Genomic DNA, 143,455 nt, shown 5'->3' on the forward strand with positions numbered 1-143,455 from the left:
TGAATAATGTTTTGGCTATTCGAGGTTTTTTCTGATTCCATATAAAATGACGTATTATTTTTTCAAGATCTTTAAACTATGACAATGGAGCTTTAATAGGAATTGCATTAAAATTATATATTGCTTGGGGTTGTATAGACATTTTAACAATGTTGATTCTTTCCAGCCATGAGCATGGTATGTCTTTCCATTTGTTAACATCTTCAGCTATTTCTTTTCTTAAAGTTTCATAGTTCTCCTTGTAGAGATCTTTCACATCCTTTGTTAGGTATACTCCCAAATATTTCATCTTCTTTGGCACTAAGGTGAAAGGAATAGAGTCCTTGACTGTTTTTTCGGCTTGGTTATTGTTGGTATATATAATTATAATTATATAATACAGATTTATGGGTGTTGATTTTGTAGCCTGAGACATTGTTATATTCCTTAATCACTTCTAAAAGTTTTGTAGTAGAATCCCTAGTATTTTCCAGATATACGATCATATCATCTGCGAAGAGTCAAAGTTTGATCTCTTCTGATCCTACGTGAATACCCTTGATCACCTTTTCTTCCCTAATTGCAATAGCTAAAACTTCAATTGCAATGTTAAAGAGCAATGGAGACAATGGGCAACCTTGCCTGGTTCCTGATCTAAGTGGAAATTATTTCAATTTAACTCCATTCAATACGATATTGGCTGTGGGTTTGCTGTAGATGGCCTCTATTAGTTTAAGAAATGTCCCTTGTATACCAATTTTCTTAAGTGTTCTGATCATAAAGGGATGCTGGATATTATCAAAAGCTTTTTCTACATCAATTGAAAGAATCATATGGTCCTTATTTTTTAGCTTGTTTATGTGCTGAATTACATTTATAGATTTACGTATATTGAAGCAGCCTTGAGACACTGGGATAAATCCCACCTGGTCGTGGTGTATAATTTTTTTGATGTGTTGTTGGATTCTGTTTGTTAGGATCTTATTGAGTATTTTAGCATCAATACTCATTAGTGATATTGGTCTATAATTTTCATTTCTTGTTGGGTCTTTCCCTGGTTTGGGGATCAAGGTGATGTTTGCTTCGTAGAATGTGTTGGGTAATATTCCTTCTTTTTCTATATTTTGGAAGAGGTTTAGTAGTATAGGTACTAGTTCTTCTTTAAAGGTTTGGTAGAATTCTGATGTAAAGCCATCTGGTCCTGGGCTTTTCTTTTTAGGGAGAGTTTGTATAGTTGATGCTATTTCAGAACTTGATATAGGCCTGTTCAACATTTCTACTTCATTCTGGCTAAGTCTTGGTAGGTGGCGTACTTCTAGGTATTGCTCAATTTCTTTCAGATTTTCATATTTCTGAGAGTAGAGTTTCTTGTAGTATTTGTTAAGGATTATTATTATTTTTTTTTTGTAGAGGCAGAGTCTCACTTTATCACCCTGGGTAGAGTGCTGTGGCATCACACAGCTCACAGCAACCTCCAACTCCTGGGCCTAGGCAATTTTCTTGCCTCAGCCTCCTGAGTAGCTGGGACTACAGGCATCCGCCACAATACCCGGCCATCTTTTTGTTGCAGTTTGGCCGAGGCTGGGCTTGAACCCACCACCCTCAGTATATGGGGCCGGCGCCCTACCCACTGAGCCACAGGTGCTGCCCCGTTAAGGATTTTTTTAATTTCTGAGGGGTCTGTTGTTATTTCATTGTTACCATTTCTGATTGATGAAATTAGAGATTTTACTCTTTTTTTCCTGGTTAGGTTGGCCAAAGGTTTATCTATTTTATTGATCTTTTCAAAAAACCAACTTACGGATTTATTGAACTGTTGTATAATTCTTTTCTTTTCAATTTCATTTAATTCTGCTCTGATTTTTGTTTTTTTTTTTTTTTCTTCTGCTGGGTTTGGGGTTGGAGTGTTCTTCCTTCTCCAGTTGCTTGAGATGTTCCATTATTAACTTCCTCTCTTTCCGTTTTCTTGAGGAAGGCTTGCAGTGCTATAAATTTCCCTCTTAGGACTGCCTTTGCAGTATCACAGAGGTTCTGGTAATTCGTGTCTTGATTGTTGTTTTCTTCAAAAAATTTGGTGATTTCCTTCTTAATCTCATCTATAACCCATCTATCCTTCAGCATAAGGTTGTTTAGCTTCCATGTTTTTATATGGGTATGCAGGTTCCTGTTGTTATTGAGTTCAACTTTTATTCCATGATGGTCTGAAAAGATGCAAGGAATAATTTCTATTTTTTTTAATTTGCTGAGGTTATATTTGTGGCCTAGGATGTGGTCGATTTTGGAATATGTTCTGTGGGCTGATGAGAAGAACATGTATTCAGTTTTGTTGGGATGAAATGTTCTGAGATGTCTGTTAAGTCCAAATGTTGAATGGTTAAGTTTAAATCTAAAATTTCGTTGCTTAGCTTCTTTTTGGAGGATCTATCCAGCACTGCTAAAGGGGTGTTAAAATCTCCAACTACTATGGAACTAGAGGAAATCAAGTTGCTCATGTCCGTTAGAGTTTCTCTTATAAATTGAGGTGCGTTCTGGTTGGGTGCATAAATATTAATAATTGATATCTCATCATATTGAGTATTACCTTTAACAAATATGATGTGTCCATCCTTATCCTTCCTTATTTCAGTTGGTTTAAAGCCTATTGCGTCTGCGAATAGGATTGCAATGCCTGCTTTTTTCAGCTTTCCATTTGCCTGGAGTATAGATGACATTCCTTCACCTTGAGTCTATATTTAGTCTTTTAATGTAAGATGCGATTCTTGTATGCAGCAGATATCTGGCTTGAGTTTTTGTATCCAGTCAGCCAACCTGTGCCTGTTTAGAGAACAATTTAAACCATTCACATTAATTGAGAATATTGATAAGCCTTTCGAGAGTCTGGTGGACATTTTTAATCCTTTTGCGACTGTGGAAGTTGGAATTTGATCAAAATTTTCTGGGTGGGTTTACTTTTGTGGTGGAGGATTACGCTGGTCTTTATGGAGGATAGGTCTGAGAATATCCTGAGGAGCTGGTTTAGTTATTTTATTACTAAATCATAGCTGTGTACATTAATGCAATCATGGGGCACCATACGCTGGTTTTATACACAGTTTGACACATTTTCATCACACAGGATGACAAAGCCTTCCTGGCATTTTCTTAGTTATTGTGTTAAGACAATTATATTCTACATTTACTGAGTTTCGCATGTATCCTTGAAAGATGCACTGCAGGTGTAATCCCACCAATCACCCTCCCTCCATCCATCTTCCTCCCTCCTTCCCCTCCCTCTCCCCCTACCCCATATTTTTAGGTTATAACTGTTATAGCTTTCATACAAAAGCCATAAATCTGTTTCATAGCAGGGCTGAGTACATTGGATACTTTTTCTTCCATTCTTGAGATACTTTACTAAGAAGAATATGTTCCAGCTCCATCCATGTAAACATGAAAGAGGTAAAGTCTCCATCTTTCTTTAAGGCTGCATAATATTCCATGGTGTACATATACCACAGTTTATTAATCCATTCGTGGATCGATGGGCCCTTGGGCTTTTTCCATGACTTAGCAATTATGAATTGGGCTACAATAAATATTCTGCTACAGACATCTTTGTTATAATGTGATTTTTGGTCTTCTGGGTATATACCTAGTAGAGGAATTACAGGATTGAATGGCTGGTCTATTTTTAGATCTTTAAGTGTTCTCCACACATCTTTCCAAAAGGAATATATTAATTTGCATTCTCACCAGCAGTGTAGAAGTGTTCCCTTTCCTCCACATCCACACCAACATCTCTGGTTTTTAGATTATGTGATATGGGCTAATCTTACTGGAGTTAGATGGTATCTCAAGGTAGTTTTGATTTGCATTTCTCTGAAGATTAAAAATGATGAGCATTTTTTCATATGTCTGTAGGCCATGCACCTGTCTTCTTCAGAGAAGCTTCTCTTCAAGTGCCTTGCCCACCCTGTGATGGGATCAGTTGTTCTTTTCTTTCTTATACATTTGAGTTCTCTGTGGATTCTAGTTATTAAACCTTTGTCGGAGACATAAACTGCAAATATCTTCTCCCATTCTGAGGGCTGTCTGTTTGTTTTACTTATTTACTTCTGCACAGTTCTTGGCTGTGCAGAAGCTTTTTAGTTTGATCAGGTCCCAGTAGTGTATTTTTAAAGCTGCTTCAATTGCCGAGGGGGTCCTCCTCAGAAAATGCTCACCTACACCGATTTCTTCAAGGGTTTTCCCTGCCCTCTCTTCTAGTATTTTTATAGTTTCATGTCTTAAGTTTAAATCTTTAATCCAGTGAGAGTCTATCCTAGTTAATGGTGAAAGGTGTGGGTCCAGTTTCAGTCTTCTACAGGTCGCCAGCCAGTTCACCCAGCACCATTTGTTAAATAGGGAATCTTTTCCCCACTGAACGTTTTTAATTGCGTTGTCAAAGATCAGATAAGCGTAAGTAGCTGGATTCATCTCTTGGTTCTCTATTCTATTCCAGACATCTACTTCTCTGTTTTTGTGCCAGTACCATGCTGTTTTGATCACTATCGATTTATAGTATAGTCTGAGGTCTGGTTGCGTGATTCCTCCTGCTTTGTTTTTATTTCTGAATAATTTCTTGGCTATTTGAGTTTTTTTCTGATTCCATATAAAACGAAGTATTTTTAAAGTATGACAGTGGAGCTTTAATAGGGATTGCATTAAAATTGTATATTGATTTGGGTAGTATGGACATTTTAACAATGTTGATTCTTCCCAGCCATGAGCATGGTATGTTTTTCCATTTGTTAACATTTTCAGCTACTTCTTTTCTTAGAGTTTCATAGTTCTCTTTATAGAGATCTTTCGCATCTTTTGTTAGATAAACTCCCAAATATTTCATCTTCTTTGGCACTACTGTAAATGGAATAGAGTCCTTGAGTGTTTTTTCAGCTTGACTATTGTTGGTATATATAAAGGCTACCGATTTATGAATGTTGATTTTGTAACCTGAGACACTGCTGTATTCCTTGATCACTTCTAAGAGTTTAGTAGTAGAATCCCTGGTGTTTTCCAGATATATAATCATATCATCTGTGAAACATGAAACTAACATACAATATTGTATTGAATGGAGTTAAACTGAAGTCATTTCCACTCAGATCTGGAACCAGACAAAGCTGCCCATTGTCTCCACTGCTCTTTAACACTGTAATGGATGTTTTAGCCATTGCAATTAGGGAAGAAAAGGAGATCAAGGGTATCCATATAGGGTCAGAAGAGCTGGTTTAGTTATGGCAAATTTCTTCAACATGTGAATATCATTGAAATATTTAATTTCTCCGTCATAAATGAAACTCAGTTTAGCTGGGTACAGGATCCTGGGTTGAAAATTATTTTGTTTTAGGAGATTAAAAGTCGATGACCATCCTCTTCTACCTTGAAAGTTTTCAGCAGAGAGATCTGCAGTTATTCTAATATCATTTCCCTTGTCGGTGATGGTTTTCTTTCATCTGGCTGCTTTCAGAATTTTCTCCTTCATATTAACTTTAGTGAAGTTGATTATGATGTGTCTGGGGGATGTCTTATTTGGGTTGAGTCGTGCTGGAGTTCTGAAACTGCTATCTGAATTTCAGAATCTCTTGGCATGTCTGGAAAGTTCTCCTTCATAATCTCATGGACAAGAGACTGTCCTTTGTGAAGCCAATTCATCGCTTTCGGGGATCCCCATAAGACGAATATTAGTTTTCTTTGAATTATCCTAGAGCTCTCTGAAAGAGTGATCTGTTTTTGCTCTCCATTTCTCTTCCTCTTTGAGAGTTTGGGAGCATTTGAAAGCTTTGTCTTCAATGTCAGAAGCCCTTCTGCTTGCTCCATTCTGTTACTGAGGGATTCTACTGTGTTTCTCAGATCTTTGAGGGCTGCAACTTCTTGTCTCAATGTGTCTAAATCTTCGGTCATTTGGTCTTTGAATTAGTTGAATTCTTCAGATATCTTTTGGGTTACTACTTGGAATTCTAATTCGATCTTATTTGCTATCCAGATTCTGAATTCGATTTCTGACATTTCAGCTATTTGTTTATGCATGGGATCTTGTGCTGTGTCTGCCCCATTGATCCTTGGGGGAGTTGATCTACTCTGACTATTCATATTGCCAGAGTTTTTCTGTTGATTTCGCCTCATGATTGTTTTTCACCGTTGCCTCTGGCTGTCCTCATAGTTGGGGAGGTGTCTCTCCAAGATTAGACCCCAGCGAGATCACTCTATTGTTGCTGGATCCTTGTAGGGAGTGGCCCTGTGTAGTTCCTCTGGGGCTGCCCCAGCCAGGGAGTTCTGGTTGTGGAAGCAGCTCCGGAGTGTGACACACCCGGATCCAGCAACAGGGTGGGAGGTGGTGCGCATGGTTCTGGGAGTGCCTGGTGCCCAGTGAGTTTGCCACAGAGAGCCCAAGGCTGTAGCAGTCTCTGGCCAGGACAAGGGCTCCAGAGGGCACACGGCTACCAGAGTCCCTGGCCAGATAAACAGGCTGATGTGGAGGCAGGGAGGGTACAGGAGGGAGGACGCAGGGTTGCACGGCTCCCGTAGTTCCTGGTCAGGGCATGCGGAGGCCCGGTGGGCACAGGTCATGGGTCAGGGTTTGCGGTACAGGTCTTATGGAGGTCCGGGCAGTGCCAAGCCCAGGACTTCAAGGTTGCTATGAGCTGTGACACCACGGCACTCTACCCAGGGCAACAGCCCGAGGCTCCAGTGTGCCAAAACTGGTCTCACTCTGCCCCTGAGGGTTAAGGCTGTAAGGTAGCTCAGTCCCCACCTTTAGACTGCTCAATCACTAGGTTACTAGCTCCCACCCGATCCTTGCTCTGAGACCCTGAGGGTGGAGCTTGCCGGGGCAGTTCTCTCACAATGGCTCACTGTGGCCCACAACCGAACACTATTAGCTTCATCTGGCTCAGCGGCTAAGTCTGGGGTCATAGACAATGCCCAAAGTTCTCCACATTCCTGCTCAAGCTCTCCCCAAAGGCAGTTCAACTGAGTACCAAGTCCAAAAACACCGAAACAGTTCAGAGGTAAGGCCTTTCTGGTTTGCAGTCTCACTGCTGCTTGTAGTTATGGCTGCCAGCGTGATTAGGTTGATTGGACACATGCAACCACTTGCCAGTTTTCCACTGTTTTTGTCCTCCTCTTGGGGTCCAGAAGTCCCTTGCTAACTCCCTGTATTTTCAAAGGGATGATTATAGGCAGATCCCACCAGCCAGAGATGCCTGGAGTGCTACTGCCCCAGACTCACCATGCCCTGTTGCAGGGAGGCTGTTACTCGGTCGCCATCTTGGATTGCGTCCAGATGAGATTATTATTTTGACTGGATCATAAAGGCCTAAACTTTAAACTTTTTAAAAAATATATAATTTATATACCCTCAGATGAAACAATGATTTGTTTCCCATAACAGGAAGTGAGGAATGAGATGGCTGCGGCAGCCTTGCACCACCCCCTTAGACCTGGGACAGGAGATGGAGGGAAGAATGGAAAGATGATATAAGAACTTACTGGATTCGTATTCTGGCCCTAAAAATGTGATACCACCCCCTTAGACTGGGGGCGGGAGATGGAGGGAAGAATGGGGAGATGGGATAAAAACTTGCTGAGCTTGTATTGTGAAAAATTGTTTGCTTATCTGCTAACCACAAATGAAAAATCTGCTTCTGTGAAGGCTGGTTATGATAAACGACTGCTTGCTTGTTTGTGTCAGTCAATCCTATAAAAAAACATATTCCAAACTGGTCAGGGCTGCTCTCTTCTGATCTGAGACTTGCGGAAACATCCAGCAGCTCACTAATAAAGACTCCATTTGGAAATTTCCAATTTGAATGAGTGGTCCCTTCTTGCCCCATAACATGCCCAGGTGGTTCTTCCTCTATGTTGGGGCCCTTGTAACTCAAAGGAGTGGTAGCTATCATCCATCTTTTTTTTTTTTTTTTTTGGCCGGGGCTGGGTTTGAACCCGCCACCTCCGGCATATGGGGCCAGTGCCCTACCCCTTTGAGCCACAGGAGCTGCCCCTATCATCCACCCTTTTAATTCTTGTGTCATGTTCATGTAACTGTCTGGTTAAGTTTCTGCCTTCTAGGTTACAACAGTGTCATGTGGACATGGTGCTAATACAAGTCTCCTAATCCATCCCACCAACTGATCCAGAACATGAAAGCATTCTTCACTGAGCCTCTTACACAATGCTTCCAGAGATTTTAACTCCTCCAAACAAGACAAGTCTTACACCCATAAAATGAACAGGAAGAAGCTACAAATGATGGAAGTTTGTCCTTCTACAACCTCATAAGTTTAATAAAGAATATTGTCTCTGAGGAGGGATCAGGAAACTGCCAGGCACTGATTTGTGCACTGCTTTTGGCATTGCAGCAGCATTGTCTACTGAGGGAGGTCTCAAAACAAAGTATCAAATTACCTTGATCAAAACAGAAAGGAAGCAGGACAATTTCTGACTGGGTCAAACCAAGATATTGGAGAAAACATGCCCCTGCCATGGGTAATGCTTCCCTTGTCTATCTTATAATTAAGCTGTTACTTAAATAGGAGGGGGAAAGAAGTCACAGGGCCAGTCCTCAGATGCAGGAAGCACTTGCCTCTGTTCTGTAAAGGAGACTTTTTATAGTTTCTGTATAAATTTCACTTTCACTTTGTACTCTTGGCTCCCTCCAGCACACTCTCTTGGGTGAAGTCAAGGACTAACTTGAAGTTCAAGTTGCTCTCAGCATGAAGGGGCACTTTCCTGTGTCAAAAGGGTACAAACTTTCAGTTATAAGAGGAATAAGCTCTGAGAATGGTAACTATTGTTAATATCAATGTAAGAGTGTAGATATTAAGTGTTTTCATCACACAAAAAAGCTATGTGAGTTGTTAACCTGATTGTGGTAATCGTATCACCAATAGATCATGTTGTATATCCTAAATACATACACCTTTATTGTCAATTATACCCCAATAAAGTATTAGGGGAAGAAAAGAATGAATATAAGTTTGCCAGGCAGACAAATGCAGGAGGGAGATGGTATCCATTACAGGAAGAGAGAACAGGACCTGCAAAGGTGCAGAGGAGGGGAGCAGCACCAGCATGGAGCAAGCTGAGTTCACCAGCAGAAGTGGGACTGATAAGCACAGATGGAACTCACAGGAAGCCTCACCACTCCCATGGAAAGGGGGCTCAGGAGTTAGGGGATTTTACCCAAGATTTCATTGCTAGTGGGAGACTAAGCTACAGCCAGATCCCAGACAGGAGCAATGTCTACAAACCATGCTACACTGGTTCTTTTGTTCTTTGATTAAACAAAAAAAAAAAAAAAATTTTTTTTTGGCCGGGACTGGGTTTGAACCCACCACCTCTGGTATATGGGGCCAGCGCACCACTCCTTTGAGTTACAGGGGCCACCCAATTAAACAAAGTTTTCATTTTTGAGCAAAAATAGTCTCAAAGCTGCTAGATAAATAGTCACAAAATTGAAGTGCATATTTCCTTTGTGGACATTTAATCTTCCCTGGAGAGAGTTCTGGTAGTTGAGTTCTGTGAGATCCCAATGCATGGTAGAAGAGATGCACTTTTTAGAGAGAAAACGAAAAACTTTCAGGGCAGGTACATTAGCAATGATGAAATGTGATAGACACAATGAGAAGAAATAAGCATATGTAAAGAGATATTAGAATAAAATACGTAGTCATCAAGGGAATGTAAATCAAAACCACAGATACCGCTTTATACCTGTTAGGATGGTTGGGCCCCATAGACACTGAAAAGAGCTGGTGAGGGTGTGGAGAAATTGGAACCTTCTATATTCTTGTGGGAATGTAAAATGGTTCAGTCACTTTGGAAACTGTTGGATATTTTCTTAAAAGGTTTCACACAGAGCTCCCATGACTCAGCAATTACACTCCAAGGTATATTTCCAAGATAAAAGAAATATATATGTGTTCATGCAAAACCTTGTACATATCAGCATTAATTATAATAGCCAAAAAAGTAGAATCAACACAAATGTCCAATTGAGAAATGGATGAACAAAAACACATATATCCATACAATGCAATATGATTCAGCAATAAAAGGGGTAAAGTAGTGACAGTTGCTGCAGCATGGGTGAGCCTTGACAACATCTACTAAGCAAAAGACAAGAGTCACAATCATCTATTAATGATGCCATTTATAGGGAATGTCCAAAGTGTCTCTAAAGAGACAGAAAACAGACTAGAGGGTGCACACGACTAGGTTGGGATGCATGAATAGGAGGGGATAGCTAAGAGATTCAGTGTCTTTCTGAGGTGGTGAAAAAGTTCTGGAATTACATACTGGGGATGGATGTGCAACTCCGTGACTCTACCAAAATCCAATAAATAGAACAATTGAAAAGAGTTAATTGTGTGGTATGTTCCATGTCTCAGCAAAGATGCTATTTTAACAAAGAATAAAAGCTCGGTTGTCTGGGTGGTTTCAGTGCAGGAGGAAACACTGTCACACTCCAGTCACCTGAATCAGCCCCTCTGTGCTGACATTCACAGGGACAACCTGGTAGCCGTTTGCATTTTTTCTTCTCTGCGGCCATGATATTCTGTTATTGTTATTATGGCTATGATACTCCAGATGAATACTGATTTTTGTAGTTCCCCAAACTCAAAAGATAGGGCTGGACAGGGAGAGACCAAATTCTGACTGTCTGACTCTTCATTGGCGAAAACAGGCACCAAGTGTAATGAGGGCTGACAATTTCCCAAACTTGCCACCACCATCATCACTGGCAACATTGCATAAACAACTTGTAAGGGTTCATAACTCAGGCATATCAGTAGCTCACAGTTGTGTTCATGTGATACGCAGTAGTATCTGACTGAGTAGTGTTCATTACTGTTGCATGTTTTTGTATGAAGTTGCAACAATGTTGGTGCTTCAATTAGAGCAATGAAAAAACATTAAATTTCTTGTTAAACCTGGCAGGAGTGGAAGTGAAATCAGAGACATGTTAGTCCAAATTTGTGGGGATAATGTGATGAAGAAAATAGCAGTGTACAAACCGATTAACTCATTGTCTGAGGGGAGATAAAGTGTCACTGCTGAAGAGAGGTCAAGTAGGCCAGTAGTGAGCAGAACTGATGAAAACATTGCAAAAATTCAATGAATTATACGACAAATCCTTGGTTGACTATGAGAAACACAGTAAATCAAGTAAACATTGACAGAGAAACAGTTATGAAAATCTTAACTGAAAATTTTAGCATGACAAAGCTGTGGCTCTTGCATCATAACAATGCACCAGCTCACACAGCACTGTCTGTGAGGGAGTTTTGGGGAAGTAAACAAGTAACTATGTTGGAACACTCTCCCTACTCACCTGATCCAGTCCCCAATGACTTTTTTCTTTACCCAAAGATAAAGGAAATATCAAAATAAAAACTTTGTGTGTGTGTGTGTGTGTTTTTTGTTTTTGGGCAGGGCCAGATTTGAACCCACCACCTCCAGCATATGGGGCCGGCGTCCTACTCCTTTGGGCCACAGGTCCCGCCCCAAAATAGACATTTTGATGACATTCAGGACATCAAGGATAATATGATGACAGTGCTGATGGCCATTTCAGAAAAAAAATCCACAATTGCTTTGAAGGGTGGACTAGGTGCTGGCATTGGGGCATAACTTCTGGAGGGGAGTACTTTGAAGGTTCCTATACTGATATTCAGCAATGCGTTTTGTAACACTTTTTCTCGGATGAGTTTGTGAGCTTCATTTTCTGACTTCATATGTAGGATTGTTAAATCTACTTGCTAAATTGATCCCTTTATCATTTAATGACCTTTTGCTGTTTTTTGTTTTGGGGTTTGTTTTTTTTTGTTTTTTGTTTGTTTTTTTTTTTTTTGAGACATGGTCTCACTCTGTCACCCTGGGTAGAGTGCCATGGCATCATCATAGCTCACAGCAACCTAAAAGTCGGGCTCAGGCAATCTTCTTGCTTCAGTCTCCCAAGTAGTTGGGACTAATTTTTCTATTTTTAGTAGAGATGGGGTCTCACTTTGCTCAGGTTGGTCTCAAACTCCTGAGCTCAGGCAATTCACCTGTCTTGGCCTCACAGAGTGCTAGGATTACAGGCTTAAGACACTGCACCTGGCTTCTTTTGTTGTTTTTTTAGTGTTGTTGATTCAAATTCTGTTTTATCTGATATGAGATTTTGCTTTCCATTTGTGTGGAAGATTTTTTTCCACTCCTTACTTTAAATCTGTGAGCATCTGTATGAATCAATGGGTCTCTTGGGAACAGCAGATATATAGGCTGTATTTTTTTTATCCATTCTGCCAATTTATGTTGTCTTTATTTCAAAATATTAAGGGGGTTCAAATGTTTTTGTTACATAGATGGCATGTATAATACTTCGTCAGGGATGTCAGTTGCCCATCACTGGAATAGTGATCATTGTGCCTGTTAGGTAGGCTTTTACTCCTCCCTTCCTTTCCCTTTCCCCTTTTTAATTTCCATTGACTTTTACTTTCCTATGTGTCTGAGGATTCTTTCCAAATTATTTACAGAGTAGATGTGATATTTGTTTTTCTATTCTTCTAATATTTCACTTATAATAATGGTCTCCATACAAATTGCTGCAAAAGACATTAATGCATCTCTTTCTATGACTGGATAGTCCTTCATTGTATATATACACACACACCACATTTTGTTAATCCACTCACAAATTACTGGGCACAAAGGTTAATTCCACATTTTTGAGATTGTGAATTGTGCTGAAATAAACATTTGCATGCAAGTTTCTTTTTGATAAAATGATTTTTCCTCTGGGTAGATACCCAGTAGTGAGACTGCTGGATTGAATGGAAGGTCTACCTTTAGTTCTTTTAGGAATCTCCATACTGTTTTCCGTAGAGGTTGTACTAACTTGCAATTCTACTGATAGTTTATAAGTATTCCATTCTCTCTACATCCATACCAGCCTGTATTAATTTTTGACTTTTTAATAAAGCAAGCTAAAAGTCTCGGGTTCAGGCAATCTTCTTGCTTCAGCCTCCCAAGTAGTTGGGACTAAATTTTCTATTTAGTGTGGGAAAGACTATTTCTCCTTAATAATGAAACTTAATGACAGAGTAAGGTGATATCTCATTGTGTTTTTTAACAAGCTCTAGCAAATTTTATTAAAGAAAAAATGTACATGATATACTTTTCACAGTCTGTTCTGGCATGCTTCTAATGATATCAGAGTTACCTAGATCAATGATGGCCAGTGTGCATACTCTGTAGTATTATCCACATGCTGTCCCCAAGTCAATATTATTGCCACAGTAGTGCTGAACACGTTTTGGCTAGCGTGGCATCTCATTGTGTTTTCAATTTGAATTTCCTTGATGATTAGTGATAATAAATATTTTTCACATGTTTATTGATGATTTGTATCTCTCTCTCTCTCTTTTTTTTTTTGCAGTTTTTGGCTGGGGGCAGGTTTGAACCCACCACCTCCAATATATGGGGCGGGCACCTATTTGTATATCTCCTTTTGAAAAGATACTGTTCATGTCTTGTGCCCACTTTTTTAATGGGGCTCTTTTCTTTCTTTTTTTTCTGTTGTTGTTGTTGTTGGGGATTCATTGAGGGTACAATAAACCAGGTTACACTGATTGCATTTGTTAGGCAAAGTCCCTCTTGCAATCGTGTCTTGCCCGCAAAAGGCCCACCCTCCTTCCTTCTTCCCTCTCTCTGCTATTCCTTTTCTCCACCCTTCCCTCCTTCTTTCTCTGCTATTCCTTTCTCCCACCCCCACCATGACCTTAATTGTCATTAATTGGCCTCATATCAAAATTGACTATGTAGGATTCATGCTTCTCCATTCTTGTGATGCTTTAATAACAATAATGTCTTCGACTTCCATCCAGGTTAATATACAAGATGTAAGTCTCCAATTTTAATGGCTGAATAGTATTCCATGCTGTACATATACCACAGCTTGTTAATCCATTCCTGGGTCGGTGGGTGTTTAGGCTGTTTTCCCATTTTCACGATTGTAAATTGAACTGCAATAAACAGTCTACTGCAAGTGTCATTATGATAAAAGGATTTTTTTCCTTCTGGGTAGATGCCCAGTAATAGGATTGCAGGATCAAATGGGAGGTCTAGCTTGAGTGCTTTGAGGTTTCTCCATACTTCCTTCCAAAAAGGTTGTACTACTTTGCAGTCCCACCAGCAGTGTAAAAGTGTTCCCTTCTCTCCACATCCACGCCAGCACCTGCAGTTTTGAGCTTTTGAGATATGGGCCATTCTTGCTGGGGTTAGATGGTATCTCAGGGTGGTTTTGATTTGCATTTCTCTAATAGACAGGAATGATGAACATTTTTTCATGTTTGTTAGCCATTCGTCTTCTTTAGAGAAGGTTCTATTCATGTCTCTTCCCTATTAATATATGGGATTGTTGGCTTTTTTCATGTGGACTAATTTGAGTTCTCTATAGATCCTAGTTATCAAGCTTTTGTCTGATTGAAAATATGCAAATATCCTTTCCCATTATGTAGGTTGTCTATTTGTTTGGTTGTTGTCTCCTTAGCTGTACAGAAGCTTTTCACTTTAATGAAGTCCCATTTGTTTATTTTTGTTGTTGTTGCAATTGCCATGGCAGTCTTCTTCATGAAGTCTTTCCCCAGGCCAATATCTTCCAGTGTCTTTCCTATGCTTTCTTTGAGGATTTTTATTGTTTCATGCCTTAAATTTAAGTCTTTTATCCATCTAGAATCAATTTTTGTGAGTGGGGAAAGGTGTGGGTCCAGTTTCAGTCTTTTACATGTGGATATCCAGTTCTCTCAACACCATTTATAAAATAGGGAGTCTTTTCCCAAGGTTGTTCTTCTTTGGTTTATCAAAGATTAGGTGGTTGTAAGATGTTAGTTTCATTTCCTGGTTTTCTGTTGGATTCCAGGTGTCTATGTCTCTATTTTTGTGCCAGTACCATGCTGTCCTGACCACTAAGGCTTTGTAGTACAGCCTAATATCTGGTATGGTGATGCCTCCAGCTTTATTTTTATTACTAAGAACTGCCTTAGCTATACAGGTTTTTTTCTGGTTCCATACAAAACACAGAATCATTTTTTCCAAATCTGGAAATTACAATGTTGGTATTTTAATAGGAATGGCATTGAATAGGTAGATTGCTTTGGGAAGTATAGACATTTTAACAATGTTGAGTCTGCCCAGCCATGAGCATGGTATGTTCTTCCATTTGTTAATATCCTCTGCTATTTCCTGACGATTTCATAATTTTCTTCATAGAGGTCCTTCACCTCCTTTGTTAGGTATATTCCTAGGTATTTCATTTTCTTTGAAACTATGGTGAAGGGAGTTGTGTCCTTAATTAGCTTCTCATCTTGACTGTTATTGGTGTATACAAAGGCTACTGACTTCTAGACATTGATTTTATATCCTGAGACATTACTGTATTTTTTGATGACTTCCAGGAGTCTTGTAATTGAGTCTTTGGGATTCTCTAAGTATAAGATCATGTCGTCAGCAAAGAGGGAGAGTTTGACCTCCTCTGCTCCCATTTGGATTCCCTTTATTTCCTTGTCTTGCCTAATTGTATTGGCTAGAACTTCCAGCACTATGTTGAATAGTAAAGGTGACAGAGGACAACCTTGTCTGGTTCTAGTTCTAAGAGGAAAAGCTTTCAGTTTTACTCCATTCAGTAAAATATTAGCTGTGGGTTTGTCATAGATAGCTTCAATCAGTTTCAGAAATGTGTCACCTATGCCTATACTCTTCAATATTCTAATTAGAAAAGGATGCTGGATTTTATCAAATGCTTTTTCTGCATCTATTGAGAGGATCATGTGGTCTTTATTTTTGCTTCTGCTAATATGGTGGATAACGTTTATGGACTTAGATATATTAAACCAGCCTTACATCCCTGGAATGAAACCTACTTGATCATGATATATGACTTTTTTGATGATTAAGCTGTAATTTATTGGCTAGGATTTTGTTGATAATTTTTGCGTCTATATTCATTAGTGAAATTGGTCTGAAATTCTCCTTTTTAGTGGGTCTTTTCCTGGTTTTGGTATCAGGGTGATGTTTGCTTCGTAGAACGTGTTGGGGAAGATTCCTTCCTCCTCAACTTTTTGGAATAATTTCTGCAGTATGGAAATAAGCTCTTCCTTGAAGGTCTGATAGAATTCTGGTGTGAAACCATCTAGACCAGGCATTTTTTTGTTGGAAGCTTTGTTAATGTTTCTTTAATCTTAGTGCTTGAAATTGGTTTGTTCAGAAGCACTATTTCTTCCTGGCTAAGTCTAGGGAGAGGGTGTGATTCCAAATATTGATCCATTTCCTTCACATTGTCAAATTTCTGGGCATAGAGTTTCTTGTAGTATTCAGAGATGATCTCTTGTATCTCTGTGGCATCAGTTGTTATTTCCCCTTTATCATTTCTGATTGAGGTTATTAGAGATTTTACTTTTCCATTTCTAGTTATTCTGGCCAATGGTTTATCTATTTTGTTTAGTTTTTTAAAAAACCAACTCCTTGTTTCATTAATTTTCTGAATGATTCTTTTGTTTTTAATTTCATTGATCTCTGATTTAATTTTGAATATTTCTTTTCTTCTACTGGGTTTAGGCTTAGATTGTTCTTCTTTTTTCAATTCCATAAAAAGGCTTGTGATTTCTGTTTTTTGAATGTAGGCATCTAAAGCAATGTATTTTCCTCTCAAAATTGCTTTTGCAGTATCCCACAGGTTTCGGTAGCTTGTGTCTTCATTGTTATTATGCTCAAGGAGGTTAATGATTTCCTATTTTATTTCTTCCTGCAACCATCATTCAACAGAAGGTTGTTTAATTTCCATGCCTTTGTGTGGGGTTGAACATTTTTGTTAAGAGTTGAGTTCCACCTTTAGTGCCTTATGGTCTGAGACGATACAAGGTAAAATTTCAATTCTTTTGATTCTGTTGAGGTTTGTTTTGTGGCTTAGGATATGATCAATTTAGGAGAATGTTCCATGGGGTGATGAGAAGAATGTATATTCTTTATCTTTGGGATGAGAGTGTTCTATATGCGTCTATCAAGCACAGTTGTTCTAGGGTCTCTTTTAAATCTCTTATATCTTTAATTTCTGTTTAGAGGATCTGTCCAGCTTGGTAAGTGGAGTGTTAAGTGTCCCCCGCTATTAAGGCATTATTATCATATTGCTCAGATTGAGTAAGGTCTGTTTCAAGAATCTGGGAGCATTTAAATTGGGTGCATAAATATTTAGAATTGAAATATCTTATTTTCCCCTTGACCAGTATAAAGTGACCATCTTTGCCTTTTTTGACTTTAGTTGCTTTAAATCCACATGTATCTGAAAATAAGATTGCAACTCCTTTTTTCTTCTGAATTCCATTTGCCTGAAAAATTGTCTTCCAACCCTTAACTCGGAGTTTTGTCTTTTGAAGCCAGGTGTGTTTCCTGCAAACAGCATATATGTTTTTTAATCCAGTCAGCCAATCTATGCCTCTTCAGCAGGTAATTCAAGCCATTAACATTTATTGAGATAATTGATAAGTGTGGTAGTATTCTATTCATCTTATTTTGTGAGAGTCCATTGCTTAGTTTTATCTTTTGCATTCTCTCCTTTAATTTCTGAGTTCTTACTTTGCTGCTGATCCATTGTGATGGTCAATGTGTAGAACAGGTTGAAGTATTTCCTGTAGAGCTCGTCTTGTGGTAAATTTCCTCAGTGTTTGTATATCCGTAAATGATTTGATTTCTCCATTAATTTTAAAGCTTAGCAGGATATAGAATTCTGGGCTGGAAATTGTTCTGTTTAAGTAGATTAAAGTAGATGACCATTGTCTTCTTGCATAGAAAGTTTCATTAGAGAAGTTGTAGTCACCTTGATAGATTTGCCCCCGTAGGTCAACTGGCACTTACTCCTGGCAGCTTGAAGAATCTTTTCTTTTGTCTTGACTTTGGATGGTTCATCACAATGTGTCTTGGAGAAGCTCAGTTAGAGTTGGGGCAACATGGGGTCTGATATCCCTCTGAAAGGAGTGTCAGAATCTTTGGTGATATTTGGGAAATTTTCATTTATAATATTCTCTAGTATGGCTTCCATTCCCCTGGGGCATTCTTCTTCCCCTTCTGGGATTCCTATAACTCGTATATTTTAACACGTCATAAAGTCCCATATTTCTGTCACTGAACATTCTGCTTTCTCTCCTTTTTTGCCTCTTTAACTATCTCAAGAACTAATCTGTTGCTGATACTTTCTATTGCATCGTTAAGTTCCCTAATTGACTGTTTCAGTTCCTTCAGCTCTGCTATATCCTTTCTAGATTCTTCATATCGTTCATCTCTTATTTGATTCTGTTTTTGGATTTCCTTTTGGTTATTTCCCACTTTATCAGCATTTTCCTTCACTGTTTTCATCATGTATGTTCTAAATTCCCTGTCATTTCTAACATTTCTTTATAGGTGGAATCTTCTGCAGTAGCTACCTCACAGTCCCTTGCAGAGGTTGCTCTGGACTGGTTCTTCATGTTGCAAGGAGTTTTCTGCTGATTGTTCGTAATGAGTGATTACCGTTATCTGTTTCCTCACCCTAATTTTCCTTTCACTTCCTCTTGCTCTTTAAGTTGCCATGCCTGTGGACTAGGGTTTCAATGAGTCATTTTGGTACAGGACCAGAAGGATGAGAAAGTTGAAGAGGAAGAAGGGATAAAAGAAAGAAAAGAGAAAGGAGGGGGGTGAGTAAAAGGGAATATTGACAAAAGGAAGAGAGGCACAGAAAGAGGGAGACAGAGCAATATAAGTGTATGGTTTGGTACTTTGACCCAACCTTAAAAACCCCCCAACCTCTGGGGGTGCCGGGTTGGGTCATTCCCTTGTAGTCAGCAACCCTTTGCTAGCCTGATTGGACACAGTACCCCACCTCCACCAAGTAGAGAGGAAAGACAAAAATGCGATAAATCAAACCAAAACAAGCAAACAGAAAACTTTAGGGGATAAAATTGGAGGAAAAACCAAATAATATGGGTAGAAACACTAGCAAAAATGAAGTTCTAATTATTGAAAAAGGCAACAAGGGGAAATTGTATTTAAACTAGAAAAATGGAGAAAAGAAAGAAAAGAAAAATCTATAGGGAAAAGGTTGAAATTAAAAAACAAAACAACAATAACAACAACAACAACAAAGCAGTATATATATCTTGTTGAATACTGTCAGGGCAACAAGTGATCTTCTGGGGTATGAGATGTTAATCACGATGCTGATACGACTGGAGGCCTCTGCTGGTTTCTCAACTGTGGAGGTTTCCTAAATGCATCAAATGAATGAGATGTATGCCATAGTCACAAATCAGTTAACACCTTAGTTGTGGCCAAAATTTGAACTAAAAATAATGTGCAAGGCTCTGTTAAATTAACAGGGACCTTCCACCAGGCTGTCACACCTTCTAAACTTGGCCAGCACCAAGTTCTTAGCTCCTAACCAAACAAGATTTTTTAAAGTTCTGGATATAGATATCACAGTTCTCTACTTCCCTAATGTCTCTGAACCACAACACCTGAGTTTTTAACTATGCTTTCAAGCTTTAAATGTGCTGCCTTATTCTTATTGGTGGGCAGCCCGTCAATACTATGTTCCTTCCCTTGAGTGTAGGCTTGTTAAAAGTATGGGTGTACTTCTAATAAATACATGGTCAAGTGATGGAATAGCATTGTCAAGTTTAGGTTACAAAAAGGCTCTTGCTCTCTCACTAGCTCTCATAGAAGCTACCTGCCATGTTGTACGCTAACCTAAGGGAACCAAGGGAGGTCTCTGGCCAACAACTTTGATCCAGCAATCCACAAGATTCAACCTGCTGAATACTGCCAAAAACCACCTGAGTGATTCTGAAAGTCCTGTCAAGCCTTGAAATGATAGCAAGGATCACAGCCTAATGAGGAACTGATTCAGAGGATCCAGGTAAGCCATGCACCTTGTTTAAGGTATTTTCATTTTCTGACAAAAATGCCATTCAGAACTAAGGTGATTTTTTTTACATAGCAATAACTTGGGACAGTTATTTACTGTTTTATAGTAATACATTTGGGACAAAAGAGGCATTATTACACCATAACCTATAAACTGTCTAACAGTTATTTTAGAAAAGTTAATCTGCAAAGGCTTCTTTTCTTGACCTTTAAATGGGAAGAGCCTTCTCCACCACATGGATTAACTGCAATGTCTGTTGGAACACATCTGCTCACATACAAAAAAGTGAGCTTGCTTTAAAATCAATACGGAAAATTTTAACAGACTCAAACTGGTTTACCAGTACCTTTAAAGATGAGTTTCAATTTGATTTTTCATAATTTATACTTCCTTACATGAAAAATAATTTTTAGGGCAGCACCTGTGGCTCAAGGAGTAAGGCGCCAGCCCCATATACCAGAGGTGGCAGGTTCAAATCTGGCCCTGGTCAAAAAAAAAAAAAAAAAGGGGAAAAAAGAAAAATAATTTTTATTAGGAAAAGCAAAGGACACATCCAAAATCACATAGAAATCACATTTTCTTTTAATTGAGTACTTAATTCACACTCTTACTTCTCCTGGCTACTACTCTGGTAACAACTGGGTCCCCACCTCTCAAGAACATTGCATCTGACCAGACTGAAAGCCATTGTGAACACAGACCCCAAACCAGGGCTTCTGGAATAGCGAGAACAGTAAGAACCAGCCTTTCTCTTCACTAGAAAGGGATCATGAATGGGAGGGTCCAAATATCCACCTTCTGAAATTAGAAAACCTAAAAAATGGAAACCAAAATGTATCAGGAATGAAGTTTAGCACCCCCTTATATGCTCAAGGTCAAGATGGTTTTTGAGTAGTAAGTACCTCACCATCTATAGCCTCTTCTAGCAGTAATTGGCCCCACCCCAGCATTTTAAAGGAAGATGTTTTGTTTCTCTTTCATTACCCAAGGGTAGAAAATCTACTAAAAGGTATAAATATAATGAATCAGAATAAATCAACTCACTCATAAGAAACATTCCTGGATAGTGATTTTTGAATGCTGGCAATATTCAGCCCACTATTTCAAAGTGGTAAAATTCAGAGCAATCTGAGAAGTGAATTCAAAAGTGGAGGCTACATTTGCTGACTGGTTTGTATATGAAACACATACATACAATCCCCATTTTTTTCAGTGTATATGTCAACAGGCCAAGACCTCTGAGCATCAAAATAAGTTATCTTGTACATTACAGTGCACAAAACAGAGGAAAAGATACTTTCTTGGAAGGTGACTAAAAGGCATTTTGTAAAAGGTCCATATCACTCTAAAACGGAAGGACTGGGCTCCAGTGCCTTCTGGCCTTCATTAACTTGACCCCTCCTCTTCTTTGGTTGCAGTGGCCTCAGTGGCAGCCGTTTCTTCTACATGTTCTGCTGGCTTCTTCTCTCCTTCCTCCTCCTCATCCTCTTGGGGATAGAGGTCTGGGTACTTCTGCATACATTCCTGCATGGCCCGGAACTGGTCTATACAGTCTGATCCCTTGACATCCTCCGTGCTATAGTGGAAACATGAAAAGGCTGACTTGAACTGTTCCCCACAGGGGCCGCTGGCCATTCCCCCAAGACATGGGCAGTTCCAGTTAATATCTCCATTTGGTAGTATCAATCCTGGAACAGGAGGGCGAGTAAGAAAAGTGTCAGAGATGTTCTCTAAGTTTCCAAAATGCAAAATCAGTCCTGTACTCCAAGGCCACTTAGGAGGTACAGAACAGTTGCCTAAGAGGCATCACCTGTGGACCTGCCCCTTGATGTGGATCAGGTTCAAATTCTATTACAAATCCAGTATTCCTTGGCTCAGCTGGGAGAAAAGGCACCATTGGCATCTTTCTCCATATGCAACACTGATCTATATTCTGAGCCAACTCCCCGAGCTGTGAGGGTGTGCTTCAATAATACTAGAAATTATTCCAAAGCAGCAGCAATCACTGGGATGGTTATTGAGCTTTTTGAAAGCCCAGACACTTTAAGGAGCTGAGGTATTGATCTTCTCCTTCCAAACCTTGCCCCCCATATGAATGATCAGGACCAGATCACCCTATTCCCTCCATGCTCCTTGCCCCTTGAACCCTTCTTGCCCTGCAGCTGCTCTCAACTCAGCAGTCTGGGGATGGGTAAGGAGGAGGAAGTTTATCCTTATGCACTGTCATGGAAAGACGTTCAAGACAAGCCACGCAATGAAAAACTAGTGGCATGCCATGTGGTACAACTGCATTCTTGTAAAAATATCAACCAAACTGTTAAATTGTACAATGTGTTGTGGAGGGAATGGGGCTTTAGATAGGCTTTCATTTTCAATATTATGTAGGTCTCTTACTCTTGAATTTTACACCTTTTCTTATTGTTGGAACTTTGTTCACATCTATTTAGTATTTCCTGGTTTTCCAAAATGCTTTCAAAATGGCTTCACTTTCAGCTTTGTGACAGATTCAGAAATAGGATTCATACAGAAGTTCCTCACATGAGTCTTCTAAGGAGACTGAAAGCACTCTCTAAGAAAGCCTTTAAAATGCCCAAAGTCCCAGGTGAAACCCTCCCTCTTAATTCCAGCTTGGAAAGGTGCACTAATGGATCAGCCACTGCTGTTCCTTATTTGTAAAATGAGGACAATAGTGGAGACAAGAACCAGTCCCGCCTCCTTGGCAGGCAGCTGACCACTAGCACCATCAGCAGCTACACAGCAAGTTCTCCTGTGTTAAGCCATACGTGTTAACTCACATAATCCTTCTAACAACCTCTGCAGCAGGTACTACTAAGTGGAATTTATATGTGAGGTTTCTGGGTTCATGGGGGCCAAATTAGGGCTGCAGCCAGGGCATGAAGGATTCCCAGATGTGCCCTTTCTCCCACATCTCACCACCTCACTCCCTACTTCACAAGAATCTCTGTGCTGGAAAAACATTCACAAATGGCTGCCCTCTAGAGGTTCAAATCTGCAAACAAACCTACACAACTCGTTTCTAAAAGAAAGAATACTGACATTTAAAATAATAACACAGATCTTGTTTCATTATTTTTCAAGAGAAGGTGAACTGGAATGAGACAGCTCCTCAGAGAGAACATAGCGCCAACACGCACTTCAGGGAAACAATGTAAATCCACACGGAAGGTAGCGATGGCATGTTAAATTAAGCCCAGACCCTGTATGTTTTAAAACATGCAGTCAAAGGCCTGGAGTTCTAGTCCTTGCTCTCCTAGGACCACAATTTTCCCATTAGACCAGGTGACCTGAAAGGCCCGCCTGACTTTTTGATTCTAGGAAAATTAATTCCGCTATCTTTTCTCTTGGCTATTTCAAGAACCGTCATAGCCACAGAGCTGGAGGCTGGAAGGCAGGCAGCAGACGTGCACTGGCATTGGTACATAGTCCACATAGTAATTTTACAACTGACAGCTAAGAACCCAGGTGCTGGAATTCTCTGGGCTTTATATGCTTCACTGTACAAGTATTCACTAGAAGGAAAGGCAAACACCTGACAGGGACCACCTATAGAGTCCAAGCAGATACACTGCACGCACGTGACAGAGTAGGTAGAGAAAACAAAGGGAACCACAAGGAATGGTGGGAACTGGAGGGGGCTGCCCAGTCTAAGGCAGATGCATTTACATTTTTTACAAAACTGAGGAAAACCAAACTAGGCCTGATTTGTCCTACAGTGCCCCACAAAGTCTTTTTTTTTTTTTTCTTAAGAGACGAGGTCTCACTTTGTCCCCATGGCAGTGGTGTGATAATAGCTCACTGCAACCTGGAACTCCTGGCTTCAAGTGACCCTCCTTCCTCAGCCTTCCAAAGTACTGGGATCACACGTGTGACCCACTGCACCTGGCTATACAGTCTTGATCAATTAACAAAATGTGCTTAACTAACATGGACCTAAAGATAGGCAAAACACTGGAATTGACATTCAATTTATTTTTCTTTGTAAAAGAGTGCTGATTTAATATTACCTCTGTAATTCTCAGAATGCTGTCACTCTGGGCAACATGCACTCTCCACTTCTCCACACAGGTTGCTAGCCATGTAGCCTTAGCTTTACCCTAATACCTATGAGCAGTCAGGGCAACAAGTGAAAAGTCCTAGCTGAAAAATACGTTTTAATTAGTGTTTAAAAAATTCCAATCAGGAGTCCATACTCCAGAGACAGATGCCCCAAGCTCTTCAACTGTATTTATCACCAATTAATACTGCAAAGTTTGTCAGTAATCACCACGTGGTTTTGATTGGTGAAATGAGTAGTGTTTTCAATACATATGCTGTTCATGAATGCCCCCCACACACATCCACCTCACATGGGCTGAGGTAATAATTACTTAGTGGGTCCAGCAGGCCTAAGACTTGGGAGTGATGGCCTAGGCCCACGTGACCATTGTTATTCAGCCATTAACCGAGTAGGGTGGCTGAATCTGGAAAACTGTCAAGTGAACTTTTTGTGCAAGGTACTTGCTGGACCACTAAAAAGGAGACAGCAGGACTTCATATATCTCAGAATAAGACGTGTCACTGTTACATGTCTGCCCCCTAATAAAGGCGGTAGATGCGGCAGAAGTCAGTCTGACAGCTTCACAGAGGACCCCTAAACGTACCTAAACAGCTGGAATCCACTGAAATTCTCCCTTAAAACTAATCACTGTGAAGCATCCAACTGACTTAGATCACTGCAAAAATTTAGAAAAGCACAAGTATTTCAGTAAGGAGAAAATACTGTTCTGGCCTACTGGCCAGGGACCTGCATCACGGGGAGGCTCTGCACAGCACAGCACTTCACACCTCTGAGGGAGACAAACTCACTGCCCTGAGAGATAGCCCATGCTGAGATGGATACCTCAAAGCACAAACTTGGCCAGGATAAAATGGGCAAATAATTAAGAAAATTGAGCTTCCCACCCCCCATAAGATGTCTGTGGGCCCCCAGGAGGCCCCAGGTCACTCACCATGCTCCTCATATGGATCATTGGGGTCATCGGCCACCAGCTCTGCACTGCTTGGGGTTTCATGGTCTTCTTTGGTCACAAATATGATTCGATCCTTCCCTAGTGTTTGGGAGAACAAAGGAAGAAATGTTTCACTCAAGAGCCCTGAATTAGCCTTACACTCAAAGCTGCCACACAAACCAAGTTTGAAGACTATCCCATCCACAACCTCTCGTGAGCACTGGCCATCTAACTGCTCTCCCTGAGCTTCATGACTGACTGCTGTGTGGTCTAGGATCCACCCCTACTGACTGCCTGCAGCTGGGACAAAAACTCCACAGAAGTTGCAGGGGAGAAGGAAGACAGCACACCCTGCCCTCCTTATGTATCCTCCAGATGGGAGATGAAAAGCCTTAACCCAGCTAACATGACTGCATTTAATTCCCAAATTTGCCAACAGTCCACAAGCACAACAAATCTTTTCCTATCAGGAAAGGAAGAGCCCCCCTCCCCAAATAAAGGAGGCAGTACCCCTCAGTAATCCACGGCACTCTGACTACCCACATCATCCCCACCAACCAGCTTTGTCTCCCTTCCTCCCCAGGCCTCCCAGGAATCTTCCAGCAGTTACCCTTCAGACAACACTTACAAAATGAAGGGCCAGAGATGCTCAGATGCCTACCACTCACTGAGCATTCCCACCCTACTCTGTGTTACACAAGCTGTTATCACATGCTGGAGGGCAGGGAAGAAAAGGGGCATGGATGGGGAGCAGGACAGGAAAAAAAAAACACATGAAGAAAATACTTTTTAGTGTGCTAGGGGTTCACTCACAGGGTTGAGAATGCTTAAAAAATCAGAAGACTGAGAACTTGGACAAAGCGAAGCATGCATTGCTTGTGTACCCAGCCTGCAGCACACTGCAGCCCATACAGCTGATATAACCACTACTCTGTCCAAGACACCCTATGGGAAAATATCCAAAGGACCCGCCTCTAAAAGGCTGAGGACACAGATGGTCTAGATGGTCTGAGTACCCAGAGTCAACACCCCTTCTGGCCCCTCACTGTGGCTAGAAGATGGGTCATGACAGTGGGCAACACTGTGGCCATTTCCCAAAGTCCATAAGGCCTGGGACTATTTCTCAACAACTGCAATAACTAGGGCCCCCCATCCCAGGGGACCACTTCACAGAAGTGATGATTGTTGGGGGCCTAACAGTGCCCCACACAAACTCTTCTCCCCCTCCTCTCCTGGATCAAAAGACTACAAAAGGCCTAGCTAGCGGCACCCCAAAACTTCAAACTAAAAGACCCTAGCCCACAAAAATCCCCTGGCAGACAGTGTAATTTTCCCACCCACTTTGGCCCCATATGAAAAGGGGTCACCAGGGCAGCGCCTGTGGCTCAGTGAGTAGGGTGCAAGCCCCATATACCAAGGGTGGTGGGTTTGAACCTGGCCCCAACTAAACTACAACAAAAAAAAGGGAGGGTGTCACCAACCACCCTCCATGTGGACAGCATCTTTCCCCCTGCCCAGGTTGGGGTCTCTCCCTTTCATTAAACCTGGCCTGAACCTCTCCTTCCCTAGTCTCGTCTATGGATACACCACTGCCAACCTTTCAACTGATGTTTTTAACTTCTGTAATCAGCTATAACTTATTTTTTAGGACAAAAATAATAGGCTGGCAGGTAGGGTCAGGACTATAGCTCTGCAAGGCCAGCATCAGGAAGCCAGCACACTTAGTGTACACAGCTCCTTGTTTAGAGCCAGAGCCCCCACTATGGGCCTGGCTGCTAGAAGGTTCAAGGCTGCCAGGGAAACAGACATGCGAGCCACATGCATTTTATTAGGAGCTTCTCACATGAGCACAAAAAAGGGAATTAGTACTGACCTAACTGTGGTGGATGCATTAAATGCCTTATAGTCACCCTATAAATTATTACCCATTATGTACAGCAGAAAACCAAGGCCAAGTGGTTACTCAAAATTAACCGGCTAGAAATGGGCAAGGCAAGCATCCACCTAACCAACTTCCTCACTGCTCTTTCCCCTGCACCTTGTAGCTGTAAACACTTGACCTCGCTGTCCTAAAAACTGTGGCCATCAGCTAATCACACAGTAGGTGTGTGCCAGATAGTCCCACTGTGGGTGGGGGCACACTGTCCACAGCACTGGCACAAACTGACATGCTAGGTTATCAGTTTCCCCAGCAGTCCCAGGAGGACAAGGACTCAGCCCATCCATCTCTGGGTCCTGTGTACCAGCTGGTTCTCCCATCCTATCACTACCCTGAGACAGAGGCTGTGAAAGCACATATCGTTAGAATAAGATGGAGTCTGTCAGGCTAGGGCAGACATGACAGAGCTGGTCTGGTTTGTTTGGGTCCTGCCTGACCTTTACCCCTTGTCTCCCATTCTTACTGTTTTGTAAATTTAGCTCCCACCCTAAAGATGCCTATCTTGAATAGTTTAGGTGGACTAATTTAGAAGATTAACTTTTGAATCGAAATATTATTTTGGATCATGAGTTATACTGATTATTTACTAGGAATCATGGGTTCAGCTGATTATTATTTAAGATAAGGATTAATATGGTTTTCACTTTGAATACAAATGTATAAAACTGCAATGTTGGAAATGGAAGATCAGAACAGTCTTGGGGCTACTCTAACTGTTCTCCAGAATCCCGGCCTTCTGATAAATCAAGTTTGGTGCATCTATCCCTGTCTCTGAGTATTGACTGACTGTACAGGCAGACAAACCCTCTTCATCCAGGAAGAGCTGCAGCACTCCCATTTTATGGAGATGACTGGCCTGATTTGCACAGGGCTAGAACGCCCAAAGTCTACATTATAGGAGATTCTTTCCACAAACCGACAACTCCCCTCCACCAACACACACACAGGAGTAATGAATGATGACACTGCCACTTAGCACTCAGCACAGCTGAACACTGCCTAAGAGCTGGATCACCATGGGCCTGAAGAAATACAGTAAAAACTGACCTAACCCCTGCCCCGAGAAGCTTAGCCTCAAGAGAATGTTTGAATACATAGGATCTTTCTTGTACCTTCCTGCTGAGAGGGACAGTTCAGGAAACAGGGAATGCACCTTGGTGATTTATGCCATGGCCACACCTGCACAGGGTCTCCCAGACCAGGTGACAGTATACCATATCCTCAGTACACACATAGGCCAGACCCCCCAGCCACCCCTGAAGTTTCTGCTTTCAGAGCTGGTCTCCGCCTCAACACCTTAAAAAAGTAGCAAACTACTTTTCCTGTGTGAGGCCTAGTAACCTAGGTTATTACCTAGTAACTAGGTTGTTCCCTAGTAATCTTGGTAATTCTGGCCAGTTTTCAAAACACTAAAAAGCAATCTGCAAAAATGCTGAAAACTAAGCAGAATAATTAACACAAATTGCTCAGCTCAGCTCTGACGGTTTTGTTTATCAAGACCACAGTTCAGCACAGCTCAATGGTAAGAGCCAGTCATAGGCCCAGCTGGCCTAGAGGCCAAACCAGAGGCACCCATGGCATCTGTTATATATACAGAGGCCATGCCTCATCCAGCACAGGCTGAATCGAGTTCTCTCACGTGTCCCTAAGGCTCACAGGTTCACAGGTGACTGTAATACACAGCCAGGTTAGGAATCACCACCCTGGCACAATCCCATGGAGAACATCCTAAGTCCCTCCCATGGGGCCAAGTCCTCACAGGCGCCCTCCTGGACATCTCCCTTACAGCACAGTTCACACTGCCTTAAAGGCAGAGGAGTAATAGCTAAATTTTTTACACATTTGTGCCCATGCAATGCATTTTACATCTGTGAGTTGATTTAATCCTCACATCAACACTGGGAAAAAGTATTATTTTATCTCCTTATTACATAGAGGAAACAAAAGCCCAGAGGAGCTAAGAAACAGGCCCAAAGGCACACTGTAAAAGAAGGCTGTGCAGGAATAAGGACTCTGGTCTGAAGATACTAAGTGCGTCACTTATGTACTGTCTATTGCATGCCAGCCTTTGCTTTCTGGAATGTTTAAAGGAACATGCAAGATGGCCGGGTGTGGCGGCTCACGCCTGTAATCCTAGCACTCTGGGAGGCCAAGGAGGGTGGATTGCTTAGGTTCTAGACCAGCCTGAGCCAGAGCGAGCCCCCATCTCTAAAAATAGCTGGGTGCTATAGTGCAAGCCTGTAGTCCCAGCTACTTGGGAGGCTAAGGCAAGAGAATTGCTTAAGCCTATGAGTTTGAGGTTGCTGTGAGCTGTGATGCCATTGCACTCTACCGAGGGCAACAAACTAAGACTGTTTCAAAAAAAAAATGCAAGGACAATGCTTACTTACTCAAACCCAAGTGTGAGAGAAAGAACTAGTCGTAAGACAGCCAACTAGTGAGACAATCAGGCTAGTAGCTCTCATGGAATTTCTCCAGTAAAATAAATTATAAAAATGCCTGTGTTTTCATTTCTTTTCTTTTTTTTTTTTTTTTGAGACAGAGTCTTACTGTGTCGCCCTGAGTAGAGTACTATGGCATCACAGCTCACAGCAACCTCAAACTCCTGAGAACTACAGGTGCCTGCCACAATGGCCGGCTATTTTTTGGTTGTAGTTGTCATAGTTGTTTGGCAGGCCCGGGCTGGATTCAAACCCAACAGCTCTAGTGTATGTGGCTGGCACCCTCTGAGCTACAGGCACGGAGTCTTGTGTTTTCATTTCTAAGATAAGCTAAAATTTAAAAAGTTTGAATATACATATTCAGAAGAACATGGGTAATTACCTTAAACCCACTGAGTTATAATGGTACCAATACCCCAAAGTCTGAGGACTGGAATTCAAATCTGGGCTTAATCACTTCCCAGCTCTGTGACCTCAGGCACCCTCTGGGTCTCAGAAACCAAAGCCCACCACTGGTTCAGCCTACCTACCTCAGGTGGTTAGGGTAATCAAGAAACTTCCATTAAACATAGGAGGTAAAATTTCTGTTCTCTGCCTAAAGTCCCACTCAAAAGACAGTAAAGAGACCTTCTGCAGTGACATCATTATAGTTCACTGTAACTTCCAACTCCTGGGCTCAAGTGATCCTCCTGCCTCAACTCCCCAAGTAGCTGGAAATACAGGCACACCACCCTTATGCCAGGCTAATTTTTCTATTTTTTTTAGAGAAGTACCCACAAAAGTGTTGCTTAGGTTGGTCGTGAACTCCCAGCCTCTAGCAATGCTCCCTCTTTGGCCTCCCAAAGTGCTCAGAGTACAGGCTTGAGACACCACACTTGGCTAGTAAAGTGATTTTTTTAAAGGGCATCAACTGACAAGGATAAAGCGGCTAGGAAAAGAGCCTATAGGCTAAAGACATCAAAAATGTACCGAGTGGGAAAGCTGGTGACAGAGCGCTCTCTGGCTTAACCAGCAAAGAAAACTGAATCCAGAGTGTACAAGGAGAAGGTCAGCCAAAGGCAAATCAGTCCCTACCCCAAAATCTGGGTAAAAGTGGGGAATTTAAGGTCCCCAGAGGTCACACTGAGAGTAGGACTGTGAGCCAGAGGTTTTAGGTAGTTATCTACATCCTTCTAATATGCACATTTGACCTTTTTTTTTAGAGATAGAGTCCCACTTTGTCGCCCTTGGTAAAGTGCCATAGCATCACAGCTCACAGCAACCTCCAGCTCTTGGGCTTAGGCGATTCTCTTGCCTCAGCCACCCGAGTAGCAGGGACTACAGATGTTCGCCACAACACCCAGCTATTTTTTTGTTATAGTTTGGCAGGGCCATGTTCGAACCTGCCACCCTTGGTATATGGGGTGGGCGCCCTCCTCACTGAGCCACAGGCGCCGCCCATTATTTTGTTTTTTTTTTAAGAGACAGAGTCTCGGGCGGCGCCTGTGGCTCAAAGAGTAGGGCGCCGGTCCCATATGCCGGAGGTGGCAGGTTCAAACCCAGCCCCGGCCAAAAACCACAAAAAAAAAAAAAAAAGAGACAGAGTCTCATTTTATCACCCTCGGTGCTGTGGCCTCACAGCTCACAGCAACCTCCAACTCTTGGGCTTAAGCGATGATTCTCTTGCCTCAGCCTCCCGAGTAGCTGGGACTCCAGGTGCCCGCTACAACACCCGGCTATTTTTTATTGTTGTTGTTGCTACAGTTTGGCCAGGGTTGGGTTTGAACCCACCACCGTTGTTATATGGGGCTGAAGCCACTGAGCCACAGGCACCATCCACATTTGACCTTTTGTTTATTTGTTTATCCTATCTTGGAAATGAGAACACAAGCATTTTTATGATTTATTTTGCGGAAGAAGTTCAGAGAAATTTCATGAAAACTACTAGTCTCACTAAGAACAGAGGAACTGGTTGAGTAGTTAGACATCACGGTACCCTCCAGCCCCCATTCTGTACTTTTACTCTTCATAGAGCCGTTTTTGACACCACTCTTTCTCTCACCTGTCAGCATATCAGGCTGGATTTACCTTAAAATATATCCAGAAAGATCTGAATCCCTCACCTCTATGACCGCATCTGCCACCACTCTAGCCTCTTTGCTTTTACTTGAACATACTGAGCACGCGCCTACGGCTGGGCCCTTGCACAAGCTGTGCCTATCTCCAGGAGCACTCCTCCCTTCCCTCAGATCTCCCCACAGCGCCTCCTCCCTGCCTTCACCTGCTGCTCAGATCACCACTCCCATCTCACTTATCCCGCCTTTTTTCTCTGAAGTGCTTTTCCTCACCTAACATACTATACATTTGTTTACCATCTATCTCCCCCTCTGGAATGTCAGCTCTTTGGAGGCAGGGACTTTTTGTCTATTCTCTTCATTGCTGTAACCACAAAGCCTAGAACAGTACCCAGAACAGGAATATTCTCATTATTTATTGAAAAAGCAAATGGAGAAAATGAACTCTGGATTAGGGCAGGAAGACACCAGTCCCAGAAGATGGCAGGGGGACAGAATGGTTATTATTATCCTTACATGAATTAGAGGAAAAAAAAAAAAAAAACCCTTGGATGGATCGTCTCATTTCCCTGAAAAAGAGTATGAACATGCCTGGGATCTTTACACACCAGAATCTCTCAGCATATCCACCCCAGAAGGAAAGCCCAAATGTCCAATAGAGGAAGCAGATTCTTATCTTATCTCCCAGAGGTACTTCCCTAGGGTTATGTGTGAGGAAAATGGCAGCCTGCACTATTATCTTCTTCTGAATAAGACACAAGCATCCAGTGGGGAACCCTGCAGGGAAGGGATTCTACCTGGGAAAAGATCCCTGACAAAGAACTTCTGGGAGGGAAGAAGGGAATAAGACATTCTAGAAGAGATCGCTATGGGCAAAACCTGGAAGGCAACAGTTGGCTCTAAGAAGTAGTGTTCCCTCACACACAGAAGGACTGAAAAAGGTTTTCTTGAGAAAGTGTCATTTACAAGGATTGCAGAAGCCCCAGGAAGCCTACTCAGACCTGCAGAGCCTCTCATTACACTATCGCAGCAAGCTGGGCTTTTCCTTCACATCGCTTGTTACAATTTATAATTACATACACGTTTGGGGATGTTCTAATGCCAGTCTCTTTCGCCATGCCACGCATGGGTCACAGAACTTGTCACCTTGCAGCCACTACATGCTCTGTGGCTGGCACATCACATGTGCTCAATAAATGTTGACTGAACAGGAGAGGGGAGGTTATACCTTAGAAAGATGGAACTAAAGAAAGGAACAGTGTGGTGCTGACCAAGAGTAGCCCAAGGCCAGGTCCACACTGTAGTCCACACTTTAAATGCCAAGCTAAGGCCTTTAACTTGAAGGCAGTAAGCCCAACCCTGATACACATTTGCACAGGCAAATGGTTCAGACCAGAGGGCCGAAATGCATACGATTCGATAAAGATCAGAGCACCTATTATTGTACAGCAAACATTGTGCTAGATAGTGGGGAGACTGCTCATCTGACGCTCTCAGCTTAGTGAGAAAAGACAGGCAGAACTTAAGATGACGAGAAACAAAACAAGGTAATTTTAAAAAGCTCAAGACGCGAAAGGGACTGGGAAAGCCTCCCTGAGGAGGTGACATTTGAGCTGAATTTTATTTCTTCTTTTTATTTTTGAAGTGTTTGGCCGGGGCTGGGTTTGAACCAGCCACCTCCGGCATATGGGGCCGGCGCCCTACCCCTTTGAGCCACAGGTGCTGCCCCAATTAAAGGATGAAGAGTCATCCAAGGAAGAACTGGAGGTAGGATGCACCAAGCTATGGGGATAGCCGACTCAAGAGCAGCAAAAAGGCATTTGGCATTCTATGCCGTAAGCTCCCGGGCAGTGAATAAAGCCCTTCCTTTATAAACATGGCGTTCCCGTGCTCTTTCGCTCCATTGAGCCTCGCTCGTCTTCCTGCAATATTTTATCTCCTTCCGTTTTTTTTTTTTTCCATATAAATACGTAGCGTGAGATTTTATTTTTTTGTGTTTTTTGTTTTTGTTGCCAAATCCAGTTCATATTGTACATACTATTTTGAAACTTTGGGCAACATTTAAGACATTTCTTTTGCTTTTTCCTCTTGCCTCCCAAGGAATTCTCCATGTTACCTGACCTCATGACATTTTTATTTTGCTATTTGATATTTCTCATGTTTCTCCATCTTTTGTATGTCTAGCACAGCAGAACTACGTTGTGTTAAGAATGTCCATATGGTAAGCTACCTACATAATTAGAAACTGCACTAACAGAGGGTAGGAATGTAGGATCCACATTCTCATTCTGACTCTGTCCTCTAGCTCTCTGGAGACAGCCATATTATTAACTTTTCTGTGGCTCATTTGTACTGTTCCTCCAGTAAAATGGAGAGACACTAGTTTCTATTTCTAAGTGTGGTGGATAACACAGAAGAAGGTACGTGTTCATGGTACTTTCAGATACCATAAACTCAGTAAATGGTTGCTATTTTTGCTATTAAAAATTTTGTTATAGGCTGAGTACGGTGGCTCACACCTGTAATCCTAGCACTCTGGGGGGGCCAAGGTGGGAGGAGTGTTTGAGCTCAGGGGTTTGAGACCAGCCTGAGCAAAGGGAGACCCTGTCTGTACTAAAAAAAGAAAAACTAGCAGGTGTTGTGGTGGGTGCCAGCTACTTCGAAGGCTGAGACAAGATAATCTCTTGAGCCTAAGAGTTTTGTGAGCCTGTGCGGGGAAGAGGAACGAACCAGAGTATAAGGGGTGGGGATTGAGGAAAATACAACACAAGAGAAGAGGCAGAGACGAAAGATGGGATGGAGAGGTCTTACTGAGCTGACGGCTGCAGCCAGCACCAAAGCACAAAATCAGCTTTATTTTATAGTATCTTTGCAGGGTTGTCTATGGGGAAGTAGCATAGACGAAAGACCTATTTTTGGTCTTACATTATGACTGGAAAATATAAATGACTTTAATAAAGACAAATCATCCTGTTAAAAAAAAAAAAAAAAGAGCAGCAAAAGGGTGGGACAAAAATAGGTTAAAGGGGCAGATGGGCTAGATCACATGAACTCTTACATGGTAAGGAGTTTGGGATCATTTTTCTAAATCCCAGGCAAAACATAAAGGATCAAAGACTAGAAAAAAGTTGGGGACTTCTTAGGGGATAGTAGTATGTATGGATGAGATAACCACTAATTCTCACTCATCCTCAAACCAAGGAGGAGAAATCTTCGAACCAGGAAAAGATAGAGCCCATGTTTTAGAGCCAGATAGAACCTTTCCAGAAAACCTGTGACTCCTGTTAAGTCCTCAAAGAGAAGGGGGGTTTATGTTCATCTGCACAGCCTCCTTATACCCAAAAGGTCAAAAATTATTTGGTAAATGAAGAAGTAAATTAGAGACTCAGAGAATGGAAATGAAAAACAAGATACTGCCTAACAAAACGGTGAGAGCGAAGGACTTTTGTTCCTGGCACACCGTCAGTAATAAAGGGAAATAGTACTCATTAGAGGGAGACTTAAGGCTTTATGACCCAGGGAAGGAGGAGGAGTTCTATAAGCCGACTGGGATACCAGGGGAAAAGCTCAGAATTTTAGGTTGAACTGTTCTCCTAACTGGATGTATAACCTTGGGCAGGCCACCTCCTCCTCTGGGCTTCAGATTGCTTAAATTAAACTGAGGGAGCTGAAATTTTCACCGAGTTTCAGGTGAGTTCCAATCAGGGGTCCTCAAACTTTTTAAACAGGGGGCCAGTTCACTGTGCCTCAGACGGTTGGAGGGCCTGACCATAGTTTAAAAAAAAACAAACTATGAACAAATTCCTATGCACACTGCACATCTTATTTTGAAGTAAAAAAAAAAAAACAAAACAGAAACAAATACAATCACAACGAACCAAAACAGAGCCTGACTTAAAAGGCTGCAGCGAAATCAAAGAATTGCGCCATACAAGGCTGCCTGCACGGTGCCTGATAGGTGTAAGACACTCAACAAATGCTCCCATGAGCGCTACTTTGACCAGTCCAGCCGAGCGCTCCCTACCCCGAGAGGCAACTTTTCGGGACGCGCCTCTTAAAGGCGCACGTAAAGTGGAAACACGTGGTGTGTGGCAAGAGCGACAGTAATAATTAACAATAATAAATCCCAAATTACAAGCCGGCCGCAAAGAGCCCGGCCCTTTCCCTGCCCATTCCGGGCCTAGTTTGCTAATTACCCACGTGCTGGCTCCTCTGAGGTCCGGGTTCGAGCTTCAACCGTGACCTTGGATCCAGAGTCTCTCAGAGCCTTGGCTTATTCATCCGCAAAACAGGGGTGGTGACCACGTGACCCGCCCGCCCCCGAGGGTCCCAAGGTGGGCACCGCGGGCTATTCCTCGGGGTCCCAAGGTGGGGTCGCGGGGTGCCGAGGCCTGTGGGGGCTGCAAGGGCTGGGTGTTCCCTGCAGGCCCTCGTAGGCCGGTCTCCACGCAGCCTGCCCTTCTTACCTTCCTGCCGGCAGTAAGACATGGCTGGCCCCGGCGCTTGACCTTCCAGAAGCGCGACGGCGGCAGCAGCTTCACACCGTGACCTCCCTCTCCTCCGGCAGAGTACCTCCGAGGCCCGCGCGGACCCGCCTCCTTCAGGCCTGCCCGCCGCGCGCCTGCCCGCTAGCTGTTCCAGCCCCGGCCCGGCCCCCCGCAGTCGGAAACTACACTTCCCAGGAGGCCGCGCGCTCCCGGCAGTAGAAACTACATTTCCCAGAAAGACTTGCAGTGCGCAGGCGTATCAATGAGATACTGCGCGCTGTGTCACTAGAAATAACGCGCCTGACCCTGAACTACATTCTCCAGGAGACCTTCCGGAGCGCGTGCGCAGAAAGGCTGAGGAGGTCCACGGGGCGGTAACGCTGTAGCAAGTCTCTCCTGGTCCCCGGCTTCACGCGGATTTTCACCGATCGGGGATAAGAGGCTACTGGACTCCACGCTTTGGTCGCCAACCTTCTTGCGAACAGAGCGAGGCGACAGCAGCGAACCGGGTCCCACCATGGCCGCGAATGTGAGTGTCCCCTTGTCTGCCTGGCCACACCCAGACCTCCCCATCCCTGTGGGCTTCGTCTTCGTCCGAAGGGCCGCCGAGGTTCAATTTGCCTTCTGACCTTTGTCTTTGCGGCTGCTCCCTACCCCTCTCTAGGCGCCCGTTACATGCCTTCCGGCAACTCAGCTATGGGTTCATCTTTCTCGGCCTGCCCAGACTTCTTTTGTTCGCATTCTTTGGCCCACCTCATCCCGGTGTCTCGCGTTTGTAGGAAGGCAGACTCGGGAGGTGTTGCTCACTGCCCTGCGATCTACTTGTGCGCGGCGCCTCCCCGCGGCCCATCCTTGTGGTCCCAATTCTGGCCTGAGTCTTGGGAATATGAGAGTTGGACAGAACCTCAGACTGGGGGCCAGTTCCCTTGTGAGGGTAGGGAGAGTGAACCTGCCCGAGTGGAGCTGTCCAACAATGGACAGACGGGTCTGTCCAAGTGAAAAGTGGAGCTATGGAAACCGAAGCTGTAATGCTGCGGAAGGGCACCGGCTGGGCTGGGAGCAAAAGCGTTAGGATTATGGTGAGAAGGAGCATTCCTCTACCGACGACTCCTCTTTCCAGCGGGGATTTGGTTAGAGAGGCTTGGCTGAACGTTGTTCTGTCAAGGCCTCTTCTCCCTGAAACTAGCCTTTCTCGGGAAACTTAATTTAACAGACCTAAGAGGACTTCTTACTGGGGTGTTGGGTGTGGGAGAAGCTGGTGACTCACCACTCCTCTTCTCTGTGAAAAGGCTTCAGGGGCCAGCCCAGGAGTACAGCCAGCAGTAGACACACCCTTGCTTCTGCTTTGGCAAAGCGTTCCAGCCACCCTCCCCTGGCCTGTAAAACCCCTTTTTCAGGCATCTCCTCTGTCCCTAAGCATCCTCTTTGCCTCCCACGCCCCTTGAGAGGATAGGGTGTGTGTCACCCACAGACCTAGTACAATCTGCCTCAGGTTGGTATCGTCCACACCCCTAACATACTTTTGGACCCTCAGTAGAGCTGCAAGCCTTGAATGTTGCACCTAGGAAGGCCTCTGAAGTGGTCCATGACTCAGGGTCTGCTGGGGAGAGGGCAGTCAGGAGACCAGCCTGCCCCCAGCAGAATTTCCCTAGCAGGGGAGGCCACGTACCTAGGGTTTTGCTGCCACCTTGACATACTGTGACATGGGAACATGCTGAAGAGAGCTGGCTTTGGAATCAAGCAGACCTGGAGCAAATCTAGATTCTTCTATTCAGTAGCTGTGTGGCCTTAATGTCTCTAAGTATATGTTTTCCAATGGGATCTGTTACAGTGAAATTTAAGGGAGACTGCTTAGCACAGTGCCTGCTCTATAGTCGGTATTAATACTTAGCACATGAGGAAAAAAAAAAAGAGGATATCCTCACAGTGTAGTATAGATGGTCCTGGTGGGCAAAGACCATCATGGGTATGTTGGGACCTGACCCCTTCCAAGAAATGTAGATGCATTTGAGTATTCTGTGTTGTCAAGCCTTTGTCATCTAGCAGCTGTATGGTATACATTTATAGGAGTCACTAGGCTGAGTGAAGAAGAAAGATCTGAAGATAGTGGGGTGGAACAGGAAGGCAACAGAACTGTTAATCAGTGTAACAACAACAGTACCTGTAAGGAAAGTGCTGTTACCTTCTGCATTTTATAAGCAAGTAAACAGAATCAGAGAGGTACAGTAACTTGCGCAGCAGGTGAACCTGGGATTCTAACCTAGTTTTGTACATTTCCAGGGCTTATCTGTTAACCTGTGTTCCTACCCCTCAATGCTCATTGCTTCTGATCCCCAAGTGGGTTGCACATATATAGAATAAACACACATTATACATATTATGTATGTCTTTATATAATATATAACATATATATTGCATATAAATATAGAGATCCTCCATGGTCTTCCATGCTTACTGGGAGTTTGGTTCAGAATGTGGGCTGGGTATGTCTTGTCATTGCCCACCTCACTCCTCCCCTAGCCTGAGGGGCACCCCTCTGTACTACTTTTCCTTCCTTTAAGGCCATCTTTGACCCCCTTATATTGATACTGGCTGAAGAGAGCCCAGGAGAAAGACTGGTCATGTTTCTATTTACCGCTGACTCCTAGCCTCCAGTCTGCCTGGATTTGAATCCTAGCTTTGCTTTTCAGAGGCTGTGTGATTTGCACAGATGCCTTAACTATTAAGCCTTGATTGTCTTACCTGTGAAATGGGGAAGTTACGGTGTCCACCTCCTTGGGCTTGCCCTTGGACTGGCCTGTAATAGCCTGATGTGTTTATTGTTGTCATCATCGTGATGGTTGATGGTTACCTCCCTGCCGCCGAGGGTTCATTCTGCTGTTTCCAAATGGTATAGAAAGTTAAGACCACTTCTGGATGTATGGACCTGTAGTTTCTGGATGCCTTGGCTGGTGGTATTCAGAAACAATCAGAACCGATGTCAGCTTTGTTCAGAAACTCTTGTCTTAAATCACTCCTCTGAGCCCCCAGTGCCAAGGATGGGGCCTAGCTTGGCTGGAGTGCCCATCTGGGAACCACTTTACATCTCTGTGACTTTTGTCATCTCATCCCCTCCTTGCCACTGGCCCCAGTATTTGTTATAGGGACTCTGATAACATTCTTACTAGCTAACAACTGTACAGTGCTTACCATGCCCTAAGTACAGTGCTTACCAAGCCAATAATTATGATCTTTGCTTCTTACCACAGCCCTATGCACTGGATTATTCTCCCAATTTTGTTCATGAGAAAATGAAGGCACAGTGAGGTTGAATTGCTTGCTCAAGGCCCCGTAGCTGGTATGTGGCACAGTCTGGATTCAAATCCAGTCCTCTGGCTCCAGAATTCTGCCCTTGAAGGTGACATTCCTGGTCAGCCATGGACATAATCCAAATCATGCCTTTCTTATTGGGTGGCCAAAGCCTGACCCACTGACCCTGGAGTTTGAGCCCTACTGTGAACTTGCTCACACATGCCTAGCCATCTTCTTCTCCCTCCTTGCCTCCCATAACCCAGCAGAGCAAATAGGCAGCCCTTCCCTGAGAGTCATTCCCTACTTCTCACCACTCCTCACACAGTTTCCCTGCTGGGATTCCCTTTCCCCAAAGCCTGCCTCTGGTCCTACTCAAATGCCCCTGCTTCCGAGAAGCCTGCCTTGATACCTCACTTGAAAGGGGTCACTCCTTCAATACTGAATCCACCTTTCTTACGACACACTCAACACGACCTCCTAGTATTATTTGTAAGTGACCCAACTGCCCTAAACACTATCTTACCCTTCTGCTGATCTCACAAGACCTAGCACAGCCCTCAGAAAGTTCAGTCACTATTTGCTAATTTAATTAAAAATATGTCTCTAATAAATGCCACTTTATAAAATAGTGTGGCATTTTCTTAAAATGTTAAACATATGTCTTCTCTGTGGTCCAGCAATTGCACTCCTAGGTGTATACCCAACAGAAATGAAAGCATGTGTTTATATAAGGACTCCTATGTGAGTGTGCATAGCAGCTTTATTCGTAATAACCAAAAGCTGGAAACAACCAGGATAAGCACCCACTGTTGCATGAAGCAATATGTCATTGTGTCGTCATAAATGGAATACTACCCCCACGAAAAGGAACGGACTACATTACACACCACAACATGGATGAGTCTCAGAAGTATTACGCTGAGACAAAAAGCTGGACCAAAAGGAATTCATGGTCTATGATTACGTTTCCCTCCAGTTCTAGAAGAGATAAAACTAATATATAGTGATAAATACAAATATATACCTATAAGTGGGTAGCGGAGAATTGGTTGGCAGGAAAGGGCCACAAAACTTTCTAGAGTGACAGAAATATTCTGTATTTTGCTTTTGATGTTGGTCAAATGGTTTATAAAAACCCATCAAACTGCATGTTAAATGTCTTAAGACTCAAAACACTTGAGTATAAATAAATAGCAAAATTCATTTTATTTTTAAAAACAAATTTTCATTCTGATTTTTTGATGTATGTTTTTTCCTTAGTATTCCAGTCCAGGTCCCAGGAGAGAACATGTCAAAATTACGACCAGCCCCCAGCCAGGCTTCCTGGAGCGGCTGAGCGAGACCTCGGGCGGGATGTTTGTGGGGCTCGTGACCTTCCTGCTCTCCTTCTTCTTAATTTTCACCAATGAGGTAAAATGTCTGGGGTCCCCCAATGTAGACTGAGAGTCCCTGCAGTGTCAGGGAGCAAAAGCTATGAATCTAAAAAGCTAGATTTGGTAGTAAAGGGCCTAGGTTTTACAAAAGAGAAAGGGGTACTGCATTACTTACAATTCCGCTGTGCTCCACCACACAACAGATGTAAGTGGGAAGGGGAATGGATCAGTTCACACACCTGAAATCTGGGGGGTAACACCCACTTCAGGCACGGCTGGATTCAGATGTTCCTGCTGGGTCACCAGGAATCCTCTTGCCTAGTTCTCTCTGTTGTGGTGTTTTTCTTGGGCAGGCTCTTACTTTGTGGTGGCAAAGGTAGCCCCGGAAACTCTAAGCTCACATCCAACCAGTTTGGCAATCCCAGAGAGAAGAGAAACCATCTCTTTCTAAATCAGTTTAGCAAAAGTTGCAGCAAGATCACTCAGCGTCCTGGCTTGGCTGTCAGAACCAATCCCTGTGGCCAGGGACACATGATTTGGACAGTGGTTCAGACCAGCCTATGTAAACCACTTGGACTGGGGTAGGGGATAGGAGAATAAGGCAGAGGAGATAGCGGAAGGGTACAAGGCAGGCAAAAATGCCAGCTTCACACAGCGTGAGGGAAGTGCTGAGACTGGTCAGGGTGGACGGTGGGAACGAGAAATCCCAGGTTCCGACCCTGACTGACACTGCTAGTCTACCTCGGTTTTCCAACGGTAGAACCAGGAGGTGGAGCTCAGCGTTTCCTGGGGCCCCAACCTGCACTGATACTGGAACAAGCACAACCATGTTGAGCCACCCCTGAGCTGCTGGAGTCCTCACTCCCCTTTGCTCACAGGGCCGTGCATTGAAGACGGCAACCTCGCTTTCCGAAGGGCTGTCACTTGTGGTGTCCCCTGACAGCATCCACAGTGTGGCTTCTGAGAATGAAGGGAGGCTGGTGCACATCATTGGAGCCCTGCGGACGTCCAAGGTAGGCTTGGTGGTGGTTACTGACCCCTTGGGGACTAAGGTACCTTTGCTGGATTTTGTCTAGCTAAGGATTTGGAAGCATGGGCCTCGAAGACGAACATACATGGTGTGACTCCCAGCTCCAACACTCCTGGGTCTCAGCATCTTCGTCTATAAAATGGGGACAGTAAGGGAGGCGCCTGTGGCTCAAAGGAGTAGGGCGCTGGCCCCATATGCTGGAGGTGGTGGGTTCAAGCCCAGCCCTGGCCAAAAACTGCAAAAAATAAAATAAAATAAAATGGGGACAGTAATGGTAACAGGTTGAGCCAGTCTTAAAGATGTGGTGAGATTAGGAAGCTAATGTCTTGGTGAGGGGTCTGGCACTTGGTATGAGTTTTGCTAATAGGCACTCTCATGGTTATATTAACACGCTACTAAACGGCCACAAAACTGCCCTGGTAACCAGAGCTTTCTGTTCAACTAGTTCATTGTTGGCACAATGCCGGGGCCACACAGCCCAATCCTGTACTATTTGAGGGTCATAGTCACAGGCAGGGTGTGTTGAGAACTTGTGACAGGCAGCCCATTTTGCGCACATGAAGCAGACACGGAGTTATCTGTTCTTATCCCCATTTATATTTATTTCTCTTCCTGTCTGGCTTCCCCTGGCCAGGGATTTGAGGCTGATGTGAATCTTACCCTTACTTTTTTGTCTTTATTTGATTCTTGTTGAAGCTTTTGTCTGATCCAAACTATGGGGTCCATCTTCCGGCTGTGAAACTGCAGAGGCACGTGGAGATGTACCAGTGGGTAGAAACTGAAGAGGACAGGTGAGCTGGGGCGAAGGAGGCACAGGAATTAGGGGGAAACGCAGGCAGCTTTCATTTTGGTGCCCTTGAAATTCAGAGTATAAAGTCATCCTATGCGAAAAATGAAATTATCCTCAAATTAATAACCAGTGATCTTTTATTTGGATATTGTAAAAATCCCAAGAAGAAAATGCCAGAAGAAAGCGGGATCGAGTAGCTCCCCCATCTGAGAAGTCATGCGGGTACAAGTGTAAGGCATGGCTAGAGCCAGGCCTCAAATAGTGTCCTTGGGACCAGTGGCCCCCCTCTTCCCAGTCTCTGTGCTCAGCTTTCCCTGGGTTGGTCCCATGATGGAGCAGAGGTGACCTTACAGTTTACATCCTGTTCATTCTGGCAGACATACCAGGGCAGGCTCTAATTGGCCAGGCTGGGCTCACCTAGAGCCAAGGTGGGCTGTACGTGAGGGGTGGGGAGGTGATGAGAAGAGCTGGAAGAAAGGCAGGTTTTGGGGGCCCCACAGGGCTGTCCTGGAGCAAAGGGCACAGCCAGATCCCTCAACCCAGGGGCCTGGGCTGGACCCCTTGGTGTGAGGTCCAGGAGGCAGATTTTAGCTCCAGCTGGGAAAGCACATTTCTCAGTCACTCCCTTTGAAGAATGGCCTTTGAAAGGGCTCTCGGCCAGGGAGCGAGTGCCTTTCTCTGTGCTGGTGGAGACAGGCTTCTGCTCCATCTGGGGGACTTACCTCATAGCCCCTAGGTTACCAGTGGCTGCAGTTACTTAGAGATTAGACTGCCAGAATGATTGGGCTAACCCTGGGGCTGCCTCTACTTCTCTGCAGGGAGTACACTGAGGACGGGCAGATGAAGAAGGAGAGGAGGTACTCCTACAGTGAGTACAGGGCCCCTCACCTGTCTCTGCCCATGGCCAAGGCTAACAGCAGCAGGAGACAGTGGGGCTGTGGGTGGAGCCGTGAGAAGGACGTAGCACCAGGCATTGGGATCCCTGGTGCAATTCCTCAGAGCCCTGCTCTCCCTCCCACCCTGTGAGGGTCAGTGGGCCTCAACTCTTGCCATGGTTTCTGAGTTGTTCCTCTCCCAAAACAGACACGGAATGGAGGTCAGAAATCATCAACAGCAGAAACTTCGACCGAGAGATTGGCCACAAAAACCCCAGGTGAGGGCTAAGCCATACCTAAGAGTAACCTTGCCTACACTGGCAAGTCTGTAGCCTCAGTTTCTTCATCTGAATAATGGGACTGAGTTAATTCTGCCTCATTATTTGATGAAAATATGGGACGTGGTTTTGAAGCCAAGCCCTGTGCTGGGCACTGGAAACACAGAGGCAAGACCCAACTCCCCAGGCCCCAGACAAGCTCCCCTCGATCAAGTTACCAATGTAAGGACTAGACTGAGTGCCTGAAGGGATTTGCACGGATGGTGCTACAGGCACATTTTGTTAAAGGTTTGCCCTAGGAGGACAGGCAAAAAAGGCTTTTAGGAGGTAGTGGCATTTGATCTGGGCCTCAGGAGATCAGCAGAGGGAAGTTAGCTCAGTGGCATGGGATGGTGAAGTGGGCACAACACTTGGGCATGACTGGAGTGTCGGCCACCTGCAGTGATGGTCAGGGCTGTGTTAGGAAGATGGGAGTGCTTTGGATGCTGTCTGGGCTAGGAGGGGTCAGGCGGGTGTGAAGTCTGTGGAAGATCCATCTCATGGCTGATGGACGGGGTGGGACCGACTGTAGCCCTTTCAGGAGCCCCCATAGTGGGGACATTGCACAGTACAAACAACCCACAGGGACACGGGCAGCTCCCACACCGGTGCTCCATCTCTGACAGCTCCCTCTCTCTTCCACAGTGCAATGGCAGTGGAGTCATTTACAGCAACAGCCCCATTTGTCCAAATTGGCAGGTTTTTCCTCTCAGCAGGTAAGACTCAGGTCCTCCAGATGAGCTAGTGCCAACCTAGAGGCCTTTGCTTCCACTTGCCCCCCGCCACCCCCCAGGGTGAGAGTCCCCTGTCAACCCTCAGATGCTGAAAGGCACAGGGTTGGCTGGCACATTTCCCAGCATCATACTTTGGGCTGGAGGCCAGAGGGAAGGTGAATCCTCAGGAAGTGAGGGCTGGCGTGGAAGCCCCTAGCCCAGCCCAGCCCAGCTAGGTTCCTCTGAACCCTGGGTTGTTCCAGGGAGCAGCCTCCGACACTGCATCCTCATGCTGCTATTGTGCTGGTGTCTGGTTGGACCAGACAGTGCTAAGAGAGCCTTCCTCAGGCAGCCGTGAGGCCAGTAGTAGAGACAAGGCTGCCCACTCATTCCGTAGGGCTCCACCTCTGAGCTTACTTAGTGCCAGGAAGGGCTTGTTGCAGGCCCCTGAATGACTCCAGAGAGAAATTTTTTCCATTGGCCACAGTAATCCTGGGACTCTGAGCCCAGGCCTGACCCAGGAAGGCCATCCTAGATGGCCAGGGGAGGGGGAAAGGTCAGGTGACCCAGGGCCGGGCCTGGCTGCCGCCTGTCTGCTCTGTCGCTCAGCTGGGCCTGCCCTCAAGTAGCCCTTAGTCTAGGAGGTGAGCCTGTCTTGGGCATGAATGACGGTAATCCAAAGTGGAAAGGCAAAGGGTTAATGCCACTCCGGGGGCTGTGGTCAGTCTGATTTGGCGGGATGAGGGCACCGGGGACACTTCTAGGAAGAAATGGTGACTGAAATGGAGCTGACCTGGGGAGGTGCAGATGAGAGTCAGAAAAAGGCACTGAAGCTGGGAGAGCTGTGTCTGCCCATTCCAAGGGTCATGGCTGAGTGTGGACACGCCCCAGGAAGGGTGTCAGGCTGAGGCTGTAGAGTGAGATTTTCAAGCGACACACCATGGTTTCTAACTACACTGTTCCTCTCAGGCCTCATTGACAAAATTGACAACTTTAAGCCACTGAGCCTGGCCAAGCTGGAGGACCCTCATGTGGACATCATTCGTCGGGGAGACTTTTTCTACCACAGTGAAAACCCCAAGTATCCAGAGGTACGTGGAGAGACTTGGGCCCTGAGGGTCACATTCCTGGGGATAATACCTGAGCCAAATTCCTGTTTCAGTTGGATTCGGTAGAGTTGAATCCACAGTTGGACTTGGCCAAGTGAATTGGAGGGGGAGAGGCCTTCTGGGTGATGGCACATCCTGGGCACAGGTGTAGAGGTGAGAAAGGAGGATAAGGGACCTAGACCTGGGCCCAGGTTGACTACTTCCTGCTTCACTCTCCCTCCTGTCTTCCACCCCCAGGTTGGAGACCTGCGTGTCTCCTTTTCCTACGCTGGACTGAGTGGCGATGACCCTGACCTGGGCCCAGCTCATGTGGTAACCTGCACCTGGTTTCTCAGGGGCAGACCCTAAGTCAGGGCTTCCCCACCTCCTTGGGTACAGACACTTGGGACAATGTTGTAACATGGACCCTCCTCAGGAAAGGCTCATGCTCACATAAATAGGCAGTCGGACCTGCTTTTGAGCAGTTTTAGTGGTCATGCACGAACCCCAGGAGGAGAATGGCAGCTGGAAAGGGATCTCATAATTGTGCCTTTTGAGAGTTGTTCTAATCACACGCAACCTCTCTACCCAGCCCTCAAGTTTTTGATCTATAAATAATTGGTCTTATATTCCTGATCCATGTGTGGTCCCACCCTAGCCCCCGCTCTACCCCCTACCTGAGGTCCTGGGTGGACCTTTGAATGAAGCAGTTTAGCCAGAGCTGCAGGGGCTGGTGCACCCTAGTGGAAGTATGGAGAAGCCAGTGGGTCTCTGCACTTGCTCTTCTGACTGTCACAAGTCCCAGGAGGGTGGGCTATGGCTCTCATCTGGCGCCAGTTTTCCTCTGATCACCCTGGGCTCTAACACTGAATTCTCTAACCAGGTCACTGTGATTGCCCGGCAGCGGGGTGACCAGCTAGTCCCATATTCTACCAAGTCTGGAGACACCTTGCTGCTCCTGCACCACGGGGACTTCTCAGCAGAGGTAAATTGCTACTGCTGCCCTGCCCATGTGGTGGAGGGACAGGTGTGTCCCCCTCTTCCTTCCAGTGGTGTTTAATAAGTTCTCATGACCAGAGGTCATTGTGGGTGAACATTAGGGAAGTTAGGATTATGAGAATAGAGTTAGATTAAATAATTAAATATATGAAAGTTTTGAGATTTGGATCAGATATGTAGATAATGGGCGAGGACATAAGCCTCTACAAAGAAATGGGTTGGTAAAAACAGAAACATAAACATACCGTATTGGGGGCTTCCCTAGACAGTTTGGCACGAATGTTAAAAGACTTCAGGAAAAAGGTCTGCAAGGGCCTGGCTGGAGAAAAAGGCATGAAAGTACCTGGCCAAGTCTGACCTATCACCTACAAAGACTTTGTATTAAGGTTTTTGAAGGCAGTGAGCCATTTTAAGATTAACTAGGATGGAATGTACAACCGACTCATTGAACAAAAACAACTAGTTCTTATGGGCTGAGATAAACGGAATCAGCTTCTTTCTCCCCAGCTCTCAGTATGAGTAGTACGTCAACCAATCTGTCCTAAAGGAACATAGAGGATTGACTGGGTTATATCTAGCTTCTAAGTCTATGTTTTTTCTTTTGTTTCTGTAATCCTGTTAGTGATTAATAAGTCTTTTTTTTTTTGAGTCTCATTATGTCATCCTTGGTAGAGTGCCGTGGCATCACAGTTCACAGTAACCTCAAACTCTTGGGCTTAAGTGATTCTCTTGCCTCAGCCTCCCAGGTAGTTGGGACCACAGGTGCCCATTGTAACCCCCGGCTATTTTTTGTTGTAATTGTTGTTGTTTTAGCAGGCCCAAGCCGGGTTCTAACCTGCCAGGCCTGATGTGGCTGGCGCCCTAACTACTGAGCTATGAGCACCAAGCCAATTAGCAAATATTTTTAAAAGTAAAAATAATAAAAATGGCTAAAGGGTGATCAGGTGGGTAATAAAGAGTCAGGATATGAGAAACCACAAAAATGACATATACTACTGTTGTTACAAACACCAGTTTACTGGCTAAGACATAATGAAAGTAATAAAAACTGAATATATTGAGAGTTCAGGGCCTACACTGTTTGTCACATTGGGTAGCATGGACCCCTGGGCCCACCTTTTAAATCTACACTTTGTCCCTATGTCTTTAGTTTCCTTCATTCCTTCAACACTGCCAGGCATTGGGAGAGAACCTCGGAGTTGCTGGGGCAGGTCCCCAACAGGTCATAGTCTGTGACTGAGGCCATAAAAAGAAACAGGAATACAAGTTGAGTCTCCCTTATCCAAAATGCTTGACCGATAGTGTTTCAGATTTCAGATTCTTTTGGATTGTGGAATATTTGCATATACATAATGAATTACACACCTTATAGATATAGCCTAAAGGTAATTTTATATGTTTTGAATAATATACAACAAATTATATGAGGTCAGGTGTGGAATTTTCCACTGTGGTGTCATGTCAGTGCTAAAGATGTTTCAGATTTTGGAGCATTTTAGAATTTATACTTTTGGATTAGGGATGCCTAACCTCTTCTGTGTGCAGGACTGTGCAGGACTGTTCTGGGCACCAAGGATCAAATAGCAAAACAGACTCTGTCTCACAGACTTCCAGTCTCGTAGGGGAGAAACTAGTGAGTAATGACACATCATGCTGAGAGTTATGAAGGGGAGAACAAGTGCTCAGAGATAACAGACATCATTGTCTACAGTGGTCAGCAAGGACCCTGTGGCGAGTGACATTTTTGCTGAGACCTAAATGATGAGAAGGGTCAATGGTGGAAGAATCAAGAGTCAGTCAGTAGTTCAGGAAAGAACAGCCCAGTTCAGGCAGGAAAGGGTTCACCTTGTCAGGGTGTTCCAGACAGGCGTGCTGCCCACAGCCCCCAGAGCAGGAGGAGGGCATGGGCAGCGGCCACATTCCTTCAAGAGGATGAGGAAGGCAGTGAAGGGTTTTGAGCTGGAGCCTCCCAGAATGGGTCAGTGGGGAGAAGCACCCCCAGACAGAGGTCCTGAGCTCTTTAGGCATCCTTCTCCCTGTCTATAAATGGAGAGGATCATGCCTCAACCAAATCCAGGGGAAAAGGATGGACTTCATCCCCCATGCTGATTAGTTTGATTCTGTGCTTAGTTAACCTCGGCCGGGTGCGGTGGCTCACACCTGTAGTCCCAGCATTTGGGAGGCCAAGGCAGGTGGATTACTTGAGCTCACAGATTCAAGACCAGCCTGAGCCAGAGCAAGACCAAGTCTCCAAAAATAGCAGGGCATTGTGGCAGGCGCCTAAAGTCCCAGCTACTTGGGAACCTGAGACAAGAGGATCACTTGAACCCAAGAGTTTGAGGTTGCTGTGAGCTAAGACACCATGGTATTCTACCAGGGGTGACCAAATGACACTCTGTCTCAAAAAAAAAGTTGGCTCAGTGCCTGTAGCACAGTGGTTACGGTGCCAGCCACATACACTGAGAGTGGTGGGTTTGAACCCGGCCCAGGCCAGCTAAACAATAATGATAACTGCAACAAAAAATAGCCAGGCGTTGTGGTGGGTGCCTGTAGTCCCAGCTACTTGGGAGGCTGAGGCAAGAGAATCGCTTAAGCCCAAGAGTTTGAGGTTGCTATGAGCTATGACGCCACGGCACTCTACCCAGGGCAACATAGTGAAAGTCTGTCTCAACAAAAAAAAGGTTAGCCTCTCTTCTCTAAGCAGGAAATCCTTCTCTTCAGCAGAAAAATATAGTTTTGTTTTGTTTCTGTTGTTGTTAAACATAGTGTATCAGTGGTGGGACATTCTAGATTTGCCTGGGACAAGATTGCTGGATTTTTAGTCCAGAAGGAGTCAAGGCAGTGGGCAGTTGTCGGGGATTAGCTGTGACCTTTTGTTTCTATTATTAGGCCCTCAGCTGACATCCGTTTCACTAGACTTCCAGACCTGTGGTGATACATGGGTCTCAAGTACTCCTTGTACCTGGTCAGGACTGGGGTGTGGCCAGGCTGTTGCCCAGGGACCCATTTACCAATCTCAGTGTGGGGCTGCCGCGTCCCAACCTGGTGGGCCGTGAGTCACCCTTTCCATGGCAGCTCTCAGAGCTCCATAAAGAATTTCTAAAATTAGGAGGTTCTGTCCAGGCCTGGTTCTCTCTCCCGGGGATATTGCCCAGCTCCACGCTTCTAGCCTTCTGTAAGCAGAGGCCCAGGTCACGGAGCTGCCCTTCTAAAGAGGAGTGGATGGGGCTCATGGCTTGGATCTATGGTCCCCAACCCCCAGGCCAAGGTCTGCTACTGGTCCATGGCCTATTAGGAACCAGAGCACACAGCAGGGGGTGAATGGCCAGCTAATGAGCAAAGCTTCATCTGTGTTTATAGCCACTCCCCAATCCTTGCATCACCCCCTGAGCTGCATCCCCATCAGATCAGAGGCAGCATTAGATTCTCATAGGAGCCTAGACCCGACTGTAAACTGGGCATGTGAAGGGTTGAAGTTGAGCACTCCTTAAGAGACTCTAACGCCTGGTCTGAGGTGGAGCTGGGGCCGTGATGCTAGCACTGGGGAGTGGCTGCAAGTAGAGGATGGGACTATCTAGATGTAGGGAACAAGCTCAGGGTGCCTACTGATTCTGCTTTGTGGTGAGTTGTGTCATGCTGATAACTGTAATGTGCTGGAATCATCCCAAACCACCCCCTGCCCTAGTACATGGAAAAACTGTCTTCCATGAAACCAGGCTCTGGTGCCAGAAAGGTTGGGGACCACTGGCTTAGATGACTCCCCAGAAGGGCAGGCCGTGATAATGTGGGTGGGCAGGCAGGCTTCTCATCAATCTGAGCCCCTTGCTGTTTAGCAGTCCCAAATCCCTGCATTCCTCCACCCGACCCCAGCTGTTCCCACCCCCGACACATAAGGTCTGAGGTCTGTGCCAAGTGGTAGAAAAGACCCAGAGTCCAGGAGCTGAGAAGACAGCTCCCAGGCCCTGAAGTCGGGATGCCCAGATTCTAGTCCCAGAGCAGCAGAGTACAGTGGTCTAAGTGTGAGCACTGCAGGGGACCCCAGCTCCAGCCCCTGCTCTTCCTCCCGCCTGCTCCGGGACCTTGAGCCAGTCTACTGTTTAATGCTCTTTCAACCCATTTCCATATCTGTGAAATGGACATTTTGGACAGTATTACTCACACCATCCCTGATGTGGTTTCTGAGGATCATTCATCCTTTCATTAAGTTTTTGTTGAGCACCAGGGACTCATAGACATGGACCCTGCTCTCAGGAACTTACAGTTTAGTTAACTGCTTGGGGTGAAAAACCCTGAGCATATTCTTGTCATTTCAGAGCCTTAGTTTCCTCATTTTTAGAATGAGGATAAGTGTTCCTACCTCACTGAGTTATTTTGAGGATTAAGGAAGATAATACTATAAGGGGAAATAGTGACAGGTAAATAGTAAGCAATAAATGTTATCTATTATTACTGTTCTAGATTAGACAAGGGTCCTGATTTACATCAGGGGGCCAGGGAAAGCTCTCTGAAGAAACGGCAGCGAAGCCAAGACTTGGAGAATGTACAGGAGCTGGGCAGGCACGAGTGTGGGCAAATGTATCATTGGCAGCGCAGACCACACGTGTAAGGGCCCGGAGGCCAGAGGACACTTGACCTGGTCTGAGGACTGGCAGCCACTGGGGCTGAGGCACAAGCAGCGGAGTCAGAGGGAGACTGACTCTGTCTCCCTGTCTGCTGTGTGGAGAACAAGGTGGGGTGACAGAAGCAGGGAGGCCAGTCAGGGAGGCTCCTACAAAGGTCCACATGAGACCTAGTGATGGCAGAGGTTAGGGGCTGTACGGTAGTGAGACACTCGGGGAAATGTGCATGCAGAGTTAGAGCTGAGAGGACTGGCCCAGGGGCTGAGCAGGCCACATCTGACCCCAGGTGTCAGTGTGTACAGGTGTGGTCGTGCAGTGTGCTGAGATGAAGAAGGCTCCAGTGTCATTGCTGGACGTGTCGAGGTATCAGGTCTGCAGTGGGAGCCACAAGCCTATGAGGCCCAGAAAAGGGCCAGACCTGCAGCTTTAAATTTGAGGGTCACGGGTACATGTAGGCCAAGGAGCTATGGGATGTCCTAGGGAGAGAGTGTAGACTGAAACAGTTAAAGAATTTCAGCATTTAGCAGACAGGAAGCAGGGCAGGGACAGCAGTGGAGACCGGGGAGGATAAGGTGTCCCAGAGCCATGACAAGACAGCCTTAAGTAATCTGCTCACATGCACAGAACATTGAGCACTGTTCCTGATGGGGAAACATCACCCCATTGGGGGGCGGGGGGGGTAGTGACCCCATAAAGGTACTGCTGCAGTGGGCAGGAGATGAGACTATGGGCTGCGGCCACCAGGAGGAGGTGGGCTCAGAGCTGCAGAAGGCTTATACCTTCCAAAAAGATCTCCTACGCTTTGCTCTGTGCTCTGCCAGGCAGCAGAAGGACATTGACATGGGTGGAAGGGTTGCCCCCATCTCCCTCTAGTCTGCTCAGAAATGGCCAACAGCTTCTGAGTTGGCACAGGCCCCCCAGCACCTGCCATGCCAACTGGGTAGGGTCATGCCCCCCTTAGAGTCTGATGTGCACCCCACCTTCTCTTGCAGGAGGTATTTCATAGAGAACTAAAGAGCAACTCCATGAAGACGTGGGGCCTGCGGGCCGCCGGCTGGATGGCCATGTTTATGGGCCTCAACCTCATGACACGGATCCTTTATACTCTGGGTAGGTGTGGAGAGGTGCGGTGGCTGGCTGGGGAGTCCTGTCCTGCCTCCTGCAGCCCTGTGCACTGCCTTCGTGCATGTCACACCACCGTCTGTCAGCCAGTCCTTCCGACCTGGGGGTGCTCCTTGGGGCAGAGAGCGAGCGTCGAGGCCACGTCTGTGTCCCTACTCCACAGCTGTGGGATGGAGGCTTGAGGGACAGGGTGCGGCAGGTATGGCCAACCCCAGGAGGTGGGCTAGCCTCTAGGATTTGAAGGTCTGGCTCCACCCGTCCATCTGTCCACCTGGTCACTGACTTGCTCCTTCCTTCACTCCACAGTTGAATAGCTGGCAGGAAGTGAGCCACACCTGGCCTTAAAATATGTCGTATATGAGTTCTAGATCCTTGGCCTCCTTTTCTGCCTCAGGTTCAGTTACCTCACACCTAACATGCAGAGTTTTAGGGAACCTTTGGTAAAAAGTAAACTCTCAAAAACTGTTATGCCTCCTTCCCCACTCCCAGCACCTGGGCTTGATTTGGGCAGCCAGCAAGTCTGAAATGGAAGGGAGTTTGTGGACTGCTCCCTTGGCCTGAGGTTGGCAACTAGTGAACCCAGTTAGGAGCCCAAGTAGCCTGGCTTGATTTGGGATCTGAGTGCCCAGGGTGATTGGGTATATTCTGGGCCCAGAGTATCGGTCTAGGAGAATGGGGCTTCTCAGGGGACTCTCTGTGCAAGCCTCTAACCTAGTGTGTGTCCCCATCCAGTCAGATGATTCTGTCCAGCCTTCTCTGGCACCAGCAGAGACCTCTCCCCAGCTTGCCACTTACAAGTTGGTAGAGGCACATCCCAGGCTATCAGAGCTGGGAGCACCACCTGCCTCATTTATAGCTGAGAAAATAGGTCCAGGGAAGGGAAGGATACTTCCTTTGAGGCTTTCTTTAGATGGCTGAATTGTGTTCAGAAAGACAAGCCACATCTTGAGCACATTAGGAAGAGATCAGAATTTAAACAGAATCCCTCATGTTGGCTATGTGCCCCTGGACAGGCCAGTTCCCTCCTCTTCTGTCTCAGAGGGCCCTTCTTTGGATCTCTGACCCCCTGTGATCCTGGTTCACTCCACTTCTGTAATGCTGACACTCCAGACTCAGCATGGAGAGATCCCTGGTGGGGGCAAGTCAGCAGCACAGAAGCACACATACATCCCCCCATTCATCCCATAAATACTGACTGCTGTGTGCAAGATGCTGCCGCAGGCCCTGGGGACAAGCCACGAGCAGAACTGTCCTCTCAAGGCTCAGGCAGGGGTGTCGAACCTGCCGCCTGTGGGGCACGTGCTGATTTTGTGAGGACCTCTTTTGCTTATCTGTGGTGTTGGATATCACACAAACTATGCACAGACTTTCTTTTGCTAATCAGCTTTCATTAGTGGTTGTGTATTTACAACTCCTGTTCTGATGTGTGGCGGAGAAAAGGTTGGACACTCCTGGCTTAGCGAGATAGCTCAGAGCTGAGGCAGTCTTGAGTATAAATCCTGGTTCTGGCACTTTTTACCAGAAGGACTTAGGGTGAGTTTCTTGACTTCTTGAGTGTCAGTGAGCTTGTGGGTAGAATGAGTTAGGAATCGTACCTCCCTTACAGGGTAGGCAGGGTGGTTTCATGAGATGGTATACATAGTGCCTGACACACGATCAACACTCAGAAACATCAACTGTACGTAGCGTCAGGGCTAAGGAGAGCTGCTGCGTGGGAACAGAGGGAGATGAGGCTAAGAAGTGGCTTTCAGGGCACTCTCAAGTTATGGTGGGACACCAGGACTTGCTCTGCAAACCCGATGACACTGGACTACTCGGGCTTCCTGGGAGGATTCCCCTCGTGGGCATCAGCTGCGGAATGCCAACCTGGAGAGAATAGGCAAGGCAAGAACAGTAATTTCTGATGAATTTAGCTGGATCTTAAACTTTATCCTATTGGCTCAATAGCTTGTGAGAGTCTTGAGGCGGAGGCCAACACTTAGACTACTTTATTTCCCTTAGTACCTGCACGGTGCTGGGCACATAGATAATTGGTAACATCTTGCTGAGGAATGAACAAACACCTTCAGAAATGGCCAAGAGGTCCAAATAGGCACCAGGAGGTTCCACCCACAGCCTCTTTGGTGAACACCCAGGAAGCAGGATATTTGCCAGTACAAGTTAATGTCTTTATTAAAGTTGGCCCTCAGGCTGATATCAACATATTTTAAAGTTTACAAAGCACTCCGTGTCTTCTCCCCTGGAACAGGGCAGAATGGGTAGCTCAGACGGTGTTCTTAGCCCTCTGGCTCATGAATGGTGGCTCTCGGTAAGGGTCATTTGCCTTCCACCACACTGACCTTTCCTGTCCTAATATGGCACCAAGGGCCCATCCTTGTTTAGAGACAGGAGTGATCTGAGCTTGTGAGATGTAGAGCATGGTGGCCTTGGAGCCTTATCACTTTTCTCTTCCTCACAGTGGACTGGTTTCCTGTCTTCCGAGACCTAGTCAACATTGGTCTGAAAGCTTTTGCCTTCTGTGTGGCCACCTCGCTGACCTTGCTGACCGTGGCTGCTGGCTGGCTCTTCTACCGGCCCCTGTGGGCCCTCTTCATTGCCTGCTTGGCCCTGGTGCCCATCATCATTGCTCGGACACGGGTGCCAGCCAAAAAGCTGGAGTGAAACACGTCTGGCACCCACACAACACTGCGTGAACCCCAGAACCCACCCCTCGTCTCTGACTCAACTCCATGCCTGAGCAAGAGCCTGGGTCAGTTTGGGATCCTGCACCTCTCCTCTCTTCAAGGGGCCAGACTTGCAGCACGCACATTGCATTTGGTGTTCCCCCGTCCCTTTTCTTGCCAGTAGGCAACTTTGATAGGCAGAAACGGCTTGCGAATGGCAGCTTAAGGAGCTCCTCCTGCTGGTTTTCTTCCTTTCTCTTGGGACTATTTCCGTTCTTCTCAGCTACTCTGTCAGCAGGTGAGGATATAGAGGAGCTCCACAGGGGCATGCTGGTCAGGGGCTCAGCCTTGCTGCTTGCGTCTTCTCATCACTGAAGAAGAGTGCCAGCACTCTGCCACAACCACCGACCACGTCCCTACTCCTAGAAGCCTTTAGCCACTGTTGGAAAGCAGAGCTGGATTACCAACACACGGACTAAGCATGTACCCTGCAAAGCAGGCACACTGGAAACAAGTTTGTGGCTAGAACTTGACTTGGCACTTAAGAAATACTGAAGATGTCATGATGAGAAAAACTGGACATTTGTTGGGCTTTATACTTATTTCATGGCTTGGCAGCTTTTTAGTGTGTAGGATCTTCAAAGGCCCTATTTAAGTTTTTGTTCTTTGTTACTTTGCTGCCTCTTCTATACTTTGCCCAAGAGGGACTTATATGAAACAAAACCCACCTGAGTGATTAACATTTCAGACTGTTACAGGAAACCCCCTTTAAAGCACCAATTGGATTTAATTGAGAACACAGAAAGGTGTTTCAGTTGAGGTGCAGCTTATATAACAAGTTACCTGTCAGTATTCTGGGTCACTGAGAAGCTTTAAAGAGGATGCTTTTGAAACAAGTGTTAGCAAAAGGATTTGTTTCCACTATCAGAGATGAGGAACCTCTATGGGGGGAGAAGAGCAGTTCCTTTCATCATCTGGCATCAGAAACTACCTATGCACTTCAAGATGGTTTTGCGTTTCTGGTCAGTTATTAAAAGAAAAGGTTGGAAGCTTTATCCTAAGTAGGCACCTTCATAGAGACCCCAGTGACCCAAAATCAAGAATTTGAAGTCTAAGGCTTGCCGAAGAGTGCCCACCTCTGGCCTTGCTCCTTCCATCATGGGGCCTGCACCTGGGCCTCAAGTGCTGCTTCTGAGTGGTTAAGTGTCCATAGCTTTACTCCTTTTAAATAAAATCCGTCTATACCTAAATCACATAATTTCTCAGTTTCCCAACTGCTCTCACAGCCTTTTAAAGTATGTTATAATTATGATTTCTTAAAAGATTCTTTGTATACCCTTTATCTGTGTTCAGAAATTGTTTTGTACTTGCTAGAAGTGGTTGCTTTAGCAACTAAGTATTTGGTAGCCATATAAGAGGTCAGGGTTTCTGAAACTAGCAATCTATAATAATCTCTCTTATCCTGGGATATCTGTGCTATAAATTGAGATTCTTCAAGTTAGAAAATGCAGCCAGCCTGAGGTGATTTATCTGAGGTTCAGGATTGAAATGGTACTCACTACTGCTTATTAAATGAGCAATTTCATCAAATCTCTAGAACTCCTAAAGGATGCTTTTGGAAAACAGACACAGTATACCTAGATGATGAGTATACCTAGATGATGGCTAAATACAAAATTCTTGGAATTTGGTTTGTATAATTTTTCTAATATGAATTTTAAATTACTGCCAACTTCAAAAAGTGTTCTTAAAATGCAAAATAATGTTAAAAATATGAAGCCTTTGGAGAAATTTGTATAATCTTATTTTTGATAAAAATTTGAAATAAATTTTTAAACGTCTTCTAGTATGACCTTGATATTATCCTGCTTTATAGGTTTGGGTTTTTTTTTGGGGGGGGGGGTCGTTTTCGAAACATTTTAGAGTCTCACCATGTCACCCTGGTAGAGTGCTAAGGAGTCACAGCTCACAGCAACCTCAAACTCTTGAGCCCAAGCGATTCTCCTGCCCCAGCCTCCGGAGCAGCTGGCACCACGGGTGCCTGCCACAATGCCCGGCTACTTTTTAGTTGGAGTTTTCATTGTTGTCCAACAGGCTTGAACCTGCCAGCCTCTGTGCAAGTGGCTGGCAGGCTACTCACTGAGCTACAGGTGCTGCCTGAAATTTTTATCTTAAAGGATGCAAACACTTTATTAAGAACTAAAGGAATTTTTAGGACTCAGTTCTAAGTTGCTTTTAGTGGCTAACATAGGTTTACTGTTTTTCTTTCATGTAACTGTGCTTAGAAGGTTACAGTTTTGTTTTTTTAAGGGGCAATTCAATATTCCTAGCATTTAAGAGGCTTAAATAGTAAAGCCTACTTTGTTGCAGCTTGATTTAGAGTGCGTGACTCATGTGGCTGCATCTTCCCTTGGCAGAAGAGGTGAAAGCGCAGCAGTGTGCTACAATGCCAAAGGCATCCTGGATGTAGAGTTGGCACACAGACCTGAGCGCGAGTCCCAGGCCCGCACTGATGTGTCTGAGCTTCAGTTTCTGCATCAGTAAAATGGGGACAATGCTTTTCTACCTCACCAGGTTGCTATGGGAACTGAAAGAGATAAAACCTATAAAACACCTGACTTGTGGCACTTTTCATTCATTTTGCTTCCTGTTCTGAAGCAATGGTCTGCTCTGGAGCTAACAATTTGAAAAAAGCTACTTGTTACAAGCAGGTGACTAATACCATTATAAAACCTCATGTATTTCGCAAAACCTACTTTCAATTTCCATGATAACTCCTAGTAGCCATCTCTCCACAGAGACGGCAATGCAGACAAGTGCCTTACCCCTAGGGATCCTGCTCTGGGGCAGGAAGTGTGAGACTGCAGTTTCCACAGCAACCCGGGTCTGTTACTCAACAAGAGTTCCTGCCAGGCTTTTGCCCCATGAGTCATACCCCAAGTATTTTGTTTCCATTGGATAAAATTGATTCAAATTCTTAATGGTAAATATCTTCTCAAACCCAGAAAAAGAAATTCCACGTGTGTAAAGATGAGTTCCCAGCCTACATGTAAATAAAACCTAATCTTACATGTAGTCTAAGTCTATCACTCTATCACCTAGATGTTCTTAGCGGATGTAAAGGAAGAAGCCAGGCATGGTGGCAAGCACCTCCCAGTCCCAGCTACTTGAGAGGCTGAGGATGGCACAGAAACGCTTGAACCCAGGAGTCTTGAGTCCAGCCTGGGCAACAGAGCAAGAGCCCATCTCTTAAAAAGAAAAAAAAAGCTGAAAAGAAAATATAGAGCCACAAGTCTTTTTAGATAAATGCTTTATTTTTCTCCAAATGTTATAAAAGTTATTTCTGTTAAACATCTATAGTGTATAGAGTTTTATAAATTTATCCAGTAATGAATAAAATACAGGTTAACACTGATTCACATTTACTAACATCTCCTAAACTCTCAATTAGTGTTTTTTCCTTTTCTTCCCTGATTTTAGTTTTGTTCTAGTTTTCAGCCACCACAGAATGTTACTTCAAAGACTAGATGGCACCAACGTGATGACAAGATGCTCTGTACCTCTCACGTGCTAGCTCCCTTCTACAAAGCAGCATCAAGTGACAGTATTAGTAAACCTGATTCAGGGGTAATAAATCCCTGCAGAGAAAGGGTCCCAAGCGAGAGAATACCTGTCTGACAGATGAAGACTAATGGGAAGAAAGGATTGTGCATTCCTAAATGCAACATTATTCAGAAATTTCCCAGTGGTTTCTGTACAAAACTGACCACAAGTCCAAAGTTGGGAAGAACAGGGCTAGGAGGCAGGAGAATGTTTCCCAGGAACGGGTTCTGTAATTCAAAGATTAGGTGAGCTTTGGTAGATGAAGTGTTCAAAGTCCCACCCTGGGAGAATGTGGCGAGGGCTGGGGCCAGCCCAGACCTGCAGCAGCCACTCAACTTGGCCGCCTCTACCGTGGTCCATGCCTGCAGCGCACACTGCTTCTGTTTGTCTTCTCGACAGGGAAGGCACTCAGCAGGGGCCTGGCTCCCCACCCCATAGGTGTGGGACGTATGGGAGACAGCAAGGACCTGGCAGGCACTTGGATCACAGCTTCTCAAAGGGGAACAGGTGGGAAGCCTCTGCTTTCTTTTCCCTTTTGGTCTTCTGGGAGCACTTCGGCTTCTGCTTTTCTCCAGCTTCTCGGTTTTGAGGCCAGGAGGCAGCCAGGATCCTGGCCGCTTCTGCTTGAGAGCTGGTCCCCTCCTCTTCATCAGAAGAGAGTCCACCTCCCGTATCCATGTGAGGAGCTGCCATCTCGGTCTGGATGGGGGACAGTGGTGGGGGTACATGGCCTAGGGTCAGTGACCAGATACCGGGAAGTACCATCAAGAGGCAGTAAAGCTCCCAGGCTGCCTGCAGCTGTGACTCTGGGAGGACAAGGGCACTAGGTGGGGTGGGAAAGCATAGACCTTTCCTAGTGAGAGTTCCTGCATCATCCAAGCAGACACTTGAAAACTCAGGAGCTGTGCTGTGCCAACAAGGATGTCCAGGTAGGAAATGCCCTTGAGAAACACAGCTCCATAACTAGGGATGACTGTGACTGGTGCTTTACATTTGTTATCTCATTTCTAGACAAAAATACATCGTACTCAGATGCTCAGAACCAACTCTCAATGCCAAAAGACCAGAGGAGGCACTCCCTGAAGGCTGGGACAGCTAGGGAGGGTGACAAGGGACCAGTCAGAACATAAAGCCAACCAGCACAGTGGCTAACACCTGTAATCCCAGCACTCCGAGAGGCCAAGGCCGGTGGACTGCTTCAGCGCAGGAGTTTTAAGACCAGCCTGAGCAAGACTGAGACCCCGTCTCTAATAAAAATGGAAAAACTAGCCAGGTGTTATGGCAGTGCCTATAGTTCCAGCTACTGGGGAGGCTGAGGCAAAAGGATTGCTTGAACTCAAGAGTTTAAGGTTGCTGTGAGCTATGATGCCGCAGCACCCTACCCAGGGCAACAGAGGGAGACTGTCCCCCACACCAAAAAAAAGAACAAAAAGCCAATTGAAGAGGTTGCTGAAGGGATTCTAGTAGGAGAATGACAAAAATATTTTTTAAAGGTACACAGGCAGCATAGAGGGTTGGAGAGGGAACAGAATATCCCATAGAACGTTCTGCTGTGTCTTACATGATAGTGATCGTACCACACAGTTGTGTCTTAGGTCTGTCTGTCCCCAAAGGGGGTTCCTTGTGGGCTACATGTCAAATTCACACCTGTATCTACAGGCTGGCCTGGCACATGGCAGGTGCTATGAGAGGTGTACTGAGTAGGTAACTCCAGACCTGCAGGCCAAGCAGGGTGCATCAAACACAGAGCACACAGGACACTCGTGTTCGGTGCTCACACAGAGAAGGCTTAGAAGGGGGAGGCTGGGGTAGGGCTGGGGCTGGAAGGGCCAGCTGAGGCTGGACTCCAGAACACCTTCCCCAGCCAAGGTAAGGACTCTGGGCCTCAGAGACAGAGAATGGAGGTGTCATAACAAAAGCCATGACTTGATGTCTGGGCACGATGCAAACCAATATTCCTAAGCTCTACCTCTGGGAAATTGACCCTGGCTTGTTTTCTCTGCAAAGGACCCAGACTGACCTTGGGCCCATACCGGAGCTTCAGCCTCTCCCTGATGAGCAGTCCTTTGACCAGCACCTTCCAGTGCCCTAGAGCCCGCTTCTCCCTTTTCTGCAGGCAAAAATGAAGTGGGAAAAAATGTTAAGCACTGACATTTTCAGGAAAAATATTAAGATGGAAGCTGTGAACATAAAGATATATATGTATATATACATATAAATACATACACATATACACACACACCCCTTTAGGTTAAAAGATATAGTTTCACAATCATACTGAGTCCCATTTTCAAAACATTGGTCTGATTTACAAAATACCAATCCAGATGCAGGCCCATAGTGGATAGTGACAGTGATAGTAATTTTGAGCCATAGGCAGGAGTCTGTTCTGTCCAGTGCTTGCTCCCCAGGGTGCCGCCCCTAAAGCCAGAGAGCTGGGAGGGCGGTAGGCAGTGGGCTCCATCCTGTAGAGTGAAGGGCTGGGAAGGGCCCAGCCCAGCCAGCTGCACCTGCTCCCCCTTCCCTTCCCTGCAGGCCCTGCCCCTTGCTCACCTCCTTCTCCTTCTTTTCAATGAGTGCCTGCTCATTTTCCCAGGCGCTGAGGAGCACGTCTTTGAATTCCTCGCAGACTATGTACCCATCAGTTCTGTGGGGACACAACATGACAACCCTCATTGAGTCTACCACCTGCCCTGCCTCTGTTCCTCCCCTTATGGATGACAGTGAGCCACTTCTGAGCACTCAGGGACCTGAAGGATGTCCTGGGTCAGCCACTAAAAGACCCCCCACCCCAGGGGGAAGGCAGGCCTACGGAAAGTGGCACTGCACCTCCTCTGCAGCCCCTGCCTAAGAGAGCTAGGGTGAGAGCCCCCGCCCCGGCCCCTGCCCACAGCAGGACAGAGCTCACTGCCCAGGTAACCCCTCAGGAGGTGCTGAGCCCGCTTTGCTCACAGGCATGACACCACCACCCCTGGGAGCAGTGATTTAATCCAGCATTATTAGAATGCTCAGTTCACTGCCTCTGGATAGGAGGCAGAATTGGTAAGATGTTAAAGCTGACTTGCAAATATAAATTTTATAGTGTAAAATATGAAGATAGGAGCCACTGAGCTTCATCCCCTAGCAGCCTGCATGAGCTTCCCTTCCCATCTCCCGAACCTCCCTGTCCCCGCATTCAGCCCCCACTGAAGGCCCCTCACGCACACAGGATGCGAGTATCCTCCATGGAAATCAAAGCCAGTGACAGCCTGGACACAGTCGATGCCCAGCTTGCGGGCCACGCGGTGGAGATTGGGCAGATGCAGCTGGACACAGCCGACTGGCATCATGCTGGGCAGGAAGAGGTACACATTCCCAAACTCATTCCGGGGCACCTGTTGGGGGCATGCCAGGCTGTGGCCAGCTGGAGATCAAAGTGGCCCAGCCTTGACGTCTGTGAAGCTGCCCTTACCTTCCCGTCTACGGCCACAGGGGGCTGATACTCCTCTGTCTGCCAGTGGCCAAACAGGCCCAGGTCATTTTGGTCCTGCAGCTGGGGCTCAGCAAGCCGAGCTTTCCGGGCCCGGTTGGAAAAGCCTTTCACCATCTGTGCCAGAGGACACGGCTGTAGATCACAACACAGGCTTCCCACTCCCCAGTGTTCATTTCACACCAGACGCTGTGCTCAAGGCTGGATGCCTGTCACCTCAGTCGGTCCTCGCAACACACCTACCAGCTCAGTGTGCCTCCTTTTATGACAAAGAGCACCAGCTAACAGAGTCCCTTTGACCCAGGCATTGTTCTCAGTGCTTTGTGTTATTAACTTAATTCATCTTTTCAACAACCCATGAGGTAGTAGTAGGTCCTATTATCATCTCCTTGTTATAAATGAGCAAGATAAGGTAAATGATTTGCCTCGAGTCACACAGCTCATAAAGGCCACATCTGTGCTTTTACCCTAGTTTTTGGCCTACATTTCTTATCGGTTTTGGAAGATACATTTCTTACAAATACCTCAATAATAAGACATACTTTTAAAGGCTTATCTCCTCAAATCCTCCTTAAGCCACAGAAGTGAGACATCTCTGGATTCCCATCCTAGGCACTCATTGGGCAGCTCCCGGTCACCACTCCTATGCCCTTGGCTCTCCCTCCCAGCTTTAAGTTCTGCCCCCTCTACTCCCCCAGGGTACCCCCAGGCTCTTATTACCTTGTAGGGGACTTCTCCCAGCCTCACCACTCTTGCTTTCTTCAGCCACGTGTCCCTGGAGTGCAGGGTCTGCACACAATCCCTGCAGGAGCCAATATAGAGGGACAAAGGACAAATTCAGCCTCCTATGACTTCGCAGCTCTGCTGACTCCCTCCTCAGGCTCTGCCTTGAGCCCTGAAACCAGCCGTGCTCCTAGGGGACCCAGAAGAGCTGCGATGAGCAAACAGCCTTGAACATGGAGTGCCTGTCTGTCTTTTGGGCATACATGTCTGCTTATAAATCCTCACCTACATGGAATTACTCTGTCTAGGCTTTGTACCTTGCCTCCACCACTACTCCCCTTCCTAAGTCTTCCTCTTCTCTGCTATCCAGTGCCCAGTGACAGCCCCTCTGCAGCCCATGAGGACGAGGTGAAAGCCACAGCGTGCAGGACGTTTACTTGTATTTACTCACCACTGAGCCAGTGCCTGCTAAGGGTCTGATCTGCTGCTAAACACCACAGGTGTCTAGAGGAGGAGGCAGTGAACCCAAAAAAGACTAATGGAAATTATCCACAATAAGCTATCAGGGAATTAAGATGCACGCATACAGAACAATCAAATGATTCACGGCAGCCTGTGAGTTTTAGAGACCCTCTGGCTTCTCTCTCCCTTCAGAGCTAACAGCTTAGCTGTGCAATCCTACTTTCCAATGAGCCTTATCAGGGCTGCTTTCACAGGACACGTCCATCTCTCTAGTTTTCATCCCTTATCTCTGTCCAGAGAGAAGGGCCTCAGTGAGCAGGGCACCAAGTTTCCTCCTAGTGTAGATAGCAGGCCCTTAGGTCTGAGGCAGAATTTCAGCATAGTACAACGAACACCAGTCAAATCTTGCCTGTGCCACTTCCTAGCAAGGTGACCTGGACAGATCACTTTACCTTCCTGAGCCTCAGTACAGACCGCCCCTGCCTTAAGTAATGGTTCAACTCAGGATTCTTCAACTTCATGATGAGGCAAAAACAACACTCAGTCAGAGAAACTATACTTTGAGTCCCATACAACCATTCTCTTTTTGATTTTCGGTATAATATTCAATAAATTACATGAGATATTAATCTGTTATAAAGTAGGCTCTGTGTTAGACAACTGTGCCCAACCGCAGGCTAACTTAACTGTCCTGAGAGTGTGTAAGGCAGGCAGGCTAAGCACTGATGTTCAGGAGGTTAAGTGTATTAAATGCATTTTCAACTCAGGATATCTTCAATCCTAATTCAATGATGAAATTCATACGACTTATTTTCACATTACGATGTGTTTATCAGGACACAAGTCCAACCTAAATCAAGGAACATCTGTATCCTCACATACCAGTTAGGGATAATGTGTTCTTTCCACCTCACATGGTCACGGGGAGGACCAGAGGCTTTCTAAGCCCCTGAGCAGCACTTCTTTGTCAATAACATCACTCTGTCACAGCCGGAAAGCTCCACTCATGTCCTCACTCGGAGCCAAACATCTTTGATTGCCATAAGGAGTAATTATGTCATGGTCATGGTCTTCAGACAAGAGAGAGAAAGCAGGGCTTGGAGGGACTGACATCCTCTGGAGAAGCTCCTAAGGAAAGTATCCACGAAGTGGACACAGGTCTCTCAGAATGAATGCCAACTTCCAACTACTTCACTCCCATAAGAATAGCTGTCACCAAAAACTAGAAAGTAACAAACAGTAGTGAGGATGTAGAGAAAGGGGAACCCCATGTCCTTACTGGTGAAAATGTGAAATGGTACAGCCACTATGGAAATAGCATAGAAAATCCTAAAAAAAATTAAACAATTCTACTTCTGGGCATATGCGCCCTCCTCCAAATGAAAACAAGGTCTTGAAAGGACACATGTACACCCGTGCTCCTAGCAGCATTACTCACAGTAGCCAAAAGGGAGAAGAACCCAAGGGTCCATTGACAGATGAAATGATAAACCAAGTGATCCATACACATAATGGAACATAATTCAGCCTTAAAAAGAAAGGAAATTCTGACACATTCCACAACATCAAATGAACCTCAAGACATTATGCTAAGTGAAATAAGCCAGTCACAAAAGAACTAAGACAATTCTGCTAGTAGGTGGTACCTACAGGAGTCCCGCTCATTGAGACAAAAGAATGGTTGCTGCCAGGGGCTGGAGGTGGGGGAATGGGAGGTTTAGTGTTTAATAGAGACACTTTCAGCTTGGGAAGACGACAAAGTTCTGGAGATGGATGGTGGTGATGGGTACACAACACGAATGTGCTCAATGCCACTGGGTTGTGCATTTAATGGTTAAGATGGTAAATTTATATTATGTGTATTTTACCACAATAAAAAATAAATGAATAAGGCTCATCGCCTGTAGCTTAGCGGCTACGGCACCAGCCACATACACCGGAGCCGGCGGGTTTGAATCCAGCCCGGGCCTGCCAAACAGAAAAGACAACTACACCCAAAAAATAGCCGGGCGTTGTGGCGGGTGCCTATAGTCCCAGCTACTTGGGAGGCTGAGGCAAGAGAATCGCTTAAGCCCAAGGGTTTGAGGTTGCTGTGAGCTGTGACACAATGGCACTGTACCAAGGGTGACACAGTGGGACTCTGTCTCAAAAATAAGTGAATAAATAACATAAAATAAAATGAATAAACGTGCACCTCTGAGGCTGTCTTCTCTCATTGGCATGTTGCCTGTGGACTATACCAGCGTTCTCTTCCTAACAGACTTCCCTTCTGCAGACTACTGTAACATGCCCACGTGAGGAAGCCTCTATCAGGGAGGCCTGGGCTTCCTGCTGCCTTTGACTATTGGGTGCTTACGTCCAGAAGAGCACAGTCCTGCCTCTGACCAGTACATGGCACGCTCTGACATGGTGCAGCCCTGAACAGAGGGTCTGGTATGACTGCAGAAGAGGCTGAGAGGCAGGAAGTGGTCCCGTGGGCTTCCCTGCATTTCTGTCTTCCTCTTCCTCCTTTCCTGACAAAGTCCTGCTGTGTCAGCGGCACAATCGTAACTGACTTCCACCTCAAACTCCTGGCCTCAAGCAAATCTCTTATCTCAGCCTCACAAAGTGCAAGGAATACAGATGTGAGCCACTGTGCCCGGCCTTTTTTTTTTCTTTCCTGTACCTTCCCCCTTTTTCCCTATTTATTAAGAACATCTATATTTTGGTCTTTCATTTCAGTTTTTAAAAATCATTTTTTTTACTTGCTTTCTATTGCAATTTCTCAAAATTCCTGTTTGTATTTCTATTTTTTTCAGATTTCATTTTGAATATATTTTATTCATTTTACTTATCCACTCTTAGTGACTTCTTTTTACTAGGATATAAAATACAGTAACATAAAATACATGATTTTAACCATTTTTAAGCACACAGTTCAGCAGCATTAGGGCCACTCACAATGCTGAGCAACCGTCACCACCATCCATTTCCAGAACATTTTCATCCTCTCCAACAGGGCTCTATACCCTGTTGGTATTTTATACCATTAAAATACTCACTCATTTTAACTTTCACAATCAAATCCTTTACTCCAGGATGTTTTGAACTTACACTTGTGTGTTCTTATTGTCTTCATTTTTATTTGTTCTACTTTTTATTTTATTTTTACCCATCACTCGCCCCCCACACTGGTCTTGTAATCCTTGTTTTAATTTTCAAGCTTTAACCTCCCAAACATCAAACATACAGCCCCACATATACACACTACAGCTCACCCCCTAAGAATACTGTTAAACAACGGGGTGAGCTTCCATTACCAACCCCTTGCCCAGTTGCCCAGAAAGAAGGTTGCTAATTCCAGACCGTCAGGAAGCCCCTGAGGCCAGCCAGGCTGCCCACGCACCTGGAGTAGACAGCTTCTCCACGACAATACCCCAGGATCGCTGCTGTCTCAGGATAGATGGCCTCGTATTTCAGAAGATGCCGCTTCAAGGCATAGAGAGGGTGGTTCTTATATAAGCCAACTGAGGTGGGCAAAGGCTGGTCCTGGTGTTTTGCCTGAAACTGCAAAAGCCAGTGTTGAGCACATTTTTTAGGCAAGGAAATGAGGTTTGAGGTGGATGATCCTCAGACCAACTGTTTTGACAACAGATAATGGAGTTGAGGTTTCACAAACACTAATGGCTGTTAACATCTGTACCTTTGGCCCTGAAGTTACAGGTTAATCAAAAGCTATGAAGAGTATGTGGCTTGTGGAAAATTCAGAAAGTCATCTAACCTATTTCCAACCATTAGACACCTTAATCAGCTCTAGCAGACCAAGGTCTTCAAGGGAGAAAACCGCGCAGCTTTCTTCTGCAAGGCAGCCTTACCACTACGTGACCATGGCGGGCTCACCTGACTCTGCTCTCACGGGAACCTGACAGGAGCAGCCCACCCTTTGCCTGTCCCCTCGGCCCCTACTCAGTTCATGTTCTCGTTGCACCTCTAGGGACTCTGGTTTCTCAGCTGGCAATTCCACTGCTGCCGTTCACACCCTGTTCACCAAGACTTCTCTCGGCGTCTCTTCGGATTAGGACAGGCAGTGAAGAGTAGTGAGAGCAGGAGGGGACTAGGCACGCTCGGCTCCCACGGAGCCTTGTTAGCTGAGTTGCAATACCATCTGTGTAATTCCCATTTCACTTGTCATTACTAAATGAAAGAACCAAGGGCACTCGCAAAGCAAATTCTCAATAAGGAACAAACTGCAATACTACAGGAAATGCTAAGTAAACCCAAGCTTTACTGGCCCCAAGTGACCGGAAAAATAACCTTCAGCAAATCTGGACGAGTCCCTGCGTGCACACATGGAGCACAGGCGACCAGGCCTTCTTCCTGGCGTCAGTGCTGGTTCCAGGCTAAGAGACGGAGCTGCATTGTGTTCTCGGAGCCTCCGCTTCCCAGTGCGCCTTCTCCACAGACTAAAGGTGTCTGCACAAGCCGGTCCCCGCCCTCCCAGGAACACGCGTTCTGTATGTGGGAGTGTCTATACACGCGTCTGTGTGTGCACGCACAAAGGGAAAAGGGTACCAGCATGCTGTGGGTTACTTCTCCTTTCACTCAGTCCGAGTTACATGACTTGCAGAAATTATTTTAAAGCTCCATATTTATAACTGGACATATGGGCTTCCATATACAGGCTTCAAAGCCACATGGACCCGGGTTCAAATACCAAGTCAGTTTATCTGTCAGCTCTGTAACTTTTATTTTAAAATTAAGGCAATAATGACCCCAGCTTCAGAGTGTTGTGATAATAAAATGGGATATAATATGCTAAGTATACCTGACACAGTACTTAGCATACATAAAGTACTCAAAGATGAGAATAATTTTAATAATCTGACTGGGTCTTGGAGCCTCCAGCAGCCAAGGCCTTACCTCCGAGTCTTCTTTGTTCTCCCTTTCCACGAAGGGGCTCTGGTGCGGCCTCAGTGTCTCAGTCCACCACGCAGCATCCACCCGTAACTTGCGGGTTGCTGTCATCCAGGCTGGGTCGTATCTCTGAGTGACATCTCGGACCCAGCCATCACCGTCAATGCCTACCACATAGGTTATGGGCTTGGTGGCATACCTGTAACAGGTCAGAGGCTGGCCCACTACACCGTGCACACAGTCCACACATATCCACTTCTCCTCCTGCTCACAGAACACCTCCAGCCACTGATCTACACCAGCTGGGCTCCCTCGTGCTGCCTCCTCACCGTCACTGGACATTTTCTTGTTTCTCTTACTGGTTGAGCTTGATGCCGCTGCTGGAAGGCCTAGGTGCTTACGGTGGCTTCCAGGCGGGGTCCTGGACGCACTCTTGGACCCAGCCTTTGTCCTCTGAGCCGTGGGCACCCTCCTCTGTCTTGAAAGGCCAGGTTCAGAATCCTCATCAGAGAGCTGGGCTTCCCCACTGGAGAGCTCAAAGTCAGAGCCATTGCCAGCATCGTCACTCCCACTCTCCTCTTTATAGGAAACCCTGGAGGCCACCCGCCGCTTCTGGCCACGTGGACATGGCTGGGATGCCTCCTCCTGCCTGCCCCGGGTGCCCTCTTCTTCCTCACCAGAGGAGGACTCACTCCATTTCTTTTTGCCTGCCTTGCTCCTCTTCCCTTTGGCACCTGGACTGCCAGTGCCCTTAGAAGAGGTTTCCTTTTGTTTGGTTCCTTTGCTGGTCTTTGCTTTGCTGTGGTCTTCTAGAACTTGGCTGGACGTTTCTGAAAAGACTCCAGGATCCTCTGTAGAGCTCTTCTTGGAAGATTTCTTTCCCTTAAGCAAAATAAGGTTTGTTTTGTTTTTTAATCCTATAATCTCATTGGGTTAAGTCACTGGCTAGAGAACCACTACATCAAGATGGAGAGTGATCAACTATCCTTTAGGGTTGTAGGAAGGTATTTCAGACTGTGGCAGCTTAGAGAAAGCCACAATATAATTCTTTTTTACTGTTAACTGTAAAGCAGAGAACAGAACATGGGATTTGGAAACAGATAAACAATTCTGTCTCTTATTTGTTGTATGGCTTAGATAAATTATTTAACCTCTCTTTGAGTCTCAGTTTCCTCAGCAATAGTAATACCCACCTTGCACATACGCAACTTGCAGACAAATACATATGGGACTTAACATAGTTATAATTTTAAGAACACAGAAATTAGTTTGGCATCCATAGCTCAGTGAATAGGGTGCCAGCCATATACACTGAGGCTGGTGGGTTCAAGCCCAGCTCGGGCCTGCTAAACAACGAGGACAACTGCAATCAAAAAATAGCCGGGCGTTGTGTCTGGCGCTGTAGTCTCAGCTACTTGGGAGGCTGAGGCAAGAGAATCACTTAAGCCCAAGAGTTTTAGGTTGCTGTGAGCTATGATGCCACGCACTCTACTGAGGGCAGCAGCTTGAGACTCTGTCTCGAGAAAAAAAAAAAAGAAATATAGAAATTACTAAAATCGACTTCTAGACCATCAGACTTCAGATGATGCCAACACCCCCAAAGAGTATAGCATCCAGCTTCCTTCCTGGAGCATCTCAAAATTTACAGTCCTTCACCCACCAGCACTCCACACTGCTAATGAGGACAGGTACCATTCTACCTGAGTTACAGAAGAGAAACTAACGCACCACGGAGCCCAGATCTCCCATAGGCCACTGTGTACACATGAACTTCAGATTATCAGATATCCACTCAACATGTCCAAGTCTACCCTAACATGGGATGTATGGAAGGCAGGCTCAAAGGAATCCATGTTTCATGAATACCAGCTTTTAATAATATAATAATGACCATTTTTTTGAGACAGAATCTCACTTTGTCACTCCTGGTAGAGTGCTATGGCATCACAACTCATAAAAACCTCAAACTCCTGGGCTTAAGCGATTCTCTTGGCTCAGCCTCCCAAGTAGCTGGGACCACAGGTCCCCCCCACAGCGCCCGGCCATTTTTCTGTTGCAGTTGGCATTGCTGCAGCTGGCTCAGGCTGGGTTCAAACCCGCCAACCACTGTACTGTGGGCAACAAGCCAATAATGACCAATTTTTTTAAGTGTGATAATTTCTCATTCCTCTCTGATCAACTGCCCCCTTGCTCTGGAATCTCTGAGAACCTCACCTTTGCCGCTGAGAACTTCAGAGGAATTGGCTGTAGAGACAACACCAATCGGGTCACGAGTTGCAGAGCCCGGAGAATCAGTAAAAATATCTACAGTGAAAAGGAATAACATATTTATCCTAAGAAAATAACTAAGAATTTAATCAGTTCGATGTATTTATTGTGAAAAAAGAAAACTGAAAAACCAGTGAAATATAAAAAATGCTTGCAAGTTTACTTAAGAGTAATGTACCACTATTAATCTTTTAGTTTAACAAATGTACCACAGTTATGTAAGATATTAACATTAGTGAAACTGGGTGAAGGGTGTATAGGAACTCTACTGTTTTTGTAATGCTTTTGCGTCAAAAATGATTTTAAAATAAATCAGTTATTTAAAATGCAAAAAACGGGGCAGCGCCCAAAGCTCAGTGGGTAGGGTGCCAGCCACATACACCAAGACTGGCGGGTTGGAACCCGGCCCAGGCCAGCTAAAACAACAATGACAACTGCAACAACAACAACAACAAAAATAGGCAGGCGTTGTGGTGGGCACCTGTAGTCCCAGCTACTTGGGAGGCTGAGGCAAGAGAATCACTTAAGCCCAAGAGTTTGAGGTTGCTGTGAGATGTGATGCCATGGCACTCTACCCAGGGCAACAGCTTGAGACTCTGTCTCAAAAAAAAAAAAAACTGGCTCAGCACCTGTAGCACAGTGGTTACAGCCCCAGACACATACACTGCCCGTGAGTTCAGCTGAACAACAATGACAACTGCAACAAAAAAACAGCCAATAGCTGGGCTTTGTGGTGGGTGCCTGTACTCCCAGCTACTCATGGCAGGGAGGGGGCTGAGGCAAGAGAATCACTTAAGCCCAGGAGTTTGAGGTTGTTGTGAGCTGTGATGCCACAGCACTCTACCGTGGGTGACACAGTAAGACTATGTAATAAAATTTAAAAAATAAGAAAAAATTTATTTATTGTGGTGCTTATTTCTTTTTTTTTTTTTTTTTTTTGTAGTCTCACTTTACTGCCTTCAGTAGAGTGCCACGATGTCACAGGACTCACAGCAAACTCCAGCTCTTGGGCTTCCGTGATTCTCCTGCCTCAGCCTCCCGAGCAGCTGGAACTAAAGGGAAGAGTTGGAAACTGTCTAACCATGGAGACTGGAACTCCTGACACAGTTATATGATGTAACAACTACAAGAGGGACTCACCTAACAAATGCAAATACTGTAACCTAGTTATTTACACTCCCACAGTAACCAGAAATAAATAAATAAATAAATAAATATATATATATATATATATATGCATGCATGTGTGTGTGTGTGATCACATACATCTTACATGTATTTCAGTAACCTGAATATATATATGTGTGTGATTACATTATATAATCACATATATGATATGATGTATGTGATGACTATATATGTAATCACATACATGTTTTCTCTTAGAAACATATCATCCCATACACATATGATTTACACATATATGAACATATACATTATTTACATATAATATGATGTATGGGATGACGTGTTTCTAAGAGAAAACATGTATATGATTACATATATGATGCAAAGGAATCCATGCTCCATGAATACCAGCTTTTAATATAATAATGACCAATTTTTTTTCTTTTTTTTTTTGAGACAGAGTCTCACTTTGTGACCCCCATAGAGTGCCATGGCGTCACAACTCACAGCAACCTCAATCTCTTCGGCTTAAGTGATTCTCTTGGCTCAGCCTCCCAAGTAGCTGGGACTACAAGGCACCTGCCACAACGCCCAGCCAACTACAAGAGGGACTCTATGTATAGGATGTATGTTTCTAAGAGAAAACATGTATGTGATCACATAGATGATGTGTGGGATGACATATTTCTAAGAGAAAACCATATGTAAATATAAATAGAGATGTACACATGTATTTGGAAAAGGATCCAAACACTGGCTTATGGGTATTTACAGGGTTTTTTTCCCTGCTTCCTTATCTTCTGATTGTTCTGTATTCAACATGTGTTATATTTGTGATTAAAATAAAATGATAAAACAAAATACCATGTTGGGAAGAAAAAATAGGAAATATCATTATTCTCAGATCACCAAAGTTTATTTGCTGTTTTCCATTTTCCTGAATCTTTCAAGTAGAAGCTGCATCTCTAAAAATTCTGGTAACTTGTAAGGACAGGTGCCTCCTTGGGGACTGAACCCCTGAATGACAGTTATGATAGGACTGAGCAAGGTCTTTCTACACCAATCTCCAGGTGCCAACATTTCTCATTAATAACTATAATACTCTCGTGAAAATCAGAAATAGGAAGGCAGATTTTCTATGAGAAGCCATGTTGTGGTAAGAAAATAATTACTTTTGCTTTGTTTCTTCTGGGGTTAAAAACCTCAAAAATATCAATGTTATGAAAGACAAGGAATGACTGAAAAACTCTGACACACTGGAGGAGACTAAGGATACTGCAACTGAATACCATACAGTATATCCCGGGTTGATCCTGAACAGAAAAGGACATTAGTGGAAAAACATGGAAAATCCAAATATGTCTGTAGTTAAGCTGATGTTAACTGATACTGTACCAGTATTGATTTCTTAGTTTTTTGGTGTACACCATGGCACAGGAGCACAGGTCCAAAAGCTGGGTAAGTGAATATTTACCACTAGCTAAATGATTTCTCTAAACCTAGATTTCTTCATCTACACATATAAAATAATCTCTGTGTTGTCTTCCTCACAGAACTATAAAGAAGATTAAATAAGATAATGCAGGTGACGGTACTCGAAATAGTCTACTGCTACCCAAACATACACGGAGAAGGAACTCGAAGAAGGGGACTTTAAGGGCTGGGAGGAAAACCTAGCATGAGAACCAGAAATCTGGAGGGCCCTTAAGAATGTGGGTATGAAGTAACCTAGGTAACCAATGACCAATAGAAAGAGACCATCAATGACCAATAGAAAAGAGGAATACTGTCTCCAGGCACAGAGAGGCCATGGAAAGATTTGCAGCCAATTTCAAATGGATAGAGTATTTAATACCCCTTCAGGCCTTCACCTCTCACCTGGTCTCCTCTAAGACAGGGACCCACTTCTAACTCTTTTTGGAAGTACTCTCAACTTTCTCTTTGTTCTTCTTAAACAAAATCTCTCCTTGTTACACTGAAACTTATGCAGGTTACTTTGCTCTCTCTTTACACTGCCTGTGCTGCTCTAGTTTTATTTTCAGTTTCCACTCATTTTTACTTTCAATTTAACCCAGAATGTGAAAGACATGTGAACAGAAAAGTACAAAACACAAGAGCTGAAAGAAATTAACAGTACAAGGGAAGACGTCTACGTTTACAGACTGGGAGACTTAATACTACCCAGATGCCAATGCTACCCAAATCAATCCACAGATTCAATATGATCCCTATCGAAACTTTTATTCTGGCTCAGTGCCTATAGCACCGTGGTTAAGACACCGGCCACATGCACTGAGGCTGGTGGCTCAAACCGGACCCCAGGTCAGCTAAATAACAATGACAACTGCAACAACAACAAAAAAAAATAGCTGGGCATTGTGGCGGGTGTCTGTAATCCCAGCTACTCGAGAGGCTGAGGCAAGAGAATCACTTAAGCCCAAGAGTTTGGGGTTACTGTGAGCTGTGACGCCATGACACTCTACTGAGGGCAACATAGTGAGACTCTGTCTAAGAAAAAAAAAAAGAAAAAGAAAACAAACTTATTTTCTGAAGAAATGAAAAAGCAGACCATCACATTCATTTTCACTTGGGGTCTGAGTACAGTGGCTCACACCTGTAATCCTAGCACTTTGGGAGGCCAAGGCAGGAAGATCACTTGGGGTCAAGAGTTCAAGGCAAGCCTGAGCAACAGCAAAACCCTGTCCCTACAAAAAATACAAAAATTAGCCAGGCATCATGGCAGGCACCTATAGTCCCAGCTACCTGGGAGACTGAGGCAAGGAGGATCCCTTAAGCCCAGGAGTTTGAGGCTGCAATGGGCTATAATGTTGCCACTGCACTCTAGCTAGGGTAATAGAATGAAACCTTCTTTCAAAATAAAAATAAATCATTAGGATTTCAAGGTGCCTCAAATAGCCAAAGCAATATTATAAATGAAAAACAAAGCTACTGACACTTCCTGATTTCAAAAAGCCACAGTAATCAAAACAGTGCTGTACTGGTATAAGAAGAGTCATGTATGGAAATGCAAATTCTCATAAAATTTAACGAAATAATAAAACATAAACTAAGGAAAAGGGAGAAGAGGGCGGCGCCTGTGGCTCAGTGAGTAGGGCGCCGGCCCCATATGCCGAGGGTGGCGGGTTCAAACCCAGCCCCGGCCAAACTGCAATAAAAAAAAAAAATAGCCGGGCGTTGTGGCGGGCGCCTGTAGTCCCAGCTGCTCGGGAGGCTGAGGCAAGAGAATCGCGTAAGCCCAAGAGTTAGAGGTTGCTGTGAGCCGTGTGATGCCACGGCACTCTACCCAAGGGCGGTACAGTGAGACTCTGTCTCTACAAACAAAAAAAAAAAAAGAAAAAGGGAGAAGAAACATGTAAACCAATGGAATTAAACTAAGAAGCCAGAAGTTAACCCATATATTTATAGCCAGTTGATTTTCTGCAAGAGTACTAAGACCATTCAAACCCTATTGAAAAGACAAACAAATAGTGAAAATAATAAAACAAACAATAAATAGGGCTGGGACAACTGGTCCTAAGAATGAAGTTGAAAACCTACCTCATCTCATATACAAATATGAATTCACAATGGATGAAAAACATAAATAAAAGAGCTATAAATATATAATCTTTAGGAAAAAACACAGGGGATGACCTTTACAACCCTGGATTTGACAATAGATCCTTAAATATAAAACCAAAAGCACAAAGAACAAAAGAAAAATACGTAACTTGTACTTTGTCAAAATTAAAATTTTGTGTATCAAAGGATTTTATCAAGAAAGTAAAAAGACAACCTACAGCAAAGCACATATCTCATAGGTGACTAATATCCAGAAGATATAAGGAGCTCTTACAATTCATCAACAAAAAGACAACCTAATTTAAAAATGTGCAAAGACTTGAACATACTATTCCTTCAAAAGAGATACACAAATGGTCAATAAGCACATGAAAAGACACTCATCATCATTAGTCACTGGGAAAATGCAAATCAAAACCAGGACGAGATACCACTTGATATCCATTAAAATGGCTATATTCAAAAAGATTAGAAAATAAGTGTTGGCAAGGATTTGGAGGAACTGAAACCCTTTTTCATTGCTGGTGGCAATAAAAAATGGTGTAGTAGCTGTGAAAAACTGTTTGGTGGTTTCTCAAAAAAGTAACCACAATCTTAGGTGTGTATATATACCCAAAGAAGTGAAAAAAGGTACTTAACCTAACTGCCCACCAATGGATGAAGCATTAAGAAAACGTGGTAGGAGGGTGGAGGAAAACCAGAAGGATGGTTCGGCTGAGCTCTCCTAGTAGGACTGGGGAAAAAGAGAGAACCCAGCCATACCTGGCTCAGAGACCTTACCTGGAGTACAGTTCAGGGAGGACAGTGAGGAGGTGGTGAACTGGATACAGCTGTGATCGGGAAAGGCGGAAATCTGATTCATTAGGCAAGTGATTGCCACTGACCAGGATCAGCTGCCCCCTCCCAAGGAGGTCTAGGACAGGAAGAAGCCTTTCCAGAGTTTTCAGTTCTTAGGGGAAGCTGCACGTTGACCTGGAAAGCTTGGAAGAGTGGGTAGACTCAAACACTATACAACAACCATATTTGAATGCCAGTTGGAGTGGACTTGCCATAGGTTTGGTGGCTGGCAAGGCAACCATACTGGGAAGGTGTCAGCAACCAGGGGGCTGCCATTGTGGAAAGGTCGTGAGAAGGTCTTACTTAGCAGGTGCCTAAAGCACAGCCATCTTAATTCCGCCTGCCAGGATCAGAACTCCACTCCTGGGACAGGCTGAGGGGCTCCCGCACCCCATGGGCACTGGTGTCAAGGGGCACTGTGAGACCTGCCCATGAAGGATTCTGGAGAGCTGTAACATCCCAACCCAGTGGGGTCTGAATGTTGAGGAAACAATCATGTGATAACTGAAAGCAACAAAGTTAGACATAAGGACCACAGAGGTTGCCACATGTATTTTCCATCTCCTAAAAAAACACAGTGATTAAAAATAAACAAATAAATAACAGTGCTGGCTGGGCACCCACAGAACAGTGGTTACTGCACCAGCCACATGCACCGAGGCTAGCGGGTTCAAACCCAGCCCAGGTCTGCTAAACAACAATGAGAACTGCAACAACAAAAAAGTAGCCAGACGCCGTGGCGGGCACCTGATCCAGGAGTTTGAAGTTGCTGTGAGCCGTGATGCCACAGCACTCTGCTGAGGGTGACATAGTGAGACTCTGTCTCAAACAAACAAAAAAAAAAAACACAACGCCACCTGATACCCTGGGGATGTTGTAACATATATATTCCTATTAAAGTTGATCCCTTCCACTATATATAAACACACACATATACATAGATTTTTTAGTTTTATTTACTTTTTTATTTCTTATTTTTTCCTTCTCTTCTTTTTTATGTTGCTGAGATTGCTGCTGTTTTGGCTATTTGAGCTTTTTGTTTTCTTTTGTTGTATTTTGTTTTGCTAATTTGTTTGGTTGGTTCTACTCTTTATCTTTCATCAAGAACAAGGACTCCTGTATTTTTGGTCACAGTATTTTAGTCTCATTTATTCCATTTCACCCCAATTCATTCTCTCTATTAACAGAGTCTCTTCCACTTTCCTCATCTCTCCCATATAAATCACCTGTGCAATAGCTAAGCTACCACCTCCTCTTTTGGGCTTTCTTCTTTCCTTTTCCGCTCTCTCCTTTTTTTGATACAACCATTTTTTTTTTTAGAGACAGAGTCTCACTATATTACCTTTGGTAGAGTGCCGTAACATCACCGCTCACAGCAACCTCCAACTCCTGAGTTAAGGCGATTCTCTTGCCTCAGCCTCCTGAGTAGCTGGGACTACAGGCATCCGCCACAACGCCTGGCTATTTTTTGGTCGTTGTTGCAGTTTGGCTGGGGCTGGGTTTGAACCCACCACCCTCGGTATATGGGGCCAGCGCCCTACTCACTGAGCCGTATTTTTAATTTTCATCTATTCTTATTTTATTACTTTTTTTTTCTTTTTCATCTTTTATTTTTTGCTGAGTGCTGGGGTGGGGAGGTTACGGCAGTAGTCTGGCTAAAGGAGGTCTACACGGTCTACAGAGCCCTTCTACCGTTAGCCCTGGGAAGACAGTATTGGCAAGTCTATACTGCAGAATTTTTCTATTTCTTTTTCATTCTTATTTATTTTTTCTTTCCTGCTTTTTATTTTTGCTCTTTTCTGTCTCTTCCTATTTTTGGCAAAGGAAGAGTTTGGCTTTGCTCAGGCTGGTAAGGAGCTGCTGATTTTGAGGAGCCCACACAGCCCAGCCCCTCAAAATCCTTGAATTACAGATGTGGCTGTAACACCGTCCAGTTGATACCATTCCTTCTGCCACTCTCGTTCTCTTTTCTGGCCCTCATTCTCTCCTGTTCTTCAATTCTTTTCTTTCACCCTCCCCCGTCCCTTTTTTCTTTTTCTCTTTTCTTCTTTTCTCTTCTTACTTTTCCTCTTGTTTCTCCCTCCTTGTGCTTTACACTTCTTTTCCTTTTTTTTTTTTTTTTTATTGAGACAGAGTCTCAGTATGTTGCCCTCAGTGGAGTGTCGTGGCATCACAGCTCACAACCTCAAACTCTTGGGTTTAAGCGATTCTCCTGTCTCAGCCTCCCGAGCAGCTGGGACTACAGGCGCCACCACAACGCCCGGCTATTTTTTGGTTGCAGCTGTCACTGTCGTTTAGCAGGCCCGGGGCAGGCTCAAACTCGCCACCTTCGGTGCATGTGGCTGGCACACTACTCACTGAGCTACGGGCACCGAGCCCCTTCTCTTCCTTTTGATCTACACCCTGAGACAAGGTAATTTGAAGCAAAAGAGGAAGCGAAAAGGAAAAAGGAGGACAAGGAGGTGAACAAGAAGAAAGAACACATGAGGAGGAACCAAGAGGCATTCAGGCAACAAGAAAAACGAAAACACAGCAACTCCCCCAAGGGACCATGAGGCAGCTACCACAGAAGACTCCACCTATGAAGAATTAATGGATATGACAGAAAGGGAATTTAAAATATGGATGATAAAGACAATAAAAGGCATGAATGAGAAAATGGAAAGACAGAACCACAAGTCAGACAAGACGTACACAGAAAATAGAAAGGACATGGCAGAGCTAACGGAAATGAAGGAGACAATCAGGGAATGAAAAGATGCCGTGGAAAGTATCAAAAACAGGTCAGACCATGAAGAAGAAAGAACCTTAGAGCTAGTGGATAAAATGTCAGATAGTCAAAGAGGCAGGAAAGAAGAGAGAGAAAGCAGAACAGTTGCTTAGAGAACTATAAGACTCCACGAAGTGTTCAAACATACAACAGGGACCCCTGAAAGGGAAGACGATTGTCTCAAAAGAATGGAAGCCCTACTAGAGATTATCAAAACGAAAACTTCCCAAAGTTTTACTAAAAATCACGACACACGCCTTTCAGATAGATATCAAACCCCGGGTCATCTCAACTCAAACAGAGCCTCTCCAAAACACATTGTAAGGAATGTTCATGTCCAAAGTCAAGACATAAGAAAAAATTCTGCAAGCAGCCAGGAGTAAACACCAACTGACCTACAGAGGCAGAGCCATTAAGATGACAGCAGGCTTTTCAATTGAAACCTTCCAAGCCAGAAAAGCATAGTCATCCACCTTCAACATCCTTAAACAAAACAATTTTCGGCACAGAATTCTGTATCCTGCTAAAGTAAGCTTCCAATTTGATGGAGAAATCAAATCTTTTGCAGATATACAAACGCTGAGGAAATCTGCCACAATACCAATTGTACAGGAAATACTTAGACCTACCTCAACGCTGACCATCACAGTGGACCACCAGCAAAGTAAACACCCAGAAGCTAAAGGTTAAAACTTAGCTTCCACAAGGCGTAAAGGATAAAACTACACAACAGACTTTCACAAAATAAGATGAATAGAACTCCCCCACACTTACCCATTCTCTCAATAAGTAAAATGGATTGAATTCACCACTGAAGACTTGAAGGGCAAATCAAGACTCAGGGTTAAGGGATGGAAAACAGTATTTCAAGCAAATGGATATCAGAGAAAGGAGGTGTTGTAGTCTTATTTTCAGATACAAGCAGATTTAAACCAACTGAAGTTAAGAACGACAAAGATGGATGCTTTATATTGGACACAGGAACAAAATAACAAGAAGACATTTCAATTTTCAATATCTATGCACCCAACTTAAATGCTCCCAGATTTACGGGTCTGAGCAGTATGATACCCAATAATGCCATAACTGCTGGGGACTTTAACAACCTTCTGACAGAACTAGACAGATCCTCTAAAGAGAAACTAAGATACAAAGGACTTAAATGTGACCCCAGGACAAATGGGATTAATAGACATATACAGAACACACCATCCCAAAGCTAAAGAATATACACTTCTCTCGTCAGCCCATGGTACATACTCCAAACAGACCACATCCTAGGATAGAATCAAACTTCAGAAAAATTAAAAGAATAGAAATTATACCTTATATCTTCTCAGAACACAAAGCAATAAAGGTAGAACTCAAATCCAACAAAAACGTTCATCCTCACATGAAGGCATGGAAATTAAACAACTTTATGCGGAATGATAGTTGGGTTCAGGAAGAGATAAAAGAGGAACTCGTTAAAATCCTCAAGCATAACAACAATGAAGACACAACTTAACAAAACCTGTGGGATACAGCAAACGCAGTCCTGAGAGGAAAATTTATTGTACTAGATGCCTACCTTCAAAAAAAGAAAGTGAGGGCTGCACCTGTGGCTCAAAGGAGTAGGGCGCTGGCCCCATCTACCGGAGATGGTCGGTTCAAACATGGCCCCAGCCAAAAACGGCAAAAAAAAAGAAAGAAAGAAAGTGAGAGCATCCACATATTCACAAACCAACGTATGGAATTGGAAAATGAAGAGCAACCTAACCCTAAAACCAGCAGAAGAAAAGAAATAACCAAAATTAAATCGGAGATGAATGAAATTGAAACAAACAAAAAATCATTTAGAAAATTAACGAAAAAATAGTTGTTTTTTTGAAAAAAATATATAACCCTCCTGATTCCCTTTCCCATTAGATCTGAACATTGGTCTTGGTGGTCGTAAAAGGATGAAAAGTAATACTGAAGCTGGCCTCACACCATTGTAGTATAGTATATATCATGCGGGCTAGTTCCAAACAAGGTAAAAGAAAAGAAAAAAAAATATATAGATAGATAGATAGACAGACAGATAAACCTTTGGCCAGATTATCTAGAAACAAAAAAGTAAAATCTCTAGTAACCTCAATCAGAAGCAAGAAAGGGGAAATAACAACAGATGCCTCCGAGATACAGGAGATTACCTCTGAATACTGCAAGAAACTCTACACCTAGAAATTTGACAATGTGGAGGAAATGGATCAATATTCGGAATCACACCCTCTCCCTAGACTTAATCAAAAAGAAATAGATCTCCTGAACACACCAATTTCAAGCACTCAGATCAAAGAAACAATAATAAATCTCCCAACCAAAAAATGCCCTGGTCCAGATGGCTTCACACCAGAATTCTATCAAACCTTCAAAGAAGAGCTTATTCCCACACTGAAGAAATTATTCCAAAAAATGGAGATGGAAGGATCTTCTCCAACACATTCTATGAAGCAAACATCAGGAATGGTCCACATCACAGTCTCAAAACTGCAGGTGCTGGCGTGGATGTGGAGAGAAGGGAACACTTTTATACTGCTGGTGGGACTGCGAACAAATACAGCCTTTTTGGAAGGATGTGTGGAGAATCCTCAAAGCACTCAAACTAGGCCTCCCATATGATACTGCAATCCCATTACTGGGCATCTACCCAGAAGACAAAAATTCCGTTTATCATAAGGACACTTGCACTAGACTGTTTATGGCAGCTCAATTTACAATCACCAAAATGTGCAAACAACCTAAATGTCCACCAACCCAGGAATGGATTAAAAAGCTGTGGTATATGTACACCATGGAATACTATTCAGCCATTAAAAAAAGATGGAGACTTTACATCTTCTGTACTAATTTGGATGGAAGTGGAATTTATTCTTCTTAGGAAAGCATCACAAGAATGGAGAAGCAAGAATCCATTGTACTCAATTCTAATATGAAGGCAGTAGGTGAGTTAATACAAGGGGTGGGGAAGGGGGATGAGCAAGTGGGGAGGGGGAGGGGAATGGGGGGTCACGGTGTATAGCACACACTGGGCGGGACACAATTATAAGAGGGACTTCATCTAACAAATTCCATCAGTGTAACCTAATTCTTTGTACCCCCAATGGATCCTAAACAATAAATAATAATAAAAATAATAATAATAATAATAATAATAAAGAAAAGATGGTAGGACACCAATGAGAGGTCTGACAATTAAGTTCAAGAACTTGCCACCGTGTACTCACATTAGGAGCAGTGTATGAACAGGTCAGGAAGGTTTTGTAAGGTTGGTATATCAGGGTCTCGCAGCTGTTCATGTCCAGGTGTGGTGGTGTTTTGCTGAGCAGCATTTATTATTACTGCTTTGTGTTTTTCTGGGCTGTCACAGGAATGTTGGTGCTTCAATGAGAGCAATGAACAAACATTAAATTTCTTGCTAAATGTGGCAAGAGTAGAAGTGAAATTAGGGACATGTTAATCCAAGTTTATGGGGATAACGCCGTGAATAGAACAGCAGTGTACAAATAGAAAAAACTTCTTCTGAGGGGAGAGAAAGCATCACTGATGGAGAGGTGAAAGCAACCAGTGATGAGCAGAACTGACAAAAACACTGCAAAAATTTGTCAAATTGTGCATCAACTTCACAGGCTGACTGTGAGAAGCAGACCAAGTACACATTGATAAAGAAACAGGAAAATCTTAACTGAAAATCTTGGCATGAGAAAGATGTGACTCTTACATCAGAACAGTGCACCAGCTCACACAGCACTGTCTGTGAGGGAGGTTTTAGCCAGTAAACAAATAACGGGACTGGAACACCCTCCCTGCTCACCTGATCTGTCCCCCAGTGACTTATTTCTTTACCCAAAGATAAAGGAAATATTGAAAGGAAGACATTCAGAATATTATGATGACATTCAGGATATTCAGGGTAATACATCAACAGCTCTGATGCCATTCCAGAAAAAGAATTCCGAAATTCCTCTGAAGGGCGTTGTAGGCTCTGCCGTCAGTGCCTAACTTCCCAACAGGAGTACTCTGAAGGTGACTGTAGTGATATTCAGCAATGATGTAGCACTTTTTCTAGGATGAGTTCAAGAACTTAATTGTCAGATCTTGTATAATAAATATTATTCAGCCATAAAAAACAATGAAATAGTGATACATGATACCATGCAGATGAACCTTGACAGCATTCTGCTAAGTGAAGGACAGACGTAAAGCCCACATGGTGTATGATTTCTTTTATACATCAGAGTCACACTCTAGAACCAGCCTTGATTCCACTGCTCACCAACCGAGCGACCCTAGGCGCAGTGTTTAGTTACCATGAGCTTCAATACCTACCAACGTTTTGTGAAGACTAAATATGGAAAACACCTGGAATGGTGTCTGGCACACAACTACTTATCACTAATTAGTTAAGAGTACTAACAGAACAGTGCTCCTGGAAGCGTCACTTACATGGACCAATTCCTCCTCATTTCGTGCTGAGTAAATACCAAATCTCCTCTCCAACATAGTCTGCAGGCTATCTTGATCATTGACTGAAAGGTCTGAATTAACTGTAAATGTTCCAATAAACCTGGGGAGAAAAGAAACCACACATTCCTTGCGTCAGGGCAAAGGAGAATTTTCGTTGTTTTACAGCCAAAAAACTCAAAAGGAGGAGTGAACTGTTAAGATTCATCTATCTCTGTCCTACCCTTCCCACCCTGTCTGGCTGATTCCTAGCATCACTGACGACCCAACTCGGACTTCATCTCCTTGGAGAACTTTCCCATCATACCCAGCTCAGATCGGTGCCCCCAAGGGCAGGAGCGTGTCTGGTTATTTCCCTCCCTTCAATGCCACGCCCTCCCCCATGCACACAGTTACCACCTCAGGGAAGGGCTGAAGAACTGACCTGACCTCAGCCTGAGAAACACACACGCCACACTCACACCCGCAGGATGGGCACTGGCCTTACCACTTCACCAGCTTTGAGAGGTAGTAGCTGTCCACATCTCGAGGCAACACTTTGGTAAAGCGTGTTGGAACGATGGAAAGGCCGATGGCACACAGATCTGGCTGGCTGCAGATGCTGTTTCGATAGAAGCCATTTGCTAGCAGGCACAGAAGGTGAACCTGAGAAGGGGAAAGGAGGACTGGGCAGGCTTGGAAGGGCAATGAAAACTAGCAGGGCACTGCAACTGCAGAATTCAAGGAATCTTGTGGGCAAGAAATACTTCCTGCCATTTGAACTCACAGTAAGGTAAAAATACTAGCATTAGCCATGTCCCAAGATTATTTTTTACCCTCTACTTCTCTATATATTCCCTCAAAGATATCATCATATCTCAAGCCTTCAAAATATACTTCTTGTTTTTTCAAGAGGTCTGGTCTTTTAGAGATACATATGGAAGCATTTCTGGATGAAACACTGCAATGTCTAGAGTTTGCTCCAACCAGACTAGGGGGAAAAGTGAGTGGGGCAAAGCTGAGCAAGACAGCTTGTGAGCCTACAGGAGCTGGTGTTGGGGGGCCCACCACTTACCGCTTCTCTGAATGTTTGAGCCCAGTCTTCTCTGCTGCAGACGCCCACGTGTCTGCCCCGCTTCCGACCTCCCCACTCTTCATCAACCTACTAAGATAACTATTCTCTTTCTCACACAGCTTTGTGTCATTTTCTCTTCAAAACTGGCTCCCATCTCCCCCACTAACGGTCTTCCTCTTTTAATCAATGGTACTGCTTCTCTCTCCTCACTCAAGCTTCAAACCTTAGAGTCATCTTGATTCTTCTCTTTCTTTCCTCTCTAAGCTATTTCATTTCATTTCATGCCGACCCCCTGCCCTGGCTTCCACGCAGTGGGCGTTCCTGCTCTGAGTTCATCTCTCTCCTTCCATCTCTAGAGCCTCTTCCATCCATCCCATCCACACCCTCTCCGACAGCCCAATGCCCATCAGAGGGAAATCAAAACCCTCCCTCTCCTCACCCCCCACAGTTCTCCAACACGTCCACGCTCCACACATGCGGGCAAGCTGGTAGCCCACCGACCCCTCCGTGATTTGGATAGAGCAGTCTTCCCGCACGATGCCCCTTTCTCCTAGATCCGCTCCAGTCTTTTCTCCTAATTAAAGCTTTCCACAGCTACACAGACCCATGCTCATCTCTCTCATTATTCTACACACAGTCCTGAGTTTCTCTATTTTGAAGTCCTTCTTGTTCCATCTGTGAGATCTGAAACGCCTTAATTATAGGAAACCTATCCCCACAATGCCACGGACCTTGCTAGGTCACTACCTACCAGCTAACGTCAAAGGCCAGAGCGACATTAGTTGAGGTTGGAATTAATGTTAAGTGGCTGAAAGAAGAGATGGAAGATGAGCACCCGTCATCTAGACCCTGCCACACACCGGGACTGTGATGCAAGTTACCTGACGCGTAATGTTTATCCTCACAACCAACCTCCGAGATGGATACAGTTATCACGCTCACTTCATAACAGAAGAAACTAAGGGTGAGAGAGAGTAAGAAACTTGCCTCGGCCACACGGTGAGCAGCACAGCCAGAAATAAAGCCTGTCTGGCGGACAGAGAACCCAGGTTCTCTCCACCGCAGAACAATGTGCCTTTTCCTGTCACCTCTCGCCCTTACCTTGTGTGTGTCCTCCTGGACTTCTTTGTTGAAACGTTTCATCACCCTCCGAAGATGCATCTCAAACTCCATTTTTATCTTTTCACTGCAATGCATAGTGAAAAATCTGAGAATGGAGTGGAAAACTAAAACCAGGTGCCACTGCCCCCACTCTGTTCCACTTGCAGCAATGTGTGAACCACTCCCCCCATTTTCCTACACTAGACCGTCCTACTCAAACAAATCCCTGCTTCCTAGTTTCCAGCCTTCCTTCCACACCCACCCCTTCCTTCTTTCGACATAGTTTTCGGTTCCTTCTCATCTGCAAACCTTAGCTTGGGACATTCTCAACCCAGACTACCAACCAGCACCAAATCGCGCCTCACAAAGAGGCCTCAAAGCTCACTTCATCCAGGAAGTCTTCTCTGGCCGTCTGACCCTTCTGACTGCCGGCTTGCTTCTTAGCAATGATTACCTTATGTTCAACTAATGCACACTTAGATGACACTGCTGTAGCGTAAAGTCTCTTCCATGTCTGAGTCCCAGGAAGCTTTAAGGAAACTTGACTCTCTTTGAATGACTTCTACCATCTCCTCCTCTGTGTCTAACATGTCCATTGCACACTGAATTCATTAACCAATGAACTAGCAGGCACTGCGCTCCACATTCCCAAGCCAACAGGGGCTGCAGAGGTGCTGGGACCACCAGGATGGGTGGTGACGCACCACCACGCACTGCCCGAAGTCCTGCAATGACTGGGGGGCGGGGGGGGACAAGTGCTGAGGCAGACGAGCGACATTCAGATCTTGACTCTTCCACTTACTGGCTGAGTGACCCCTGAAATGTTACTTAGCCTCTCTGAGCCTCTGGCTCCTCGTTTGTAATACTGTTCTAAGGTTAGGTAAGATGGATGAGCTGCTCGGGCCTTGGCACACACAAGTTCCTGCTCCTAATCTCCTGCCCCAGCCAGGACATAAAAGCTTTGCATTCGAGTCCCTGAAGGTGAATCCAGGACTCCCTTGAGGCTCCTGACCACTTTGATACTCAGCCCTGGCCTCATACATGTTTCTCAACAGTTTTCATTAAGTAGCAGCTGCTGCCTGCTCTATGTAGAAGGAGCCTAGAAGCAGGGGCCTGATCTTACCTTCTTTCTCTTGTTTTCACCTGCTCTGGGGTTTCAATCTCTATCTCCACTGGCTTCACAGGCAGAAGAGACTGAGAGAAGGTTGAATTTTCTCCCACATCACCTGGCATAGGCTCACTGAGTTCTAGAAACAATAATTGTTAACAATCAGTAACAGTAATAATAAAAGCCTTTGTACGGAACAAAATCAAGGTTCTGCTGGGAAGGTGGAAGTGAGGAATGGATGTGGGGTAGACAACCTGTGGAGACCACCACCCACACAATGCTCTGAGTTCCTGCAATGTGCCAGGCACTAGGCTAAGTGTGTTATGATTATTTGTTTTAAATAACCCATACAACAACCCAGAAAAGTAGTCTTCAGATGAGGAAATTAAAGCCTAGAGATACAGGGTTGACCCCTGCTATCAAAGAGCTGACATTCATGTGTGTATGTTTCAGCAGATACTTATTCTTTAAAAAAAAAAAAAAAAGAAAGAAAGAAAAAGCCAAGGAACCATCTCCTATTTTCTGTATTACTACAACACACTAACCACAATTTGCTTTGTATACAATCCTGATTTCCACGTCTGTCTTTCACTCATAAGTATAAACTTGTGACAAGGGATGTGCCCTTTTCATCTCTTTACCCCCATGTTGCTTATAAACACCAGCTGAAATGAAATGAACTTGCTGCACTGGAGCTAATTTAGAAATTCTTTAGAAAAGTTCTCTTGGGGATGGGTCACAATTATAAGAGGGCCTTTACCTAACAAATGCAATCAGTGTAACCTTAATGTGTACCCTCAATGACTCCCCAACAATTAAAAAAAGAAAAATTAACGCAAAAAAAACCAGTTCTTTTAAAGATGCTCTCAGCCTAGAAGCCATGAAACCTCACTGGCATGGAACACAAGTAATGCCAGTACCTTGGTTTCTACCTGGGACTTCTTGGAGATAAAGAGGCTGGTTTCGGGTCCAGAGCAAGGAACGTGTAACGTGAGCCTGGAACATCTTATGCCAGAAAACAAAAATGTTCTCAAAAACTAATGAGGCCATGTCAAAATGACAGGGTCATGTAGCTAGCTAAGCATCACTAGGACAGAGACAGCCTGACAGCAGGGGCTTCTTAATGGATGCAACATAAAGTATAAAGTACTTCCTATGAAGTATTCTTGCCAAAAAAAAAAAGTTTAATCTAAATTCCATTGAGTCTTTGGACTTAACTTAGTTTACAAGAAATATAGAGTTTACTAAAACAAGTTTCACAACACCATGTGATGTCTGACTGTTTATCAGGCAAAATCAGAACATGAGATATTCTACAAAGCAAGGGTCTAAAGCCCTTCAAAAAGTGTTATGAAAAGCCAGAAAGGTTGGGCGGTGCTTGTGGCTCAGTGATTAGGCACCGGCCCCATATACCGAGGGTGGCGGGTTCAAACCCGGCCCCGGCCAAACTGCAACCAAAAAATAGCTGGGCGTTGTGGCGGGCGCCTGTAGTCCCAGCTGCTCGGGAGGCTGAGGCAAGAGAATCACCTAAGCCCAAGAGCTGGAGGTTGCTGTGAGCTGTGACGCCATGGCACTCTACCTAAGGTGATAAAGTAAGACTCTGTCTCTAAAAAAAAAAAAAAAAGCAAAAAAAGTGGTGTGTGAGGGACACTGCTCTAGATTAAAAGAAACTAAAGAATCATAACAACCAAGGCTGACATCTTGTTTAGATCCTGGATTGGAAAAAGAAAAAACAATAAAAAATAGTTATAAAGGATATTTTCATAACAACTGGGGACTTATTTTTCATTTTCATGGGTGTGATAAGGTTATTTTGTCATGTAGGAGAATGTCTAATTCTCAGGAAGTACATGCCAAATTATTTAGTGATCAAGTACCAGAATGTCTGCAGCTTATTTTCCAAAGGTTCCACAAGGCATATTTACAGAGAAGCATGTATGTAAGGTGGCAAAGCGTTAAAGTTAATGAACCTAGTGTGAAGAGTAGATAGATAGATAGATATGACATTTTCAGTTTTTTTTTGGAGGTTTGAACATTTTCAAATTAAACTGGGGAAAAGGAAAACTAGGCAGAAGGAATCAGGGATGGTGTCATTAGCTACTATTTACAGTGAGTGCATGATAAATCAGGCCCATGACATTTGCAAACTTTCCTCCCCCAGGGCAATCCTCCCTCCTATGAGCCTACTACGTGTGGCTCATAGTAAGTCTTCAGTGTTTACAGAACATTACCAATGAACCAACTCAATTCAGAGAAGTGAAGTTACTTGCTCAAGGTTAAACTGTTCTTACAACTACATAAGTGGCACAGCTGGACTCTGAACCCAGGGCTAACCACTTCCAAAGCCTGTGCTCTTTCCCCTAAATGATGCTACCTCTTTATATTTACTCCAATGACAGTCAGCAAAGGAAGAGAATAAACAACCTTGAGTAACCTGGTCATGAATTTTTTCTTTCATCAAAGCAAGTCTTTGATAAAATCTTATCTTTGATCTTATTAGTTTCAAAAGGAAACAATAACGACGACTCAAGAGGCTGGGGGAAGAGGATCACTTAAGGCCAACACTAACCTAAGAAACTTGGCGAGACATCTCTTTAAAAAAAAAAAAAAGAAAATTAGCCAGGTGTGATAGCAAACACCTGTAGTCCCAGCTCCTTAGGAGGGTGAAGTGGGAGGATCACTTGAGCCCAGGAGTTTGAGGCTGCAGCAAGCTATGATCATGCCACTGCACTCCAGCCTGGGCAAGAGAGAAAGACCCAGCTCTTTAAAAAAAAGGTGTAAATAATCCACAGTAAAAAAAAAAGAAAAAAAAAAGGATTGCAATAAGTGACATAGGAGTCCAAATAGAATCAAACAATTCTGAAAACAAAGATGTTTCACCTTCGACCTCTTCCCAGTCATCTTCACTTTCTTCCTCATCCTCTCCTTTGTTGCTGCCTCTGTCCATAGGAGCCCCTCTCTTTAGATGATGTGTCTTCTTGACTTTACTTGCAAAATCCCTGTGCAAAGATCACAGGAAGATGAAGAAGGTTCAGACATCCTAGAGTTATATACAAGCTCAATGGAATTTAAAAGACTCCTCCTTCTCTTTACTGAGAATCTGCTGCAATTACCAGAAGATTATTACTGAGCTCTGGGCCTCATTTCCTCCATCCACATGGGTCTCCAAAGCTCATCAAGACATGCTTTGATTGTCTGATTAACACTAGATGTGCTGTAAAAAGACCCTACAACCTAGAGATGTGTGAAAAAAAACACAATTGCACCCAGAGATGGCAAGGCAAAACTTAGAAGAAATGACAATAATAATGTGAGCACCAGAAGTAGGAGTTGGGCTATCTGTATCATGTACAGTCAGAGGCCAGAAAAAAGCAAAGGGAATTCACATTTGTTGATCCTACTAAGAGCCAACTCAGATTTTTTTCCCACCTTTAATAAATACAGTGTAAGGAGAGTTAGTAGAATTCTAATTTCAAGTGGGATGTGACAATACATAGGTGTCTCAAAAAACAGAAACATGGATGGCTAGTTAAGTAGGTAACTACATAGATAAGTAGGTAGGTCAACAATAGCTCAAGACTGAACGGTTCACCACAAAGAAATCATAAATGTTTGAGATAATGGATATGTAAGTACCTGATCTGATCACTACACATTACATGTATTGCAACATTATTCTGCACGTCATAAATATGTGCAATTATTGTGTGAATTAAAAAATGTTAATTAAGAAAATCTAAAAATAATTTAAAAGACTAAATGGTTCCTAATATCTATTTCTGCAAATCCACATGATGTGTCTAGAGTACTGAGCTACTTTTAGCTCATGTCAACTTTTGCATCTGGTATCAAGTGAGATTATTACTTAGATTTTGGCACAGATATTTAGTCTTCAGTCTTCAGCTTTAATGATACACATTGTCTTTTTAACCTACCACTTTCGCTCAACACGTAGCAACAAAAATTCTCCCTTAGAATAAGCATAGCAGAAATGACCACAGTCAACTCTCAGGAGAGGGAAAGGAGGTTTTCCCCTAAGCCCACACTTCAGAAGATCTGTTTTTAGAAGCAAAGAAGGAAATAGTGCCTCTCTGGTCTTCCCCTTCTCCCCAACCCCTCAACTTTCTTAGAAGACAGGTAACCATGTTTATTGTTCACAACATGTTAATGTGAATGTTCACTCACTGCAAAAATACTTGTTCAGTTTCTACCAAATAAAAGGCCCTACTGTGGGTGTCACAGAGCATACAAAAGGGAACCAGGCATGATTCCAACCCTCTAAAGTTCACAGAGTGGTAAGCTGGGGTATGTGGCACGGTCACAAATACGTGGAACACCTGGCAGTCATGTGTTCCATGTCTGGAAATGCTATAGGAAATCAGAGGAGGAAAGGGGGAAGACTTGATGAAGCTCCTGTGGAGTACATGGCTTCTGATCTGCACCTTCAAGAAGGAAGCAAGCAAGCATTCCAGGTAGATGGAAGATCTTGAACACAACTCAGTTGCAGCAAAGCATGAAAATGTGTGGGGGATGGGCGGTGCCTGTGGCTCAGCGGTTAGAGCGCTGGCCCCATATGCTGAGGGTGGCGAGTTCAAACCCAGCCCCGGCCAAACTGCAACAAAAAAAAAATAGCCGGGCGTTGTGGCGGGCGCCTGTAGTCCCAGCTACTTGGGAGGCTGAGTCAAGAGAATCGCCTAAGTCCAAGGATTTGGAGGTTGCTGTGAGCTGTGTGACGCCACGGCACTCTACCGAGGGCGATAAGGTGAGACTCTGTCTCTACAAAAAAAAAAAAAAAAAGAAAATGTGTGGGGTGAATGATGAGAAGCAAAGTGTGCCTGAGGAGAGTAGTCTGAGATTAAAACAGACAAATTATTTTGCATTTATCTAACATCTTTACATAGTAGAAGGCGGCGCTGGGCCAGGAGTCAGAAGGCCTGAGTTCTCCTGGTTTTATCCCTGTGTAACTGTATAACTATGTGATACACAGGAGTCAATCACTTTCTGCAAGCTGTTATTCTTCTCCTGTGAAAAATTTCCAGCTCTTAGTGGTCTGACTCATCTAGAAGAGTTTAAAGATCCAATCTTTCCCATGGATCCCCTTGACAAACAAGAAGAGTGGGTTTTTTTATTCACACACCTGTGTTAGGAACAATCAAGATCTGGTCCAAAGTGTTTCAGCTGCCTCACCTGAAATCTTCCGCATCACTGAGGGCTTCGTCCTTCATAACCTTGAGGTTTTCAGATTTAACCATCACCTTGGCCACTTTCTTTTTTGTAGGACCATCTGATGAGCCCGCAGGATCACTGCGGCCTCTCTTCCTCTTTCCTTGTGAAACTTTGGAGAGAAGGCTCTTTTTTGGTAGTTTCGCATCTTCAAAGACATCTAGGGTGACCACATGGAACAAGAGGTGACAGATGACGAGAAAGGCAGAGGCATGAAAAGGCTCTCGCCTCTCTCTAACCCAGTGGTTCTCACCCTTCCTAATGCCGCGACCCTTTAATACAGTTCCTCACATTGTGGTGACCCCCACACATGAGGAGCGGTGTCTCGGTTCCAAAGACCATCGGAAACTTGTGTTTTCCAATGGTCTTAGGTGACCCCTGTGAAAGAGAAAAGGGTCGTTCAACCCCCAAGGGGTCGCGACCCACAGGTTGAGAACCGCTACTCTAAACCCTATCTCCACCACCTATTCAGCACCCCAAGGATTTGGAGGTTGTTTTTTTTTCTTTTTTTAGTCAGCAACCAGATCTCAGCCTCTCCTCTCTGCAGCTAGTATAAGTTCACAGTAAAAACCATCTACCTTCATCAGCATTCTAGTCTGCTTCTTCTTAGACTACAGAAACACCTATGATTCAAGTAAAATCTAACTTCCAAATCTTAAATAATCTCTAGCAAGGAAAATACATAAATCCATTAATAAGCACCCTTCTTTATTACCTGCCCAGACTAATCATTTGTTTCAGTCTACTCCTCTTAAAATGTTTCAAGTTCACAAACATGTCTGAGTTTTACCACCTTTTTTCTACTAATCCTTGTTTCTGCCATCTTTCAAGACCAAACTATGTTCAAAAAGTACTGCTATAAAACCTTCTCAAATTAACCCAAATGGCACTCACATAACAACCACTAGTTGAAGTAATACAGTAATAATTAAAAAAATCTTCATTTTTCTTAAAATAATTGTTTTTTGTTAAATGGAAATATAAAAAAGCATAAGCTATCAGGGTTTTTTTTTTTTTTTTGGCCAGGGCTGGATTAGAACCCGCCACCTCCGGCATATGGGGCCAGTACCCTACTCCTTTGGGCCACAGGCGCCGCCCCATAAGCTGTTAGTTTTAGTGAAATTACAATATCCAAAAGTATGGCTGTTTCTGTGTATATATAGTTATACCAATAAATTACTTTTAATAATTTATAAACAATATGGCAGGGAAAGGTATTTTTCTGTTTTGCAAATATGTTCACATGAAGAATCTTGAATCCAAAATACATCTTCCTTTGCTTTTGCAAGGCTCTGCTTAGAAAACAAAAATATTCTTTTATTAAGGCTCCTAAAGGGGTTGCAATATTAACCTAAAATATCCAATTAATACCAATCCTTTCATTTATGGTTTCTCCTGTTAACTCTCTGGACAGGTATTTATATTCCCTAAGAATGTACTTTTGCATAAGAGAAAAAGTCTCTTTTCTCTTACCTACAAAACTTGATTTAAATAAAGTTTATACTATAGCTGTATTTTAATGCTAGATAAATCACTGATTAAGTTGTCTCTTTTTATTATTTTTTTTAGTTGTTTCTTTAAAATATTTTATGAAAGAAGAAATTTTCTCATTCCTCTGCTTTGAACACCGTAATGGAAATCTAAAAAATAAAGAAAAATTTTGAAGAACAGTATTTCAAATGTAGTTACTTGAATCTGAGAAAGACTTCTTATTCCAAGACCAGAGGCTGCATAAAAGTTTATGCATCTACAGTTGAAACTGGGTAAGCCCTTAAAAATCAGGATTTCTAGATCTTGCAGTGCTCTTTAGCCCTTTATTAATAAATAAAGATGCTAAATAATTCATTTTTATATTCTGCATTTAGTAAGTTTCACCTGTACCCTTCTAAGATGCACCATAGGTGTGGTCCCACCAATTACCCTTCCTCCACCCATCCTCCCCCCTCCCCTCCTCCCTTGTCCCTTTCCCCATATTCTTGTGCTACAATTGGGTTATAGCTTTCATATGAAAGCTATAAATTAGTTTCATAGTAGGGCTGAGTACATGATACTTTTTCTTCCATTCTTGAGATACTTTGCTAAGAAGAATATGAACACAATAACTAAGAAAATGCCATGAAGGCTATGTTAACCTGAGGCTGTTAACCTGTTTGATGAAAATATTTCAAATTGTATATAAAATCAGCACATTGTACCCCATGATTGCATTAATGAAAATAGCTATGATTTAATTTAAAAAAAGAAAAAAATGAATCATTTGCTTTATTTTTTTCTGTTTTGGCAGAAATTGTATTTGTATATGTCATATGGCATTAAAGATGTTTAGAAAATATAATAATTCATTTTTACTAATCTAAAATTACAGGGTGTCAGAGACATCACCAAACATTTTTGGTTGGTTAAAAGGCACAGCTTTTACTTCTGTGTTTTGAAGAGAAAGGTAGAGGAGTTAAAAGGCACACAAGAAGGAAACAAAAGGCGGCGCCTGTGGCTCAGTGGGTAGGGCGCCGGCCCCATATACCAAGGGTGACAGGTTCAAACCCGGCCCCAGCCAAACTGCAACCAAAAAATAGCCGGGCGTTGTGGCAGGCACCTGTAGTCCCAGCTACTCGGGAGGCTGAGGCAGGAGAATCGCCTAAGCCCAAGAGCTGGAGGTTGCTGTGAGCTGTGATGCCACAGCACTCTACCGAGGGCAATAAAATGAGACTGTCTCTAAAAAAAAAAAAAAAAAAAGAAACAAAAACTGTGAACCCCCCCAAAAGATGTTTATAGTAGCATCAGTCATAATATCCAGACTTTTAAAAAAATATATCTGGAAGTCCAACCATAATTACTAAATAAACTACGGCATAATCACACAATAAAATTCAATCATCTTTTAAGACAAAAGAAAATGATAATATGATACAATGCTGAGCATACAAAATTTTTACAGTATGCTTTCTATTATGTAAAAATAAAAAACTAGAAAGAAATATATCATTATTTAGTGGTGGTTATTTCTGGGTGGTAGAAATATGGATGACTTTTTTATTCTTTGTGATTTTTTTTTGGGGGGGGGCAGGTCTCTAAGCATAGAAGCTCTTTTCCAGGACTTTTCAAGTTCCAGAGCTATCTAATATGCCTCCCAGCATCCTTGATTTCAGTATTATTTCAGTAGAGCAAGAATGACAACTGTAGTTTGGTCATTTATTAAGATTCACCAGGAACACCTGCATTAACCTTCCACAACATCTCACAACACTCAGAATAAAATGCAAAATCGTTGGCTTGATTTCCATATGGCCCCTAACTTGCTCCATCTAGCCAACTGGCCAAGCTCCTTTCGTTCTAAGAGTCTTTTTAATTTTCTGTTCTCTCTGCCTAGACTTCTTTTACCCGAGAATATAATGGCTCAAAATTATACTTAGTAACCGGCTCAAAATGTCACGTCCTCAGAGGCCTTACCTGATCGCTGATTCTGATTTAGCTGCAGTAACCTGTTTTATTTTCTTCATAACTCTTATCACCATGTGAATCTGGTTTGTTTGTTTGTTTGTTTGTTTGTTTTGCAGATTTTGGCCAGGGCTGGGTTTGAACCCACCATTTCCTGCATATGGGGCCAGCACCCTACTCCTTTGAGCCACAGGCACCACCCCAGTGCATCTGGTTTTTTAACTGGTTATTAGCTCCTCTACCTGCCCCACCCCCAAAAGATGATAAGCTTCACCAGAGCAGAGACTACATCTGTCTTGTTCACAACTATAATCCTGGTACCTAGAACAGTGCCTGGACAGCAGGTGCTCAATAAACAGCTGATGAAGGAATTAATGGATTACACCAATGAAAGCATTAAAATAGACAAGAAATAAGAAGAAATCAGAAATGCCCTACTAGAAACAAGGAAATCATGTGGAAGGCTGTTTCCTTTCTTCCCATCTGGTGAAAGTGACCAGAATTGCCTTCATTTGCATGCAAAGGGGTTCTGTTAAACCCAAACATATCTTAGTGATACCTGCAGCCCAAACCACAACTGCTAAGTCTATGCTCCTCCACCCAACCACAGCAAAGACTAACTCCTCAAATCCCAGAATCTGCCTTGGGAACTTATGGCTAGCTCTTCCGACTAGCAGAGTTTGAGCAAGCCTCGGGGCATTCTTACCTCTGTAGACAGAATGAAATGAGCTAGTCCAACTGATTATCTAACACGGGACCATGCCAAGACCGTACATGCCATCTCACTGAAAACTCACAACCACTTTGCAACCACTTACATTTCATACAGGAAGTTCAGAAAGTCTAATGTATTTGTCCAAAATAATTTACTTCATATATACAACTGCTAAGTATTAGAGCTAGCTATACCAAGCTGATGACCAGATGAAATGTTGATCTGAGAAGAATGCTACCCAGGCAGGTAGCATTTCCATCAATTAAAATTTTAATTTGTGAATTGCTACACATCCAGAATATACTCTGACTAGAATACCAACTCCCTTTCATAGCCCCCTGCTAAAACAATAACCACCCTTTAGGTAGCAGACCAAACAACTTCAGACAGCATTTCCCAGTCTCTCCAAACTTGATCATTACTTTGGAAGCCACAAATCCTTGTACCTTCTCCCAGACAAGAAGGAAACAAAAACAGTGAACCCCCAAAAGATGTTTATAGCATAATATTTAACACACTCTGCCTTGACTATTTTATATATACATGTCATGTCAATTCTAAGATCCTCCAAGATATCTCTGTCTTCCATGTCACCTAGCTCATGTACAGCACACAGTAGATACTTAAAAAGTTATTTGAAGGCCGGGCTCTGTGGCTCATGCCTATGATCCTAGTACTCTGAGAGGCAAAGGCAAGTGGATTTTTGCTTGAGCTCACAGGTTCAAGACCAGCCTGACCAACTGCAAGACCCCATCTCTAAAAAATAGCTGGGCCTTGTGGCAGGGCCTATAGTCCCAGCTACTCCAGAGGCTGAGACAAGAGAATCACTTGAGCCCAAGAGTTTGCAGTTGCTGTAAGCTATGATGCCATGGCACTATACTGAGGGTGACAAAGTGAGATTCTGTCTCAAAAAAAAAAATTAAAAAATAAAAAATAAAGTTATCTGATGGGAGGCCAAAGCAAGTGGATTGCCTTAGCTCACAGATTCGAGACCAGCCTGAACCAGAGCAAGACCTCATCTCTAAAAATAGTCGTGAGTTATGGTGGGTGCCTGTAGGCCCAGCTACTTGGGAGGCTGAGGCAAGAGAATTGCTTAAGCCAATGATTCTCAACCTGAGGGTCACGACCTCTTTGTAACAATGAAAATACATCCTGAATATCAGATATTTACATTACGATTCATAACAGTAACAAATATTACAGTAATGAAGTAGCAATGAAAATAATTTTATGGTTGGGGGTCACCACAACATGAGGAACTTTATTAAAAGGTCACAGCATTAGGAAGGTTGAGAACCACTGGCTTAAGCCCAAGAGCTGGAGGTTGCTGTGAGATGTGACACCACAGCACTCTACCGAGGGCAACATAGTGAAACTCTGTCTTAAAAATAAATAAATAAATAGATAAAATATTTATTGAGTTGGCATGGATGTTCATGCCTATAATTCTAGCACTTTGGGAGGCTGAAGCAGCAGGATTGCTTCAGGTGAGGTGCTCAAGACCAACCTGGGCAACATAGCGAGATCCCACCTCTACAAAAATAGAAAAATTAGCACAGGTCTGTAGTCGCAACTACTTAAGAGGCTAAGTTAGGAGGATTACTTGAGCCCAGGAGTTTGAGGTTGCAGTGAGCTATGATGACACCACTGTCTTCTTGCCCTGGCAACAGACTATGACCTTGCCTCAGAAAAAAAAAAAAAAGAAAAAAGAAATGTTTTTTATTAAGCACTTAATACTCAGCAGTCAGCTCTCCCAATATGTAGGTTCTGAACTTGTAGATTCAACCAACAGTGAATTGAAAATATTTGGGAAAAAAATAGAAAAAAAATACAAATGTTAAAAATATTGTATAACAACTATTTATATAGCATTTACACTATATAAGGTATTACAAGTAATCCAGAGGTGATTTAAAGTATACTATGTATGCATAGGTTATGTGCAAATCATTTTGATTTCAGTATCTGTGGGAGACCTGGAACAAATCTCCCAAGGATACCACGGGACAACTGCATACACGGGGATGAGGGAGGGAAGGTGGGGGAAAGGACAAGACAGGATATAGCAAAAAATAAAATATGCTTTCATGAAGCTTAAATACTAGGTAATCAAAAAGGAAGCAAATAAATTAAGCTCATTACAGACTGTGAAAGTAGCTGAGAGGATAATGATTGGAGTCCTATGATAGGAAGTACCTGGGAAAGACCACTTTAGATGGGATGCTCAAAGAGTGTCTGCCTTGAGACCTGAAAAAAAAATACAAGAATTCAGCCTGGCAAGAGTCATAGAAGAACATTCTAGGCAGAAGAAACATCAATGGCAAAGGCTCAAGGTGAGAAATAATTTGGCCTATTTCAGCAAGTGAAAGCAAGCCAATAAGTAAGGTATTTGGCAAAGAAACAAGTGGTAGGAGAAAACAAGAGAGGTAGTAGCTGCCAAACCATATAGCATCTTGTAGGCCATGGTAAGGAAGATGGATTCTATGTTTAGAGCAATGGGAAGCCACAGCAGGTTTACAGGAGGAACATGGCATGATCTTTTGTTGTTGTTTTTTTAAAGATCGTTTGGGTTGCTGGGTAGAGAACTACCGCAAACTGATGAGGGGAACCCAGGAAAGATGATGGTGGTTTGGACAGGGGCTCTGGCTATGGAAATTAAGAGAAGTGGACAGATTTGAGATACAATCCTGGGGCTGAACTGACCAAACTTGTTGATGGATTGAATGTGTTCATGTAAGGAAAAGGTGGCGTTTGCTTTAACAAATGGGTAAAGAGATCATTTACTGAGATGGGAAAAACTGGAGAAAGGACAGTTTTAAAGTGGAAAATCACAAGTTCTGCTTTGTCTATGACAAATATAAGATGCCTATGCTATATCCGGGTGGAAAACGCATGTGGATCCTAATCTAGAACTCTGATGAGACTTAGTTGAAGTTATTCTGGGAGTCAGCACACTACATGACTCTACGCCCCAGTCCGTCGGTCTTCGGGGTACACAAAATAACTACACTACCTCTCCGCGTTCAGCCCTTAGCATCTGCCAGGAGGCTGGACTTTACCCTGGGGGCGGTGGCGAGCAGGGAAGAGGAGAGCTTGCGGTCAGGCTAGGCTCCAGGAGAACTAAAGCCCACAGGGCGGTTGGGGAGGACTCGGACCGCGGCCAAACGGGCTGCCTCCCGGGACCACCGTCACGTTGTCCCCTCCGCCCCTCACCTTCCCCGCTGGCCTCCCGCCCCCGGCATCCGGGCCGCCTCCGCCTTCCAGCATCATTTCCTCACTAAGCCTGCCTAGGCTTCGCTCTCACCTGCCTCCTTCTCGCGCCGGGCCGTGCTCTTGCCCTTGGCCTTCTGACGGCTGGGTTTGCGTTCCTGCGGCTCCCCGCCCGCCGCGCGCTTGCGAGCCATGTTGCCAGGGAAGGACCCGCTCCACCCGGGAGGCGCCAGGCCGCCGGATACAGCCCAGAGCAGGCCCCGCCCCCGGCGCGGGGTGGGGGCAAGTCACGCCTCCAACGAAGCTCCGCCCAGTCCCGAAGGCCGCTGTGAAGGAGGCGGAGCAAGAAGGGCAACACAAATTTCTCCGTACTTCCGGTGCATTGTGCGCTTGCGTTTCCGGAAACTGGAAGCGCGTGTTCTCGTGTTCTCGCGAGAGGCGGGAAAGAGCGCAGGGTTTGAAACATGGCGGACGACGTGGACCAGGTGAGTGTGTTCCAAGGCCCTCGCCCCGAGCAGGTTTCCCACTCCCAGCCTTGTCCCTGCTCGGCTTCGCGTACCAGGGATGCTTTCTCCAAGCTCACGGAAAAGTGGCCCGTCGTGCCTCCTCTTTTTCTGGGTCCCTTTGGCCTAATCTATCCCGTACATCCCATGGCCGCGCCCCCTTCGAATTTTGCCTCAGGCCTGGCGATCTTTTCTTGTTCTAAGCTCGCCTGACACCTAGTTATTACTAATTATTACTCTAGTCGCTTCCTTTTTTTTTTTTCTTGAAGTCTGACCTTTATTTGCAGAACGGGAATAGTTATCCTTACCTGCCTCATGGAGCTGAAAATTTTTGGTAGAAAGCGTGATAATAGGGGGTTATTACCATAACTGCAACAATTATTTACTCTTTCAGCAAATATGTAGTGAACGTCAGCTTTATATGGGTAGACACTGTTCTAAGCAACAGGGACACTGGCATTAACATATAAGTGATCCTTGGCATCCCTTGGAGCTTATATTCTGGGAAAAGACATAAAAGTAGATAAAAATATGTAAGAGCCACAGGAACTGTGATGTAAAAGAAACAAGGGACTGGGGTGCAGAATCATATATGGTCTTACAAGCTTTTTCACCTGCTCTTCCCTCTTCTGCATATCTTTAGGGATCAAGCCACAATTTATTCAGCTTTGTACTGACATCTCTTTCATCAAAAAGGAATTCCCCTGCATGAAATAGTACTCGCCCCCACTGTGCTTACTCTGTTTTATTTTTCTTAATAGCATGTTTTTTTTTTTTAATACATGCATTAAATATTTGGCTCTTTCTTTAATGTGTATATTTCCCCCACTAGAATGTAAGTTCTAAGAGAGCGAGATTTTTGTTTGGTTCACTCTTCTGTCCTTGGGTTTTAGAACAGTGCTGAACTCAACAAATATTTATTGAGTGAATTAGATGGTAAGAAGAGGACTCTTTCGGGCGCTGCCCCGGGCTCAAAGGAGTAGGGCACCTGCCCCATATACCCGCAGTGTCGGGTTCAAACCCGCCCCCCCAAACCCCCACCCAAAAAAAAACTGCAAAAAAAAAAAAAAAAAAACAGAAGAGGACTCTTTGAAAAGACAATATTTAAAGCTACAGGATGAAAAAAGTGAGACAATGGGCATCCCAGACAGAGGCTTAAGTAGCAGTAAGTTACTGTAGTGTGTGTGTGTTGTTATAGTATTATAATTATTTATTTATGTGGCTCTTTACGTTAGAATGAGCTCTGTAACGTTGTAACCCAGTGGTTGGTTATCTGGTCTTATTTTTTTGTATTTTTTTTTTTTTTTTTTTGTAGAGACAGAGTCTCACTTTATGGCCCTCAGTAGAGTGCCATGGCATCACACAGCTCACAGCAACCTCCAACTCCTGGGCTTAAGCGATTCTCTTGCCTCAGCCTCCCAAGTAGCTGGGACTACAGGCGCCCGCCACAATGCCCGGCTATTTTTTGGTTGCAGTTTGGCCGGGGCCGGGTTTGAACCCGCCACCCTCCGTATATGGGGCCGGCGCCTTACCGACTGAGCCACAGGCGCCGCCCTGGTTATCTGGTCTTTTAACAAACACCTGTTGAACTCAGGAGGGTTAGGCAGCAGTTGAGGTCAGGTTTGGGGGGGGTTTCCCTCTCATCTAGCCTTTTGAAGCTATGCAGGGGTCCTCAAACTTTTTAAACAGGGGGCCAGTTCACTGTCCCTCAGACCACTGAAGGGCTGGACTATAGTTTAAAAAAAAAAAACAAACTATGTACAAATTCCTATGCATACTGCACATACCTTATTTTGAAGTTAAAAAAACAAAATGCGAACAAATACAATCACACCACTGCACGTAGCCCGCGGGCAGTAGTTTGAGGACCCCAGCGAGCCGGTTATAACTTTCCTCTACTGGCCTCATGTACTCAGCTGAAAAAGCTCTCCTTGAATAATCCTACTAACTCTATGGCTGCAACCATCCCTTCCCTGTGGATGACTCCAATTCATTCTAGCCCTGACCCCTGAAACCTATGTTTCCAACAGTTCTTTAATAATAATAATGGGAACCATTTCTAAGTATTTTCTATTTACCAAATACTATTTTAAATGCATTAGCTAGTTTATAAGACCTGAAGTAAGCTATGGCTTCCTCATTTTACAAATGAGAGAGCTGAGAATTAGAGATGGCATGATTTTTAATCTCAGTTCCTAAGTTTCAAATCAGATCCAAGGGTTGAATCCAGACTACTTTACTCCAAAGCCAGTGCTCTCAACTAGTATTCTTCTGTACTGCCTACTAATATAGTCATCTACCGGCCAGTTAGCAGCCTAAACTCAACCTGCCCTGGGCTGAATTCATAATCTTCCTTTAAATCTTCACCTCTGCTTAGTGTTCTGACTAGTGTGTGGTAGGCATTCAGTGAATATTTTTCAAATGATATCTGAGATAAAGTCCCTGAGACTGACTCCCTATAACCTGAAATTGGGTCAGGAAGTTTGGATTTTGATGAAAAAAAGTACAGTCCTGATTATTTTGGTGTATAACTCCTTCCTGTGTTTTTGTATTTTGACCCTCATTTATAAAGCACTTACTATGTGAGAGGCACTGTACTAAGCCTATATATATACAATTTAAGCCTCACAATAACAATATTGAACAGACACAATTGTTATCTCCATTTTACACATTAGGTGAAGAGAATTTAAGTAACTTACCCACTGTCATACAACATTGCAGTGATTTGAACTCTGCCTACACGATCTTAGTTCTTTCTGCATTAACTAAGCCTGTTTCTTTTATCAGCAACAAACTACCAACACTGTAGAGGAGCCTCTGGATCTTATCAGGCTCAGCCTGGATGAGCGAATTTATGTGAAAATGAGAAATGACCGAGAGCTTCGGGGCAGATTACATGTAAGTAAATTTATCAGATTACCTGTGAGATCAGATTGTGTGCTTGTCTTACCCACTCCCTTGAAATGTAAAAACTGTCCAATGTGAAATGGTGTGTTGAAATGTAGAAGAAAGGGAGAAAGTCAGCTATGTTTCTAACAAAACTGTATTTTATTAATAACACTATTTCTCAGGGCAGTGCCTGTGGCGCTGTGGGTAGGGCACTGGCCCCATATATTGAGAATGGCAGGTTCGAGCATGGCCCCGGCCAGCTAAAAAACAGCAATAGCAACTGCAACAAAATAAATAAATAAATAAATAACGTATTTCTCTAACTAGAAATGTGTTTATTATGGCACATTTCTATTCCCTACTTGTTTTCTTATGTTTATTTGTAAATAATGTTTTATTTGTCCTCCATTCTTACTTAACTTACTAACATATACACAAATATTTTTGTTATGAAAAGTTAAGCAGCATAGAAATATATACCGTAAAAGGTGAAGTACCATCTATGGTGTCAGGGTCCTCAAACTGCGGCCCCCGGGCCACATGAGGCAGTGTGATTGTAGATTGTATTTGTTCCCGTTTTGTTTTTTTAACTTCAAAATAAGATATGTGCAGTGTGCATAGGAATTTGTTCATAGTGGTGTTGTTTTTTTTTTTTTTTGTAGAGACAGAGTCTCACTTTATGGCCCTCGGTAGAGTGCCGTGGCCTCACACAGCTCACAGCAACCTCCAACTCCTGGGCTTAAGGCGATTCTCTTGCCTCAGCCTCCCGAGTAGCTGGGACTACAGGCGCCCGCCACAACGCCCGGCTATTTTTTGGTTGCAGTTTGGCCGGGGCCGGGCTCGAACCCGCCACCCTCGGTATATGGGGCCTGCGCCCCACCGACTGAGCCACAGGCGCCGCCGTTTTTTTTTTTTTTTTTTTTTTTTTAAACTATAGTCCAGCCCTGCAGTGGTCTGAGGGACAGTGAGCTGGCCCTCTGTTTAAAAAGTTTGAGGACCTCTGAAAGTGGGTTGTCAGCTTGGCGCCTGTAGCTCAGAGTCTGGGGCGCCAGCCATATGCACTGGAGCTGGAAGGTTTGAATCCAGCCCGGGCCTGCCAAACAACAATGACAATTACAGCAAACAAATAGCCGGGCGCTGTGGCCGGCACCTGTAGCCCCAGCTACCTGGGAGGCTGAAGCAAGAGAATCACTTAAGCCCAAGAGTTGGTGGTTGCTGTGAGCTGTGACACTACGGCACTCTACCCAGCGCAACATAGTGAGACTCTGTCTCAAAAAAAATAAAATAAAATAATAAAAAGTGGGTTGTCCTTTCTGTATATTTATACGTATATACAGGGTGGACATAAAGTTCATGTGCAGTTAAAAATAGTTTAGCATAGTAGTACACAAACTCAGGGACACCCCGTAGACGTCTGTGTGCATGTGCTTCTATTTGCAGTGTGTATGCTTCCTCTACCCAAACAAACGGATCTTGCTACACATATTTTTCAGCACTTTTTTTCACTTAATTTTCTTAGAAATCATTGATCTTGAGTACATGTAAGTCTTCTTTATTCTTCTTGATTTCATAGGCTACATATGTTAGAAGTGATATTTAGATTTCTGTTTTTCATTTCTTACTACTATAAATAATGCTGCAGTAAGCATTTCATATGTATTTCTTTGTTCATATCTGCAAATGTTTTCATAAAATTGGTCCCTAAGCGATCTCATTTGTTCTTAAAGAGTATACTGAAGGTGTTGCCCCACATTGATAATTTCTTTTCCTAAGCATACTGTTTCTCACTCTACCCTAAAGTGATTAAAAATCGCTAACATATTGAACATCAACTATATGCCAGGTGCTGTTATTCTAAGTGTTTTGTCTATAACATCTCATTTAATCTTTATAAGAATCATCAGAGGATTGATAACTAATTTTCCCTGCTTTGTAGCTGAATTAAGCGTAAGCTCAGAAAAGTGCAGTCCCTGCCTCAAGGTGACATAGCCAGTAAAGAGAGAGCCAGAATGTGAGTCTAGGTTCTGGGCAGTCTGATCTTATCCCAGCTCTTTAGTACTATGGTGCCACCTTCCATAAAACCTAAAGATGAAGAACCTCTGGGCTTGAGAAGGAAATGGGGACCTAGGAAGTCTTATACAGCTAGCCTTAAGGGAGCAGGAGCTCCAGGAATGGAATAATAGCAACCTCAGAATTGAGCTAAGTCTGTGGCACATGGAGAGACACCCAGAACAGACATGGGTGGAAGCTTCGGTTCCCTGTGTAGGCTTGTTTGCCTCTATACTGAATAGAATATTATTTTCTGACCCTCAATTAGACATTTTCATTCTTGTTAGTATGCCTTGCTTAGCAGTTTCCCGTATGACTGGTAGACTACTCTTATTTTGATGCTAGCAGGTGAACCATTTAATACTTTGCTAGAAGTAAACATGAGTGAGTTTTGAATCCAGGAGGGTCCCCTTTCAGTAAAATTTATGAACTTTGGAGATTGAGCCCACAGGTGCCAAACCTAAACCTAAGTCCTGGATAAGTGGACAGATTGTTGGCTCTACTTACTTTACCTTCGTGGTGTTTAGTCTCTTGGGTGCCTTTAGAAGACTGTAGCACCATCATTTGGGAGTTAGCCAAAAGAAGTTCATCTCCTTTACTGTATTTTTCTTGTCATACTGTTACAGGTAGAATTGAAAGAAGCCTACTGATGAGTGATGAATTTGATATTTTTTGAATTATTATATTGATACTGTAAATGATTAATGATATTATTATGTATTTATCTATTTTGAGACATAGTCTCACTTTGTCACCCTTCGTAGAGTGCCATAGCTCACAGCAACCTCAAACTTTTGGGCTTAAGTGATTCTCTTGCCTCAGCCTCCCTAGTAGCTAGGACTACAGGTACCCATCACAATGCGCCTGGCTATTGTTTTTGTTTATTAATTTGTTTAGCAGGCCAGGCCGTGATCAAACCTACCAGTGCTGAGCTATGAGCGCCCAACCAATATATTTTAATATAATTTATATTTTTTTTATTAATATTAAATCATAGCTGTGTACATTAATGCGAGCATGGGGCATCATACACTGGTTTTATAAACAGTTTGACACATTTTCATCACACTGGTTAACATAGCCTTCCTGGCATTTTCTTAGTTATTGTGTTAAGACAATTATATTCTACATTTACTAAGTTTCGCATGTAATATAATTTATATTTAAATGAAGTGACTGCCTTAGATAACAAGTAGGGTGTATATTTAGAAAATAATTTCAAGTTATTTTGGGTAAATTGGGGGGGCCATATAAACAGTTTTATGTTTTTATCAGGTTAATTTAGTTACTTCAGCTATTTGCATATTGTAACCCTTGTTCATTGTTTCTTAATTTGATTATTACATTTCTGGATCTCCCACTCCAGGCTTATGATCAACATTTAAATATGATATTGGGAGATGTGGAAGAAACTGTAACTACTATAGAAATTGATGAAGAAACATATGAAGAGATATATAAAGTAAGTCGAACAATTCTGCACATGCAACAGTGTGACACATGTTTGTGGGAAATAGGTGTAGAATGTAGCAATTAAAAGCAAGGGCTTTGGAGTCAAACAGACCTGGTTTCCAGTACTGGCTTGATCACTTCCTGCCTGGGCTTTGTTGGACAAAGGAATTAACTTTGCAGATTTCCTGTTGGTAAGCAAGAATACTACCACTTCCTCATCTGATTGCCAGATTCAGTGAGATACGACACTGCAAAGTGCCCTATGTGTGCTAGTGTGGTAAATTTTTTTTTTTTTTTTTTTTTGAGGCAGAGACGCACTATATTACCCTCAGTAGACTGCTGTGGCATCACAGCTCACAGCAACCTTCAACTCTTAGGCTTAAACAATTATCTTGCCTCACCCTCCCAAGAAGCTGGGACTACGGGCACCCGCCACACACCCAGCTACTTTTTTGTTGCAGTTGTCGTCGTCGTTTAGCTGGCCTGGGCCAGGTTCGAACCTGCCACCCTTGTGCATGTGGCTGGCATTGTAACCACTGTGCTACGGGTGGTGGATTTGAGCTAATACTAATATTTGAAACAAAAACTAAGAAATTTTAAAATATTTGTTAAAAAATCTATCATGTTATGGTAAGTAACATTTTTATGAATAGTAACTATATTTTCTAAAACAGTAGTGAGGAGTGTCTTTGTTTTATATTTTTACACTTTTTTAATGCCTGGCTTAATTGATGACAGCTAGATTCTCCTATCTTTTTTTCTGTCGTAGTATGTTATTGTAGTTGAAGAAAATCTGACAACACACAGGTAGTTGAAAAATAAGAGTATGTTTTTGTGGGTACTCACCTTTGATACTACATCCAAACTCCACAAGTGATAGTTTGTTGAAATTTAGTTGCAGTGTGGAATCTGGAGCCACATCATTTATAATAATTATGAACTTTTCATACTCTGGTTACATGAAGATTCACTGGTCTTCCTTGCACTTCTGGTAGCTCTTTCATTCGTGTATGATTTGGCTACATCAGGCACCAGTCATCGAGGAAATACTGATTCGCTGAGTTATGCAGATTATCCAAATAGTAACACATCTCATTGTTCAATATATTTTTTAAAGTCACATTTGTTAATGTCACTAATGATCTCATCAGGAAAGTCTTTAAGTATTACGTTAGGGAGCCAAACTCTGGCTCTTCTAGAGCATAGTGGTTAAAAAATTTGAGCTGAGATTTCAGGAATGCAGCAATTCAAATCTCGGAGCTCTTTTCATTTCATGCATAGCTTTATGATACTATTGTTGTTAGCTTTATGATAATTCACTGTATTGACGTGCTATAATTTATTTAACTCGTTTTCTATTGGACAACATAGCAATTATAGATGGACAGATAGCCATTTCCAGTCTTTTGCTAATACAGACTATCCTGCTCCAAATAACTTATCTTTTTCTTATTTGAAAATATTCATCTAGAGTAATTCCTATTTTCATTTCTAGAATGGGGATTCTAGGAGGACAAGTTCATGTTTCCTTTCTATGTTTAATGCCTATCTTAATACCTGACACATACATAATAGACACTCAATAGATGTTTGCATGAGTGAACTTCATTTTTAATCTCAGGCTGAATCAATTAGTTTCAGACAGAAAAGATTCTATTTCATTGCCAAGGATTGCAGATCTAAGCTTTGTCAGATATCATATGATACACACTTTTAAAAAAAATTCTAAGATTCACCACCGATAATAGAAAAGTTTTCTGATACTGAGTTTATAGCATACCTTTTTTTAACCTAGAGGACTGAAGTTTGCACACTGAACCCCTTGTGATAGACCGTGTCCCTTTCTTTGTCAAGAATTAAGTGTCTTTTACCTGATGTCCTGCCTGGGTGATATGAACAGACAGCCCAAGGTAGGAAACTCAACACATGGGTTGTTGAAAGTATACTCGTGGACATACTAGTTAATGTTAGCTGGGAACAATACCTACCCACCTCCAACACAAAGTAGCTTAGGTGGTTGATAAACTGCATCTGAACTTAGAGAACTATGAATAAGCTGTAAATTCTGTTAGGCTTCCCTGCCTGCATTATAACCTCATGTTATAGTGCGGCCCCGCCTTGGTGACTATGAAGCTCCATTCATGAAACTGTTATGAGAGATATTTGCGGAGCTTGGGGCATTTAAGCCAGAGCAACTCCTGCATCTACCTGGTAACGGAGCTGTCATTTGGGCAGCGAGAGAAGAGTCACTGGAATGCTGTAAAGACTTCCGATGAGAAACCTGCTGCTGCCTGGCTGGCACACTGTGTTTTCTTGGCACAGAGCTGTGTACACTAGTGTCAGCATGGCTGTCTTAAGTTTTGTGAGTTTGATAGTTGGGTTGCTCTGAAAATGAGCGATAGTGGGTGTTGTGGAACCCTGCTTCCCACACAGAACACAGTCATCTCCACTGCAAAGGAGACAGCCGGGGCCTGGGACCTCCATGTCCTTTGCAGTTCTTCCTGTCATATCCATATGTGGTCCCTTGTGTCACAGAGACCTATACACCCAGAAAGATGAATTATTTCCCCCTCCCACATCCACAGAAGCAGCAGGATAGCCACAGTAGCAAACTCCCCATCAGAAAGGAAAGAGGGAAGCATAAGGCAGTTACAGTCCCTCACAATGGCAAGTCCCACTGGAGGCGCGACCGCTCCCTGTCTGTCCCACAGTGTTTGGAACTTCTACTAATGTAATTAGGGTGTCCTGTATCTTTACTTGTTAAAAGTGGCAACACTAAGTGGGGTTGCAGAGTTTTCATGGCCAACTTTTTTTCTATGCTGGAAGATTCGAATAGTCAATGCTTTTTTTGGCCCAGGCTTATGAAACTTAGAACTTCATAGGTTTCTGATCTATCTACATCCAAATAATTCACTGGGCCAGTAACCACAAAGTTTTTTCCTAAGCGTAGTTACAGGACTCCTTTTTTTCTTTAGTTCCTCGCCTCTATTCTGCTCCCTTAATTAATACCCTATCATTGAGGCTGTTTGCTACCGAGAAGTTTGAGTGGGAAGACAACACCCTTAATCTGGTCTTTGCCTCAGGGCTGAGCTTGTTTACCTGACAAGTTTTACTGGGCCTGTTTTTCAAATCTCTTTTTCATACTTACCTTCTACAGCAGTATTTTTCAACCTTTTTTATCTCACAGCACAAAAAGTTAAAAAAAAAAAAAAAAAAGAATATACTTACCGTGCTTTGACACCCTTTTGAAAATAATATAATTCATGATCTTTAAAAATTTTCATCCCACACAGGTTGAAAAAACACTGTTCTGCAGTTTGGGGTTTAAAAGCCAGTGGCTTTTCTAACCCTGTGAATTCTGTTTCATCTCTGCTTGAAACCCATGTGGCTCCTGCCCGGGCTGTTCTCTAGCTTATACTGCTCTTTGCATTAGCTTGATAACAGCACCTGCTCACACTTGGCCTTCGCCAGCCTTCCCCCGGCCCCTAGGGGCTGTAGGTTTGGGAGGCCCTTGAACTACCCACCAAGTTTTAGCTAATATTTTTCTAAGCCTTAATAGTAGGATTTCAAACATTCTGTGTGTTTCCTTACTGTTTGAATCCTGCCTGCTAAGCCGATGCATCAATAGTTAGTTCCATGTGTGCAACTGCCGTAGCATGGAGAAATAATGGCTCAGCATAGTAGAAGGTAATGTCTTGCCCACATGACGGTCCTGGTGAGCTCTTAGGTTGGCACAGTAGCTTTCTTCCAGGTAGAAAGTCAGGAACCCAGGCTGCTACTCTTGATGCCTCTGCTGTCCCCTGAGTTCGTCCAGTGGTAGGGGAACGAACACGGGTGTTCATGGGGGGATTCCGGGTCGGCCTGTCACATCTCTTCACTGCCCATTGGCTAAAACTCAATCCAGTAGTTAGATCTGGTTGCAAAGGGAACGTGGAAAATGCAGTCAGGCTACATGCCTGAGAAGAAGAGGAGAATGAAATTTGGTGGGAAGACTATTCTGTGCTAGGAAAAGGTAACAATTAACAGATTGGTTCTTTGTGCTACAAAGGTAAATGATTAGTTTTTTTAGCCCCATTTTTTTGTGCGTCATGATAAATCCATTTTATTACATTTCTTGCACAGAAAAAAATACTAATTAAAATTTGTATGAATGTGTTCTGTATTTTTCTTTTCCAGTCAACAAAACGGAATATTCCAATGCTTTTTGTCCGAGGAGATGGCGTTGTCCTGGTTGCTCCTCCATTGAGAGTTGGCTGATACAAAGAATTTATCATCAAGGAAACTTTGTCCAAGTGCCGCTTTAAATGTGAAAGACATTCAAAGGAGAAACCTGCGTACATTTCTATATTAAGAAATGACCAAGGATTCTTCCACTCCTGAAATGAGTTAATTTGTAGATAACTCACAACTCCTAAAGCTAAACGTCATTTTTATTTTTCTCCAACATTGCCAATAAATGTGATCATCAAGGTCAGAACTTTTTTCAAAAGTTAGTTTGCTCTTTTATTCTTACAGTTTCTGAATTTTTCTTTAGATTAAATTTGATATTGTTAAGGCAGTTCTCCTATCTTGTGAATTCTTTAAAGTGAGCACATGTGTGCATTCACTTAGTGCAACTATGTTTGAGGCACCAGGTTGTGTTAGGAACTAGCGTTTTATCAGTATGCTTCCTGTCAACAAGTCTTCTAGGGAGGCAGTTTAAACCAAAACATCCTGGGCAGTAGGATTGATGCTAATGGAATAATGTGCACAGGGAAGAACTCCAGAGTAAGTATGAGGTTGGGGGTGGTGTGTCATTATAGACGTTGACATTGCAGTGGAAAGCATCGCAAAGCAGGGTTTCTCTCCTCTCTGGCTCGATTCATATCTAGGATGAGGCTTCACGTGCACCGTGTGGTTCAGCTTAGTCATACCTACCAGTGCTACACTTCATGACAAACCCTTTCTCCACTCTTGGATCATAAGTCATTAATGGTGAAGAGTCAAACAATATCTAAGTGGCACAATAAGGCGGAAAGTGGCTAAAAGCAAAGCTATTTTTATTTCTACAGTCAACCAGCACTTACGGCTTAAATATAAAGAGAAAGGTATATATGTATAACAATCTCTAAAACATTATCAAGACAGGGCTTATTTTTCTAAAAGGTAAGTTAGGAAAAAAAAAACTGGGCTTAGAACCTGACATCCTCCACTAAGTGGGTCATTTTACTTTGAAATGGAAAATGCCTCATTTGTGGGTGGCTTGTAGGTAAATGCTGAATATGTGCTTGTTGACCCATTGTCAAGCCTGGTATGCTAACGTGCACAATATTTTGAGTCACATACAAGGAAAATGCATTCAGTCAACATTTTATTAAAAAGATGTTATTCATTGTACGTGTCCCTGCAAGTTCATGGAAAAAGAGAAGAACAAGTGAGCACAAGCTAATGGACGTTACATGAGCAGTCAGGAGAGACACTCTTCACTACTCCTCCCACGTTTTTGTTTTGTTTTGAGACAGAGTCTCACTATGTTGCCCTAGGTAGAATGCCATGGACTCACAGCTCACAGCAACCTCAAACTCTTAGGCTTAAGCGATTCTCTTGCCTCGGCCTCCCAAGTAGCTGGGACTACAGGCACCCGCCACAACGCCCGGCTGTTTTTCTGTTGCAGTTGTCATTGCTTAGCTGGCCTGGGCTGGGTTCGAACCTGCCAGCCTCAGTGTATGTGGCAGACGCCATGACCACTGTGCTACAGGCACCAAGCCAACTACTCCCACATTTTGTCCTTAGGATTTAGTGGTCCTAGGAGGTAACTGACGTCCGCACTATGTGCTGTTCACTGTTGAAAGAAATGAGACCAGCAACTCGAGCAGTAGCAAGTGGCTGTTCGTTGGATCACACTTTCTCAAGTAGAACCCTTACCTAAGTGATGATGATATTCGACAGTAATTGCCATAATTTGTTGAACAAAGTACATCAGGCAGGGCATTTTATATAGTTAACTCATTTAATTTTTACAATAGCAGAAGAAACTGACCCTAAGCCTGTGGTCACGTGGCAGCAGGGTTGAGCAGTCTCCTGCCTGTGGGAGTTTTGGATGACGTGCACCTTGCCAAGGCCCTGGCTCTGGGTAGTTAAGTTGAGAGTGTACATGCTGTTGAGCTTTTGTGTGCCTGTGAAAGTAACTGTCCACCACAAGCATGATGTGACAAGCCATCTGGCCCTCTTGCTCGGCCACCCTCTGCAATTTTCTCCAGCATTTGCATTCATTTTTAGGGTGTCTGATTTCCACACTTAATACCTGGACACTTTGTTATTCTTGGTTATGTCATCTTTCTCTTGGAACTGATAATGTTGAACTAGAGCTTTTGGCTGTGAGAACTTGTTTATACACTTAGGTTTCTAACATGTTTATATGAGCCTCGAAGTCTGGCACAGTTACCTTCACATGCACACAAAACTCAACGGCAACATACAAACATCCCCTTACTTCCTAGCTGCTACGTATGGGGGAAGCGTTAGCCACCTGAGTGCTACCACATGGAGGGAGAAGAGAGCATGAATTTTGTGAGCCTGTTTGGAGTTGGGACTTAATCCACAGCAGGGACAGCTTAAGCAGGGCCCTGCCACCATCCTCCACGTCGAGGTTGCCTCTACAGGTTTGTAGGGGCACTGTCCTCTTAGGGGTCATTCTGCCAGAGAGACTCTAGGAACCATGTTTTGGACTTCTGAGGCTTCACAGCACTCTGAGCCCTGGCCAGCTGGATGGCCCATGGTCACTGGGACTGGTGACTGGTGGGTTCTGGAACATGACATCACTTAGTTTGGGGGAGGCTCCACCATCTTTTCTTTAGAAGCTTCTGCAGCAGATATCACACCTGGATCTCTGTCTCATGAAAGAGATGGTTATGAATTGTCATTACCTCCCATAAAGAAAGATGGACAGACAAAATGTAGGCCCACAGGTTCATTTTGGAGATGAAATGTCCCCAGACGGAAACCCCAGCAATTTGAGTCCCAAGTTAAACTAAAATTACTAGCTGCAAACAGCAATTTTCAAATTTCAAACTGATTTTTGAAGATCTGCTCAAAGGAAGACTCTGGTTTTACACACCCTTTTATTTACTCTTTCATAAAATGCAGTAGAGCCTCCATAGTTGACCACCTCCCTACATTGACCGCCTCAAGCTGACTTAATTTTCAGACTAGACATGCACCACGTGTACACGTCAGTATAGTAGGCCTAGTTCTGAATGTTGACCAGTTTGTTATAGTCTGTTGGATGGTAGTAAGGAGTACTTAGCTATTGCCCACATTGCTTGTAGCTTGCAGCCACAGGGGTAAGAACGTTCCATTGTGTGGACAGCTGCCAGCTGTGAGCAGCATTCCGTGTGGAATATGGAAAATAACTGACAATTCCAAAAGTCATCCTGACTGGATCAAGAAGCATAATCAATGTTTCTCTATGTCACTCAGTTCTGCCGAACTCTGTGGGTTTCATTCAAAGGCAAACTTTCCTATAGCAGATTCAGGCTTCCAGTCTACCTGCCTGCCATCTGCAGTAGTCTCTTTCTTGTGCCCTTCTGCAGGCTAGTCACTATGGCAATGGCCATGAGAAGGTAGGGCTCTGACTGGCCAGGCCAGTCACATGCCCATTCCTGAACTGAAGAGCAAGGTTATCCACACCTGATGGACTAGCCATCTGGTCTGTGTGGAGAGGGTGGGTAGTTGTCTAAAGGAAGCCAGGGGGGAGGAGACTGGAGACAATGTCTACTCTGTATGGATAGCTTTTTGTCTGCTCTAATGTATAGAAAAGTAAAGCCCTTTGGTAATTTATTATTAGTAACAAATTCCTTGAGAGGCATCTCAGAGAGACACTATGATTTTAAGCCATTGTTCCAGAATCTTGGAGGAGGTTCTGGAGCAGCCTGAGGGGGGATCCGTATGGGTGAAGCTCAGACTTGTTCCATGACAGGCCTGATGGTAGCTGGAGTCAGGTGGAGGGCAGCAATCTCCAGTGTCTTTGGCACTAGGAACCAGTTTCATGGAAGACAATTTTTCCATAGACTAAGATGGAGGGCTGGTTTGGGGATGATTCAAGCACATCACATCTCCACCTCAGATTATCAGGCATTGGATTCTCATAAGGAGCACACAAGCTAGACCCCTTGCATGGGCAGTTTACAGTAGGTTTATGCTCCTATGAGAAACTAATGCCAGGAGGCAGAACTCAGGCAGTGATGTGAGTGATGGGGAGCAGCTATAAATACAGATGAAGCTTCACTAGCTCACCTGCTGCTCATCTCCTCGTGTGTGGCCTGGTTCCTAACAGACAGTATCAGTCTGTGGCCTGGGGGTTGGGGACCACAGATCTAGGGGTCTAGATGAGGGACTCCAACACAGGGGGCTGTTAGGCTGAGGGTCGGTATTAGGGTCGTCTGAGCTTCTGGGAAGGGCAGGATACTTGAACAGAGTAAACTGAGGAACACTAAGGCCCATAAGATGAGTTGCTCCTACATATGCACAGCCCCTGGCACAGTAAGTGTTGAATGAGTGAATAGTTGAACAACACAAGGACTAGTGACAACATTACTTTTCGTGATCATCATTGTGGATGGAAGGGTCAAATGGTGGCTTCAAAGAAGGTAAACTTTGTTGTTTTCCAGACACATGTGGTGACCTTCCCACAAGTGGACGTCTCCAACATTTTTACCCTTCTGGCCATCTTCCCCCTTACCATCCCAGAGGGTATCAGTACAAGCCAACTAGGCATACCTAACTAGTTATCAATTTACATGGAAAACTAGCACCAAGATATGAGGAAGACAAGGCCAAATATTTCAAATTCCTTTTAGACTCATTGCTGCATTTTAATGAACCAGAGCATGTAGATTCTTATTTCCTTGGCTACTTCTAGCAACCTCCCGGGTGTGGAAGCAGCATGCCTCCTGTGGTTTCTGATATTGATTACTCCAGAGAAATGTTTCCTTGGTGCTCATCTCACCCACCTGCAGTGCTGTGGGTGTCGACAGAAGCCCTGGTGAGTTGGAAAACTGACCCCAGAGGATCTAGCAATGCAATGGGGTCAGAGAAATCTGGCTTCAGATCTCGGCTGTACTGTATACCTCCTGGGTAAATGGCTTGTATCCTAAGGTTGATTGTAAGGACTAGAAAGTGTCTCTGTGAGCAGCCCAAGACTGTGCTGGAATGTTGCTATCATCTCCCTGTCACCAGAGTGGGACTGCACACAGGTGGAAGGGGCACTGGGGCCAGTGGGGATCGCTAAGTTCCTTCCTTTATCTTATTACAACCCTTCGGGCTCTGTCTCTCCCCAGATAGTTCGCAGGAGAATCATAAATTTGAAATAATTGAATTCACTCAAATAAAAATTATTTTCAAATGTGCCCTATGTGCCAGGATCTGTCAACAGAGGAGTGAACTAAATGGATGACGCCATTTAGTGAACTAAATGGATGACGCCAAGTGCTGGAACGGACCTTAAGGGGGTGAGGAGAGTGGCCAGTGCCCAAGGGGGTCAGGGGAGGTCTGTCTTTGGAAGGAACATTCAAGCGGACATCTAAAGAGCAGGAGGTGAGAACAGTGCTAGAAATCGAACACGCCAGACTCAGCTCTATCACCTGCGTGTTTTGTGAACTTTGGCAAACGTCTGGCCCTTTCTGGGCCTCAATTTCTGGCATGAAGGAAGGTACATGTTAAGCTGCTGGTCTCGGGGAGGGCACCTGAGCATGCACGTCTCCCCTGTCAACACCAGGTGGCGCTGTGCTCTTTGCTTCTCAACCTCAGCTCTATCCCAGCTCAGTGCTATGTGTGTAGGACTCCAACCCTAAACTGTCTACAGAATGTATTCCTTAGGCCCCAGGGAGAAAGTCCTAAGGTAAAATGCGATTCTTGCGGTGCCTTCATCCTCCTGAACTAAGATCTGCAAAAACCACATCCTAGGCAAGGTGGCTTTTGTCAGCACCCTGGGTCCTGCATATGTAGCTGAGGGATGGTTGGACAGAGCTTTTGCCAAGTCCCAGGCCAGATTCCACCACTTTGCTCACAGCCTTGGCGTCTGCACGGATATACTTTGAGCAAAGAGAGTTTTTTTTGTTTTTTTTTGGCCAGGGCTGGGTTTGAACCCGCCACCTCCGGCATATGGGACCAGCGTCCTACCCCTTTGAGCCACAGGCACCACTGCACGGATATACTTTGAATTTGAACAAGGTGTGTTTCAGGGAAAGGCCTAGATCATTCCGCTATTGATTTAAAGAGCCTAGGTTTGGAATTCTTGAAAAACTCTTGGTTCCAGTATCTGAAAGCCAGTGTGGTACCTAAAGAATACAAACTCGGAGTCAAGAAACCTTGCATTCAAATCCCAGCCCTACGATTTACCAGCCAAATAACAGACTCAGCCTCTCTGATCCTTAATTTCCTCTTTCAGAAAGGGAGATCATACAGTAACCATCACAAGAAGAAAGGCTGAGGATTAAAAGATGTCTGCCAAGGATTGCACTCAGGTCCTGGCATGGAGTGAGGAGCTCAGAATATCTTTGCTTCCCTTAATTAAGCCAGAAGCTCTGCATAACTTTCCTGAAGAACAAGTAAAAATGAAGTATGTGTATGTATATATATATATACACACACACATATATATATTACATGGTTGGTTAATACAATGCAAAGAACACTCATAAATATTTATCTGTGTTTGTAACAAGGATCGAAGTTGTTCTTTATGAATTCATAGTTTCTGCCTGGCTGAGTCTACTACAACGTTTTTAAAAATTCTCACTGATCTCTTCTTGCGTTTTTTCCTTTATGGCTTTTCCAGGCTGAGCACTGCTAGAAATGGGGTTAGATAAAAAGCTACTCCTGGTAAGGGTTTAGAAATCAGATGAGGCAGGCAGGAGGGCTTCCCTTTTGCAGGATCTTCTGCCCTCCCCTACTCCTTCTTGGTTCTCAGAAATGTTTTTCTCCGTTCAACTTGAGGGTAGTAGAGAAATGAGTGGAACCAGCTCAGTGAACAAGGTCACCCAACATCACGAGACTATGACATCGCTGTCAGGTCCTGTCCAGGAAAAACCCAGGGCTCGAATAACCAAGGGAAAGGGCAGGTCATCTTCATGGCAGGTTGACAGAGCTCATCGCAAGCCTCCATTAAATATTGGGGCCTGACAGTGTTGCTAAAAATGGGACCACACCTGCCTCTGGTCAGTTGGCCCAGGCAGCCCTGCTATCCTCACATGCTCAGAACAACAGAATATCACTAACAGGGTAGGCTTTTTTCCCCTTTCCTAGAAGAAAGGTTACCAACTGCCAGAATCAAAATAGAATATGAACTGTGTCACAGGAATCCTGTCCAATCCAAGCACACTCATACTGTTCAACGCCCTTGGGTTGGGGGTAGAGCCGATAAGCAAAATCTCCAAGTTATTATCGCACCATTGGAACTGACATTGCAGAAGGCCTCTCTCCAGGCTGGTCAGGTTTCTGTAACACAGCATGTCAGGCAAATCACATTTTTCATGATCCAGAAAGACACTGTTTTCATAGATGGACCCAAATACCAGGCTTGACATAGAGAATTATTTTGTTAAAGTGAGTGATTGTCCCCAACTTTATCCATTTCCTAAATTCATACTTTTAGACACTACTTTCTTTTTGTTTGTTTTTTCCATGCTTAGCTTAAAATTCTTTATTCTTCTTAATGGTGTGACACAATTTTTCTCTTTTTTTTTGTGACAGAGTCTCAAGCTGTCACCTGGGTAAAGTGCTGTGGCATCATAGCTCACGACAGCCTCTAACTCAGGCTCAAGTAACCCCCTTGCCTCAGTTTTTTCTATTTTTAATAGAGACAGGGTCTCACTTTTGCTCAGGCTGGTCTCAAACTTATGAGCTCAAGCAATCCACCTGCCTCGGCCTCCCAGAGTGCTAGGATTACAGGTGTGAGCCACAGCGCCCGACTGTGACACAGTTTTTCATAGGATAATGAAATACCCCTGGTAACTTTCCTGAAGAACAAGTAAAAATGACAAAATTAGAGAATTCGGTGCTTGGCAGGTTTGTCTTTTATGTACACGATGAATATTATCTTTTTCTCTGAAGCTTTAATTCCATCTTGGTCTACGAGACTCATCCTTGAAGGACCATCCCTGCCCTTTGACATCTTTGAAAATTTTCAATATGTGAGTAGTGTCCACTTATGCTTTAACTTCTTTATAGCATCAGCATATTTTCTTCTGTCATTTACGCTTTAGTGAAGTACAGAAGGTATTTGAGAAATATGTGTTACTACATCTTGTTTATTTTTAATTTTAATTTTTTTATTGTGGTAAAAATGCATAATTTAAATTTTACCATCTTAGTCTTTTTTTTTGAGACAGAGTCTCAAGCTGTCACCCTAGGTAGAGTGCTGTGGCGTCACAGATCACAGCAACCTCCAACTCTTGGGCTTAAGCGCTTCTCTTGCCTCAGCCTCCCAAGTAGCTGGGACTACAAGCTCCCGCCACAACGCCCAGCTATTTTTTGGTTGCAGCCGTCATTGTTGTCTGGCAGGCCCAGGCTAGATTCGAACCCGCCAGCTCCAGTGTATGTGGCTGGCACCCTAGCCGCTGAGCTACAGGTGCCGAGCCATCATCTTAGTCATTTTTAAGTGAAAAGTTCAGTTCCATTAAGTATATTCATGTCATACATTAAGTTATCTAAAAGCAAAGCTCTCCTGGATGTCAACCGCCTGCAAGTCTTTCCCCCATGACATTATACTTTATTTCTATGCCTAAATTTACTTTCCAGGGATTTCAAAGTTCTTGAAAAGTAACCCTGAACAAAATCCATGGGCCTGACTTAAAATATGGGGAGCACTTAGAGAAGGTTGTGAAACTATTTCATCTATTTCATCCTCGATCTATCATAAGCCAAACTGACAAGCAGAGACCTGGCCTTGATACTGCTGGATGACAGCCCTGGGTAAGGCCCTCCAGATGGCTGCCCATCTCACACTCCTGACCCATCTCTCCACCTCTTGATCCAACCCATGCTGACCTATCTGACCTCACCGCCTTTTGCCTGGCCACACTGGCCTCCTTGCTATTTCTCAAAAATGTCAAACTCATTCCCTCTTAAAGTCCTTTGCATTTGCTCCTACCTCTTCCTAGAATAATCTTCTCCAATTGTATGGAGAAGTAGAACCACTTACGGAGCTGATAAAACACTCAATGCCCAGGCCACACCCTACCTCGACTAAATCATAATCTCTGGATTCTTAAGGATCAGTATTAAGGAAAAACAAAAACAAGAAACCTCCCCAAGAATGTCAATGTGTAGCTACGTTTGAGAACCAATGACCTAGATCAGTAGTTCTCAGAGTGTGATCCCAGATCAGCAAGAGCAGCATCACCTGGGAACCTCGAACTTGGTTCCCTTGCTACTTGTTAGAAATGCAGAGTCTCAGTCCCTGCTCCAAAAGGCCCAGGAATATGTATTTTAATTTATTTTTATTTTTTATTTTTTTGAGACAGAGTTTCACTGTGTCACTCTCAGTAGAGTGCTGTGGTGTCATAGCTCACAGCAATCTCAAACTCTTAGGCTTAAGTGATCCTCTTGCCTCAACCTCCTGAGTACCTGGGACTACAGGTACATCCCACAACACCCAAGTATTTTTTAGAGACAGGGTCTCCCTCTTGCTCAGGCTGGTCTCAAACTCATGAGCTTAAGCAATCCACCTGCCTCAGCCTCCCAAAGTGCTAGGATTATAAGCGTGAGCCACCACACCTGGTTTAGGAATATGTATTTTAACAAGGCCTCTGAGTGATTCTGATGCACATCAAATTTTGAGAACCCTTGTCCTACATCCTTGGCGCTTAAGGTGAACCCTGTGGACCAGTAGCATCAGCATGCCCTGGAAGCTTGTTAGACATGCAGATCTACTGAATGAGAATCTGCATGTTAGCAGTATCCATAGTAGCTCATCTGCACACTGAAGATAAAGGGCCTTCCTAACTACTTTGTCCCCTGAAAGGATAGAAGCAATAACACATTGGTGGTAGGAGCCCACATGGTGCCCAGATCTTGGATTCTAACTATCTTTTAGCACCAAAAGGAACTAGCCTCACTGGAGAAAAAGCTGATTCCAGAGTTGGGCGGGGAACGTACCAGATAAATCTGAAACATTTTGTTGTTCCCGAAAACAAGGAAATGCTTAAAGAATGATGGAGTTGAGTCAAAGACAGAGAAGCCAGTTTAAAGAACTCTCAATGACTGAATCTGAGAGAATCTGATAGTAGAGGCTTATAACCAATTGAATAAAATAAAAATCCAGGAGTTCATAGTTATATAAAGAAACAAGTGATTATACAGAGGGTGCCCAAAAAATGTACACACATTTTAAGAAGAGAAAAAAGTGTTTTAAAATTGTTATACTCGGGAGCGTGGCCATTTGGAATTATTCTATGCCGTAAGCTCCCAGCCGTAAACAAAGCCCTTCCTCTTATAAACGTGGTGTTTGGGTGCTCTTTCTCTCTGTTGGGCCTCATCTTCCTGCAATATTTTTGGTTCCCTAACTGGGAAGTGAGATCACCTTTGGAAAGGACACGCACCTGGTAGTTGCCGCCAATCCTCTGGGCACCCACATGGGGGCCCCTGATTGGCCTGGGCAACGTGAACCACTGAGTTGCCAGGGAGGCAATTTGGCTTCCCTGTGTGGACACCTCTACTGGGTGAAGAAAGGTCCCCCTCAGCAGGTCTACAAGAATCAAACACCAGGAGGAACTGGCTTCAGGAACAGGTACCTACACCGGGAGATGTTTAAGGCAAGGTATGATCAATCTGGGATCCCACTACAGTTTTAGTGGAAGAAGGAGCCTGATCAACTCCTTGGGCATTAGATCACGGGCAGGTCTGTTGAGAGATGTGTCTGAGAGAACTCCCAGGGTGGAGCTGGACCTCCCTTCCCAGGGCCTAGGGGAGTGTTGGTTTGCCTCCTCTGGCTAAGTGGCAGCTTGAGTGGGAAATTGAGGCTGCCTACCTTAAGAAATGGGTTGGAATTGTATACATGTGAGTATACTATTGAAGAATGAGATGGGTAACAATAGGTGGGGGTTCGCATTCCCAGGGTGAAACGAATGTGTGAGTGTCCCCTTCTTCCCTGCTCCAACCTTGCCCCCTGGCTATTCTGAGAGAAACTGGAAGTTCCAGGTTTTCCACCTTCTGTCTACGGTAGCGGCTACATGGCCATGTGGGTCTTGAGGGAAAATGAAAAGACATTAGACAGGATGACTGTGTTGTAGTTTTGTTACTGGAATTTCTTCAGTGAGTCCTTGGTCTCAGGAATTTGAGAATTGAGCCCACAGGCTATAGATCAGTGATAAAATGGGATTCTGTTGGACTGAGGGGCATGCAGAGAGTGGAGAGTCCAGAGCTACTGGCAGAGTGGCCGTGCCTTGGAAAGTGTTGCGGTTTGGGCAGTCCAGTGAGCTCTGGATGGCCCTTGAAAATCTGGAGAAGAGAGTATAAATCTCATTCTGGACAGGGCTGTACCCATATCCACAGCAGGTCTCCAAGGTGAACAGCCTATGGAAGCGGAGAGGAGGCCCCAGTTGGAGGTTCCCTGCATAAGTCTTTTGTCTAGGGGTAAATAATTGGCCCTGAGAAATATTTTGGCCAGAACTTGGTAGACAGTACCTTTACAATCTGAACGGGTGTTCTAGCAAATGAATGAATGCAGCCCCTAACCTTAGGCAAGGTTATTAGGTCTTTGCTGTGGTTTTTGTCTGGGGAGGGGATCAGGGTGTGTGCTCCCTAGTCAGGGTGGAGCCATCCAAAACGTTTCTGGCTGCTTTGTTCATAACCTTGCTAGGGCTCAGAGGGCATGGCCTGCAACATGTTTGTGCCTGGAGATAGGAGTCTGATGTCTGAGCTCACCTGAGCCTGAAAAATGGGAGTTCTCTGTCTAGCCCTGATTGGGAAAATTCGATATCGATGTTATATCTTATAAAATGTCTCTCATTTGTAAAATGTAATAATTTGGTTGTTTATATTACTGGGGAAACTGAGTCTTTGTCAAAGGATAGGATTCTTGCCTTTTAAAACCTTCTAATTATCGGTTTGGCTGAGTGAATGGGAGACTTCATAGTAAACTGGGATCCTGTTTTGTGGGAAGTGAGTTTTTGACAGTAAGAGAAATTAGACAGAAACGAGAATGGCATTGTGTAAAGAAAGAATTGTGTGTGATAAATTTTGTGCTGAAACAGAATGGTTGTATAAAAGTGAAAGGCAGGGCAAAAGTTAAAGAAAATTTAGAATTTTTATAGATTGTCTGTGCAGGTTAAATGAAACTCATAAAAGAGAATTTATGAAGGAATTTACATGTGATCCAATTGACTATGTATTTCCTTTAAAATCTTTTGCTTTGTAATTTTGTTTAAACAAATGTTTTAAGCCTTTGATATTTGACAGAAGTTCCAAAATCAAAACTCTAAATTTCAGGCTTGCCACCTATAGCACAGTGGTTGCAGCTTTGGCCACATGCGCCGAGGCTGGCGGGTTCAAACTTGGCCCAGGCCAACAAAAAAACAAACCCCAAAAACACAACTCTAAATTTGGTCTTCTTGAAATATTAAGGCCACTGAAAGTCATAGGAAAATAAATTGAACTTATTTGATTTATTAAAATGTATAGGAAACATTGTCAAATATGAAATAGTGATTAATTTTGTATGGATTATGGTTATATACATATTTATGTTCCAATATTATAAAGCATCGTTCTGTCCTCACCTATAAAGCATTGGTCTGTCCTAAAATATATTGTCAGTAATAATTTTAATTCATCTAAAAAAAGAAAGTATTTTTTTGTAACTAGCTGAGTCCAAAGTTTATCCTAAAAAGAAAAAGAAATATGAAGAGAGACTAACAAATTCTCTCGAATTCAAATTCTGATGTCTTTGGAAATTGAGTACCTTCGGACTAAAAGGAGGCTTTTAGAACTTTCATCGGAAAGTTAACATGTCTATGAGTATTGCTAACCTAACTTCAAACAAGAACAGAAATCAGTTATGTGTAACTGGGCTAGTTTGTTAGGACTTTTTGTTCGAAATATTGTTGATTCTGTCTGTTTTCCAGAAGTCAAGAAAACTGTTTTCTGTTTTTTGAGCTATCTGTAGCTTTTCAAGCAATGTATGTACTTATGAGCAGAATTTGAAACACGTATTTTGTTCTCTCTCCTTGATTTCTCCAGAATTTGAAAGCCATTTGTAAGTATTCTTCATTTCTGGCAATACAGTTATTTGCATAAGTTCAGTAAGAATCTGTTTTGTCTATAGGACATGATGAAAGCACTGATTATTTTACCAAGGCTTTGGCTAGAATAGCATTTCCAGAGGTGTCCAGACTGCGTTAAGGACTTTATAAGACCGATAAAAAAAGCTCTTTGGAAAACTGGTCAGATACCCATCAGTAACATTTCCTGATCTGTGGTAAGTAATGAAGGTCGATTTCTGATAGGTCTGGGAACCGAAACATGCTTGGGGACCTCAAGAGAAGAGGAATTTACCCAATGCATACAGGTATCTAATGAATGAAACCTGGGCTCTGAAAGGCTTTGAAGTCCAGCCTGAAACTCCTTATAAAAGGTTCCAACAAAGCCAATTTTAAAGGAAAGAAGATCCTAGGTGGCCAATAATTATTCTTACTGCACTTTATGCAAATAATCAGACCCAGTATACTGAAGGTACAGTTTATATTGGCAACTAAGTTAGTTCTACTATAATTTGTCTTTAGTAAAGAGAGAAATTGGAAAGAGAAAAATGATTCAAAGAGAAAAGAGTCTGTGGCCCACCTGTATTAGATCCCAACCTTGTCTGTACTGTCAACTCACAAAATGAGACATAACTGGTTTACTAAACTGATCTGTTAAATGGGACTAAGACTGGCCAAAGAGTGTAAAATTATATACAGTCATTATATTTACTCTGAAGCCTTAAGACTCAACAAAGGTTGCCTGTTGGCTATACTGGAAAATTTTCTGCAGTATTCAATGTTGTCTACTGTGTCTATACAGATATCTCAGGAAAAATTAAAACCTAAAATGAGAATTTCCTAGTAAATAATGTAACTGTAACACTGCATCCCACGGTGCCCAATCCATATACTCTGCTGAGTCTGCTGCCAGCAGAAGCCAAGTGGCCCACTTGCTGGACTTAAAAGATACTTTTTTCGGTATAAGGCTGGCTTCAGAAAGACAGAGGCTGTTTGCTTTCCAGTGGGAGAGAACAGACATGGAAACTGCAATCCAGTACACATGGACAAGGTTGCCACAGGGTTCAAAACACCCACAATGTTTGGAGAAGCGCTAGCTCGTGACCTTCAGAAATTCCCAGCTGAAGAATTAGAATGTGTGCTGCTCCAATATGTCAATGACCTCCTTTTAGGGTACCCTACCAAGGAGGGCTGCACCGAAGGCACAGACTGTCTTTTATGACATCTGGAGGTATGTGGCTATAAGTGTCCAAACGAAGGACCCACGTGGCAAGTACGTTATCAAGGATTTACTATCCAGCAGGGGAAGAGGAATCTAGGCATGGGATTGAGGCAGGTCATTAATCACCTCCCCACCCTCACAAGCCAAAAGCAGGTTCAGTAATTCTTAGGTGCAGTTGGCTTTTGTCATCTTTGGATCCCCAGCTTTGCCATCTTGGCTAAGCCCTTGTATAAATGCACCTGCATTGGGGCTACCAGATTTGGCCAAGCCCTTCACTCTGTATATCTCTGAAAGAGGAAAGATGTCCGTAGGTGTGTTAACCCAGCTGGTTGGGTCCTGGCCAAGGCCTGTAGCTTACCCCTCTAAGCAGTTGGATGGAGTGGCAAAAGGATGGCCACCATGCTTACAGGCTCTAGCTGCTACTGCTCTCCTTGTGCAAGAAGCTGATAAGCTGACTCTAGAGCAGCATCTCAGAGTGAAAGTACCCCACCCTATGGTCACTTTAATGGACACTAAGGGACATTTTTGGCCTTCTAATTCAAGAACACCCTGAACCCAGCCACGCTCCTTCCAGTCCATGGAAGAGAGACTGAGCATGACTGTACGGAAGCTATGAATAATGTGTATTCTAGCAGACTTGACTTGCATGACCAGCCTTGCACAGATGCAGACTGGGACTTCTATGATGTCTTCTATGTAGACTGAAGCAGTTACATGATAGTGCAAGGTGAGCAGCAGGCTGGGTATGCAGTGATCACCTTAACAGAGACTGTAGAGGCTAAGCCCCTACCCCAAGGAACTCAGCTCAGAAGGCTGAGTTAATTTCCTTGACTCAAGCCTTAGAATTAATCAAGGGAAAAGTGTGAATATCTACACAGGCTCTGAGTATGCTTTTCTGATTCTCCAAGTGCCCAGGGCATTATACAAAGAAAAGGGACTATTATATTCTGGGGGAAAGGATGTTAAGTATCAGCAAGAGATACTTCAGTTGCTAGAGGCAGTATGGAAACCCTGGAAGGTGACAGTGATGCACTGTTCTGGACATCAAGGAGATGCTTCCACCCTCACTAAAGGGAAAACTGGGGTCAGTACTGAGGTAAAAAGGGCTGCATCCAAACCGTACCAGGTGTCACCAATGGCTCCCCTCATCGGTGGGTTCTAGAGCTCCCACTTATCTACTCCTGAAAAGAGAAGGAATAGTTGGCAGCAAAGAGGAGCCAGGAAATGGAGGGAAAATGAATAAAGATGCCAGATGAATGAGTAGCAGCCCCCAGCTCCTAGGAGCCACCATGATGACAGGAGTCTTTGGTGAAGTTGTTGGGCCAATACACCTCCCACCTGGCAGCCCTGGCCAAAACCAACAGTCTATAGTGTGTCACCTGCAACCAGTTCAACTCACACCAAGAACTGATGGTACCCCCCAGGAATCCAGTCATACAGAGCACTGCCCTTCAAGGATTTCCAGGTAGATTTTACTGAAATGCCCAGGTTTACAGGGAACAAGTACTTGCTGGTGATGGTCTACCAGACTTGGAATAGGTAAAAGCCTTCCCCACTGGGATAAAAAGAACTTCTGAAGTAGTAAAAGTGTTGCCCACTGAAATTGTCCCATGGTTTAGGTTACCACTCTGGTTTAAATTTGACAATGGGCGAGCCTTCATAACAGAAATAGTGCAAATAATAGCTACAGCTTTGGGTATCACCTAAAAACTATAAGTAACTTATAGGCCTCAAAGCTTGAAAAGGATAAAGACATGAACAGGGCCATAAAAAAAGGAATCGCCGGAGGTAGAGCAAGATGGCGGCCGAGTAACAGCTTCCCTGCAACTGGGCATGGTGAGTCTGGGGAGATAAGACTCTAGGCATCTCTGGCTGGTGGGATCAGCCTATAATCATCCCTTTGAGGATACAGGGAGTCAGCAAGGGACTTCTGGATCCCAAGAGGAGGACAAAAATAGTGAAAAACTGGCAAGTGGTTGCATGTGTTCGAACGATCTAATCCTGCAGGCAACCGTAGTATAAGCAGCAGTGAGACTGCAAACCGGAAAGGCCTTACCTGTGAACTGTTTCGGTGTTTTTGGACTTGGCACTCAGTTGAACTGCCTTGGGGAGAGCTTGAGCAGGAGTGCGGAGAACGTTGGGCATTGTCTAAGGCCCCAGATGGAGCCAATGAGCCGGAGAGAGCTAATAGTGTTCGGCTGTGGGCCGCAGGGAGCCATTGTGAGAGAACTTCCCCGGCAAGCTCCGCCCTCAGGGTCTCAGAGCAAGGACTGGGAGAGAGCTAGTAACCTAGTGACTGAGCAGCCTAAAGGTGGGGACTGAGCTGCCTTACAGCCTTAACCATCAGGGGCAGAGTGAGACCAGTTTTCGCACACTGGAGCCTTGGGCTGTTGCCCTGGATAGAGTGCCATGGTGTCACAGCTCACAGCAACCTCAAACTCCTGGGCTTGGCACTGCCCAGACCTCCATAAGAGCTGCACTGCAACACCCAAACTGTGACCCACACCCGCCAGGCATCGCATGCCCCGACCAGGAACCGCGGGAGCCACGCAACCCTGCGTCCTCCCTCCTACACCCTCCCTGCCTCCACACCAGCCTGCTCATCTGGCCGTGTGCCCTCCGGAGCCCTCCCTGCCGCTGCTCAGAGCCCTTCTCCTGGCCAGAGACTGCTGGAGCCTTGGGCTTTCTGTGCCAAACTCACTGGGCACCAGGCACTCCCAGAACCATGCGCACCACCTCCCTCCCTGTTGTTGGATCTGAGTGTGTCACACTCCAGAGCTGCTTCCACAACCAGAACTCCCTGGCTGGGGCAGTCCCAGAGGAACTACACAGGGCCACTCCTTACAAAGATCCAGCAACAATAGAGTGATCCCTCTGGAGTCTAATCTTGGAGAGACACCTCCCCAACTCTGAGGACGGCCAGAGGCAATGGTGAAAAACAATCCTGAGGTGAAATCAACAGAAAAACTCTGGCAATATGAATAATCAGAGTAGATCAACTCCCCTAAGGATCAATGGGGCAGACACAGCACAAGATCCCATGCACAAACAAATAGCTGAGATGTCAGAAATCGAATTTAGAATCTGGATAGCAAATAAGATCGAATTAGAATTCCAAGCAGCAACCCAAAAGATATCTCAAGAATTCAATGAATTCAAAGACCAAATGACCAAAGATTTTGACACATTCAGACAAGAAGTTGCAGCCCTCAAAGATCTGAGAAACACAGTAGAATCCCTCAGTAACAGAATGGAGCAAGTAGAAGAAAGGATTGCTGACATTGAAGACAAAGCTTTTGAACGCTCCCAAACTCTCAAAGAGGAAGAGAAATGGAGGGCAAAAACAGATCACTCTCTCAGAGAACTCTGGAATAATTTGAAGAAAACCAATATTCGTCTTATAGGGATCCCCAAAAGTGACGAAGTGGCTTCACAACACACAGAGTCTCTTCTCCATGAGATTATGAAGGAGAACGTTCCAGACATGCCAAGAGATTCTGAAATTCAGATAGCAGACAGTTTCAGAACTCCATCACAACTCAACCCAAATAAGACATCCCCCAGACACATCATAATCAATTTCACTAAAGTTAATATGAAGGAGAAATTTATGAAAGCAGCCAGACGAAAGAAAAACATCACCTAACAGGGCAAGAATATTAGAATAACTGCAGATCTCTCTGATGAAACCTTTCAAACTAGAAGAGAATGGTCATCGACTTTTAATCTCCTAAACAAAATAACTTTCAACTCAGGATCCTGTACCTAGCTAAACTGAGTTTCATTTATGACAGAGAAATTAAATACTTCAAAGACATTCACATATTTAAGAAATTTGCCATAACTAAACCAGCTCTCCAGGATATTCTTAGACCTATCCTCCATAAAGACCAGCATAATCCTCTACCACAAAAGTAAACCCACCCAGAAAATTTTGATCAAATTCCAACTTCCACAGTTGCAAAAGGATTAAAAATGTCCACCGGACTCTCAAAAGGCTTATCAATATTCTCAATTAATGTGAATGGTTTAAACTGTCCTATAAAGAGGCACAGGTTGGCTGACTGGATACAAAAACTCAAGCCAGATACCTGCTGCATCCAAGAATCGCATCTTACATTAAAAGACAAATATAGACTCAAGGTGAAGGGATGGTCATCTATATTCCAGGCAAATGGAAAGCAGAAAAAAGCAGGCATCGCAATCCTATTCGCAGACACAATAGGCTTTAAACCAACCGAAATATGGATGGACACTTCATATTTGTTAAAGGTAATACTCAATATGATGAGATTTCAATTATTAATATTTATGCACCCAACCAGAACACACCTCAATTTATATGAGAAACTTTAACAGACATGAGCAGTTGATTTCCTCCAGTTCCATAGTAGTTGGAGATTTTAACACCCCTTTAGTAGTGCTGGATAGATCCTCCAAAAAGAAGCTAAGCAAAGAAATTTTAGATCTAAACATAAGCATTCAACATCTGGGCTTAACAGACATCTACAGAACATTTCATCCCAACAAAACTGAACACACACTCTTCTCATCAGCCCACAGAACATACCCCAAAATCGACCATATCCTAGGCCACAAATCTAACCTCAGCAAATTTAAAAAAAATAGAAATTATTCCTTGCATCTTCTCAGACCATCATGGAATAAAAGTTGAACTCAATAACAACAGGAACCTGCATACCCATACAAAAACATGGAAGCTAAACAACCTTATGCTGAAGGATAGATGGGTTATAGACAAGATTAAGAAGGAAATCACCAAATTTTTGGAACAAAACAACAATCAACACACAAATTACCAGAACCTCTGCGATACTGCAAAGGCAGTCCTATGAGGGAAATTTATACCACTGCAAGCCTTCCTCAAGAAAATGGGAAGAGAGGAAATTAATAATTTAATGGGACATCTCAAGCAACTGGAGAAGGAAGAACACTCCAACCCCAAACCCAGCAGAAAAAAAGAAATTACCAAAATTAGAGCAGATTTAAATGAAATTAAAAACAAAAGAATTATATAACAGATCAATAAATCCAAAAGTTAGTTTTTTGAAAAGATCAATAAAATAGATAAACCTTTGGCCAACCTAACCAGGAAAAAAAGAGTAAAATCTCTAATTTCATCAATCAGAAATGGTAAAGATGAAATAACAACAGACCCCTCAGAATTTCAAAAAATCCTTGACGAATACTACAAGAAACTCTACTCTCAGAAATATAAAAATCTGAAAGAAATCGACCAATACCTGGAAGTATGCCACCTACCAAGACTTAGCCAGAATGAAGTGGAAATGTTTACCAGGCCTATATCAAGTTCTGAAATAGCATCAACTATACAAAATCTCCCTAAAATGAAAAGTCCAGGACCAGATGGCTTTACGTCAGAATTCTACCGAACCTTTAAAGTAGAACTAGTACCTATATTACTAAACTTCTTCCAAAATATAGAAAAAGAAGGAATATTACCCAACACATTCTACGAAGCAAACATCACCTTGATCCTCAAACCAGGGAAAGACCCAACAAGAAAAGAAAATTATAGATCAATATCACTAATGAATATTGATGCTAAAATACTCAATAAGATCCTAACAACAGAATCCAACAACACATCAAAAAAATTATACACCACAACCAAGTGGGATTTATTCCAGGGTCTCAAGGCTGGTTCAATATACATAAATCTATAAATGTAATTCAGCACATAAACAAACTAAAAAATAAGGACCATATGATTCTTTCAATTGATGCAGAAAAAGCTTTTGATAATATCCAGCATCCCTTCATGATCAGAACACTTAAGAAAATTGGTATAGAAGGGACATTTCTTAAACTAATACAGGTCATCTACAGCAAACCCACAGCCAATATCGTATTGAATGGAGTTAAATTGAAATCATTTCCACTTAGATCAGGAACCAGGCAAGGTTGCCCATTGTTTCTATAGCTCTTTAACATTGTAATGGAAGTTTTAGCCATTGCAATTAGGGAAGAAAAGGCGATCAAGGGTATCCACATAGGGTCAGAAGAGATCAACTTTCACTCTTTGCAGATGATATGATCATATATCTGGAAAACACTAGGGACTCTACTACAAAACTTTTAGAAGTGATCAAGGAATATAGCAGTGTCTCAGGCTACATAATCAACACCCATAAATCTGTAGCCTTTATATATACCAATAATAACCAAGCCGAAAAAACAGTCGAGGACTATTCCTTTCACAGTAGTGCCAAAGAACATGAAATATTTGGGAGTATACCTAACAAAGGATGTGAAAGATCTCTACAAAGAGAACTATGAAACTTTAAGAAAAGAAATAGCTGAAGATGTTAACAAAAGGAAAAACATACCATGCTCATGGCTGGGAAGAATCAACATTGTTAAAATGTCTATACTACCCAAAGCAATACATAATTTTAATGCAATTCCTATTAAAGCTCCATTGTCATAGTTTAAAGATCTTGAAAAAAATAATACTTCGTTTTATATGGAATCAGAAAAAAACCTTGAATAGCCAACACATTACTCAGCAATAAAAACACAGCAGGAGGAATCACACTGCCAGACCTCAGACTGTACTATAAATCAATAGTGATCAAAACAGCATGGTATTGGCACAAAAACAGAAAAGTAGATGTCTGGAACAGAATAGATAACCAAGAGATGAACCCAGCTACTTACCATTATTTGATCTTTGACAAGCCAATTAAAAACATTTAGTGGGGAAAAGATTCCCTATTTAACAAATGGTGCTGAGTGAACTGGCTGGCAACTTGTAGAAGATTGAAACTGGACCCACGCCTTTCACCATTAACTAAGATAGACTCTCACTGGATAAAAGATTTAAACTTGAGACATGAAACCATAAAAATACTTGAAGAAAGTGCAGGGAAAACTCTTGAAGGAATCGGCCTGGGTGAATATTTTATGAGGAGGACTCCCCAGGCAATTGAAGCAGAATCAAAAATACACTACTGGGACCTGATCAAACTAAAAAGCTTCTGCACAGCCAAGAACATAATAAGTAAAGCAAGCAGACAGCCCTCAGAATGGGAGAAAATATTTGCAGGTTATACCTCCGATAAAGGTCTAATAACCAGAATCCACAGAGAACTCAAACGTATTAGCAAGAAAAGAACAGGTGACCCCATCTCAGGGTGGGCAAGGGACTTGAAGAGAAACTTCTCTAAAGAAGACAGATGCATGATCTACAAACATATGAAAAAAGCTCATCATCCTTAATCATCAGAGAAATGCAAATCAAAACTACTTTGAGATATCACCTAACCCCAGTAAGAGTAGTCCACATAACAAAATCCCCAAACCAGAGATGTTGGCGTGGATGTGTTGAAAAGGGCACACTTCTACACTGCTGGTGGGAATGCACACTAATACGTTGCTTCTGGAAGGATGTTTGGAGAATACTTAGAGACCTAAAAATAGACCTGCCATTCGATCCTATAATTCCTTTACTAGGTTTATACCCAGAAGACCAAAAATCACAATATAACAAAGACATCTGTACCAGAATGTTATTTTCAGCCCAATTCTTAATTGCTAAGTCATGGAAGAAGCCCAAGTGCCCATCGACCCACGAATGGACCAGCAAATTGTGGTACATGTATACCATGGAATATTATGCAGCCTTAAAGAAAGATGGAGACTTTACCTCTTTCATGTTTACATGGATGGAGCTGGAACATATTCTTCTTAGCAAAGTATCTCAGGAATGGAAGAAAAAGTATCCAATGTACTCAGCCCTACATGAAGCTAAATTATAGCTTTCACATGAAGGCTATAACCCAACTATGAGTCCCAACAAGACTATGAGGAAAGGGCCAAGGAAGGGGAAGGGAGGGGGGAGGTTAGGGTGGAGGGAGGGTAATGGGTGGGGCCACACCTACGGTGCATCTTAGAATGGGTACAGGCAAAACTTACTAAAGGCAGAAAACAAATGTCTACATATAATAACTAAGAAAATGCCATGAAGGCTACATTGAACAGTTTTATGAAAATATTTCAGATTGTATATGAAACCAGCACATTGTACCCCTTGATTGCACTAATGTACACAGCTATGATTTAACAATAAAAAAAAAAACGGGAATCAGTAAACTCTGCCAGGAAACAAAGCTTAATTGAATACAGGCCTTGCCACCGGTGGAGTTCAAAGAGTCCTCTGTCAATCCTCTGCAATTTAGCAGGAACTCCTAAAAGAAGTAGGAAAGACTGAAGTGAATAGACAAAAACCCTAAAATCTCCCCTGGGGTAATTAACTGTGTTCCGTGTAGTCTTTTGTGTCTGTACAGCCTTTCTCTCTGGAGGATCAAGGGCACCAAGTCTAGGTCCAGGATCAGAACCCGGTCCCCCTCAAACCAAGGTAGAAAGGACTTTACACCATCATCCTGACCACACGCACGGCAGCGAAGGTGGAAGGAATCCTCACCTAGAGTCATCACAGCTGGCTGAATAGAGCTTCACTGCCCCTTGGGAAGTAAAGGTAACTTTTAAGACGTCTGTACCAGGTCAACATGCCCTGCTCCAGCCACATACTGGGAGCTGGCCGGTCAATGCACGGCTGAGGCCTGAGGAAACTCCTGGAGGGACTCGTCTTAATTAGACTTTGAACTTTGGGAAAATGGGGGAGGGATGTGACACAGGGAAAAATAAAAACTCAAATGTATATTAGCCCACCACCATGGTACTATTAAGGCCTGAGTAGAGAACCCAAGATGAGTCGCAGTCCCTAACATGTCAGTGCTGAAAAGTGATTAATATCAACACCTGCAGAAGCAAGCTGATATTGAGACCCCAAATTTAAATATATTGCAGTCTCGGGCGGTGCCTGTGGCTCAGTGGGGTAGGGCACCTGTCCCATATGCCAGAGGTGGCGGGTTCAAGACCAGCCCTGGCCAAAAACCATAAAATATATTGCAGTCTCAAAAGTGGGGAATGAGAGAGGATTCCTGAGAAGGGTGAGGTCCAGGAGAACAGGGCTTCTCAAGGAGACCACAAGGATACACATGCAGGGTCCTCTCCACAGTGACTCAGCTCTTGGGAATTAGTAAACTTAACTTCCTGGAACTTGGAAATTTCCAAGTTCCGTGAAATCCTGTAGTTCTGTAGGGGCTGAAATATCATCTCCCGCTTGATTCAAAGTGGCCAATGAGAAGGGTACCTGTGGGTTGGAACTTTTTGACTGTCGATAAAAAGGGAAAAATCAATTGGGTGGTGCCTGTGGCTCAAAGGAGTAGGGCACTGGCCAAAAACTGCAAAAAAAGAAAAAAAAAAGGGAGGGGGGGTGAAGACCAAGCAAGTCATGGAGGGCGGCCATTTGGAATTCTTCTATGCCATAAGCTCCTGGCTGGTAAATAAAGCCCTTCCTCTTATTTAAAAAAAAAAAAAAAAAATTGTAATACTCAAGTCATGTTTGACATCTGCAATTATAAGAGATATAAGCTAGACTATACAGATGAATGTTATCGGTACACCGTGAGTATTACAATTTTAATACAGTCCTTTTCCTTTCTTAAAGTGTGTATACATTTGTTTGGCGCTCTCCATATATATAAATTGAGGAGAAAGCAAAGCTCTTCTTTGTAGCTGAATGCTGCCTAATACGCATGAGAACAAAGAGGAAGTAAGAAAATCATCCCTGAAAGCTAAATCTAACAGGGGTCAGAATACATACATTCTAAAAGTACCTCCCACAAATCATTAATTGCAAAAGGGAAAATAGTCATTTCAGAGCGGAGTAACCTGAGTGAGACCATCATAACCAAAAAATCAAACTTATCGGCCCCAATATTAGGACAAACCAACAGCGTGTGCCTCCTGCTGTGATACCTTGAGAAGGACACACCATCTCTTCCTTGGTATTCCTGCCAAAAAGACATTACCTGAATCTGATCCTCAGGAAACATCAAGCAAGCCCAAATAAAGGAATGTTCCTCAAAATAACCAGCCTGCACTCTTGAAAAAAAAAATGTCAGGGTCAAAAAGACAAAGAATGGCTAAGGAACTAGTCCAGATTAAAGCAAACTAAGCAGACGTGAGGGCTAAATGGAACATGTGACCCTGGGCCTGGAAAAATATGTGTCATTAAAAAAGGTTATTCTTGGAGCAACTGACAACATTTAAACATGGACTGTAGATTAGATAGACTGTGGTTATGTGAGAGAATGTTCTTATTCTTAGGAAATAACACTGAAGTACAGGGATAAAGGGTAGCACGTTTGCATTAAGCGCTCACAAGCAGTTCTGCAAAAGTGTGTATGTCTGTGTCTGTGTGTGTATATGTGTGTGTGATGTATACATTGTGTATTTACAGAGAGCAAGATGGTGGAGAACGGGGCAAAACTTACACAGTTGGTGAATCTAGATGAGAGTTCCTTTTTCTGTTCTTCGAGTTTTTTCTCTTAAGTTTGAACTTGTATCAAAATAAACATGTCTCTTCTTCCTGCAAAAATAAAGACGCATGAGAAAAACACCAAAATAGACCCCACAAAAGGCTATGTGCTAGAACATTCTTGTTTCTGAGTTTAACATGGCTCTCTCTTTCTCAGCCTTTAGGTCTTTGCTGCTATGTCCCCTCCACAGAGAGGCCTCACCTGGCCACCCCATCCCTCGTAGCCCCCAGATACTATCATAGTACCTGTTTTCTTATTCTCATAGCCCTTTGTCCGCTTGTGAAACTATTTTTGTTTATACATTTATCTACTCATTTTCTTTCCCCTCCCACTAGAATGTCAGAAGCATTTTTTCTGTCTTAATCTATCTCCTAGCACAGGGCCTCGCAATAGCAGGCACCTCATACGCATATGTGAAATGAATGAATGAACAAATCTGTATACCTGAGCCTTGATTTTCTCATCTGTAAAAAAAAAAAGGGGCTCTATGGGCAGTGCCTATGGCTCAAAGGAGTAGGGCGCCAGCCCCATATGCCGGAGATGGCGGGTTCAAACCTAGCCCCAGCCAAAAACTGTAAAAAAGGGCGGGGGGGAGCTCTACGATGCAACACCCAGAGTTCTTCCCAGCTCTGACACCAAAAGCAATGTAAGAGTTACTGTGTAATGAGCATCTAAAATGCCCTTGGCTTTTATTTACAACGTATTATTCATTCCTCACTGTGATCCCACAACACTGATGATGGGATCTGTATTCAGTTCATTAATTTTTGGTTATGTACTGAGCACCTGTGACCTGCTAGACAGTAAGAAAGCAGGGTTGAATGTGATGGTACAACTCCTGCCCCCATGGAGCCTGCTGGGTTTGCAGGCGCTGGCTGAGAAAACCAAGACTCAGAAAGGTTGCCCAACTTGCTGACGTCACACAGCAAGTACCCAGCAGAGCCAGGAAGCCATCATCCTCTCTCCACTGCTGGTGACAAAGTGCCATGCAGGAGAGAAGTTGCTGTGAGTTAGCTCTCTCTTCAGGTGGCTCCTTGGAGCTGTCAAGCCCACCTGTGTCACATGACTTCAACACTAATCCTCACTGTAGCCTTCTCAGCAGGGCAACAATGTGCCAAATCTCAGCCATTTCTGGTTGTGGTTTTGATTATTCTGTGGTCACTAGTTCCCATTAACTTCAGATAAGCGGGAAGCTGTCTGCTTCACTGGGCAAAGGTCAAGTTCAATTCAACCTGAGAAGTAATCTAAGAGATGCAATCAAATAACCTTGACAGGAAAAGAGCTGAAATAGCAAAAACAAAGTAACAAAATACAAACCTACTTCAAAAATGTTTAATGAAGAGACTGAACGTGAAGAATTAAAACAATGTAAGTGAGGAGAACATAGGGAGGGAAGGGAGAAACTTCTCAAAAGATGTTTCATTTTTCTCCAGCTCATTGATCTTCTCCCTTCTTGAAAGCTTTCTCTGCTAATTAATCACTTAACTAATTACTAGGCCCTGTTTCCCTGTTTATAATTTTGAGGCTGAAGAGGCCCTCTGTGAGGACCACTATAAATTTCCCCAGTTAGCTAGACAAACATTGGTCTTAGGGGATCAGTTACTATACTGGGAGGTCTTAGATTCCTGGGATTGAGGGCATGTCTTCTCCTTGGATCTGTTGGGTTCACTTCTCTGTGCCTTGGTTTCTGAAGCTACATAACGAAAACAATGTGACCCACTAAGTCATATCCTAAGACTGCCCTGAGTCCCCTGTAGGAAAGTGCAAGAGGGATTTTGGCCAAGGAAATGATTTATCTATGCCTATAAATGCTTCTCCTGGAAGCTAGCTGATGCTGTTTAGAATTAAAAATGCATTCTCTGTGGGCATCTGGTAGATTCCTTGCAGGAATGTTTGTTTAGCGGCTGGGTGAAATAAAAGTGACACATTAACAAAGTTTTGTTATTCTAGAGGAAAAAATGTCATATCTCCTTTTTTTTTTTTTTTTAAATATATATATAGCCACAAAGTTCGGAGCTGGGGTGAAAATGGCAAAAAAAAAAAAAAAAAAAAAGCAAGAAAACTGTTGTTCTTCTTTGGAACTATTATTCATCAGGGGACCTTTTCTGATGCCACTGAATGTCACTTTTCAAGTGAGCCAGGCAGCTAACTGGCCTTTCTGTTTAGTGAATTCCCTGTCCTTGGAGATAAATAAGAAAAAACAAGGATTCCAGTCCCTTTGGCTTCACACACTCTTCTAAAAACATAATCCTAGCTGTGCAGTAGGGCCTAGGGACACAGGGCTCCAACAGGAGAGATCATGGGAGAATTTAAGATTGGAATCATGGAAAGCAGGCTTGTGTCTGCTACATGAACTAGAATGAGCATCCCAAGAGAAAAGGATAAGTGAGAAGATTCTGTATTTGAAGACACACCTTTCAACAAGAAGGGTTTCATGGACAATGGGCTCTGCAGCCTGAAAAGAGTCCCCTCTGGATGCAGCTTTCAGCTGCAAGGAAACCCTGTTACTGAGGAGAGGCGTCCGAAACCCAGAGTGGGTGAGTGCAGTTGTAGAGATTAGGGACAGTATCAGCTTGATCAGGCCCTTATTTTAAACAGCAGTGTCAATAACAACAGCTCCCAATTATTGATCCTCTGCCATGTGCAGGAGTGTAGGTGATAGAGGCCCGTTCTGCAGATGAAGAAACTAAAGCTTCTAGAGAGAGGAAATGAGTTGCTTTGCAGATGGCAGAGCCAATACTCAAACCCATCATTCCAGTGTGTCAATGGCCTTGTTTTAAGGTAGGGATTATGAACCCTACTTTTTTGCAAACAGAAAAACTGAACTCATAAAGTGGAGGTTCAAATCTCTGCCAGGCGTCCTGTGAGAGGAACAGCTGTACCTTTGCAGAATGCCAGAGCTGGGGGACTGATTAGAGGATCATCTGATCAAATCCCTTAGGCTACCGAAGGACAACTTGACTCAGAGGCCAGAAGTCCGCAGCTCAGGGGCACAAGGCAAGAGAGTGGCAGGCCAGGTAAAGAGCCCCTGTCTCCAGACCCACAGAGAGTGTTGAGGGAGTTGCTCTCGGGTAGGGCGGGATAGACATGTCCTGACTGCCTCTGTGTGCCTAGCAGGGTTGGGATCCAGGCATGACTATAGGACCTGGAGGGTATCCAAGAGGCCAAGGCAATGGGGTTGGCCTACAGGGAAGCTGCTCCATGTGAGAATGCAGCCAGCCATGCAGGGCCCTGGGATCAGGTAGCCCAGCACCTGCCTGTACTGTTGAACTGGGGAGAGAGTAGGGGGCAGTGAGGATTAAGGAAAAAAAGCAGAGCTTTATTAGGTGAGTAAGCCATTGTTCTCAGAGGCCCCTGCTTAACCTGCACCTTCTTTAAAGGCTCAGCCCTCAGTGTGAAGCCCCAGAATCCAACTCCCTTGTCTCCCTCTGGCTGCTAGAATCGTGACTACTGTTTCTGAAGGCCAGTTATGTGCCAGCCCCTGGGCTAGATACTCTGCAAACAAAATCTGGACATTTCGATTTCCTGACCGTTCTGTGTCCATGCTGGGATGAGCTAAGGCAAAAAGAGGTTAAGAGACTAGTCTGAGCTCCCACAGGGGAAAAACAGCAGAGCCAGAGTAGGAGCTTTATTAGGATAGAGACCTCTGGCCCTGCTGTGTTCCCGGTGCTTGGGGCACATTGGCAGCCAGCGCATATCTGTTAAATAAATGTCTGACTCCAAAGCTATGCCCTTGCCCTACACCTCTCCACTTCCTGGAAATTCTCATGATGGAAAAATTCAATTTTGAGTGCAAATAGACTTAGAAAACTTTAGTCAAGAATTAATCCATGAGGGGCACCTGTAGCTCAGTGGTTAAGGCGCCGGCCACAAGCTCTGGGACTGGTGGGTTCAAATCTGGCCCAGGCCTGCTAAACAAAAATAAATAAATAGAGCAAAAACAGCTGGGCATTGTGGCAGGCGCCTGTAATCCCAACTACTAGGGAGGCTGAGGCAAAAGAATCGCTTGAGCCCAAGAGTTTGCGGTTGCTATGAGCTATGATGCCACAGCACTCTACTGAGGGTGACAAAGCAAGACTCTGTCTCAATTTTTTAAAAAAAGAGGAATTAATCTGTGAATTCATTTTTTATGGGTATGTTTTATACTCATCAGAATAAGAAAATAAAGAAAACTCCCTGAATAGGTGCACATTTTTATAAATAGTAGTCAGGGCTGCAGAGGAATTAACTTTTTCCTCGAGTGGTTTCAATTAGATTCTTTTTAGTTCATTTTGCTTTTTGCAGACAACCTAGACAGAAACAGACATTTGTTTTCCTGGGTCTGGTTCTTGCTCCAAAAGTTCAAAGCCTTTTTGATTTTACAACTCAGAATTCCTAAGGCACTTTCCTTAAGGCAAGAGTTTCTGACTTTATATTCAGCCCAGGCTTCAGACGTATAGTGCATATCCTTGAACTTCTAAAAAACGGAAATTCACGGCAAGGTTGGCTCACAGTATAGTTCCCTGTGTTGCATAGCATAGTCCAAGTTGGTTCAATGTTATGTTTATTGCATCATTACCATCCATCTCACACATAGCCTCCTATTTGCAGCAACTAGAATTCTCTAAGGTACAACTGAACTCTACAGAGTGTCACTATGTCACCCTTGGTAGAGTGCCAGGGCATCACACCTCACAGCAACCTCCAACTCTTGGCCTTAAGCGATTCTCTTGCCTCAGCCTCCCAAGTAGCTGGGACTACAGGTGCCTTCCACAACGCCCGGCTATTTTTTGTTGATGTAGTTGTTTAGCTGGCCTGGGTGGGGTTCAAACCCACTAAACTCAGTGTATGTGGCTGGTGCCATAACCACTGTGCTACGGGAGCCAAGCCACGATTATTTTGTGTTCACAATTCAGGATGTGATTTAGTATCTCACCGAGCCCTAAGTCAAAATAACACATATTCATTTCATTGGAATGAAAACTTTTCAGAGCTGAAAAAGATCCTACAGATCACCAAATCTGACTTTTCCCAAAGCCTTTTGCACATAACACCTGCCTAAATTATGTACCCAGAAAGGTTTCCTTTGTCGAGTAAGCTTGGGAATGGGCTGTGTGCTCTACCTCCCAGCTGAGGAGCTGCAACATGCAAGAGCAGACTGAAGTCTCCAAGAAGTCCCATAGGAAAGACACTTCTGATTAACTTTGTCCTACCTAGTCCCCTCCGTTCCTCCCTTCTTCTCTTCCTTCTTTCCTTTCTTTTTATTTCAATTTCTGGAAACATCTTTGGGAAATATCACTCTAGTCACACATCCCCCCCTTCTCAAGTTTATAAATGTAAATAAATGATTTATAAATGATCAGAGAAGGAAAGAAAGTGACCCTATACATGGCAGAGATAGAACCCCATGTTTCTTAACTGCAGGATCACAATTCCTACCAGCTACACCTGTAGATAAGATTGGCAAATGGACCTGCGGTGCATCTTACAAGGGTATATGTGAAACTTAGTAAATGTGGAATGTAAATGTCTTAGCACAATAACCAAGAAAATGCCAGGAAGGCTATGTTAACCAGTGTGATGAAAATGTGTCAAACGGTTTATGAAACCAGTGTATGGTGCCCCATGATCACATTAATGTACACAGCTATGATTTAATAAAAATAAAAATAAAAAAGATTGGCAAATGGCTATTGGTAGCAATAGCTGTGTAGCGAAGTGCGGATTGGTCCAGATTTTACTGTATTGGCTTTTGCTGATTCTGAAGCTTATTGCACTGAAAAAGATCACTGTGAACCAAGATGACAAGTCTTCACAGGTGACTGTTTTCAATATCCATTACCACTTCTCCAGCTCTAGATTACTTCTTACAAAGCAGGTTTGGGATAGTTGGAAGATGGGAGGGAAAATGGGTGGGAAGGGCTAGTGTCGGAAATGAGAAGACCATGACCTCATCAGTTCATTGGAGTGGCTGCTGCTTGTCAATGTTAGCAACAATTACAGTCCCTGACTAAATGGGACAGAAGATTGTAATGACGAGAGCCTAGGTTTGAATCTTGGCCCCATCACATGTGAACTGTGTGATTTTTAGACAAGAAATGTAATCTCTCAGGACCCCAGTTTCCTACTGTGAAAATGCGATAATAATAGCACCTACATTTCCTGGCAGAGCACACTAAGAAGATTTGATGTCATGATTTCTTCATGGGGAACATTGGGTAACAAACATAATAGTTCCTGTCTTGGAAGGAAGTTTTCCACATGACACACAGAGGCTGGCCTGGGGGTTTTCTCTCACAGCCCTGGGGGAGGGAGTGAGCAGGCTACCAGGTGCCTGTAGGTCACTGTGCCACAGTAAGAGCAGAAAGGGGATGGTAACTGGAGCAAAGATGGGAAAAGATACTCAATCCACAGAGAAGAAGGGCATATTTTTTTTAATTAAAATTGGGGCAAAGGGCACTTATGGGAGGCAAATGGATTATAGTATCCATGACTTTTTCTTTCTTTTTTTTTTTTTTTTTTGTAGAGACAGAGTCTCACTTTATCACCCTCTGTAGAGTGCCTTGGCGTCACACAGCTCACAGCAACCTCCAACTCCTGGGCCATTCTCTTTCCTCAGCCTCCCGAGTAGCTGGGACTACAGGTGCCGGCCATAACACCCGGCTATTTTTTTGCTGCAATTTGGCCGGGGTTGGGTTTGAACCCACCACCCTCAGTATATGGGGCCAACACCCTACGCACTGAGCCACAGGTGCTGCCCTATCCATGACTTTTTCATTAGCAATTAACAACAAAACCTCAAATTGGCTTAAGAAAAAAACTTAAGTGGCAGGAGTGGGTGGGTGGGAGGAGTTGAGTGATAATACCAGGAACCTGCCTTGCTTCATCCCTTGGTTCTACTCACCCGGAAATTAACTCCATCCTCAGCCAGGCACTTCATTTTGCCATGGCAGTGAGGGGGCTGCAGCAGCCCCAGGTGGATGCTTAGTCATCTTCCAACTATCCCAAACCTGCTTTGTAAGAAGTTATCTACAGCTGGAGAAGTGGCAATGGCTATTGAAAACAGTCATCTGTGAAGACTTGTCATCTTGGTTTACAGTGATCTTTTTCAATGCAATAAGCTTCAGAATCAGCAAAAGCCAATACAGTAAAATCTGGACCAATCCGCACTTCGCTGCACAGCTATTGCTACCAACAGCCATTTGCCACTTCATTCTCCAGTTCCAACCACAGTCCCAGGATCACTGTGATTGGCCTGGCCCAGGTCATATACCCCTGCCAATTACGATTGCTGAATGGCCAGTCCTGGGTCCCTTGCTTCCTCCTGGACAGACATAGGACTGGGACCCTGGTCTCCCACGTGTAGTTTTTCCCACTTCTTGTTTCCTGACTCTTGTCTCTTTGTCTGCAGTTGCCCACTGCTCCTGGGCTCTCACAACCACACCTCATTCTTGCCCCAGCTAAGAAATGGCCACATTATCTACAGGGGTCTTCTGCTTTGACTTGAACCTTTCTGTTGGTTCAAAGGGAGATTTGGGAGATGCCAATTCAGACAGAGGGAGGCAGTATCACGTGTGATGTTTGGATGGTAGAGGAGTTTTCATCCTATGACCCAATTAATTATGATTAATAGTGGCTGCCTGAGAGCTGTCTTGCTGAGGACAATAAAGCTAAGTCCAGATTCAGAGGGAAAAGAAGCCATGATTGATTAATAATGTCCGTCAGGAGCTCTGGAGTGGGTGATGGTGGTAGACACGTCATGTATTTGTCAAACTTCATTAAAGAAAGAGCACAGATCATGGAGTATCATGGCCTTGTTCATGGCTCCTCTACCTCTTAGCCCTGTGATCCTGAGGCAATTAATTACTGAGCTCAGAGGCTGCAGTTCTCCCATTTTCACAGTGTGGACATTTACCTAAAAAGCTTCTAAAAAAATCAGTGAGACTGTGTATGCCACCATGCTGCACTGAAAATAGGGGCTTTGGTTTTCTTTTCTTGTGAAGTCTGTGTCCAGCTTTGGTATCAGAATAAGTTTGGACTCATAAAATTCATTGATAAATGTTTTCTCCTCCTCTATTTTTTTTTGGAAGAGTGGAGAAATAATAGTGTTAATTCTTTAAACATTTGGTAGAATTCACCAATGAAGCTATGTGGTCTTGAAGTTTTCTTTGTTGCAAGTTTTTTGATAACCAATTTAATTTCTTTGCTTGTTATAGATCTATTTAGCATTTCCTTTTCTTCTTGAATCAATTTTGGTAGTTTGTGTGTTTCTAGGAATTTGTCCATTTCATCTAGATCGTCTAATTTGTTGGTGTACAATTGTTACAATCCTTTTTATTTCTGTAAGTTCATTTGTAATGTCTCTACTTTTATTCCTAGTTTGTTAATTTGAGTCTTCTCTGTTTTAAGTTAGTCAATCTAGTTCTCAACCTGTGGGTCGCGACCCACCGGAACTGTAATAAAGGGCAGCAGCATTAGAAAGGTTGAGAACCACTGTTCTAGCTAAAGGCTTTGGCAATTAAAAAAATATTTTCAAAGAATCAATTTTTAATTTCATTGATTCTCTCCATTGTTTTTCTCTTCTTTTTCCTGTATATCAGCTCTTACCTTCATTTCCTTCCCTCTGCTTGCTTTGATTCAGTTTGCTCTTCTTTTTCTAGGTCCTTATTCTTAAGATAGAAAGCTAGATTGTTTGAGATCTTTCTTATTCTTTAATGTAGGCATATATATAATACATATTACATGTATATATTTATAAATATATATCCTTCTGCATACTGTTTTCACTACATCCCATAAAGTTTGGTTATATTTTCATTTATATTTATCTAAAATATTTTCTAATTTCCCATGTGATTTATTGATCCATTGATTAAGAGTCTGTT

General features: G+C 43.7%; 4 protein-coding genes and 1 non-coding gene across 7 annotated transcripts; 3 read left to right on the top strand and 2 right to left on the bottom strand.

The window, feature by feature from the left end:
- Positions 1-19,056: 19,056 nt before the first annotated feature.
- On the bottom strand, positions 19,057-36,018 carry CHCHD4 (coiled-coil-helix-coiled-coil-helix domain containing 4). Its single transcript, XM_053598994.1, has 3 exons — positions 35,840-36,018; positions 24,940-25,038; positions 19,057-21,618 (listed from the first exon to the last, which is right to left on the bottom strand). Exons 1-3 carry the CDS (start codon positions 35,859-35,861, stop codon positions 21,317-21,319), a joined length of 423 nt encoding a protein of 140 aa, XP_053454969.1. The 5' UTR covers positions 35,862-36,018; the 3' UTR covers positions 19,057-21,316.
- A 180-nt stretch (positions 36,019-36,198) lies between these two features.
- On the top strand, positions 36,199-56,593 carry TMEM43 (transmembrane protein 43). 2 transcript variants are annotated; one of them, XM_053598993.1, is made up of 13 exons: positions 36,199-36,389; positions 37,928-38,058; positions 40,412-40,561; positions 41,403-41,537; positions 42,251-42,345; positions 43,163-43,212; positions 43,428-43,497; positions 44,182-44,252; positions 45,219-45,340; positions 45,596-45,670; positions 46,221-46,322; positions 51,948-52,065; positions 54,536-56,593. In XM_053598993.1, exons 3-13 carry the CDS (start codon positions 40,505-40,507, stop codon positions 54,736-54,738), a joined length of 1,098 nt encoding a protein of 365 aa, XP_053454968.1. In that variant the 5' UTR covers positions 36,199-36,389; positions 37,928-38,058; positions 40,412-40,504; the 3' UTR covers positions 54,739-56,593. The 2 variants fall into 2 exon arrangements, with proteins under 2 accessions (XP_053454968.1, XP_053454967.1); XM_053598992.1 differs by lacking the exon at positions 37,928-38,058.
- A 1,440-nt stretch (positions 56,594-58,033) lies between these two features.
- XPC (XPC complex subunit, DNA damage recognition and repair factor) lies at positions 58,034-99,073 on the bottom strand. Of its 2 annotated transcripts, XM_053599679.1 has the most exons (17): positions 98,901-99,026; positions 97,793-97,843; positions 91,411-91,606; positions 89,104-89,222; positions 86,239-86,362; positions 85,116-85,200; positions 83,448-83,605; positions 82,943-83,063; positions 70,105-70,194; positions 67,897-68,772; positions 66,383-66,543; positions 62,533-62,614; positions 61,795-61,929; positions 61,548-61,717; positions 60,897-60,990; positions 60,364-60,453; positions 58,034-59,042 (listed from the first exon to the last, which is right to left on the bottom strand). In XM_053599679.1, the coding sequence occupies exons 3-17, from the start codon at positions 91,473-91,475 to the stop codon at positions 58,827-58,829; spliced, it is 2,586 nt and encodes an 861-aa protein (XP_053455654.1). In that variant the 5' UTR covers positions 91,476-91,606; positions 97,793-97,843; positions 98,901-99,026; the 3' UTR covers positions 58,034-58,826. The 2 variants fall into 2 exon arrangements, with proteins under 2 accessions (XP_053455654.1, XP_053455653.1); XM_053599678.1 differs by lacking the exon at positions 97,793-97,843 and having other exon boundaries at positions 98,901-99,073.
- On the top strand, positions 80,358-80,490 carry LOC128593028 (small nucleolar RNA SNORA61). The gene has a single exon (XR_008382213.1). It is a non-coding gene; the product is annotated as a small nucleolar RNA SNORA61 (small nucleolar RNA).
- Positions 99,074-99,212: 139 nt separating the features above from the next.
- LSM3 (LSM3 homolog, U6 small nuclear RNA and mRNA degradation associated) lies at positions 99,213-110,185 on the top strand. The gene is made up of 4 exons (XM_053599852.1): positions 99,213-99,291; positions 102,100-102,210; positions 105,617-105,712; positions 109,879-110,185. Exons 1-4 carry the CDS (start codon positions 99,271-99,273, stop codon positions 109,957-109,959), a joined length of 309 nt encoding a protein of 102 aa, XP_053455827.1. The 5' UTR covers positions 99,213-99,270; the 3' UTR covers positions 109,960-110,185.
- Positions 110,186-143,455: the final 33,270 nt, after the last annotated feature.

Source organism: Nycticebus coucang, chromosome 8, assembly GCF_027406575.1.
Source record: "Nycticebus coucang isolate mNycCou1 chromosome 8, mNycCou1.pri, whole genome shotgun sequence".
In the NCBI taxonomy this organism is placed as follows: Eukaryota; Metazoa; Chordata; class Mammalia; order Primates; family Lorisidae; genus Nycticebus; species Nycticebus coucang.

Coding starts and splice junctions, on each gene's coding strand:
- CHCHD4 (XM_053598994.1), bottom strand. CDS start 35,861: ATGTCTTACTGCCGGCAGGAAG. Junction 25,039..35,839: donor GTCTTACTGCCGGCAGGAAG/GTAAGAAGGGCA, acceptor CCCAAACACTAG/GGAAGGATCGAATCATATTT. Junction 21,619..24,939: donor TGATCCATATGAGGAGCATG/GTGAGTGACCTG, acceptor CTCCTGTTCCAG/GATTGATACTACCAAATGGA.
- TMEM43 (XM_053598992.1), top strand. Junction 41,538..42,250: donor GAGCCCTGCGGACGTCCAAG/GTAGGCTTGGTG, acceptor TTCTTGTTGAAG/CTTTTGTCTGATCCAAACTA. Junction 52,066..54,535: donor ACGGATCCTTTATACTCTGG/GTAGGTGTGGAG, acceptor TCTTCCTCACAG/TGGACTGGTTTCCTGTCTTC.
- XPC (XM_053599678.1), bottom strand. CDS start 99,000: ATGGCTCGCAAGCGCGCGGCGGGCGGGGAGCCGCAGGAACGCAAACCC. Junction 83,606..85,115: donor TCCAGGAGGACACACACAAG/GTAAGGGCGAGA, acceptor TCCCCTTCTCAG/GTTCACCTTCTGTGCCTGCT. Junction 61,718..61,794: donor CTGTGGCCGTAGACGGGAAG/GTAAGGGCAGCT, acceptor TGCCCCCAACAG/GTGCCCCGGAATGAGTTTGG.
- LSM3 (XM_053599852.1), top strand. CDS start 99,271: ATGGCGGACGACGTGGACCAG. Junction 99,292..102,099: donor TGGCGGACGACGTGGACCAG/GTGAGTGTGTTC, acceptor TTCTTTTATCAG/CAACAAACTACCAACACTGT. Junction 102,211..105,616: donor AGCTTCGGGGCAGATTACAT/GTAAGTAAATTT, acceptor CTCCCACTCCAG/GCTTATGATCAACATTTAAA.